This window comes from Oryctolagus cuniculus, chromosome 2 (assembly GCF_964237555.1).
Source record: "Oryctolagus cuniculus chromosome 2, mOryCun1.1, whole genome shotgun sequence".
Taxonomy (NCBI): domain Eukaryota; kingdom Metazoa; phylum Chordata; class Mammalia; order Lagomorpha; family Leporidae; genus Oryctolagus; species Oryctolagus cuniculus.
Window position 1 is genome coordinate 93,258,686 of NC_091433.1, and position 117,047 is coordinate 93,375,732.

Sequence of the window (117,047 nt, forward strand, 5' to 3'; positions counted from 1 at the left end):
CACCCCTGGCTCAGTTTTGGACTATCCTATGCCTGGCTCCTGTCTGAGCTGCATCTCTTACCTCTGGGGCCCCAGGGTGCTCTCTGGGGGAGGAATGCTGAGGTCAGCCTTTGGTGAGTGTGAGGCAGGAGCCTCCAACGTGCCGAAAAGAGAGGTGGGGACGTGAGGCCCCACAATCACACAGCTCTGAGAATGGAACTCCTTGGTAAGCCGATTCGGGAACTAAACAGCGGGAGGATCAGGCCGAGTAGGAAGGCACGGAGCAACCCCATCCACAGGGGCTCCCAGTGTCCTGGAGCCTGGGTGGAGAGAGGGCCCTGTCCCCCATGCTCCTCAGGGGGACAGTGGGGCTGCTCTGCAGGAGGTGCAGCCTCACCTCTCCTGAACCCCGGGATGGGGAGAGCCAGTTGACTCTGGGGAGCCTGGAGCCTGCTTATCCCTTCCAGCCTCCAGAGGGCGCTGCGTGGAAGGGACCAGCTCCCAGGTGATGACCCTGGTGAGATCTGAGCTGGACCCTATAGCCTCCTGGGCACTGAGGCTGCTCTACCCCTACAATGCAGAGCCAGCCTCAGACAGGCCAGGAGATGGAGCTCCATCCATAAACTCCCCTGAAGCCCACAGGGCCAGACCGGAAGCTAGAGCTTGGGGAGGGGCAGAAGGGGCCAGTGGGGCCGCAGCTGCCAGCAGTCCCATCTATGGCCCCATAAAGGCCTTGGATGGTCCCCTCCTGGGCTGCCTGGGAGGTGTTTTTATGTTACTGTTATTTTTCCCTGTTAACTCACTCACAGAGAAAAACAACTGCAAACATAAGGAGCAGGAGGGAGACAGATGGCATGGGGGTGGAGCCTAGGAGGCAGAGCAGGGGACGGAGAATAACAGCAGGGGGTCACGGCCCTGGCTGCCACCCACCCCCAGGAAGGAAACGCGGCCAGCAGAAGGCAGCCCCTCTCCCAGGATGGGAGCAGGGCTGGCATGAGGGGAAGGGGAGATGCCTCTCCATCTCTGCCCTTGTTTCCTAGGCATAGGGATGGCTCTGCTTGGACCAGAGGACACAGTGGCAGTGATGGCCCTGGAGCCCCGCTTCCCTGCTCTTACACCCTGGTCCTCACAGTGGCTTGGACAGATACTGGGCACAGGAGCCACCTCCTGGGTGTCCTGGCCACAGGGCTGCACCATGCCAGCTCAGAGATGTCTTCCTGCCCTGTCTGGGGCACACAGGCTGGGATGGAGCCCTGTGGGAACTGATTCCTACCCAACAGATTCCTAGAAGTCAGCAAAGGCAACACCCTGCTGAGAAATCAGCTGAGACCCCCAGAGGAGCTCCTATTTCATGCAGCAGAGCCACAGGTCACACCTAGCTCTGGGCCAGGCTGTCCCCTGAGGCACTGGAGTCCTGAGGGGGGTGGGCAGCTCAGGACCACCATCCTATCATGGGACCCATCCTCAGCAGCTGGGCCCATAACCCACCACCCCTGGCTCCTAGAAGAGGTGGCTGAAAGTCACAGCTCAATGGCAGGGGGTCCCTAAGTCCCCTCCCAGGCTGTCCCCTGGGGCACTGGAGTCCTGAGGGGGGTGGGCAGCTCAGGACCACCATCCTATCATGGGACCCATCCCCAGCAGCTGGGCCCATAACCCACCACCCCTGGCTCCTAGAAGAGGTGGCTGAAAGTCACAGCTCAATGGCAGGGGGTCCCCAAGTCCTCTCCCAGGCTGTCCCCTGGGGCACTGGAGTCCTGAGGGGGGTGGGCAGCTCAGGACCACCATCCTATCATGGGACCCATCCCCAGCAGCTGGGCCCATAACCCACCACCCCTGGCTCCTAGAAGAGGTGGCTGAAAGTCACAGCTCAATGGCAGGGGGTCCCCAAGTCCTCTCCGCAGGCTCCAGAGTCCATAGGCTGTGGAGCCTCAGTGTCCTCACCGTGAAATGGGACAACAAAGCCTCGCAGGACCCTGGCAGGGCTATTAGGAGGACAAGTGAGCTGGCAATGGGACAGTGCTGCAGCACAGGGCAGCACTCTGTGTGCTCCCTTTGGTGGCTGCTGCTGGTACCTGCCTTCTCCAAGTGAGATGAGGGGAGGCAGCTTCCAGACCTCCCTCCCCTTGGTACCCCAGGGCCCAAGGCTAACAGATGCTTGGCGTGTCAGTTGCTTTCACATCCCCTGGTGGGAAGATCAATGGTGCCCTGATAGGCGGGTGCAAACTTTCCTCCACACCACCAGGGAGACCCTGATTTGTGAGCTATGCCTGAAGCTGCTCTACAGAACCAAGACCCTTCAGCCAGGGGGGCTCCACAGACTTCCCTGACTGCTTTGTGCTGTGGGGCCCACCCTCAGCAGCCCAGAAGTGGGCCAGGCCTACCAGGGAGGGGGAGGAAGCCTGGAAGCCTGAGGGGCTCCGTGGCTGGAATGCAGGCGGCAGGGCAGGACCCACGGGAGCCTGGCGAGGCAGGATGAGCTTCCCACCAAACCCTGGCCACAGAGAGAGCAGAAACAAGGAAAAATGAGATAGGAGGTGCAGGGCACATCTCCCTGACCCCAGGCACGTGCTCAGTCCCTTGGCGGCGTAAGGAGAGGGAGACTCCCAGGGGGCTTGCACATCAGGTGCCCGGCTTCCTCTTCTGAGAGCAGAGAGTGCAGGTCCCTCCTCAGAGAGCGAGGTGTTGAGCAAGGTGGGGCCGAAGAGCCAGGCCCGGCAGATGGCCACTGAGGAGCTGTGGGAGGGGAGGAGCTGGGGTCAGCCTTGGACGTGCAAGGCGAGCCCCAGTGCCAGGACTGAGTGTCCTCATGCATGCGGTGGCCCAGCTAGCTATACATGTGCTGGGCAGCAACAGGCCAAATGCCTGCAACAGCGTGGCTGGACGAGGCTGAAGCCAGGAGCCAGCAAGGACAGAGGGCAGAGGGGAAGCCCCAGCTTCCTGGCCTCGGGTCCACAAGGAGGGGTGATTCAGCTCTGCCTAGGCCGGGGGCTTAGGCTCAGGGTCCCGAGCACCAGAGCAGCAGAGGGCAAACAGAGGCCGGACTGTGACTCCCCAGGCAGCCCTGCCCCTGGCCTCTCTCCATCGCGGGTGGCCAGAGTCTGCAGGAGGCTCAAGCTCTCTTTTGTGGCTCGCTTTATTTACCTCCCTCTGAGCCCCAGTTTGCCCAGCTATAAACAACTCCCTCTCAGGAGGGGTGGAGACAGAAAGAGGGAGTCCAGCTGAGGTTGGAGCCCAGTGCCAGGCACACAGTGCATGCTCCGTCAGTCACAGCCCTTCCCTAGCCCAGACATCCTCCTCCCAAAGCCCAGGAGCTGGAGGAGGGGGCCTCACAGAGTGGTCGGTACTCCTGACCCCTACTCTCAGGGCCTCCCCAGGGCACCTCTGTAAATGCATGGCTCCATGGGCACACCTTCACAAGGGCAAATTTCTTATAAGAGAGTTCCCCTGGAGGTAGCTGATGCAGCTTCTGTTTGGAGTGATCAGAGCTGATTTGGATTTTGCCACTTAGAGTCCTGTGACATTGCTCGAGTCACTTTACCTCTCTGAGGTGGGAGCTGAAAGAGTGTTCCCAACCCCCACGGCTGTGAGGAATGACTCAGATGGTATTTGTCAGGCCCTGTCCTCAGCACGGGATAAGGGGCTTAGTGGGCAACAGGGGAGAGAAGCTGATGTCATTCATTGCTGCTGAGCAGGTGAGGGCCACCTGGATCCCCTCGGGTGTGGCCCTAAAACACAGCCCAGGGAATGGAGGGTGGAGGTCCTGCCCAGCAGGGGGCAGAGATCCCAGCCAGCATGGGCTTGTCCTGGTGAGGAGAAGCAGCTGTCGGGGTAGAAGGCAGAGGGAGATGTTCCGGGTCCTTGGACCCAGGAGGGCATGGGGGTGCAATGGTGCTGACTGAGAAGGCCGAGTGCAGGGTGGCTGAATGGCAGGGCAGTGTTCCGGGGCCTCAGGCAGTGGGCACAGGCAAGGGGTCTAAGGCCGTCCTGCAGGCAGTGAGACTCCAGGATGGGAGCACAGACTCAGAGGCTGACCGTGTGCATGGTCCCCAAACCCTTCATGTCTCAGTCCCCTCCCCCGCCCCCCAGTGCTCACCACTGCAACCCACAGCCCATGGAATGTGGAGGTGGGGGCAGGCCCTGCTGTCACTGCCTCCAGGAAGCTGCATGGAGAAAGCCACAGCCCTGCAGCTGGCTCTGTGGTGCGTGTGCATCAGCCCTGGCAGCTGTACTCGTTACCACCAGCAAGCTGGGATTCTGTGAGTAAGGGGCTGGCATTAGCTAATGTCACCAGGGCAGATCTTTGATTGAGGGTGCATAGGGCTTTGTGGCCTGTGCTCCGGCCTCCTCCTCATTAGAGGCCCTGGAGTCCACCTGCCTCAGAGGGAGCCCTGGGTGGCCAACCTGTACCAGTCAAGTAGCGGGGTGGGGTCTGAATGCTGAGCTTGGGATACTATGCCTGTGACACCTTGTATAAGCGAGGCAAGTACCTGAGCTTCTGAGCCGCCCTGCTAAGGGAGAAGCAGGCATAGATGAGAACAAATGGAAAATTGCAGGACCTGAGCCCTTTCACTGTCTTGCCACTGCCTGGCCTGGGACACCTGAGGCTTCTGTCTCATGGTCACATGACCATGTTATGTCATCCAAGTTATAGTGGCATGCCTGAGGACCCAGGACCCACTCTTCCCATGAGGCTCAGCACAGTGCTGGACACAGGTGAGGCCCTTAATCAGCACCTCAAGGTCATGAGCCAGAAGTCTCTCCCTGGCTCCTGGCCAATCTCAGAACAAGGACTGACCTGTAACCAGCCTGGGCTCTGGCATACTGGGCCCCATGGCGTCTCTGTGATGTAGCAGAGCAACAGGTACTGGGCAGGAAGGGGCTGCTGTCTTGTGTCTCTCAGGGGACTTCTCTCTGGGTGCCCACGTTCTGCATCGAACCACTGGAGTTGAGACGTGGGAGGGACTTGAGCCAACTTCAAGGTCTGCAACAGAAAGGGAAGGAGTGAGTCTGTGTCTCCCTGCTCTGAAGCCTTGCTATATGTGGAGCCTCTCAGAGTGCGCGGGACCTGAACCCCTCATGCAACTGCCACACTGGCCCGGCCCCACACTCTTCTCCCAGGCCAGCCCTGTGTGGAGATGTGCGCTCCTAGATGAGCCGTCCTCAGCTCCTGAGCCACCAGCCCCAGGGCTCGGCTGCAGGCCAGGCTCAGTGGTGCCACCCCAGGCTGGCCAAGCAGTCACACGATCAGGGTGGGGCTGGGGTTCTGGAAGTTACCTTGAGGAGCACTGGACGTGCACCCGTCCCTGCTAAGCCTCCAGGGGCTGCCACAGTGCCTTGCCCTTCTTGATTCTCAAGTCCCTCTCCACTCCTGCAGACCCAGGAATGAGGTCTTCTTATCCTGCTTGAAGGAGTCTCAAAGAATGACTTCAATCTCTACACCATCCAGCTTTCACTGCCCTGATTCCAGTGCCTGATCCCCAGTGTACCCCCACTCCCCTGGGTGCCCCTCACTGTGGCTTAAGCCCCCTGGTGCAAGCTGGACCTTTCCTTTCAGGGCAATGTGCTGTGATGCTCCACATCTTAAAACACAGATTCCTGGCACCCCATGCCTCTGACTTATTTCTCTGCTCCCTCAACAGAAAAATGCCTGGGTAGCTTTGTCTTCATGAGCTGTTTTTCTCCTGGCCCATGTGGCTCCTGTCACACATGTCCCCAGCAGAACCCCTGGCAGGAGCCTTGTACTGACTGAATGCCCCAGGCCTTCCCTGGCACCACGTAGGCCCTGGCCTCACTGGACCTGCCTTCTCCATGGCTCTCTCCTGCCTCACCTGGGTACCTGCTCTGCTCCACTTCCCAGTGCTGAGGTGGCCCCAGGGACTCCCTGCTGCACGTTCAGCTCAGCCTCCTAGCTCCTTACCCCCTCCTGCTACTGGCTTTCCACACTCTCACAGGAACCCAGTAATTCTTGGGTTTAAACACACCCCTTGTCTATACTCTTCCTGTCCTCAAATCCTGCTTCTCCTAACTTCTTTCCCAGCTTGGTAAAAGGTTCCATACACATTCTTTCTTAAGGACAAATACCCGGAGGCCACCCTGACTCCTTTCTCAAAAATCCCAGCCTGATCCAGGAGCACAATTTGGTGATGACACTCAAGGGAGTATGTCTAAAATATACTTGGACCTGAGGCTGGCATTGTGGCGTAGCAGGTAAAGCTGCCCTCCGTAGTGCCGGTATCCCATATGGGCGCCGGTTTGAATCCTGACTGTTCCACTTCTGATCCTGCTCTCTGCTATGGGCTAGGAAAGCAGTGGAAGATGGCCCATGTCCTTGGACCCCTGCACTTGCATGGGAGACCCAGAAGAAACTCCTGGCTCCTGGCTTTGGACCAGTGCAGCTCCGGCTGTTGCGGCCAATTGGGGAGTGAACCAGTGGATGGAAGACCCCTTTCTCTCTCTCTCTTTCTCTCTCTCTCCCTCCCTCCCTCCCTCCCTCCCTCCTTCTCTGCATAGCACTTTCAAATAAATAAATAAATCTTTTAAAAATATGTATACACACACACACACACACACACACACACACTTGGACCCACACATGTTTTCAGGGAAAGGTCCACCCACATAAATGCAGTAATGAATAAAATCTCTGATCCATCTTTCAAAGGCCCAGCTTGGAAGAAAAATGCCCAAACTTCCTGGCTGATGCCATATTGAAGTCTCTTGGTTTGAGTCTTGGCTTCACATCCTCCCCACAGGCTTCAGGCAAAGCTGCTCACCAGGCCCACCAGGAGTAGCCAGACAATCCACAACAAGGCTATCAGTAGAGCAACTGACACAAAACCATGAAAAATCTTGCCAAAGGTAAGCAAGCCACTCACTAACAGGATCTTTTGGATAATAAGCTGAGAAAAGAGCACGCTCCCACTTTGACAGGGCAGAAAAAGAGCTATCTTAGGACATGAGCCTGGGCTCTGCTTCTGAATTCTGTGAAATCAGCCCTGGACTCCACCGATGTATTACTTGTCCCTGAATGTCTGGGGCTTCAGAGTCTCATCTGAAACTTGGAAGCCATGCTGACTGCATACCTGCTTCGGAGGATGTTTACCCACAGTGAAACAAAGGCCACTGGAGCTTCTAAAAGCAGAAAATCTCATGAGTGTAAGACGTCATTATTACAAGAAATTTCTGCTGAGTAACACTCTATTCAAAACATCAATCAGCAGAAAAAACTATCATTAATTACCACTTATGCCCAAACAGAGCAGAAAGACAAGCTCCAACTTCTGTTTTTCTAGCTCATTGTGTCCATAACCTCTCCCATATCACTGAAGATTTAAACTGTACCACTAATGTATAATTTCATAAACCCAGTTTTCCTTATCCTTAAATATAAAACAGTAACTAGCTTATCAGTACTTTTATGTGCCAGCCCCTTTATGTCCATTACTTTATTTCATCCTCACACTAATCTAAACAAGTACATTTTACATCCATCACCTTTTAGGCAATGGAGGCTCAGAGAAGCAAAGTATCTTGCCTCAGGACACACAGCCGAGAAATAGAAGAACCAATATTTGAGACTCAGGTTTGTGAAATTTTAAAACCTATTCTTGTACTCCTTACATGGGGGCCCATGACTTCTTACTTTGGATCCTTTAATTTTTAAATCACCAATATGAATTGCTAAAGAAAACAGTGGGGAATGGGGCAGGTGCTGTGGTGAGTAAATCCCCTGCCAGCAGTGCCGGCATCCCATACAGGCGCTAGTTCAGGCCCCTGGCCATCTCCACTTCCGATCCTGCTTCCTGCTAGTGTGCCTGAAAAGCAATGGAAGGGTCCTTGGGCCCCTGTACCTATATGGCAGACCCAGAAGCAGCTCCAGGTTCCTGGCTTTGGATTGGCGTAGCTCCAGCTGTTGTGGCCATTTGGGGGAGTGAACCAGCAGATCACTGACTTTGGGACTAGTTGTGCAATTCTGTAAATACATCAAAAAACCACTGAAGTATATTCTTTGAATGGGCAAGATGGGTTTTGTGTTTTTTTTTTTTTTGAAAGATTTATTTATTTTATTTGAAAGGCAGAGCATAGAAAGGGAAAGACAGAGTGATCCTACATCCTCTGACTCACTACCTAAATGGCCACAATACAAGGACCAAGGCTGGGCCACGCTGAAGTCAGGAGCTTGGAACTCCACCTGGGTCTCCCAAGTGGGTGGCAGGGCCTAGGCAGCTGGGCCATATTTGACTGCTTTCCCAGGTGCACCAGCAAGGAGCTGGATTGGAAGAGGAGCATCTGGGATTCGAACCAACGCTCATATGGGATGCTGGCACCTCAGGTGGCAGCCCAACCTGCCACACCACAATTCCAGCCCTGAATGGGAAAGTTTTATGGCATCTAAATTTTGCACCAGTAAGGCTATATAGAATGGCAATATTCCTCCTAGGAAAATCTACTGCCAGCTGTTTTCCCAGACAGAGAACAAAAGCAGAAAATATGGGTTATGCAGCCTGGGGTTACTAAGGAAAGAACCACAGAAGGGGCACTGCCATTCCCAGCAGCACAGTGCCTTCCCCGGGCACCTCTGCCTGAGGGGGCTCCTCTACCAATCCTCAGCATACCAGTTCCCAACTCTACACTCTGCAAAATAAAATCCTGGACTGTGGCGGCTGTTTTGCTGAAAACATGAGCTCTGGGGCTGGGACCAAGGTATCCAACTTGGGGTAAGTAAATCAGGAGACTATGCCTATCTTCCTTTCTGTGGTTTTCTTCCCAAAGGAAATTTCACTCAGCAAAGGAAACAGCAAATGTTTACATTGAAGCGCCCATGGTACCAATGCATGATTTAAATGGTGAGCACAGTTGCCTAGCAGCCTTGTCCATGTATGCATCGGACAGGACAGCTCCTCCACGGGCACAACAGAGGATGGGTATGGTGCCCAGGTGGTTAGGATTGGGCTCATCAACAGCACACCCTACTTGTCAGCTATAGATTGGAAGCCACCTGCATGGGGTCTGTGGCCAATGTCAGATCTTAACAACTTCAGAATATCTCTGGGCCTCCTGGTCACAACGCAAGCATGCCCATTTTTCCTTCCCAAGAAAGAATCCTTTCGACACATCTCCTAAGTGTCCTCTCTTTGTGATCTGGCAACCAGCTGCAGGAAATCCCATGTTCTACACGAGGGGTCTACCGAAAGTTCAAGGAAAACATGTCTTACGAAAAAAAAAACCAACCTGATTTCAAAAACATTCTCACCAAACTAAGTGTATCTTTTCATTCCATTTTCCATGAACTTTCTAAAATCAACATCGAGAAAACAGTAACGATGAAACTACATAAGCGCGGCTACAGTACAGAATAATCATTCGCCAAAACGTGTCCTGTGTGCCAAGCACTCACAGAGTTAGGCGCCAACTGCACCCTGAGCGTCTCAGCTGCCCAGAGCCGGGCTGCACCCAGGGGAGCCTCCGGGCTACAGGGACCCACGGCAGTGGACACGGGTTGCCCATGGGTCCGTCCTCTTTCAGCTGCCCGCCCGCCTGGGGCAGCTACAGCTCTGACGGCCCCGGGGCCAGCGCAATGGCGCGGAGCTACCAATGCCCTGGGTGGCCACACGCTCCCGCGAGGCGGGGCTTCCGCGGGCCTCTCAGTCCCAACCGCAGCCCGGGCAGGTGCCTCCCCCAGGATGGCAGGCGACCTGGCAGCCGCTCAGACCGAAGGCCCCTGGCCCATAACAAAGCACCCACCACCCGTGCATTTCCCCGGTTCAATTGTTCTGTTGCTGGCAAGGTCTTTGTGCCCTTGTTTTGTTGAACCCAAGGGCAATTTACACAAGCGAAGTTTTGCTTGAAAACTGTGGCAATTACCTACACTAAATCACTGTTAAGTCTCTGCCTGCAATGCCAGCATCCCAGTGGATGCTGGTTCGTGTCCCTGCTGCTCCACTTCCCATCCAGCTCCCTGTTAAGGCACCTGGGAAAGCAGTGGAAGATGGCTCCAGTGCTTGGACCCTTGCACCCACGTGGGGGACCTAGAGGAGGTTCCTGGCTCCTGGCTTCAGCCGGGTCCAGCCCTGGCTCTTGGTCATTTGGGCAGTGAACCAGCAGAAGATCTCTCCCTTTCTTTTCACTCTCTCCCCTCCTTGCTCTGTAACTCTTTCAAATAAATAAATCCAAAAAAAAAAAAAAAAAAAAAAAAAAAAAGAGTAAATCAGACACCGGGGTCCCAAGCAAACAAAAGAAACCTGATAAGTAGAATGAGTAATATCACATCTGGCAAATCAACATTCAACATGTGAGGCCAAGGAAATGGCTAAGAGCCTGCAGGTCATCTGGGGCATTTTATTTTATTTATTTATTTTTTTCTTTTCTGTCTGACTCAGGCAGGGGAGCCAAGGCTGCTGACTTTCTGAAAGTCCTTATTGCCTGGATTTCGGCCCCTATTGTGGCACAGTAAGTTAATCCTCTACCTGTCGTGCTGGCATCCCGGAAATGTTAGGTAGGAAATAACAAATCAGCCTATTTGTGTGAAAGGGGCCTGAAGAAACCAACATTGCTTTGGAAGCCCTAGAAGCCCACCATTTTGCACTTCAAAGTCTTGTTCAGACCCTGATAACCTTCCAGGGGTCCCAGCCCTTCCCTCAAGGAAAGCTCCCTGGAGAATTCTCTCTTCTCAGGACTAAATGGGTTACCTGATAAAACATTCACAGACATCCTAGGGGAAGCCCCTTTGCTCCAGCAAACCTGGGGACAAATTTGCTAATTTACTCTCCACAAAACCTTTTATCCTAAAGGAGAAGGGGGAGGGGGTAAAGAGACTCCCTTAAAAACCAGGAGTCTAAATAGCACACTGCACTCTCTGCTCTCTGCTGAGCCACCTGCCTGGCCTGCCCGGATATATTCTCCATTCAACCATGTAACCTTGCTTTCCCCCAGTCCAAGTGACTGGGCACTCTCTCTATGCCTTCCACACTGATGGATGCCTTCAAGCTTTCTTTTTCTTTTTTAAGGATTAATTATTTATTTGAAAGGCAGATTTACAGAGGGAGAGACAGAAAGAGGGAGATCTTCCATCTATTGTTCTACTCCTCAAATGCTGTAAGGACAGCTCTTTAGGATGGGGAGGCTTGTGTCCAGGCTCAGCTCTAGTAAGCAACTTGTTGTTGAGTAACCTCTGTTCCCTGGAACCTGGCCAGTTCCTGAGAGGAGAACAAGGCAGAGCATGGCATGTCTTTGGGCAGAAGTCTGAGGAACATCTTGAAACGTGCCTGCTGCCTCGGCCCTCTGGCCAAGGTCCAGGACGGGATGCACTGCTTGCCATGAATCTCAGCAATGAGCCACCTTTGTTCTTGGGGCTTTAAAAGGGAGCTGGAGCGAGCCTCTGCTGCCTCTGTTTCATCCCGGGAGAACATGCAGTCAAGCTGAATGTTGAACGTGCCCGTGATAATTACTGATGCTATTTGATTCTCAGTATTGATCCTCTTCCGGTGCTGTGTGAAGATTGCCTAGTGGTAAATTCCTGGGTTGAGTCCCCTACTCTTAGGGACCCCCCTCCCCATTCTTTCTCTCTCTCTCTCTTTTGCTTATTAAAATTTGCTACTTAAATAAACTACTTGTTTCTTTATACTACAAGGCTTGCAGCGTAACCAAGTCTGTGGACAGAAGATGGCTGAAAAAAAAATGGCTGTCACAAATCCTGCAGTGGATAAGGCTGGGTCAAGCTGAAGCCAGGAGCCAGGAGCTTCTTTTGGGTCTCCCACATGGCTGGTAGGGGCCCAAGCACTTGAGTCATCTTCTGCTGCTTTCCCAGGCCATTAGCAGAGAGCTGTATTAGAAGTGAAGCAGCTGGGACTGGAACCAGTGCCCCATGGGGTACTGCCTCTGTGGGCCATAATGACCAGGGTTGGGTCAGGCTGAAATCAATGATGGAACCAGGAGCAGATGTGCCACAATTCCAACCCTTCAAGCTTTTTTTTTTTTTTTTTTTTTTTGGTTAAATAATTATTTTATTTATTTGAAAGACAAAGTTATAGAGAGAGGTAGAGGTAGAGCCAGAGAGAGGTTTTCCATTCCATTGGTTCACTCCCCAAATGACCACAACAGACAGAGCTGAGCTGATCTGAAGCCAGCAGCCAGGAGCCAGAAGCTTCTTCCAGGTCTCCCACATGGGTGCAGGGGCCCAAGGACTTGGGCTATCTTCTACTGCTTTCCCAGGCCATAGCAGAGAACTGGATCAGAAGTGGGGCAGCAGGGACTTGAACCAGCACCCATATGGGATGCTGGCACTGCAGTCTGGGGCTTTAATCTGCTGTGCCACAGCACTGGCTCCCCTTCAAGCGTTTTTTTTGTTTTTGTTTTTGTTTTTGTTTTTGTTTTTTAACTTAATGCCATTGCCAAGGTTCTGGGGGATGGGAAGAGTAGATTTCTGCTGCTACTAATGAAAGCTGAAAGCATCAGAGTAAGATCCAATGGCAGTCATTTCCCTAGATTTCATGGCTGAGTGGTTCCTTTACTGGCTTTGCATATACAATTGCCATCAAAGTCCTCAGAAGGTTAGAGAGGCACATGGGGCCTGCCCACATTCAGACTAGCACACTGAGTCATGAGCAGCTAAGTCTGTTTTCCACTCTGACAAGGATATGTTCAGGAATAAGTATTCTGGGAAAACGTACAGATGGGTGCTGTCTCCGTTGTTTGCGAGGGTGGGTGGGGAAGTGGAACAAAAGTCAGTTCCAACTTTGAAAAAAGGCTGGAACTCATCACAACCTAGAAGACCTGTCAGTCACTAGTGGTTTTTCAGAGCGCCCTCTGTGGGTAGGATCTCATAGTCCTTCCTGAGCGGAAATGAAGGAAACCAATCTTTAGAAGAAATCAGGGGTTGGGAGCCAGCGCAGTGGCCTGCAGTGCTAGCATCCCACGTGGGTGTTGGTTTGAGTACCAGGTGTTCCACTTCTGATCCAGCTCCTTGCTAACATGCCTGGGAAAGCAATGGAAGATGGTCCAAGTCCTTGGGCCCTGCACCTACATGAGAGACCCAGAAGAAGCTCCTGGCTCCTGGCTCCAGATCAGTGCAATTCCGGTCACTGCAGCCATTTGGGGAACGAACCAGCAGATGGAAGATTTCTCTCTTCCTCTGCCTCTCTGTAACTCTGCCTTTCAAATAAAGAAAAAAATCTTTAAAAATAAAGCATTCTGACAGGTCAGAGAACCTGTTGTTTGTGGGTTTATATCACCTTTAGTCACAGTGGCAATGAGAAATGCACAAGGAACAGCCACTTGCCTCTGATAGCCATAGGGTCACAGAAGATACCCGCCTTTGTGTCCACGGCGGCAGTCAGACACGTGCAGGGACATCTACACATACCCACACATAGCCACATACAGCCACACATCTATACACAGCCACATCCAACAATAGCTGCACCTAACCATGCCCCCCAGTTGCTCATATGGACTTACAGACAACAGTGGCCAAATGCCAAACCCTTTGGCATAGCAGGGTTGTGGGCAGCTAGCCAAGCAGGTGGGTTTGTTGCTTATCATGACACCAGTTGCCATAGGGGCACAGAGATAAAGGGACATCTTCATCTTCCCAAGTTAATCTCAACATGGAAAAATGGAAAACAGATAAGATTATTTTGGTGTAACAAAATACTGGAAATTTATGCACACTTTTTTCTTACTGTGCATTTTCACAAAAATTTGAGGGTCTTTCACATGTACAGATTACTTTTTAGGAAGATTAAGAACATACTTGGGAGGCTGGCGCTGCGGCTCAATAGGCTAATCCTACGCCTGCAGCACCGGCACACCGGGTTCTAGTCCCGGTCGGGGCGCCAGATTCTGTCCCGGTTGCCCCTCTCCAGGCCAGCTCTCTGCTGTGGCCCGGGAGTACAGTGGTTCTTAGGGTTAAGTGTTAAGTTTAGGATTAGGGTCAGGGTCATTGTTTTGGTTTGGACCAGGGTTAGATTTAGGTCTAGGGATAAGGTTAGGACTAAAGTTAACTTTAGAGTTAGGGCCAGAGTCCCTATTAAAATTATGGTTCAAGCTTTAGGTCTAACGTTAGAGTTTGCCTATGGTTAGGGTTAGGGGTCAGGCTAAGTAAGGTTTAGAATTATGGTTGGTGTTAATGTTAGGTCTAGGGGTAAGGTTTGGGTATATTTAGGGTTGGAATCAGGCTATTGGCTAGTGTTAGGGCCAGTGTTAGGGCTAGGTTTAGGGTTATGGTTAAGGACAGGGTCTGGGTTTGGGTTTGGGTTAGGGTTAGTGATAGGTGTAGGGTTAGAACAAGGGTTCTAACAAGGGTTAGGATTAAATCTATGGTTAGGGTTAGGAATAGAGTATGGGGTAGGTTTAGGGTTAGAATTTTGGTTGGTCATTCCTTTCAGCTATCTGAAGTTGCAACAACTCAATTCATTGTTGATAGAATTCTGGGCTGGCGCTGCAGCTTACTTGGCTAATCCTCTGCCTGCGGGACCAGCACCCCGGGTTCTAGTCCCGGTTGGGGCACCGGATTCTGTCCCAGTTGCTCCTCTTAAAGTCCAGCTCTCTGCTGTGGCCTGGGAAGGCAGTGGAGGATGGCCCAAGTGCTTGGGCCCCTGCACCCGCATGGGAGACCAGAAGGAAGCACCTGGCTCCTGGCTTCAAATTGGCGTAGTGCGCTGGCCATGGTGGCCAGTTAGGGGGTGAACCAATGGAACCCTAACCCTAACCGAAATCTAACCCTAACCCTAACCTCCGGATGAAGCTCCAGAGACCTTTCTCTGTCTCTCTCTCACTGCCTATAACTCTCTGTCTCTTTCTCTCACTGTCTAACTCTGCCTGTCAAAACAAAACAAAACAAAAACAAAAAAAGATATTATAATTCTGAATAAACGTTTTTTTCTATTAGATCATGTGGAAATAAAGAAATAAAATTTTGTTGTATTGCCAATTAATTGTTTTCAGACACTTTTAGGTGATCTGACATCCAAAAGTTTATTGTTCTGTCTAGATTCTTTTCTAGGTTATTTATTGCAGAAACAGTGACAGAGAATTGATTCACTGGTTCACTCCCCAAGTGAACACAACTACCAGTGAAGGCTTATGTTTAAGTTGGGAGCTAGGAATTAATCCAGGTTTCCTTTTCTTAAAGATTTACTTAATTTATTTGAAAGGCAGAGTTGAGAGAGAGAGAGAGACAGAGAGAGGGAGAGAATCTTCTACTTACTGGGTAGCACTCCAAATGGCTGCAATGGGTGGGGCTGGGTCAGACCAAAGCCAGTAGTCAAGAGCTTCATCCAGGTATCCCATGTGGGTGCAGGTGCCCAAACACTTGGACCATCTTCTGCTGCTTTTCCAGGTGGATTGGCAGGGAGCTGGATCAGAAGTGAAGCAGGTGGACATGAACTGGTACCCATTTGGGATGCCAGCATTGCAGGTGGTAGTTTACCCACTACTCAACAATGCCAGTACAATCCAGTTTTCCACAGGGGTTGCTGCAATCCAATCACTTGAGACAACACCACTGCTTCCCAGCGACTGCATTATTATGAAGCTGGAGTCAGGAGGAAGAGGCCAAAATTGAACCCAGGTACTTTCATGTAGGACACAAGCTTCTTAACTACTAGGATATACACCTATATTTTAACTGTGATATGTGGATCCAAGGTTGAACACCTTTCCTGTAATTTGGCAGCAGTGTTAACAATGAATAAAACAGTTTATGGCAGATGTGTGGTGTGGTGCTGTGGGCTAAGCTACCACTTAGAATGCCCACATCCCACCTTGCTGAGCCTGAGTCAAATCCAGGCTACTCTACTCTTCCTATCTGGTTTGATGCCAATGCATCTGGGAGGCAAGAGATGATGATTCAAGTTCTTTGATACCTTCCACTCATATGGAAGACTCAGTAGAAGTTCCTGGCTTAGCCTTAGCTGTTGCATGCATTTGGGGAGTAAACCAGTGGATGGAAGATCTCTTTTTACCTCTTCTTTGTCGCTCTGCCTTTCAGGTAAATAAATCTTAAAACCTGTATAACTAGCCTTCCATATAGGTTCAATGTTGGTTTTCCAGTAGTGGCATTTACAAGACACCAGATAACCTAACTGTAAATCTTGTAAGGGATGAGCAGAAAATTCAGTGGGAAAAACAACTTTGACTTTTTAATTAAAAGACTATGTACATTTAAATAACCCTTAATAACACTGGAAAATATTAGCCCTAACTAGTTTTTTTTTTTTTAAGACTTATGTATTTATTCAAAAGTCAGAGTTAGAGAGAGGGAGGAAAGACAGAGACTGAGATCTTCCATCTGCTGGTTTACTCCCCAAATGGCCACAATGGCCAAGACTGGGCCAGGCCAAAAGCCAGGAGTCAGGTGTTTCATCAGGGTCTCCCACGTGGGTACAGCAGCGCAAGGATTTGGGCCATCTTCCTCTGCTTTACCAAACACATTAGCAGGAAGTTGGATCAGAAGCGGAGCAGCTGGGACCTGAACTGGCACCCATATGAAATGCTGGGACCTGAATTGGCACCCATATGAAATGCCGGCACTGCAGACAATAGCCCAAACTACAGCATCATAGTGCCGGTCCAGTACCTAGGATTTTTTTATGCTTTATAAATGGAATTGTTTTCTTAAGTTATTTTTCAGATAGTTTAGTGTTAGTATATAGAGATGCTTCTGATATTACAACATTTTATTCATGTAATTATTATTAACATGTATTCCTTGTATTTATTATGGGGTACAGTGTAATAGTTGAACACATATATGTAACACAAGCTGATCAAGCCAGGTAACTGGCCTTTCTATTTCTTTTTCTTTGTGCTTAAAAACTGCCAACTCCCCCCTTGCTGCTTTTTATACAGTGCATCTTACTGTGAACTATAGTCACTATGCTGTTATTGGAGCACCAGGACTTGTTATTTCTACCTGTTAGCCAATCTCCCTCACCCATCTAGATCCCTCACCCATCCCAGTTTCTTGTACCCACAATTTTAAGTTCAGACCCATGGTTTTTCAAAATTCCATATATAAGAGAGAACATGTGACATTTGTCTTTTTGTTTCTGGCTTATTTCACCTAACTTACTCTTCAGTTCCATTTTGAAGTAAATACAAATATTATTTTTCTTTTCTATGACTGAATATTGTTACATTATCTATTCATCTGTTGAGGACACTTAGACTGGTTCCATATCTTGGCTACTGTGACTAGTGCTGTAGTGAACATGGAAGGGCATACATCTCTTTGATATGCTGATTTCATTTCCTTCTGATCTATACCTTGGAGTGGGATAGCTGTAACACAGAGGTTTTTTTGTTTTTTTTTTTTTTAGGAATTGTCACTGGAGGAACAGCTGTGGAAGCTATGGGGTTCCTCATGGAAGAAAGAATTCAGGTGTGAGACAGAGAGCAGTGATAAGGCTTTAGTGGGGACAGGGCATCCCTCAAAACAGAAGGGACAGAGAGTGTGCCCAGTCGCTCACTTGGACTGGGGGAGAGTGAGGTTACATGGTAGAATGGAGAGAATACACGTGGGCAGGTCAGCACAGAGGCAGGGGGCTGAGTGCCCAGTCTGTTTGAACTCCCTAGGTTTTTAAGGGAGTCTGTTTACCCACCTCCCCCTCTCCTCTAGGACAAAGGGTTGGGAGTCCTAGCAGAAGTGTTTGTTGGGTGAAAATTAGCAAATTCCTTCCTGAATTTGCTGGTGCCTGGCAGAGTACAAGGGCTTCCCTTAGGGGGTCTGTGAAGGTTGTATTGCCCCCTGTTATCAGATCAGGTAACTCCTTTGGTGAGAAGGGAGAATTCTCCTGAGAGCTTTCCTTGGGGGAAGGGCTGGGACCACCTTGGAGGTTATCAGGGTCTGGGCAGGACTTTGAAGTGCAAAATGTTGTTTCTGGAGCTTCTGCAGTAGGTGCTGGTCTTCAGGCCTTTCTCTACACACACACATAGGCTCAATTTCTGACTACCTCCCTAACAAAATGACAATAGTGTTTTTTTCCAGAATGCCTGTACTAATTTGCTTTCTCATCACCAGTTTATAAGGACTTTCTTTTCTGCATATCCTAACCAGCATTTGCAATTTTTGTTATTTTAGCGTGAAGAGATACCTCTTTTTTTTAAAAAAAGTAATTCTCACATATTTCATTTAAAGTAAGCAAGGTTGCCCCCTGGCACTGTGGCATAGTGGGTTAAGTCTTCACCTGAGATGCCAGCCTCCCATATGGGCACCAGTCCCGGCTGCCCCACTTCCCATTCAGCTCCCTGATAACTTGCCTGAGAAAGTGAGGGAAGATGACCCCAGTACTTGGGACCCTGCCGCACTGACCTGAGAGACCCAGGTGAAGCTTCTGGCTCCTGGTTTGGCCTGGCCCAGCCCAGGCTGTTGCAGCCATTTGGGGAGTGAACCAATGCATATCAGACACCTCTCTCACTCACTCTCCCGCCCTCTCTGTACCTCTGCCTTTCAAATAAAATAAAATAAAAATAAAATGTTATTAGTTTTTAAAGTGAGGTGAAGAGTATCTCATAACAAAACCTACCTCCTGCCTAAATGAGCTTTTCAAGGCCCGAGGGAATTTTTGGCACCGACGACCCGGTCCAGACACCCGCCGGGCAGGCTAAGCCCGCACCACGGGCGCTGCGGGGCGTCCAGACTTCCCCGGAGGCGCGGGCGGGCGGCCGGTGCCTCCCTGCCGCTGCTTCGGCGCCAGCCCTCGGTGCGCCACACGCGTATTGTGATGTGACAGCGGGCGCCGGCCTCGAAGGCGGTTTGCGCCCGAGCCTCCGTGCGGGTGAGCGCCTGAGCGCTCCTCTGGCACCCGGGGCTCCGGACACGAGACTCTGCGCTGGAGGTCTCCGCCTCAGCCAACGGCCGCCCCGCGAGCGCACCTGGCGCGGCTCCGCCCCTTTCCGAAACCGCCGCCTGCGAGCTCCGCCCCCTCCCCCTGCCGCCGCAGACGCGCACGCGCACCAGGCCGGCTCGCGCGCGCCGGTGCTCGCCAGGTGTGCGCGGCCGCGGGTCGCGTGTCCAGCGCGTCCTACTCTGCCACGCTGCCCGCGCGCTTTTCCGGCGGCACTGCCCGGCCCTCTTCTCGCTGCCTGGCCTCTGTTTCCCCTTCGGACGCTGCCACCCTGTGGAAGCCTGCGCAGCCACACCGGGCCTGAGATGGCCGCGGCCGGCGGGAAGCGGAGGGCTTGTTGTCGCGGCAGCCGCGGCAGGTGAGGGGCAGGCGTCGTCGGCCGCGCCAGGTGAGGCGTGGTGAGCTTCCGGACAGGGTCCGCGGCTGAGGGAGGAGGCGGAGCGGGCTTTGAGGGGCTCCGGGTGAAGCTGTGGGTGAGCCCCCGTGGTTCCCCGCGGGCCGGAGGGACAGAGATCCCGGGCTGCACTGGGGGCGCGCTCCGCTCTCGGAGCTTAGGCAGGGCTCAGGGCCGCGTCCCGCCGGCGCCGCCCGCCTGGCGAGTTGGGGGAGGGGAGCAAGAGGTTCCCCGGGTCCCGGCCCCCCGCCATGGAGGGTCTCGCAGTCCGCGGCTTCAGCCAAGCGGCAGTCGGACGTGGCAGGGAGTCTCCTTCGAAGCCAGTGGAAGGGGACTCGGGGCTCACCCGTCAGTGTTTTTGGATTTGCGTTTCCCTGGGTAACTAGTATTGAGCGTTTTGTTGTGTGTGTCAGTCGTTTATCAGATGCATAGTTTGCAAGTCCCTGTTATTTATGGCATCTCCACTTTGGTGATTGTTTCTGCAGTTTTTGAGGACTTTTCTTAGTTGATATCAAATTTGTCTGTGCTTTCGAAATCGGGACCTCTACTCAAATTTTCCGGGGTTCTTCCCGTATATTTAGATAAGAATTCTAAATTTCGGCTGCTTATAAATCAAACAGACAACGTGATACCTTTTTTCCCCCCCAGCATTTATTTAGTGAGAAAAATACACAGGAAAGTGAGGGCTTTATTTAGGGAAGAAGTCTAGAAACTAAGTTGGGTCCATCTGGAGGCAGAGAGCAGGCCAGGAGCCACGTGGAGCAAGCATGCTGTTAGGTTCAGCCACGGACTGGTATCCTAGGGCGGGCAGGAAAGCAGAGAGGGACCAGCCCATTGTGCTCCATGGCTTTTATTCAGTTCCAAAGGGGCGGGATTATGTAGTTTGATTGGCAGGTGGGCGTCCAGGTGAGATCAAGTAGGAGCATGAGTTCCTGAAAGGGGGTAGGACAAAGGCGTGGTCTCTAGCTTATACTCTAATCAATTTGATCCTGCCTGCCTGCCTGCCTGCCTGCCTGCCTGTATCACTTTTGTTGCCTGTGGTTTTGGAAGCTGATCCAAAAGTCCTTGCCTGTGTCAATGTGCTAGTACCTAACAGTTTTGTTAGATTTATGTCTTACATTTAGATATTTGACTCACTTTGGTTTCGTTTTTGTGTAGGGTGAAGGCTGTGCGGGTGCGGGCGGGAGTGTCTAGTTTCAGGTTTGTGCATAGGAATATCCATTTCCTCAGGGCCATTTACTGAAGAGACTTTCCTGCGTTGCATTTTGGGTTCCAGCGGTGTGGGACCTCTGTTCTGTTTCAGTTGTCCGTGTCTGTTTTTATGTCAGTGATTACAATCCCTTTGTAGTGTGTCATGAATTCAGGTGCTGTCAGACTTGTTCTGTTTCAAGATTGCTTTGGCTACTTAGGGGCTTTTGGATTCCGTATTAATCTTTTTGAAAAAGGTTTATTTTATTTATTTGAAACACAGAGTTACAGAGAGAGGTCTTCTAGCCGCTGGTTCACTCCCCTAATGGCACAATGCGTGGAGCTGGGCTGATGCAAAGCCAGGAGCCTAGAGCTTCTTCTGGGTCTCCCAGTGGGTGCATTGACCCCAGGCGCTTGGGTCATCCTCTGCTTCTTTCCCAGGTGCATTAGCATGAGCTGGATGGGAAGTGGAGCAGCTGGGACTCGAACCTGTGCCCATATCGGATGCCAGTGCTGCAGGCCAGTGCTTTAAGCCCCTGTGCCACAGTGCCAGCCCCTCCATATTGATTTTATTTTTTTCTCGTCTGTAGAGAAGTTATTTGGTGTTTTGATGGCAGTTGTGTTGAATATTTAGATTACTTTGTGTGGCATGGAAGCTATGAATTCTTCCCATTTGGGACATGTGAAGTCTTTCCTTTTTTTGTTTCTAAAATTTTTTTTTTGTTTATAAAATTTTATTAATTTGAGAGAGGCACACAGACACACAGATACACAGAGAGAAAGGGAGATCGTCCATCTCCTGTTTCTCCCCCCAAATGGCCACAATGGCCAGGTCTGGGCCAGATGAAGCCAGCTTTACCTGCTAAAGGAGGTTGGCCCCTCCATCTTTCCTGTATTCAATTTATTTCACCAGTGTTTTGGATTTTTTTTTTTTTGGTAGAGGTCTTTCACATCCTGTGTTCAATTTATTCCAAGGTATTCTATTTTCATGTAGTTATTGTGAATTTAATCATTCCTATAAAAGTGCTCCTGATTCTTTTGTGTTCATTTTGCATCTTGTAACTCTACTGAATTCATTGATCAGTTCTTGATGGAGTCATTATATTTCTTTACATACAGAATTATGTCATCTGGAAAGAGAAATAATTGAATTTTTTCTTTCCCATGTGTATGTCTTCATTTGCCTTTTTTTTTTTTTTTTTTTTTTGCCACACTTTGTAGTGCAATATTGACCAACAGTGGTGAGGCTGGACACTCTTGACTGGTTCCAGATCTTAAAATGTTTTCAGTTTCTTGTCATTCAGTAGAATATTGGCTGTGGATTTATCATAGATAGGATTTTTGTGTGTGTTGAGGTATGTTCCTTGTATAAGTGTCTTGCTCAGAATTTTGCTCATAAATCAGTGTTGCATTTTATTGAATACTTTTCTTCATTTATCGAGATGATTAGGATGATTTTTATTTTTCATCCTATTGATGTAATTTATTTGATTTATTCATTTGCATAAATTGACCCATTCCCTACATCCCCAGGATAAAACCAACTTGATTATGATGTTTGAGCTTTTTAATGTGCTGTTGGATTGGATTTCCTAGTATTACGAGGAAAAATTTTGCATCTATATTCATCAGGCATATTGATGTGTGTGTGTGTGTGTGTGTGTGTGTATTTAAAAGACATACAAATAGAGGTCTTCTATCTGCTGGTTCACTTTGGCTGTGGTACCTAGGCAATGCTGGCCTCACAGGATGAGGCCTTTCAGGTTTTTGGAATAGTTTGAGGATTGATGGTATCCATTTTGAAAAATTTGGTAGACTTTACTAGTGAAGGCATCTAATACTGCCCTTTTATTTGGAGACTTTTTAAATTCCTGATTTCATCTTGTAGCTCATTGGTCTATTTGGGGTTTCCATATCTGTCTGTTTCAACTTTGATAGGTGATACGTATCCAGAAGCTAACCATTTATTCTGTCATGTTTAACTTGTTGGTTTATTGTGGCTCCTTTTTTTTTTTTTTTTAAACATTTACTTTTTTTAGTTAAGAGGTAGAGTTATAGACAGCATGAAGGAGAGACAGAGAGGTCTTCCATCTGCTGGTTCACTTCCCAAATGGCTGAAAGTACCCAGAGCTGGCCCAGATTGATGTGAGGAGCCAGGAGCTTCTTACAGATCTTTCATGTGGGTGCATGGGCCCAAGGACTGGAGCCATCTTCCACTGCTTTCCCAGATGTATCAACAGGGAGCGGTATCAGAAGTGGGGCAGCCGGGACACAAATGGGTACCCATATGGGATGCTGACACCACAGGCAGAAGCTTAACCTGCTATGCCACAGTGCCAACCTCTGAAATTGCTTGTAGTAGTCATTAAGATCCATTGTGTATTTCTGTGATTTCAGTTGCAATATTTCCTTTTTTGTTTTAGTCTACCTAAAGAATTATTAATTTTGTTTTCTTCTCAAAAAACCGATTCCATTACCTTCACCTTTAATACTGTTTAATATTATTTTTCATTTATTTTGGCTCTTGTTGCCAAACACCACCCCAAACTGGTTGAAGGCATTGCTGTAGAACCCCCAAAATGGATGCACTCACCCTTCACACAGAAAGCCAATCACTGACATTGAGGTGGTAGAAGAAAGCAAGTATTTATTGTAAAGTGCAAAGCAAGGAGCTGGGCAGCTATTGCTTAATTCCTGGGCTCCCCAAGGAGTTAAGTGTAAACATTGAAGTTGGGGTGATAGGTGTGCGGTCATCTCGGGTCCAAGTTACTAGTTGGTCAGTGGAGTTCATGATCTTTTAATTGGTCATGCTGCGCTGTTTAGGCAATTTATGCTGGCTAGGTAGGCTCCAGTTGGTCTGGGGGTTACATGCAGGTGGCAGCTACATTCTTTCTGGTCCTGGAATTCTGCTACAGAAATCACCCCAGGACAATACTGGCCATTAGGTTCTTATCTATTGGAAAAGCAGATGACTCCTTGAATTTGTTGATTAGAATGAATCTTGTAAGGCCAGCTGAGTCACTCCCTTAAGTCAGTGAATTCCTTTTGATAAAAGGCAGGCAAGGACATCTTGGGCTAAGGGAGGCTGGGTTTTGCTTCTACATTATGGCGGTTCAATTTCACTCCAATCTTTATTATTTAGTTCTGTCTACTGCCCTTTTTGAATTTTGCTTATTCTTGTTTCTTGTCCTTGAGAGAACAGTAGTTTGTTCATTTATTTAAAATCTTATTTTTTAGATATTTAGCCACTTGAAGTCAGATTTTAATTTTTATTTTCTCAGATAATAGTGGGGGCAATCTAGTTTACTGCAAGAAATTTTGGTGGAGATCAAAGTATATTAGTTTGCTAGGGTTGCCACAGAATATGTGACTTAAATCACAGAAATTTATTTCTTATACTTCTAGAGGTTGACAGTTTATGATCATATATATATGATAGCAGGTTTGGTCCTCCTAGGGCCTGTTTCCTGGCTACCACACAGTACCCTACTTGGTATTTTCTCTGTGTCTCCTTATAAGGACATAGGTCAGTTTGTATTCGGGCCTCACTCTTATTATATCAGTTGACCTTAATTACCTGCTCAAATTTTTATTTATTTATTTATTTGACACGCAGAGCTTCCTCCAGGTCTCCCACTTGGTACAGGTGCCCAAGCACTTGGGCCATTTTCCACTGCTTTCCTAGGCCATGAGTAGGGAGTGGGATTGGAAGTGGAGAAGTGGGTTCTCAAACTGTTGCCCATATGGGATGCCAGCGCCCTAGGTGGAGGCTTAACCTACTGCACCACGGCGGCAGCCCTGACAATCACTTCTAATACTTAGTTTTTCAGATTTATCATCATGTGTGTTGTCACCGCCTGCACTGATACTTAGCAGTTAAGTGAACATGGGGATGGCTGTTAGAGAATTTTATTTATTTTTATTTATTTATTTATTTTGACAGGCAGAGTGGACAGAGAGAGAGACAGAGAGAAAGGTCTTCCTTTTGCCGTTGGTTCACCCTCCAATGGCCGCCGCGCCGCGCTGATCCGATGGCAGGAGCCAGGTACTTATCCTGGTCTCCCGTGGGGTGCAGGGCCCAAGTACTTGGGCCATCCTCCACTGCACTCCTGGGCCACAGCAGAGAGCTGGCCTGGAAGAGGGGCAACAGGGACAGAATCCGGCATCCCGACTGGGACTAGAACCCGGTGTGCCGGCGCCGCAAGGCGGAGGATTAGCCTAGTGAGCCACGGCGTTGGCTTCTTACAGAATTTACAATAGCAATTATGTGTTACAGTGACATAGGTCATCTGCAAAGCCTCCAAGGCACTCACGTAATTAATTATGTGTGTCATTTGTAAGAGATTGGCAGTTGATTAACTCTCTTTAACTTATGTGTGTACTTTGAGGCAGTTATAAACAATAATTCACTGAGCATGCCAGCATTAACATTACATGTTTCCTAATGACAATTCTGCCTTGACAGTATGTGTGGACACTCATTACGGTAGAATTGATAAAAAATATTTTAAGACAAAGCAAGAAGTATCCTTGTAATCTCTAGAAATGGTCACAAGAAATCAAATGAAGAAATATTAACTCAAGAAAATCTAAGATTTGGAAAGAGTAGGGAGACTCAGTGCTATTTGAATCCAGACTTGATCCTTTCCTGTCCTGACTCAGTGAAATGGAAATTCCACTCCATAAAGTGCAACTGAGAACACAAGGCCCCGCTGCTGCCAGCTGCTGTTTGAAGGGAAAGAACCTCATTTCCTATGTCCCCAGTTACCAGCTGCTAGAACTATCTAGAACTATGTTCTGGGTGAATGCAGCTGGGAGGTATGATGCAGACCCCACTTGAGTGACAGAAGCTCTGTATTGGGCATGAGGACATTTGGTCCTTCTCTTCCATTACATGCATAGTAGGTAAATGTATAGAAAGCACATTTGTGATGGCTTTGGGTTGGAAATACTGGCAGTACAAAGGAGATAGCAAAAGAGTACTTAAAAAAAAAAAAAAAACTAATGTATTTTTATTTATCTTAGAAGCAAGGACAGAGAGAAAGAAGATAGAACCACTCCTTATGCTGATTTCATTCCCCAAATGTTCACATCAGGTGAGGCTAAGGCGATTTAAAGCTGAGAGCTGATAAAGTAGGCATATTAGCACAGCCAGTTAAGCGACCCTACACCCCTGTTAGAGTGTCCATTTGGTTCCTGACTACTTTTCTTCCAGTCCAGCTGTCTGCCGATGTGCATGAGAAGCAACAGATTCTTCCTTGTTTTGTCCCTGACCCAGTGCCAGGCATTTTGGAACTGAACCAGCATGCGAAATCTCTCTCTCTGCATTTCTTTTTTTTTTCTTTTTTCTTTATTTATTTATTTATTTATTTATTTATTTATTTATTTATTTATTTTGACAGGCAGAGTGGACAGTGAGAGAGAGAGACAGAGAGAAAGGTCTTCCTTTGCCGTTGGTTCACCCTCCAATGGCCGCCGCGGCCAGCGCGCTGCGGCCGGCGCACCGCGCTGATCCGATGGCAGGAGCCAGGAGCCAGGTGCTTTTCCTGGTCTCCCATGGGGTGTAGGGCCCAAGCACCTGGGCCATCCTCCACTGCACTCCCTGGCCACAGCAGAGGGCTGGCCTGGAAGAGGGGCAACCGGGACAGAATCCGGCGCCCCGACCGGGACTAGAACCTGGTGTGCCGGCGCCGCTAGGCGGAGGATTAGCCTAGTGAGCCGCGGTGCCGGCTCTCTCTCTGCATTTCAAATTACTTAATAAATATTTAAAATCTTAAAAAAAAACCTGGGAGCTGAGAATGCAGTATAGATCTTCAAGATGGCTTAACTTTTCCCAGCTGCTTAAGCGTTTGCCTTCTCAGTGATGTAGTCCCAGGTTGAGCATTACCAGGAAACTGGAATCAACTCAAGAGTGTAGCTGGAACTCAAACCCAGACATCCTTAGATGTGCTTCTTTCAAGCAGCATCTTTGCCACTAGAGTGACCCCACCTTTTTCTTTGAAGTGATAAAAAACGTTCTGTAATTGACAGTGGTGATGTTACATACAACTGAAAGAGTGAATTGTATGTGCACTCTTAATGCGTGGATTGCAAGGCAAGTGAGTTGTATTTATATCTCAATTGTGCTACTTAAGAACGTTATGATTTCTGGGGCTGGCACTGTGGTGCAGTGGGTTAAACTGCTGCCTGCCATGCCGGCATCCCATGTGGATGCTGGTTCCAGTTCCAGCTGCTCTACTTCCAGTCCAGTTCCCTGCTAATGCACCTGGAAAAGCAGTGGATGCACCCATGTGGGAGACCCAGATGAAACCCCTGACTTTGGCTTGGCTTAGTCCTTTGTGTGAACCAGAGATGTCTTTGTCTCTTCTCTCTCTCTCTCTAATGCTACTTTTCAAATAAATACATAAATCTTTAAAAAAAGAGGAAGTTATGATTTCTGATAAATTGTAAAAAGGATATATTGCATTTTTCCACATTTTTAAGTTGTACTCCATATTGTAGTCTTCAAATTCAAAGCCATATAAAATGTTACTTTCCTCCAGGTTACTGTGTGTGTGTGTGTGTGTATAATATAGACCTAGATATGGATTTAAATACAATAACATCGAGCATATAAGTTAGATGAATGACAATGTTGATTCAGGATCAAGGTTTTGTGGGGGAAACATGACATTAATCTTGTCTGTGTATCTTTTTAAAGACTATAAATATGAAATAAAAGAATAGAAAAAAAAACATGGTCAGAAAAAACAGGTACCTAGTAAAAGCATTTTTACTAATGATGAATAAGAAAAGAGCAACCTTAAGGACTGGCTAGCATTGTGGCTGAGTAGTTTTAGTCACTGCTTGTGATGCGGCATCCCATATTGGAAGGCAAGTTTGAGGCCCATTTATGCTGCTTCTGATCCATATTCCTGCTAATGTACCTGGGAAGGCAGTGGAGGATGGCTCAAGTACTTGGATCCCTGACACCCAAGTAGAAGAACCTGACGGAGTTCATGGCTCCTGGCCTTGTCCTGGGTACATATCTGGCTATTAAGGCCATTTGGGGATTAAACAAGCAGAAGGAGAATATCTGTCTCTTTCTCTCTGTCTTCTCTCATTATCTGTCTGTTGCTTTGTCTTTCAAATAAATAAGTAAACCTTAGGAAAAAGAAAAGATTAACCTCAGGTCATAATCCTTGTAGGAGTCTTAATTAGTCTCACTCTTTGGCCCGCACTTCCTTTGTCTTTATACAGAGACTGTATATTCCTCTCCCTTCAGTACAAATTGATCACTAGAAATTTTGTCATTCGCCTCAGTGCTCAAAATTATAAAGTCCAGTCATTACATGGAACAGAAAAATGAGTTGCCTAAGATTAGCCGACTGTCAGTGAGTATGGTCTTTTCACTTTTTTTCTTCTCAGGACTTGTCATGGAATCTTTATCTCCAAACTCAACAGGCACAACTTCTGCCAGCATTGTGTGATGACCAAAAGCAACAATTCCTGGGAAAGCATTTGAGGACCTACTTCTTCATGGTACTGAGCTATTTCTTTGATCCCTGAAAGTTCATCTTCCATTTTAAGTAATATGACTTTGATATTTATATTTCAGGGCAAAAATTGCTTTTTTAAATTTTAAATTAGTTTAGTAATTAGTTTTTTTTTTAACAGATTCAATGTAGTTTGTAGAGAAAAAATTGTAATAATATAATGACATTCCTTTCTTCCTTCCCTCCCTCCCCCTCTTTTCCTCCCGTACAATTGCCTCTTTGATCTGAGGTGGAGGTAGCTAGGCTTGGAACCTCAAGAATGAGGTTCCTGTATTTACAGAATGAATAGTCACTCAAGTGCAATAGCAGGGTTAGAGAAGATTTGGGAATTTGAGCAGGGAAATCATCTTAAGTATAGAGAAGGAGCCGGCGCTGTAGCATAGTGGGTAAAGCCACTGCCTGCCGTGCCGGCATCCCATATGGGTGCCGGTTTGACTCCCAGCTGCTCCACTTCCAGTCCAGCTCTCTGCTATGGCCTGGGAAAGCAGTGGAAGATGGCCCAAGTCCTTGGGCCCCTGGACCCACATGGGGGACCTGGAAAAGGCTCCTGGCTCCTGGCTTTGGATCAGTGCAGTTCCAGCCATTGTGGTCATTTGGGGACTGAACCAGAGGATAGAAGACTTATCTCTCTCTCTCTCTCTGCCTCACCTTCTCTGTGTAGCTCTTTCAGATAAATAAATAAATAAATTAAAAAAAAGTATAGCAAAAACCAGGGATGGGCTATGGGCCAAGTATTAGTATCGTCTCTGCCTCACCTTCTCTGTGTAGCTCTGACTTTCAGATAAATAAATAAATAAATCTTTAAAAAAAAAAGTATAGCAAAAACCAGGGATGGGCTATGGGCCAAGTATTAGTATCGTCTCCTACTCCCACTCGAGCTCATATCAATTCTGACAATCCTTATTTACAAAGGAGCAGCACTGGTAGTGGGAACTCCCTGAAATCCTTGTGTTGACCTCCTTGCCTAGTTGGTGGCAGCACCCAGCAAATTGACAGTTCAGGTTCAGCTCTCAGAGCAGTAAATGATATTTTGTTACATGGATGGATAGATGAGTGGACAGAAGAATTTAAGGAATTCTAGGTATTTACTTACCAGACTCTAAAAGTTTTATATTTGCACAATAAAGTTGAATTGCACACACATTAAGACTCATTATTTCAGTGTATGCACTAGAAGAGTTTTTCCAACTGAGACATATGGTCCATGGATGTATCACCAATTATTTTAGTAGATGAGAGCAAGCATTTTTTCAAAAGGGTTAGACATGAATTATCATAGCCATACTAATTTCTCATTTAAGGATTGTAAAGTAAAATAGTCAGTGTTCCTTTCCTCACTTCAAGCATGCATTTCTAGGCAGTAGATGTGTGTTCTATAACTGTCAGAACTAAAAATGAATATAAAATTAGTGACAGTTATAAACACTGTGCCCACATTTACACTGCCCCATTCATAGCTCATCTTTCAGATGCTGAGTTTGTCAAGTCAAGGCAGAGTTACAGCAAGGGAGAGGGAGAGACAGAGACAGAGGTCTTTCATCCGCTGTTTTACTCCCCAAATGGTCACATTGGCTGGAGCAGAGCTGATCAGGAGCCAGGAGCTTCTTGCAGGTCTCCCATGTGGGCACAGGGACCCAAGGACTTGGACCATCTTCCACTGCCTTCCCAGGCCATTAGCAGAGAGCTGGATTAGAAGAGGAGGAGCTGGAACACAAACTGGCTCCCATATAGGATACTGGTGCTGCAGGCAGGGTCTTAACCTACTATGCCACGGTGCTAGCCCCTGAATTAATCTTCATAATCCTGTATGGTTAATACATGGATGGAGATGGATTCAGATGCACCATGTATGACCGCAGGGCTGAATGCCCAGGAAACATACAGATTATTACTCTTATTTTGTAATGGAGGAGGGCAGACGCTTGTGGGAAATAAATCTTCCCCTGCCATGATATCACCAGCACAGAACCATTGGAAGGAGTTTTTTCAGGTTCTTTTTCTCATGAGTCATTTTTCCCACTCCTGCCTGAGTAATTTCAAGCCCTAAAACTCTGCTGCTATCTGCTGCATAGACTCTAAGTGAATTCTGAAGGATGGTTTCTGGGGAAAAGGTGGGCCCCACAGGCAACAGGGGGAATCTTGAGGAGTGAGACAAGCTCTCTTTACTTATTGGAACTAGAAACATCCATGGTTCTTAAGTGGGTGAATGCTGACATTGAGCTGTGAGCCACAGTCTTCAGTCTTTGGGAGAGGCCACACTGGCATTGGATCCTCGGACTTGGAGCCAGGGAAGGCACCATAGCCTGCGTTTCCATTAATTCCTTTGTCAGAGAGGGATGCCTTGCTGGAAGGCCAGTGTGGTCTTCAGCTGTGAAGAAGCTGGTTCTAAAAACTTCACAGATGTGGTCAGTTGAACATTGCAAAGGTGCAAGAGAAATCTGCAGACTACAAGAGCAAGTAAAGAGGTGTGTGGTGTGAGTCTAGTTTACTGGCCTCTGTGATGTTGGTTTATCATCTATAGCATTCAATAGTACCAGGTTGATATCCCAAATTCTCAGGACTGATAAGTATGTATAAGCTTTCTTGCTGTGGAGTGGTTCTGTTTGCAGGGTTTTGTGGTGCCTCATTACAAGCAAAGATTTTGTTCTTGGGGCCGGTGCCATGGCTCCTCACTTGGTTAATCTTCCGCCTGCGGTGCCGGCATCCCATATGGGTGCCGGGTTCTGGTCCCGGTTGCTCCTCTTCCATTCCAGCTCTCTGCTGTGGCCCGGGAAGGCAGTGGAGGATGGCCCAAGTGCTTGGGCCCCTGCACCTGCATGGGAGACTGGGAGGAAGCTCCTGGCTCCTGGCTTCGGACTGGTGTAGTTCTGGCCGTAGTGGCCATTTAGGGGGTGAACCAATGGAAGGAAGACCTTTCTCTCTGTCTCTCTCACTGTGTAACTCTATCTGTCAAATAAACAAAAACAGACAAAAAAAAAAAAAAAGATTTTGTTCTCTTCCTGTGTATAGCCTGCCTCAGTTTGAGTTTGAGTTTATAAAAGTTTGTAAACAATCCAGTTTCCAAAGACAGTGAGTTCTATGAGAAAAATTACGGTATTGGATGTTGATCTGACTTCCTTTTTTATTTTTTTAAATGTTATTTAAGTTATACTAGTTTCATGTATTTAATATATACAGATTTAGAAGCATAGTGAAGATCCTCTTTCCGTTCTTTTTTTTTAAGATCTATTTATTTTACTTGAAAGTCAGAGTTACACAGAGAGAGAAGGCGAGGCAGAGAGAGAGGTCTTTCGTCTGCTTGTTCACTCCCTAGTTGGCCACAACGGTTGGAGCTGCACCAATCCAAAGCGAGGAGCCAGGAGTTTCTTTATTTTTTTTTTTCTTTCTTTCTTTTTTTTTTTTTGACAGGCAGAGTGGACAGTGAGAGAGAGAGACAGAGAGAAAGGTCTTCCTTTTGCCGTTGGTTCACCCTCCAGTGGCCGCTGCGGCTGGCGCGCTGCGGCCGGCACACCGTGCTGATCCAATGGCAGGAGCCAGGAGCCAGGTGCTTTTCCTGGTCTCCCATGGGGTGTAGGGCCCAAGCACCTGGGCCATCCTCCACTGCACTCCCTGGCCACAGCAGAGGGCTGGCCTGGAAGAGGGGCAACCGGGACAGAATCCGGCGTCCCGACTGGGACTAGAACTCGGTGTGCCGGCGCCGCAAGGTGGAGGATTAGCCTAGTGAGCCGCGGCGCTGGCCCCCAGGAGTTTCTTCCAGGTCTCCCATGCAGATGCAGGGGCCCAAGGACTTGGGCCATCCTCCACTGCTTTCCCAGGCCATAGCAGAGAGCTGGATAGGAAGTAGAGCAGCTAGGACTCGAACCGGCACCCATATGGGATGCTGACACTGCAGGTGGCAGTTCGCTAAAATGGCCTGAACGACTGTAGCTGGGCCCATCTGAAGCCTTAGGTGCAGGGCCCCAAGGACGTGGGCCATCTTCTACTACTTTCCCAGACCATATTATAGAGCTGGATTGGAAGTAGAGCACTCGGGACTTGCACCGGCGCTCGTGTGGGATGCTGGCACTGCAGGAGCGGGTTTCCCTTGCTACGCCACAGCGCTGGCCCCAGTTATTCATTCTTGACAATCAAATACTACATAAATTTAGTATGAGTCTATTTCCAGTTATTTAAAATTAGAGTACATTATACTTTCACTGCTAATTTATTTTATTTAACATAAATAAAACACTATGGTGCCTAAAGTTATGTAAAAAAAACTTAAAACAATCTTTATTTATTTTTTTTTATTTTTATTTTTGACAGGCAGAGTGGACAGTGAGAAAGAGAGACAGAGAGAAAGGTCTTCCTTTGCCGTTGGTTCACCCTCCAATTGCCACCGTGGCTGGCGCGCTGCGGCCGGCACACTGCGCTGATCCGATGGCAGGAGCCAGGTGCTTCTCCTGGTCTCCCATGGGGTGCAGGGCCCAAGCACTTGGGCCATCCTCCACTGTACTCCCTGGCCACAGCAGAGCTGGCCTGGAAGAGGAGCAACAGGGACAGAATCCGGCACCCCGACCGGGACTAGAACCCGGTGTGCCGGCGCCGCAAGGCGGAGGATTAGCCTAGTGAGCCGCGGCGCCGGCTAAAACAATCTTGTGATCTGCAGTTTCTTTGAGTTGGAGTAGTGTTACTGACACCCATCTAGTTGGCATATATCATACTCATGAAAACTTATGAGTGGGATTACACAGTTCTCTTCATAATATCTTAGGTATAATTCAGTTCTTCATCCCTAATCATCACTGTTTATCAGCATTATGAAAATATGTAGGTTTAAAATGCAACCATTTTGTTTGTAGTTCTTTTTTTTTTTTTTTTTTTTTTTTTGACAGGCAGAGTGGACAGAGAGAGAGACAGAGAGAAAGGTCTTCCTTTTGCCGTTGGTTCACCCTCCAATGGCCGCCGCGGCCGGCGCACCGCGCTGATCCGATGGCAGGAGCCAGGTGCTTTTTCTGGTCTGCCATGGGGTGCAGGGCCCAAGCACTTGGGCTATCCTCCACTGCACTCCCTGGCCACAGCAGAGAGCTGGCCTGGAAGAGGGGCAACCGGGACAGAATCCGGCGCCCCAACCGGGACTAGAACCCGGTGTGCCGGCGCCGCAAGGCGGAGGATTAGCCTAGTGAGCCGCGGCACCGGCCTGTAGTTCTAAGTCAGCATTTTGTAGTGGGCTCAGCTGAAAACATCCTATGCTGGAGTTACAGTACCACAAGTGAGGGTCTGATTATTTTGTGTCATTATTGAGACTGGTGCTTTTAGGATTATTTTACTAACATGTCTGGGGTGGTTTTTAATTATTGGTTTATTTATTTTGAAGTCAGTCTCTGTCACACACACACACACACACACACACACACATCTTCATTCTTGTGGTTACCTTCTCAAATGCCAGCAACAGCTAAGGGATTGGCCACAGTGAATCCAGGAAGTAAGATTTCCATTTCCCATGTTATTGTGAGAGAAACCCAACTAGTGGGCGATTATCAGCTGCCTTCCAAGCACATTTATTCAGAGTTGAATTGGAAGTGTGGAATAGCTGGGATACAAACTAAGCATTCTTTATATGGGAAGTGGTGTGTCCAAATTACAGCTTAATTGTTGTATCCCAATACCTCTTGCCCCCATGTCTGGTAGTTTGTTTTGGCTCTTACCAAGGCCCTGTGTCTCTCACAAGCAAGTCCCAGATTTCTTCAAAAGGTGGCTATCCAATAAGGGGTAACTCAAGTAGGCAAATTCTTTTCAAAATTTGTTGTTGTCATCTTTACTGATGTCCCATTGGCTAAAGCAAGCAAAATGCCAAAGCCAAGGATCATTGTGGCAGGGACAATTTGAAGGCTTCAATATGGGGAGGCGTGTCACTTGGAAAAATTACTGGAAAGGTCTACAGTAACATTCATTTTTCTCTATAATTGTAGGCAAAATTGTGAGATACATACTTTATGTGGAATTTTAGGTATAAAAAGCATGAGATGTTCTACTGAAATTGCTAACATGAAGTTCTATGTGGTACATCTAATTAAGAGGAAAATAATACCACCAAAGTATTTTTTAGTATAGATTTTAGTGACAGCATGATGCTTCTATGATACACTACAGTTTTTTTGTTTTTTTGTTTTGTCAGGCAGAGTTAGACAGTGAGAGAGAGAGAGACAGAGAGAAAGGTCTTCCTTCCGTTGGTTCACCCCACAAAAGGCCGTCATGGCCGGTGCGCTGCGCCGATCCGAAGCCAGGAGCCAGGTGCCTCCTCCTGGTCTCCCATGCGGGTGCAGGGCCCAAGCACTTGGGCCATCCTCCAAATGACCCCCCGGGCCACAGCAGAGCGCTGGACTGGAAGAGGAGCAACTGGGACAGAATCCAGGGCCCCAACCGGGACTAGAACCCGGGGTGCCAGCACTGCAGGCAGAGGATTAGCCAAGTGAGCTGCGGCGCCGGCCATGATACACTACAGTTTATTTGAATAACAATCCTTAAAATTTTAGCAATAACAATTTTTTAAAGGATTACTTTATTTATCTGAAGGAGATACAGAGAGAGTGTGAGAGGCAGACAGAGTTCTTCCAATCACTGGTTCCCTCCCCAGGTGGCTGCAGTGGACAGGCCTAATGCAGGAGCCAAGTGTCTTCCAGATCTCTCATATGAGCGGCAGGGGTCCAAGCACTTGGGCCATCTTCTACTGCTTTTCCCATGCCATTAGCAGGGAGCTTGATTGGAAGTGGAGCATCTAGAACATGAACCAGCACACATGTTGGATGCCAGCCGTGAAGGTAGTGGCTTTACCCACCACGTCATACCACCAGCCCCGACAGTTTTCATTCTCTTAAAGATAGTTTGTATTTAATCTCTACCAATTAATAAAATTGTGAATGTTCTTTCAAGGAAGTCTTTCCTGTCCCTTTTGGTAAGTGAGTACTGATCTTCCACAGGGAGGCTGGTTGTTTCTCCAGCTAATATGTCTGTTGCTCTGCATTCATCTCTATCAGGGTCTTGCTTAGCACAGGAGAATGTAGGAGCAAGTCTCTCACAGTTCTCTCTTCACCTTCTCTTCCAGATATAATTCTAGAGACCTGTAAATGTTTCCAAGGACAATGAAAGTGAATATGCCTCCTGTAAGTTGTTTGTTTATTAATTGCTCAGCTTGTTTTACATTGAATTTTAGAGGACTAATGGGGATTTAATTAAAATAGAATAGTAAAAGTAGCCATAATTCAACATCGTAGAATATACATAAACAAGGTATAACTGTCATGATTATAAGACATTAGACATATCTAAGCTGATTGCAAATTGGTCTCTGGTCTTTCTGATGTCATAACCAAAAGACACATTTGCTAAACATTCAAATTGAAACCTAGAATTTACTAAATTCTTGTGGGATACAATGTCTGAAACAAGCTTTATTGGGCTTTTATTAGGTCATATGTTGGGCAGTGTTTTAGTACCAACTTGGAAATAAACACTGAGCATTCGGCTGTGATAAAGAGTTACGCAGTGGTAAAACACAAGTCAGTTAGTAATAGGTTTTTTTTGGAATTATTGAAATAGTATGATCCTCAGTAGCTTCTGGGAAGCTGTATTGGATTAATGGGTGGGATTGGTAATGTGAAGAGGACACAGTTTGTTTGTAACTTTCCATATATTTCTCTCAGCCAGTCCATAGATGCAGATTGTGCTGCAGACCTCCCAATGGTATATCCTCAGGCAAGTTACTCCATTCTTTATTTGGACTTGCAGCTACTCAAAGTAATCTTAATTCTTCATTTACCAATAATATAAAGTGTAGTCAAAGCCAACGACTATTCTCTGGTCTTTGCCTTACTTGAATCGTTTGCCTTTTAAAATTTTATATATATATATTTTCTTAGAGATACAAATACACCAAGAAAGAGGTAGGTAGACTAAAAGAGACAAAAGGTGCAGAGCTTTTATCTACTGATTCACTCCCCAAATACCTACAGCAATCAAAGCTGGTAGCCAAGAACCCGCAGTGTAGTTTAGTGACAAAAGCACAATTACTTGAGTCATCACTACTGACTCCCAGCATTTATATTAGCAAGGAACTGAAATCAGGAGCAGAGCTGAGAAGGAGAAGGGTATCTTAACTGACATTTTTAAGCACTGTGCTAAATGCCTTTTCATTTTTTTCTCTGCCATATTTGAAGCTACCATACATTTTCTGAAAACTCTGTTTCTCTCCTGACTTCACTAATGGCTTCTTGTCATTCTCCTTAAATTCTACTTTCTTCTTAGTATCATTCTATTCTGTGTGCTCTTCCATTCATCTCACCCTGCAATTCTTTTTAACTTTTTTTTTTTTAAGATTTATTTTGAAAGAGAGAGAGAGAGGGAGAGACACAGAGAGAGAGAGAGAGAGATCTTCCATCTGCTGGTTACTTTCCAGATGGCTGTAATGACCAGTATTGGGCCAGGCTAAAACCAGGAGCCAGGAGGTCCATCCAGGTCTCCCATGTGGGTAGCAGGGGCCTAAACGGTTAACCATCTTACACTGCTCTTTCCCAGGCCATTAGTAGGGAGCTGGATTGGAAGTAGAGCATCCAGGATGTGGACTGGCATCCATGTGGGGACACCAGCCTTGCAGGTGGTAACTATACCCCCCATGCCACAATGCCTGCCCGCATGGCTTCTTGACACATTTGGCCCTCTGTGGTCTGGCACTCCAGTGTCCCTCCAGGTTAGGCTTTTTCTATAGCTTTTGAGCATAGTTTCTACTCTCTGTTGAATACTTCTTTGTCACTATACAAATGTAATCTCAAGTGCAGAGTCTAAAATGAAACCACAGCATTAATTCTGCACTTACATGTCACCAAAGCGAGATTTCTCTTGGACTCCTCATGTCAAATTTTATTTGGTGTCAAATCTTGATATTTATTTTAAAATACTATTTATTTTAATGCCACTTGCAGTGTTTAAAAGGAGTTCTTTCTCATAAAGAAAAACTTCCTTTTTGATATTGAAAATGTCACTTTAAAAGAAATTATTTGAAAGGCAGAGTTATAGAGAGGAAGAGGCAGAGAGAGGGAGAGGTCTTCCATCTGCTGGTTTGTTCCCCAGATGGCTGTGACAGCTGGAACTGAGCCAATCCAAAGCCAGGAGCCAGGAGCTTCCTCCAGGTCACCTACATGGATGCAGGGCCCCAAGGTCTTGAGCTATCATCTTCTGCTTTCCCAGGCCACAGTAGAGAGCTGGATTTAAAGTGGAGCAGCCGGGAGTTGAACCAACGCCCATCTGGGATGCTGGCACTGTAGGTGACGGCTTTGCAGGCTACACCACAGCACTGGCCCCAATAATGTCGCTTTTAAAAATTTTGGAATAGAATATTAACTCAATGATGAGCTTCAATCCCTGTGGGATGTGGTGGCACATAGTGATCAGTTGGAGAAAGCATTCAGAAATTAAATGGATACATGTGAACTAGAATTAAAAGATACATAAAGAAAAAGACATAGAACACCACATTAATTTTTTTCCTGTGTTAAGCATTTGGCACAGTACCCAAGATATGCCTTATCAGGAATTGGACTTTGGAGCAAAATCTGAAGTTACTTGGGATGGCCACATTCTGTATCAGAGTGCCTGATTTGGGTCCCTGACACTCTGCTTATCATCCGTTTTCCTGCTAATGTGCATCCTGTGACACAGAATATAATTGGTAAAGTATTTGAGATCCTGCCACCCATATGGGAGACCCAGCTAAGTTCTAGGCTCCTGAATTTTGCCTGGCTGAGCTCTTGCAGAAGGGAGTATTTAGGGAGTGAACCAGATAGTAGAAGATGGCTGGCACTGCCGTGTAGCAGGTAAAGGTGCCACCTGAAGTGCTGGCAGCCCATATGGGCGCCAGTTTGAGTCCTGGCTGCACCACTTCTGATCCAGCTCTGCTATGGCCTGGGAAAGCAGTAGAAGATGGCCCAAGGACTTGGGCCCCTGCACCCGCATGGGAGACCTGGAAGAAGCTCCTGGCTTCGGATCAGCACAGCTCCAGCCATTTCAGCCAACTGGGGAGTGAACCAGTGGATGGAAGACCTCCCCCCACCCACCCCTTTTCTCTCCCTCTCTCTGTAACTCTGACTTTCAAATAAGTAAATAAATCTTTAAAGAAAAAAAGATGGAAGTTTTGTTTTTTTTTTTTTTTTTTTTTTTTTTTTTTTTTTTAAATCTATCAGAGTTATAGACAATGAGAGAGAGAGGCAGAGAGAAAGCTCTTCCTTCCATTGGTTCACTCCCCAAATGGCTGCCACAGCCGGCGCTATGCCGATCCAAAGCCAGGAGCCAGGTGCCTCCTGGTCTCCCATGCGGGTACAGGGCCCGAGCACTTGGGCCATCCTCCACTGCCCTCCTGGGCCACAGCAGAGAGCTGGGCTAGAAGAGGAGCAACTGGGACTAGAACCCAGCACCCATTATGTCCATATGGGATGCTGGCACCACAGGTGAAGGACTAACCAAGTGAGCCACGGTGCTGGCCCAGATCTTTTTGTTTCTCTCTCTGCCTAAAAATTAAAATTAAAATAAATCAGTAACAACTTTGAGAAATATGACTCTTGCCTCACCTGAATATATTTGGAGTGTATGCAATTTGAGTCCTGACTTCTTCCAATTCCAACTTCCTCCTTCTGTAAACTCCAGGAGGCAGCTGGTGATTCCTCGAGTGCATGGGTCCTTGCCATCCACATGGGAGACCCAGTTGGAATTCTAGGCATCTGGCTTCAGTGTATTCCAGCCCTGGCCAGTGTGGCTATTTGGAGAATGAATAAGCTGATAGATGTTTTGTCTATCTCTCTCTCTGACTCTGATGGCTTTCAAATAAAAGTAAATAAGTAAATAATGTTTAAAATAATTTAAACTTTTGCTTATATGTATGATTCTTTCTGTAGTGCATATTAATACAGGATTGTATGTTTCTAGCTCAAAGATGATTTGTCAAGCTTTTAATCCCTTAATTGTTATATGGTGTTATTTTATGTAGTCACTTCAAAATGAGTAATGAAAAATAGATGTACACATCAATTGTAACAATGATCATTGATGATCATTGTTTAAAAAGAGGCATTTTATTGTGACAAAATATGACATATTGTTGGACAAATAACGCATGCATTTCTGTGACATTAAGGATATTGATATTACTTTGCAACCATCAATACCATACATCTGCATAACTTTTAAATATCCCTCAGGTGGAAATTTGTATGCATTGAACACTAAATCCCTATTCCCTTCCACCACAGACACTGGCAGTCACTGTTCTACTTTCTGTCTCTGTAAATTTGTCTCTTCTAGCAACTTCATATGAGTAGACTAAAAAATATTTGGCCTCTTGTTATTGGCTTATTTCATGGAATGCTGTCTTCAACTTTCATCCATGTTTTAGCATTTGTCAATATTTTCATTTTAAAGCTCAATGTGTGAGGCCGGCTCTGTGGTGTAGCAGGTAAAGCTGCCACCTGCAGTGCCAGCATCCCATATGGGTGTTGGTTCAAGTCCCGGCTGCTCCACTTCCAATCCAGGTCTCTGCTAATGGCCTGGAAAATTAGTGGAAGATGGCCCAACTCCTTGGACCCCTGCACCCACATGGGAGACCCGGAGGAAGTTCCTGGCTCCTCGCTTCAGAATGGTGCTCTCCAGCCTTTGCAGCCAATTGGGGAGTGAACTAGCAGATGGAAGACCTCTCTCTCTCTCTCTCTCCTCCCCCCCCCGCCTCTCTTCTCTGTCTTTCAAATAAGTAAATAAATCTCTAAAGTTCAATAATACTTCATTGTGTATTACTATGATTTGAATATTATTCTTTGTTGGGGAAGGTTTTCAACTTGAGCAGTTGAGGATATCAGCACCTTTGGGAGTTGAGTAGGATAGGGTGAGGTCATCAGGGTGGATCACTTAAGAGTGGCTGAATACTGGAGGCTTTAAAAGAAGACAGAGACCAAGGAGGCACTGGCATACTCTCTGTATCTTGCCATGTGTTGCCCTGTGCAATGGCCAATGGGTGATGGCCAATTTCAAGGCTATCACCAGATGCAGCCTCTCAATACTGTCTTCCATATGTGGCCCATCATTTTACATTGACACCAACAGTGCATTAGGGTTTTAGTTTCGCCAGCCTTGCCAATTTTTTTTTTTTTCTATAATGGACATTACAGTGGGTGTAGAGTGGTATTTCATTGTAGTTGTCATTTGCATTTATCTAAACGTAAATAATGTATGAGATATTTTCATCTGCTTATCAGCCATCTGTACATCTTTGAAGATATATCTTTAATGATTTATTTATATATTGGAAAGATGAAACAGGAGAGGGGTCAAGAGAGACAGAAATCTTCCACCTGCTGGTTCACTCCCAAAAGATCGTTTGGACTAGGCAAAAATCAGGAGCCAGAAACTCCGCCTGGTTTCCTACATGGATGGCAGGAATCCAAGTACTTGGCTACCTTCCCACACACATAAACAGGAAGCTGAATCATAAGTATAGGAACTAAGACTCAAACCATATTCCATTGACAAGTGGCAGCTTGCACTCACATACATTCTATTTTTGTATGCTAGTATTTACCACAAATCAGAGAAAACACGATATTTGCCTTTGGGCCTGGCTTACTTCACTAAGTCTAATGATTTCCAGTTGTATCCGTTTTGTTGCCAAAAAAAACCAGAATTTCTTTTTTTTTAATGGCCGAGTAGTCATTAGTGTATATATACCAGTGTTGCTGTGGATTCGTTCTGAGAGGAGGAGTGCGGTGGGAGCAAGAGGTGCAGAGTCACCACACAGACCCCAGGAGGGAGTCAGATGAAAGCGGGCCAGAGGCGAGCAGCCTGCAGACTCGTTTATTTCAGTTGGTACAGCAGCTTATATAGCTGAGGCAGCCAATCTGGTCAAGGGGCGGTTATACCCTAACCAATCACAGCCTCTTGCCAGGCAGGCTCTGTTGCCAAGTGGGTTCTGAAGCCATTCCTGAGTAACTGATGCTCGCTTGCCAGCGGCCATCTTGGCATGGCCTTCTCATTCCACCATATTTCCCCCTTTTCGTTTATTTTTGAGCAACGGGAGGCATGATTCTTGGCCATACCATTGTTGACCCCGTTTCCATGTGGTCTCCGTATGCAGCTATACCTGTCTTAGGTTGTCCTGCAGGGGATCTTTCCTGTCATTGACCAGCTCTCAAAACAGGAGACCACAGGAGTTCTTGCTCAGATAGGGGTAGGAATGAGGAACAATGGTAATCAGGAATGGCTTGACCACACATGGGCTGTGGGCCATTTGAGTGGCTGACCAGAGTTAAGTGGGGTATAAAGCAGTAGAGGATGTGGCTATGGGCAGTTTCTCAGGGTAGGATGATAGGGCAGGTGCATCCGCTAACAAGGCGGACTCTCAGTCTTGTTCAGCTGGTTCTGGTTGACTGTCAGTTACAGGCTTGATATTTCTGGCTGGTACCGAAATGGGCTGTCCTGCATTCTCTGGAAAGACACAAGCATATCCTCGGCCCTTGGTTAGCAGAGGGGTGGTCCCTTCCATTCTCCTGTCAGGGGGTCTTTCCACCTAACCGTAGGGGCTGGGGTCTGGGATGGAAAGGATCCCCAGTGTTTATAAGCTGGGCTGACCCCTTGGGAATCAAAAGTAAGCAAATTGATAGTGAAGAAGACCTCAGTCAAAGCAAGATGTGGGTCTGGGGGCATATGATTGTTTTTCTGCTTTTGTAAGAGATCTTTAATTGTCCTATGAGTTCTTTCATTGATTGCCTGTCCCTGTGGGTTGTATGGGATACCTGTGGCAGACTGTATGTCTCAGGACCTCAGGAAGGAATTAAATTCCTGTGATGTATATGCTGGCCCGTTATCTGTCTTTATGGTCCAGGGGAACTGAGGATCAGCATGGCTAACTTAACTAACTTTATCACATTACCTAGCCTTTTTCCGAATTGGGCTGTTGCAGACAGCCTTTGAATAACTATCTACCACCACATGGACAAACTTAAGTATACCAAAGGAGTTAATGTGGGTGACGTCCACTTGCTAGAGCTTATTAGGAGCAAGGCCTCCCGGGTTCACTCCTGCATGTTGCAGTGGCCCTAACAGGACGGGGCGGAGGGGGGGCACAATTCTTGCAAGAGCATACTAGGTGTTTGCATTGGCTCATTGTTAGCTCCAGGAAAAGCAATTTTATATTGCTTGCTAACATGAAATTTTTGGTGTAGAATACGGGCTTGTTCTAGGTGTCCAATGGGAGCCGCGTTGCAAAAGATAAGACGATCAACCTTTTTGTTGCCTTGGAAAATAAAGCCAGATAACCCAATATGTGATCTTATGTGTGAGATATACCATGGGTGTTTTCTATTCTTAGTTGGCTTTTTAAGTGTTGTGAACATCGGGTTAAAGACTGCAAAAGGGATCATCTTTGCTACCTATACTGAGTATTTGCTGTGTGAAAATATATTTACCAGCCCATCCTGGCTAAGGAGTAGAACCTTGAGTATTGCCCTTATTTCTCCCAATTGTACTGGTCCCCCGTGGGGTTCTACATGGATCTTATCTTTTTCTGTTGAGGATTTGATCACTATTCCAAACAGTAACTTGGCATCAGTAAACGCACACAGTGCCTTGGGTATAGGTTGATTAGCAGGGAAGGCATTTCTAAGGTTTGTAACATCTGGAGTAGCCTGTTCTGGGAAGTTTATCATTAAAGTTTGAAAGAGCGTACTATTCTGCATCAATGTGGACAGTTCTAATTGTGATGGGGTAGGACTACTATGTCTGGCTCTGTGTTAAATATCTTATTGGCATAATATCTTAATTTATGGCAAATAGAGGCACCTGAGGGTCATAGCGTAAGGTTTTTAAATTTGACAACTGGGTGTTGATCTTTTCTATAGTGGATTCAGCTGTGATGCCAATGTGATTTTTTTTTTTTTTTTTTTTTTGAGGAAGGGCTGTTCCCCTTAGTAAATTGAATAGCGGTCTAAGCTCTGCAGGTGTTAGGGGAAGGAAAGGCTTCAGCTAATTGACTTGGCCGCATAATTGCTGAAGTTCATTAAGTGAGTATTTATGCTTGACTTTTAGGTTTGAACCCATTGGAGATACATGGGAGGAGATTTGATAACCCAGGAATTAAAAGGGAGGAGGGGCTGGTGTTGTGTGGCTCACTTGGTTAATCCTCTGCTTGCGGTGCCAGCATCCCATATGGGTGCCAGGTTTTAGTCCCGGTTGCTGCTCTTCCAGTCCAGCTCTCTGCTGTGGCCTGGGAAGGCAATGAAGTATGGCTCAAGTGCTTGGGCCCCTGCACCCACATGGGAGACCAGGAGGAAGCTCCTGGCTTCGGATCGGCACAGTGCCGGCCATGGCAGCCATTTGGGGAGTGAACCAATGGAAGGAAGACCTTTCTCTTTCTCTCCCTCTCTCTCTCACTGTCTGTCAAATAAAAAAAAAGGGGGGGGGGTAGAAAAGGTACCTTTTCTGTGGCAATAGACAAACCCAGGAATTGTAAATTTCTTATTGTCTCACTTAGGCCTTCAGAGTTGCCACATTCTCATGAGCAAGTAAGATGTCATCCCCATAATGTTTGACCAAGCACTGATCTTTAAGTGTGCTGGTCGCATGAGAAACATATCTTTGGCAAATGGCAGGGCTATTTTTCATGCCTTGTGGGAGTACTGTCCACTGAAATCTTTTTGTGGGGAGCTGGAAATTTGGCTCCCATAATGTAAAGGCGAAGTAGGCCTTATCCTCCTCCACGATAGGAATGGAAAAGAAGCAATCTTTGATATCAATGGTAACTATGTGGTATCCATTAGGAATGGCCCCTGGATGGGGAATGCCAGCCTGGAATGTTCCCATCTTTTTTATGATTTTGTTGATGGCTCTCAAATCTTGTAGTAGCCTATATTTTTCCTGTGTCTTTGGTATCACAAAAATGGGCATGTTGTGAGGGCTAGTGGAAGGCTCTATGTGTTCCTTTTCCAATTGTTCCTGTACCAATTCTCTAAGGATGCCAAGTTTGGGTTTAACATTGGCCACTGCTCTACCCAGATGTTTCCTGTTTTTTCCCATTCAATGGGGATTGGGCCTGGTTTTTGTATGAGGTGAGCAGTGGCCCCTAAAATTGGGGGTGAATCTCACTTGTAGGCTCTCCATTAAAGCTGTTGGCTCATGGAGATTTGTAATCTGTAGTAGGGACCGCTTGCATTTTTGAAAACACATCTATCCCCCATAATGGAATGGAAACCTCAGCAATTAGTGGAAAGATGGTTCCTGTATCTCCATTGTCACCTTACCACGTTACAGGCATGATGACCTGATCAGCCGATTTTAATCCTCCAACGCCTTGGTGGTCAGGCCTGGGCGCCATCTTCCAATGTTGCATTTCCTTGTGTCCCCAGCTTTTAAGACCGTGGCATCTACCCCTGTATCAAACCCATGAAGGCAATGTCATCTAAATATAGGGTCAATTTTGGCCTCAGATTGAAGTTAGGCATCGACCAGTTAATGGTGGTAGGACTCCCTCTTACTTGCTGGACTGAGGGCCGCCCCGCTGGGAGTTTAAAGGGTTAGTCCTGCAATCTCTTGCCCAATGAAAGCCTTTTTTACATCTGGGACACAGCGTTTTGAGTTTACCCTGTCTGTTGGCGTTTGGGCAATTTCACCGTAGGTGTCCCATTTCCTGACATCCCCAACAAACCAGAGGATCATTAGATTTCCTTGTGTTCAGTTTGTTAATGGCTGCAGTTAAGGCCTGTATGGGTGTATCAGTAGGGTTTACCTCCTTTGTAGCTACTATCCATTTAGAAAGGTCTTCATTACGGACTGGGGCGATTGCAGCTTTTGCCTCTTTGGTAGCACCTTCCCAAGCGAATTGTTTGACCAGATTGTCTTGATCAGGGCCAAGCAGTAATCTTTTCTCTACTGCCTCCAAGACTCTGGCAAGGAAATCAGGGAACCATTCTAAGAGCTGACTATAATTAGGAGGATTTATATTTTTTAAGGCTCTAAGTGCCAAATCTCTTACCTGATCAAAATAGGCAACTACTCCAATGCTGTAGGCAACTACTCCAATGCCGGCCTGTTCGTGAGGTTATATGTAGGTGCCATGGCCTGTAAGCCTATCAAAGGTTACTGCAATTCCATAGGCAGTGTTACTGCAATTCCATAGGCAGTTTTATTCCTTGCCACGGTTTCAGTCTCTTCCTCATAGGAGGCTTTCCACTGTTAGAACTGTGGTCTCGACAAACATGCTTTGAGCAGTGTAACCCAATCAAAATGAGTTTGAAGGTTCGCTGCCCATAGTATGAGCACCTGTTCAAAGTAGGGAGAGTTGGGCCTGACTCTTGAGAAGCCTTTTTTTAGCGTAGTAAGGTCATTTACAGGCTTTGGAATCCAGGGCCTGAATCTGCATCCGCTCCTACATTAATGGCAAACATACAGGTGGGATGGGGTCTAGCAGCTGCCCTGAGAGCCTGGGGTGCCCGGGGACTGCTACAAATGTGGGGATCTTCACTGGGTGCAGATGGGATGACCTCACGTGGGTTATTGCCTTGAGGTTGTCTAAGTTATTTGGGTGGTGGCTGATTAGGCATTGCTGCGTTGTCTGCTGTCATGTCATTTTCACTGTCAGAGCTCTCTCTCCCTAAGTAATCAACTGTTGCCTGTGAGGCAGAGGCCTGCTCACTTTGGGCACCAGATGCTGCTGTGGATTTGTTCTGAGAGGAGGAGTGTGGTGGGGGCAAGAGGTGCGGAGTCACCACACAGACCCCGGGAGTCAGGTGAAGAAAGCAGGCCAGAGGCGAGCAGGCTGCAGACTCGTTTATTTCAGTTGGTACAGCAGCTTATATAGCTGAGGCAGCCAATCCAGTCATGGGGCGGTTTATGCCCTAACCAATCACAGCCTGTTGCCAGGCAGTTTCCGAAGCCATCCAATCACAGCCTGTTGCCAGGCAGGCTCTGTTGCCAAGTGGGTTCTGAAGCCATTCCTGAGTAACTGATGCTCACTTGCCAGTGGCCATCTTGGCATGGCCTTTTCATTCCACCACATACCACATTTTCTTTATCCAGTCATCAGTTGATAGACATCTGAGTAGATCCCATATCTTAGATATTGTGAATTGAGCTGAATAAACATGGTGGTATAGATAACTCTTTTATATGCTGATTTCATTTTGTTGGGATAGATTCCCAGGAGTGAGATGGCTGGGTTCTTTTTTTTTTTTTTCCCAAAGATTTATTTATTTATTTATTTGAAAGTCAGAGTTACACAGAGAGAGGACAGGCAGAGTGAGAGATCAGTTGATCAATTGTGAGACCTTCCATCTGGTGATTCACTCCCCAATTGGCTGTAACGGCTGGAGCTGCGCGGATCCGAAGCTAGAAGCCAGGAGCTTCTTCTGGGTTTCCCATGTGGGTGTAGGGGCCCAAGGACTTGGGCCATCTTCTACTGCTTTCCCAGGCCACAGCAGAGAGCTGGATTGGAAGTGGAGCAGCCAGGTCTTGAACCGGTGCCCATATGGGATGCTGGCACTTCAGGCCAGGGTGTTATCCTGCTGTGCCATAGTGCCAGCCCTGATGGCTGGGTTCTATGATAGATCTATTTTCAGATTTCTGAGGAATATCCATATTGTCCTCCATAATGCTTGTACTAGTTTATGTTCCCACTAACACTGGAATAGGGTACCTTTTCCCCTATATCCTTACCAGCATTTATTGTTTGTTGATTTTTGGATGCCAGCCATTCTAACTGGGATGAAGTGAAACTTCATTGTGAATTTTATTTGCATTTCCTTAATGACTAGTGATTCTGAACAGTTTTTCATGTGTCTGTTGGCCTACATGTCTATTTTTGTGCCAGTACCAAGCTGTTTTGTTATAACTATCCTGTAATATCTTGAAATCCAGTTGGTTAGGCCTCTGGGTTTGTTTTTGTTATTTAAGATTGTTTTAGCTATTCGGAGTCTCTTGTTTCCAAATGGATTTTAGCATAATTTTTTCTAGATATGTCATTGGTATTTTGATTTATATCTCATTGAATCTAAGTTGCTTTAGGTAGTATGACATTTTGATAATATTCATCCAATCCATGAACGTTGAAGATTTTTCCTTTTTGTGTGTATCTTCTATTTCTTTCTTTAATGTTTTATAATTTTCATTGTAGAGATTTTTCACTTTATTGGCTAAATTTATTCCAAGGTTTATAAAAATTTTTGTAGCTGTTGTGAATAGTACTGATCTTACCAGTTCTTTCTTGGTCATGGTATTGTCTGTATACAAAGGCTATTGATTTTTGTGTGTTGATTTATATCTTCCACTTAATCAAACTGTGTTATGAGTTACAGTCTTGGGGCTTTTCTTTGTTGGGAAGGTCTTTATTACTGATTCTATCTTCTTGTTTATTGGTCTATTTATATTTTTTGTGTCTTCATGACTCAATTTTGGTAAATTATGTGTGTCCAGGAATCTATCTATTTCTCCTAGATTTTCCAGTTTGTCGACATATAGCTGTTTGTGGTAGTTTGTGATGATTCTTTTTATTTCTGTGGTATCTGTTCTGACATCTCTTTTTTCATCTCTATTTTTAAAGATTTATTATTTTTTTAGATTTATTTTATTTATTTGAAAGAGTTACAGCGAGAGAGGTCTTCCATCTGCTGGTCCACTCCCCAGATGGCTGCAACAGCCAGAGCTGCACCAATATAAAGCCAGGAGCCACGAGCTTCTTCTGGGTCTCCCATGTGGGTGCAGTGGCCCAAGGATTTCAGCCATCCTCCACTGCTATCCCAGGCCATAGCAGAGAGCTGGATCGGAAGAGGAACAGCCAGGACTCTAACCAGCGCTCATATGGGATGCAGGCGCTTCAGGCCAGGGCTTTAACCCGCTACCCCACAGTGCCAGCCCCAAAGATTTATTTATTTGAAACACAGTTACCGAGAGGTAGAGGCAGAGAGAGAGTCTTCCATCCACTGGTTCACTCCCCAAATGGCTGCAGTGGTTGGAGCTGGGCCGATCCGGAGCCAAGAGCTTCTTCTGGGTCTCCCATGTGGGAGCAGGGATGCTCCTCTACTGCTTTCCCAGTCTGTTGGCAGAGAGAGAGAGAGAGAGAGAGAGAGAGAGAGAGGTCGGTCTTCCATCTGCTGGTTCACTCCCCAATTGGCCACAACAGTCGGAGCTGTGCCGATCTGAAGCTGGAAGCTAGGAGTTTCTTCTCAGTCTCCCAAGCAGGTGCAGGGATCCAAGGACTTGGGCCATCTTCTGCTGCTTTCCCAGGCTGTAGCAGAGAGCTGGATTGGAAGAGGGGCAGCCGAGATTAGAACCAGCACCCATGTGGGATGCCAGCACTGTAGGCGGAGGATTAACCTATGGCGCCACGGAGCTGGCCCCCATGCAAAGCATTTGTATGGGCCCTCAGTGTGAGCACAGAAACTTCTACAATGACCTACTCCAGGTACTCAGGCAACTCTGAGCCTCTGAAGTCAGGCAGTGATTGCCCAGACACCCAGCTGTTCCCCACACCATGTTGTACAGTCACAGAATTCCCACAGTCATAGCAGAGGACTTCCTGCAGTTACACAGAGCAAGTGATCCACTCATCCTGAGCCTGCTCTGCCCACCAAGAGAGCCAAGGCATCCCCAGAGCCAGCTGCCTTTGTTCCACCTTTGCAGCTGCCCATGATAGATTGTGGGGAGAGGAACACTTCATGGGCTTTCTTAGGCACCCCAACCCCTGCCCACCTTCCATGCCAGACTCAAAGTCAGTGGGGACTGAAGATTTATCCCTCCGGTAAACTCCTCTAGAACGTCTTTTTCCTGATTAGCCATCAAAGATCCCTTTTTAAAAGTTTCTTATTTAGTTTTGTTCATTTTGCTTCATATCCTTTAATGTTTTTGCTTTTAGGTATACTAACCTTTTTAATTTTTGTATCACTGTGATCTGTTTATTATGGAGAAATGTCTGTCTGTGATCATATTTTTCTTTCTTTTTTTTTTAAAGATACATTTATTTGAAAGAGTTACACAGAGAGAGGAGAGGCAGAGAGAGAGAGCTCTTCCATCCACTGGTTTACTCCCCAATTGGCCGCAATGGCAGGAGCTGTGGATTGGAAGTGTAGAAGCTGGGATTCAAACTGGTGTCTGTATGGGGTGCTGGCACTGCCGGCATTGGCTTTACCGGCTTCGCCACAGAATCATTGAAGTTTTTTTTTGCTGCTAAATAATATCTCTTTGAGCCTTTTATGATTAGTGTTTATGTAGTATGTATTTTTTTTCCTAATTATGACCACCTTACTTTTCTTTACTGTATCCATTGGTGAGATGCTACAAGGTGTCAAAACTATTCTAGACAACAGGAATACAAGGTAGATAAACAATGTATAAACAAATTTCACTACCTGTCCTGGCTGTCCTGGCCATTTGGGAGTGAACCAGCAGGTGGAAAAGCTTGCTGTTTCTTTCTCTCCCTTTCAAATAAATGAATAAATCTTTGAAACGTGATCTTGACAAATTGGAATTAAAAGATAATGGAGGGTAAGAAGTTGCCATAGCACTAAGACACCTACATCCCACACCAGAGTGGCTACCTGCTTGCCAACACAGATCCTGGAGGGCAGCAAGTCATGATGGCTCAAGTAACTGAGGCCTTTCAACCCACATAAACGCCTGAGCTGAGTTCCTTGCTCCTGATTCAGCTCTGGCTATTATGGCTCTCTGTTTGGGGAGTGAACCAGTGGATGGGAGCTATCTGTCTAGGTCACCTCTGAGTCTTTAGAAAAAGGAAAAACAAAAATATAAAGCATATTATGCATGAAGGCGTTGAAGGCCCCTCATATAAAACTATGCTATAATTCTTTATCAGGTTCCTTTTTATTTATTTAAAGATTTATTTTTTATTTGCTTGAGAAAGAGAGAAAGAGAAAGATAGATCTTCCATCCACTGCTTCACTTCACAAATGGCTGCAATGGCAGCGCTGGGCCAGGCTGAAATGAGGAACCAGAAATTTTTTCTTGGTCCCCCATGTGGGTGGCAGGGGTCCAAGCACTTGGGCCATCCTCTGCTTCCCTCCCAGGCCCATTATGTGTAGTGTATTATTTGGGAAGTAGGGTCTTATGTAGTGATTCACTTCCCAATTAACTTCATTAGCTGAGAATGAAATGGGATGAAGCCACAAACCAGGGACTTAATTACTTGAGCCATCACTTCTGGCTCCCAGGATCTGTGGTAGCAGGAAAGTGAAGCTGGGAACCTCTGCCATCAAATAAAGATGCTTCAATATAGATGCAGGTATGTTAACCACTAGGCTGTATACCCTGTTCTTTGTAATAGATCTGTCTCTGTCCATTCACTTTCATTTGTTTGTTTGTTTGTTTTTTTTTTTTTGGTCTTTTCATAGCTCAAGTGTGACACATATAATGCAGTAAAATTTTTTAACCAAATGTGATAGTCTCTGTGTCAATTGTTAGTCTGTTTACATTTAAACTAATTTTTAATGTGGTGGAAATTATGTCTGCCATTTAGTTACTTAATTTCTGCTGTTTCTCATTTCTAAGGTTTTTTGGGTTATGATATATTTTTAATGGTTTCTTAAAATGTTAATTTATCCATAGGGCAACAGATACTGCTTTCCTCCCCAAATGCACGTAATGACTGGTACTTGGACTGATTGAAGCCAAGAGCTGGAAGTGCAATCCAGGTCATTAAATGGGTGACAGGAACCTAATTCCTTGAGCCATCAGCAGTCTACCAGGTCTACCTATGTAGGAAACTAGAGTCAGGAGTCAGAGCTGGACATCAAGACCAGGGACTCCAGTATAGTATGCAGGCATCTTAACTGACACCTGAACACTAGGATAAATGCATAGACCCATAAAATATTTTAACTGTTTCATTGTGGTACTCTTCTTGACTGCTTTACTCTTTCTCATAGAATAAATTGCATTCTCTCACAGATATATGTGTGGACACTAAATCCCAAGTGACTGTATTTGGAGATAGGACTAATCCAGTTGAACTTAGGCTTTTATAAGAAGTGCACAGAAAAGGCCACCTGAGGACTTGGTGAGAAGTTGACCGACTTCTGACTGTAAAGAAAGACTCCTGGGAAATGAAAGCTACAAGCAGCTTGTTTTTTAATTCTGCAGAACTATGAGGAAAATAATTTCTGTTTAAGTTCCCACTCTATAATGTTGTTATGGCATCTCTAGCAAGCAAATATACTGCTTTGCTGTATTATTTTTTTCAACTGGTAAAAATCTTTTTAATTGCATTAAGAAATTGTAATATGAAGAATGTATCACAATGTACACTGGAGTTGTACTCCTTCTTTTACAGTATAGAACAAAGTTACAGAGAGATCTCTGTGTTGTTTCATTTCCAAAATGCCCAAAATATCAGGGGCAGGTACAGACCATAACAAGGAGGCTAGAGATCATCTTATGTCTCCCATGTGGGTGGCAGGGACTCAAGTACTTGACTCATCTTTTGCTGCCTCTCTGGGTATGAATTAGCATGAAGCAAAATCAAAAGCAGAGGCAGGCACTCTGATATCTCTGTCTCTGTCTGTCTCTCTCTCTCTCTCTGTAGTTTTGCTTCTCAAGTCAGTAAATCATTAGAAACAAAGCATACTGTATATAAAGGTCATGGAAACTGCAGATTATGAAAAGATTATTCCTGGAGTTAATTTTATTATTATTTTTTAGCCAAATGAACATGTCTTTAAAATTCTACTTTCTGAAGGGTTTTTGAAGCACTCATGTGAGTTAGATTACTTGGGTAAATTATTCCATGTTTATGAAAAAATTGTTGATCTATTTTCTTAATCTTTTTTTGCTATAAAATCACAAAATTGGTAATTCAGGATGAAAACAAATGTTCAAGTTTTTTTATTTACTTGGTAGATCAAGATAAGAGAAGATTATCTATCTATCTATCTATCTATCTCAAGATCTTCCATCTGCTGTCTCATTCATCAAATGTCTACAACAGCCAAGATTGGGCAAGGCCAAAGCCAGGAACTCCATCTCCATTTTCCAAATGTGTGGCAGGGACCCAAGTGCCATTGCCTTCCAAGATGCACTAGCAGGAAGCTGCATTGGAAGTTGAACAACCAGGACTCAAACCAGCACTCTGATATTTTATGTGGCTTTCATAAGTGGTGATGTAACCTGCTGTGTCACAACACCAGCCCCAAATTGATTTCTTACATCTTAGAGGCTGTACACTCTAATGTCAAGGCTCCTGCCTGAAAAAGGGCCATCTTCCTGCTGAATAATATGACATATGACATCACATGGTGAGAGAAAGCAAGAGATAGAGCTCATAGGCTCAAGCCTTTACTGTTTATGTTAACTCATTGCAGAGGACAGAAATGGTTATCTTGGGGATGAAATTTCCAACACATGCTTTGGCAATATATTCTTATTTCAAGTTCCATTTCTCACCCCCCTTTTCTAATATGTTTTTGGCTGATAACTAAATTTTATTTTGGTAACTGTTTTACAACTATAGAATTTAAGTTTTTTTTTCTCTTGGTTACTTTTCTATTGGTAACCCAGATCTGTCATCATTCTTTGTATTCTTTTATATCATCCATTAATTACTGGAAGATATTTGGAGATTGTTTAGCCATCGTGTTTGCTACTTGAATCACGTGACTTCAGTTTCTTCTTGTGACTTCCCCTTGAGTATGGATCAGATTTTCCTTTCTTTATTTGTGTAGTGAATTTTATGGTGAGCATTGTATATGATGTATTGCAGAAGTTGTGGATATTACTGTATTTCTCAGAAGAATGAGTTCTGTTTTACAAGGCAGTTAAGTGGCTGAATTCAAATTCCAAACTCTTCTTGAAGTGATCAGTAACTGACTCTTGCAGTAGCTGCATTTTTATTGGTCTCTCTTAGGTCTTCCACAAATGTGTAGTATAGAAGGCAGCCAATAAGTTTCGTAACCTTTTAGTGCTACTTGAGGGGATTTAGTTCTTTGGCTTTCTCTCACCCAAGTATCTTCCTCTTCCTCCATATTTAGGTTGTCTTATCAGCCCTGAACTTGGCACCAAATCATCCTGACTTATTAACGCTTAAGCTATTACTTCCTTCGTCTGTGTACATAGGAGTGTGTCCTCTGGTATATTGCCCAAATTGGGTGAGTTTCTCTTTGAGAGGTTCCCTCAATCCAGTTTCTGCCTTTTGATTATCTAATCCTCAAATAGTTGTGCCACAAATATTGTTCAAATTTTATAATTTTTATTCTTTCATGGGTTCATCTTGTCAAATACTGTTGACTCTGATGCTTTTGATCTTTTTACATTATAAAACCTTGTTCTGTAGCTAGTTAAGCCATTGCTTGCTGTGCCATTAGCCTATATGGGTGCTGGTTTATCCTGCCTGCTCCATTTCTGATCCAGCTCCCTGCAAATGAGTCTTTGAAAGCAGTGGAGGATTGCCTGAGTCTTTAGGCCTCTGGATCCATGTGGGATACCCAGAAGCAGCTCCAGGCTTCAACCTGGCTCAGCCCTGTTATTTGCAGCCATTTGGGGATTGGACCAGCAGATGGAAAACCCTTCTCTTTCTCTGTAACTCTGCATTTCAAATAAATAAATATTTTATAAAGATCTGTGTTCTGTACTTATCTGTGTATGTTCATATTTTCTTTTTTTTTTTTTTTACCTTGGACTATTGCTTCAGGTAGTCTTTAGTCTTTTACTCTGCAAGTCTAGTCTTTCTTGAGTAGGAATAATTCATTCAAATTAGAAATAGGCTTACATGTCAGATTTGGCTGAGCTCCTATTTTTGTATGATCTGTAGTATTCATTGTTGGCTTATGGTAACTTTTAAAATGCATGTTTTGTGGTTCTCAGTAGTCATCTTTGACTTGTAGTCCACCTTCAAGTAGTATTATACCACTTTCATGTTTAGTATCTTTTTTGTAAAGATTTATTTTATTTATTTGACAGGTAGAGTTACAGAGAGAGGTAGAGACAGAGAGAGAGGTCTTGCACCCACTGGTTCACTCCCGAGATGGCCGCAGTGGCTGGAGCTGCGCTATCTGAAGCCAGGAGCTTCCTCCAGGTCCCCCACATGGGTTCAGGGGCCCAAGCACTTGGGCCATCTTCTGCTTTCCCAGGCCATAGCAGAGAGCTGGATCGGAAGAGGAGCAGCTGGGACTAGAACCAGCGCCCATATGGAATGCCAGTGCCTCAGGTCAGGACGTTAACCCGCTGAGCCACAGTGCCGGCCCCCATGTTTAGTATCTTTATACTATTATATTTCTAGATACTTCTTAGCTTCTGTATCATGCTTGTAATATATTTTACTTCTACATGTTATAAGCCCCTTATAGATTCTTACTATTTTACTTCAAATGCTCAGTGACCTTTTAAATAGTTCAAGAGTAAAGGGGCTCTTGTTGTGGTGTAGCAGTTTAAGCTGCTGCTTGCAGTATCGGCATCCCATTTGGGCACTGGTTCAAGTCCTGGCTGCTCCACTTCAAATCCAGCTCTCTACTAAGGTGTCTGGGAAAGCAATGGACAATGGCCCAAGACCCTGGGCCCCTGCACCCACGTGGGAGGCCTGGAAGAAGCTCCTCACTCTTGGCTTCAGGCTGACCTAGCCCTAGCTGTTGTGGTCATTTGGGGAGTGAACTGGCGTATCAAAAACATTTCTCTTCTCCCTCCTTCTCTCTGTAACTGCCTTTCAAGTAAATAAAGTTTAATAAAAGTGAAAATATTTATGCTCTCATATTTTCCATTTCCTGTATCTGTTTGTACCCACAGGAGTATTTATTTTTTATTGTTTTGGGGTTTTTGAAAACTTCATCATAGTAAGCCATGGTATAATTATCTCCTCCTTTGATGTGTGAAATTAGGGTATCCCTAAAGTCATGATTATTCTCATGAAGTACATCCTCAGATCCCTAAAAATGACTGATGTGTTCAGTGATGTCTGAATTAAAGAATTTAGAAAAGTCCTCATATAGTAATGACTTTCCAGTTCATTACTATGAAAGAACCCACTCCCATGTGGGAGACTTGGATGGAATTTTATTGTAGACATTTACAAAATAATCCAGTGGACAGTCTATCCTTTCTTATTGTCTCTAACTGCCTTTCAAATGAATAAATAAATAAATCCTTAAGAAAAAGATGTGTGGGGGCTGGCGCTGTGGCTCTGTGGGTTAATCCTCCGCCTGTGGTGTGGCATCCCATATGGGCGCTGGTTCATGTCCCAGCTGCTCCTCTTCCAGTCCAGCTCTCCTCTGTGGTCTGGAAAAGCAGTAGAAGATGGCCCAAGTGCTTGGGCTGCTGCACCCACATGGGAGACTGGGAGGAAGCACCTGGCTGTTGGCTTCGGATCAGCACAGTTCCGGCTGTTGTGGCTATTTGGGGAGTGAACCAACAGAAGGAAGACCTTTCTCTCTGTCTCTCCCTCTCACAGTCTGTAACTCTACCTCTCAAATAAATAAAAAAAAAAAAAAAAAAAAGAAAAAGAAAAAGAAAAAGATGTGTAACAAATCTCTTATTTTCCTCAGCTTTGTAGAGTGTCCTTACTGGGATATTAGCTGTCTTTGTGGTTTGAGAAAAATGGTGCGTTCTAGTAGTGCTTTCTCAGAAGTGATGACAATTCATTTCAACTGATATTTCCTTGGCCAGAATCCTCTGGCCTTTTCTCAGTTTTTCTAGACTGTGAGGTGATATGTAATTCTCCTGTAAGAAACAGTACCGAAGATGAATGGATAGTTGTCACTGCAGACTGAATTTCTGTCCTTACACATTTCCTTCATACCATACCTACAGAGACAACTTCTGGTAGCATCTCTGAATGATGCCAGGAATTGGTATGTCCAGATAGTGGCCTCTCTTGACGCATACACCTGTGTCTGAAGCAAACAGGTGATCTGTTTTGCATGTCCTCAGGGTGCATGGGTTAAGCTAGAGCAAAATAATCACAATAGACATTGTTTTGAAAGAGGAAAAAATAGGGTGTAGGGAGAATGGGAACGTAATTTTGTAACAGTCCGATGGATCAAGTGAGAAGACATCGGAAGTAGTCTCTAATTTTTAGATGGGACACACTGCCGAGGCCTTGATTCTACTCCCTGGTACTCCATCTTTTGCTTTCCAAGGAACTACCTTTTGCCTTCTGTAATGCCCTTCGTTTCCTACTATCCATGTTGTAGTAATTAGCAAAAGCCTCAGAAATGCTGTGTTGGTATGTTTGCTGTGTGTTACCTAAGGTGGCCTCTTTACTGCTTTTTAAGTTAATTTTTATTTCTGAGAGTACAACTCTGAAAAGTGTACTCAGATTTACAGATTGATGATTCCAGCTAGGTGTCAGAATTTTGACACATAATTTTTTGTCTAGTTATGTTTTTATTTGTTATTCATAGCTTGTATTTGTAAGTTACCCCATTCTTCAATTATAGGCCATTTTGAGGAATTAAAAGAATTTATTTGTGGTCAACTTAATCCACGTACAAGGTTTAACAATAGCTATCATGATCATAACCATCATTTTAACATTACCAGGGAGTTTAGTATGCTTTTGAGTCCCAAATTATTTCTTTTACATCTTTTTTTTGGTAAGAACTACAGTAGGCAAGTTTGTCAACATTAACTGATAAAACCCAAAAGTTGAGTGCTCTCAGGTTTGTTCCTATGTGACTTTAAATTTCTCATTTTTCCCATTCCCTTTCTTGTTTGTGTAAATTGGATTTTTTCATATTTTTAATGTTTTTGTATACTCTATAAATGAACAACAACTGCCATCCTACTGTTATTCTATTTTGAATCCTCTGTTCCTTAAACTTTTAGTCCAAGAGGTAAACCTTATTAGACTTGTTCTTAGATTATACACTTATGGTTTTCATTAAGTACATGAGAGTGATCATTTAAAGTTTATGGAAAATATGCACCATGGAAAAACTGTAAATTTCCAAAATTTTTTGAAGTACCATCCTAAGTAACCATTACCTTAACTAACACTGAATGCATATGTAGCCCCTGGGATGACATAGATAGTCATTGTACTGCTATACTGCTTTTCATTATTTATTTATTTATTTTTGACAGGCAGAGTGGACAGAGAGAGAGACAGAGAGAAAGGTCTTCCTTTTGCCGTTGGTTCACCCTCCAATGGCCGCCGCGGCCGGCGCACCGCGCTGATCCGATGGCAGGAGCCAGGTACTTATCCTGGTCTGCCATGGGGTGCAGGGCCCAAGCACTTGTGCCATCCTCCACTGCACTCCCTGGCCACAGCAGAGAGCTAGCCTGGAAGAGGGGCAACCGGGACAGAATCTGGCACCCCGACCAGGATTAGAACCCGGTGTGCCGGCGCCACAAGGCGGAGGATTAGCCTAGTGAGCCACGGCGCTGGCCCTTGCTTTTCATTATTGTTAAGAGGTGATTGTTTTGTTTTGCCGATTCATTTTTATTTTATTTTGCTTTAAGATTTGCTTATTTGAAAGAATTATAGAGAAAGAGGAGAGACAGAGATCTTCCATCTACTAGTTCACTCCCCAAATGGCCACAGTGACCAGGATTAGGCCAGGCCAAAGGCAGGAGTCCCGGAGCTTCATCCAGGTCTCCCACGTGGGTGCAGCAGCCCAAAGACTTGGGTCATCCTCCGCTGCTTTTTCATGTGCATTAGCAGGGAGCTAGATCGGTACTAGAACAGCTGGGACTCAAACCATTGTCCATATGAGATGGCAGTGCTGCAAGCTGTGGCGTTAATGTACTGCACCACATCACTGGCCCCATTGTTGATTCATTTACCAGCTAAATCACCAGACATTTCTGACTCCTACTGTTAGTAAAATGGTGCAGTCTTACCTATGGTGTGATCTACGCCCTGGACACCATCCTAGGCTCTAGCCTCTGCCACATGGCTGGAAGCCAGGTGACCCTATGGCCTAACCACCGGTGTCAGCTCCACCCCCACCCTAATGGGATTCGCTGCTCCTACTTCCCTGCCCACCCCCAGCAAAGTTAAGAGGATCTGTTCTGAACATGGAACTCTCTCTGTTTCTTGGTGTCCCTCTCTCTGTCTCTTGATCTCTTTCTCTTATACTCTTCTTCTCCTTCTCTTCCTTCTTCGCCCCTACCCTCTGACCTGTCAGGTTTTTCTACCAGTAAATCCTTTCCCTTACTCCGATGTTTGGTGTGTTTTGTGGTGGCCTTACACACACCACCTGTTCATGAAGGATCAGATTCACTTTTTTTTCCACCTCCCTCAGAGACCCAGTGAAGCCTTTTTAAAAAAATTTATTCGAGGATGGTGCTGTGTTAAAGTGTGTGAAAGCTGTGGCCTGCAGTGCTGGCTTCCAGTATGGGCACTGCTTTGAGTCCCTGCTGCTCTGCTTCTGATATATTTATATATATGTAAAATTTATCTTGTTGAATAATACACAGAAATCTCTTTTATGAAGTCTTTTTTTTCAAATGGAATAATAAATTTTTTTCTGAAGTCTATGGATGATCATGGAATAGAGCTACAAATATGAAGTGTTATGAAGTATACATGACATGAAATTAAAACAAGTTTATTTGGGTTTGATAATTTTTGAAATCCTATATACTGATATTAATAGATTTCTTAAACCATATGCATTTAAAAAGAATAACTTATTTTAAATGCAGAGTTAAAGAAAGTTAGATGAAGGGAGAAGGAGAGAGAAATTTCTGTTTACAAGTTAAATCCTCAAATGGCCACAACTGCCAGGCCTACGCCAGAGCCTCGAACTACTACACAAGGGTGGCAGGGTCCTAACCATGGGCCATTTTCTGCTGCTTTCCCAAACACATTAGTGGGAAGCTGGATCAAAAGTGGAGCTGCTGAGATTCAAACCAGCACTCATGTGGCATAGAAATTTTTTTAAAAAGATTTATTTCATTTATTTGAAAGAGAATTACAGAGAGAATGTGTGTGTGTGTGTGTGTGTGTGTGTGTGTGTATAGAGGGAGCACTTCTATCTGCTGGTTCACACTCCAGATGGCTGCAGCAGCCAGAGCTGGCCCGATCTGAGGCCAGCAGCCAGGAGTTTCTTCTGGTCTCCCACATGGGTGCAGGGTCCCAAGGACTTGGGCCATCCTCTTCTGCTTTCCAGGCCCATTAGCAGGGAGCCACATTGGAAGTGGAACAGCTGGGAGTAGAACTGGTGCTCATATGGGATGCCGGTGCTGCAGGCCGAAACTTTAACCTGCTGTGCCACAGTGTCAGCACCAGTACAAACTTTAAAAACTCATTTTCTGTTGTTTCATTCCACTATTTCCTACCTTTCCTCTCCTAGTGAGTCAGTTTTCCTTCAGATTCTGTTCCCCTTGGTTTTCTGTCTTCTCACTTTTTTAAATCTTTCATTCATTGTGATAGCTTCAGGCATTACTGAAATAGTGCTGCTTAGCATATCTTTATCTATAGTCTGTCTCTCCCCTGAGTTGTATTTCATATGTCCAGTTGTCATGCAAACATTGCCACATAATTGACTACAGAAACCTCACACATAATGTTTCTAAATTCAGCCTCTCTTCTTTCCATCACATTTTTTGCTCTCTTTCCCTACTTCAATTTTTATTGCTAGGTGGTGAATTTTATTTATTAGAACAGAATTCTGTATTCATGCAGATTGAACAATCTTTGATATTTCAATGAAAAATCTATTTTTTTAAAAGGTCTGTCCTTCCCTGATCCATATTGAACATGCATTTCTGTAGCTCATCCAACATTAGCTCTATCACTTTTTCTTTTGTCTACAGATTACACTCTGAGCTCCTTTTAGAATCATTAGTAGAAAGATTAGTTCCAGATAAATAGTGGAAACTTTATGGTAGCGATTTTGCCATTATAAAATTAATATAGAGCAAGGTATTTTTCATTCTGATTTTACTTTCTCTTGGGATGTTGATTGCAAAATTAGTTGTATCTTATGTAAGAGGTATATGAGACACAGAAGAATATACTCCCAGTGTTTATGTTTTGGGAAGCAATGCATCAGTTGAACAAAAATGTGCTGTTACAGGTTTTGGTGTCATTTGAAGATCTGTCTGTGGACTTCACCTGGGAGGAGTGGCAGGACCTGAACACTGCCCAGAAAATCCTGTACAGGGATGTGATGCTGGAGACCTATAGCAATCTACTATCCTTGGGTGAGTGACAGTCCCCTGACGTTCCCAACTACAGCATTTTATTCCCCTTTGACAAATAAATGAACACTTTTAAACATTTAATGTTGGGTATGTATAGAATTTGATTCCATGAAGAAACTGAATATTTACCCTCTAAGAAAGGATTCATGTTGGAACTTCCGTTACACAGCTCCTTGATCAAAGTTTTGTCCTTCAAATAAACTAATTTAGTGGTTTGACAATGGGTTGTATTTTTTCCCATTAATAGGACACTGCATTAGCAAACCTGACTTGATTCTCAAGTTGGAACAAAGAGCAGAGCCATGGATGGTGGAAGAACACCCAAACCGGAGCCCAGGTGAGTCAGCACATACTAGGGAGGGACAGCGTGACAGAAAGAATAGAGCAGGTGTTTACTGTAGTTCTTCTCACTGCCTGACAACAGAAGTTTTGTGCATAAAGCACAGCCATTCTGTTGTGTCTAGAAAAGGTGCTCATGGCTATATCCCTGTACCTCTTCTGCTGTTTTCGATTTAAGGAAAAAAAAGAAAAGAAAAGAAAATCCAGTCCCTTTCTCAGCTACTTAGGCTTTTTTTCAGTGATAGATACATACCCTGAATTCTAACTTGTTTTTCTTTTCATTTTTAGTCTGTTTTCCTTTATGCCTTTTTAAATGCATGTATTAATTCCTTTGATGCTCGTTAATTGGGAAACACTTAGGTACCAGTTCCTCACAGTTGTGCACATTTGAGTTTTCAGTCCTGGCTATAGCCAAACCCAAAGCTTCCTGTTGCAAGCATTCCAAATCTGCATCAATGAATGGGGGCTCTCTCTTCTATCTCTTTCTCTGCCTCTGCCTCCCCAGTAAATAATCATAGGCTGCTGTAAACATTTGAGGAGTGAATCAGTGAAGGGAGCTTTCTGTCTCTATTTGTCCCTCATTCTCTATTTCTCTCTCAAGTAAATATGTAAATAAATAAGGAAATGACAAAACATGTTCAGGAGCGAGGGTCTATGCTGTGAAATCAGAAATCATGAAACCAAGCAGGATCCAGCGTAAGAACATGGAAGTTGATAGGAGATTCTGCATCCTGACATCAAGCAAACACAATTTGTGCTGTTGAATTCCTTAGATTTGAGAGTCAAGTTTGAAGTGTGGATTCTCTTTTTCAGCATTATTGATGAACAGATTAATGTGAAAAGAATCAGTTTTCTGGAATATTAAGACACAACTGATCCTCTAACACAGAGATCAGATGTCTTTAGAAACTCAAATTATTATGGAGGATTCTGAAGAATTGAGAAAAGCCAGGGCTGTTGATTCCAGATGAGCTAAGAAAACACTTATCAAAGAAGGTGAAAACACTTTGGGTTGCCAAAACAAATCCCCTAAACTAGTAGGGAGCACACATCCAGGGTGATGTATTAGGACTTTTCTATGCCATTATGGTCTCAGAAGCAGAAAATGTCAGGTTTCCTTTGGAATATTGGGAGAGTTGTTACCCTTGAGTGCAGATGAACGAATATTTCATATGTAAAACCTCAAAAATGCTATTTCCCTGGGAGACTGCTCATGAGACAAATGTTCAAATCCTGTTCTTTAATTGTGGTCTTGCTTAGGGTACACATGTCCTGCAATTGCAAGTAAGTGATCTGATAAAACATTGCCATCATTCAGGCTGAAAAATTAGCACAGAAACTCAAAACAGCTTTTATGAGGAAAAAAACAAAGCAAAAGGACATGGAAAACAAATACCTGCTGGAATTCCCTAAGCATTTTATTCTACACAGCACAGTGGTGAATGTCTTTCCAAAATATTTCACCATTGTTTAAAATCTTACCATTTTCATCTTTTTGATAGTCAAAGTGACATAGAGGAACACAGAAAATTTCTATTCATTAGTTTATTCAGTAAATGCCCACAATAGTTAGGGCTGGACAACTCTAAAGTCTAATCCCTGAATTCTGTTTTTCCTCTAGTTTTGTTGGGCTATAGTACTTGAACCATCATCTGCTGCCTTCCAAGATATATAAGCTGAAAGTTATATTGGAAGCTGAGTAGTGAGGTCTCAAATTGGGACTGTTAAGTAATTCAAGCATGCAAAGCAGTCGCTTAACCTAACTTACCACATAACCTCTTCTGCCATACTTAAAACACTATGGAAGTCAGAATCTGAATGAAACATTGGGAAATCTTTTTGTACAAGTCATTATATTATTTTTCCAGGAGAAAAAACATAATGGTGAAAAAGGAATATGCTGGGCCAGTGCTGTAGCTCACTTGGTTAATCCTCCGCCTGTGGATCCTGCACCCTGGGTTCTAGTCCCAGTTGGGGCCCCGGGTACTAGTCCCGGTTGCTTCTCTTCCAGTCCAGCTCTCTGCTGTGGCCCAGGAGGGCAGAGGAGGATAGCCCAAGTGCTTGAGTCCCTGCCCCCACATGGGAGACCGGGAGGAAGTACCCAGCTCCTGGCTTCGGATCGGAGCAGCGCTGGCTGTAGCGGTTATTAGGGGAGTGAACCAACGGACGGAAGACCTTTCTCTCTGTCTCTCTCTCACTGTTTCTCTCTCTCTCTCTCTTTCTCTCTCTCTCTTTCTGTCTCTGTCTCTCTCACTGTCTAACTCTGCCTGGCCAAAAAAAAAAAAAAAAAAAAAAGGAATATGCTTTACTTGTATATTAAAATCATACTAGAAGGATAAGAAATTCCTTCATTGCATATATATATACATATATATATATATATATATAAACATTCCAGAAGTAATATGTAGATGTGGTTCATGCATATATGTTTTTTTCCCCCTCATTTCAGTTGCCCAGAAAGGGGATGACCTGATTGGGACCAACCAGGAAAGTCAAGAAATAAATTGGAGGCAACATGTAATCACAAACAATAACACATCAACTAACAAGGGAATTGAATTGAGAAATAGACTTAATTTAACCTCACACCATATTCCCAAACTGATTATCAAAAAGGAAAACTTTTCAGGAGTAAAACCCAAAGCATGCAATATATTTCACAATGTGCATTTCCCTAGCGGTCCTGATGAGATGCAAGTATACTTTAAGAAATCTTATCTCAATAAGGAACAAGAAACCCACAGAGGAGAGAAACCCTATGAATCTGCTGAGTATGAGGGACCTCTCATTTCTAAATCAGATCTCACAATAAATCAGAGTAAACATAAAGGGAATAAAACCTATTCTTGTAAACCCTGTGGGAAATATTTTAGCTGCAAGTCATGTCATGCAGTCCATCATAGAACTCAAATTGGAGAAAATCCCCATGTGTGTATTGAATGTGAAAAAATCACTTACCAGAAGTCAGAGCTCATTAGAAATCCGAGAAGTCCCACAGGGGAGACACCTCTTGAATATAGTGAATGTGGAAAAGCCTTTAGCAAGAGGTCCATTTTCATTAGGCATCTGAGCATTCACACAGGGGAGAAACCTTATGAATGTAATGAATGTGGAAAATCCTTTGGCCGGAAGGCACATCTCATAAGACATCAGAGAATTCACACAGGGGAAAAACCTTATAAATGTAATGAGTGTGGAAAAGCTTTTTGTTATAAGATATCCTTTATTATGCATCAGAGCTTCCATACAGGGATGAAACCCTATGAATGCAATGAGTGTGGAAAAGGCTTTTACCAGAAGTCGCACCTCATAGCACATAAGAGAATTCACACGGGGGAGAAACCTTATGAATGTAATCAGTGTGGAAAAGCCTTTACTCATAAGTCACTTCTCACAACACATCAGAGAATTCATACAGGGGAGAAACCTCATGAGTGTAATGAGTGTGGAAAAACCTTCTGCTTGAGGTCATACCTCGTTAGACATAAAAGAATTCACACAGGGGAGAAACCTTATCAATGTAGTGACTGTGGAAAAGCCTTTTGGTGGAAGGCAGACCTAGTTGACCATCAGAGAATTCACACAGGGGAGAAACCTTATGAATGTAATGAGTGTGGAAAAGCTTTTTGCCGGAATTCCTACCTCATTACGCATCAGAGAATTCACAAGGGTGAAAAATTATGTGAATGTAATGAATGTGGAAAAGCCTTTTGGAAGAGATCAGTATTTATTAGACATCAGAGAACACACACAAAGGAGAAACCTTATGAATGCAGTGAGTGTGGAAAAGCCTTTCGGCAGCAAGCATCCCTTATTATACATCAGAGAATTCACACAGGGGAGAAACCTTATGAATGCAGCAAGTGTGGAAAAGCCTTTCACCAGAAAGTATTCCTTATCAGACATGAGAGAATTCACACAGGGGAGAAGCCTTATGAATGTAATGAGTGTGGAAAAGCCTTTGGCCAGAAGACACACCTCATTGCACATCAGAAAACTCACAGACCATTGAAACTTCAAGAATGTAATGAGTGTGAAAAAGTCTTTTGGTGTCCGTCAGATCTTGTGAAACATCAGCGGATTCACAAAGGTGGAAAATGTTTTGAATGTAATGAATGTGGAAAGCCATTTAGCCGGAAAGAACACCTCATTAGGCATCAGGCAATTCACACAGGGGAGAAACCATATGAATGTGAAGAGTGTGGAAAAGCTTTTATCCGTAAGTCACACCTCATAAGACATCAGAGAATTCACACAGGGGAGAAACCTTATGAATGTAATGAGTGTGGGAAAGCCTTTTCCCAGAAGTCACACCTGATATCACATCAAAGAGTTCACAAAGAGAAACCTTATTAATGTATTGAATATGGAAAAATCTTTTCCTAAGGTGAACCCTGATTATGCATCATAGACATTACAAGGAGAAACATGAATCTAGTGAATGTGAAAAATGTTTTCCAGAAATTTGAGCCTCAAAAAAGCATAGAATTTACAAAGCAGGGAAACATTTTGAATACAATTAATGTGAAAAAAATTTGTCAGAATTTAGATTTGACAAGTGTGACGATAAAGCAAATAGGAGTGGAGGGAGTCTTACTGGTAGAATGAATGTAAAACATAGTTTTCTAGCAGTGTTTATCACACATCAAGGGGCTCAGAGATAACCATGCACATGTAGAATTTTCTACCATAAGTAATTTGTTTCTGTCAGATAATTTAGAAAGATGAAAACCTGTATGAATGTAATGAAAGTAGCAAAACCTTTGTTGCAAGGCAAACATAAACAAATGTCAACACAATCACAGAAAACCCTTTGAAAATGTCATGTGTGGAAAAAGCCCTTTCCTGGAATCACCTCAGCTGGTATTAGGGAATTTATGTGACAGAATTATCCTGTGTGACAAAGACTGTTTTCTTCAAAAACATTTTGTCCTCTTTGACGTAGAATCTATTTGTGCTTTCACCTTATTTTGAATAGTAACATGTAAATGAACTGCTTCGATAAGTAAATATCCTTATCAAATATTCTGTGTCTAGCAATTATTTGAAGTGCCATCTTCAACTGCAAAGTTACTTAGTTTTTTCTGCACATGATTCTTTCCCTACCATATTCTATTTTTTATTTTATTTTACTTTTTGAAAGAGTTACAGAGAGAGGTAGAAACAGAGAGAGAGGCCTTCCACCCACTGGTTCACTCCCCAGATGGCTGCCATGGCTGGAACTGCGCTGATCCAAAGCCAGGAGATTCTTCTGAGTCGCCCATGTGGGTACAGGGGACCAAGAACTTGGGCCATCTTCTGCTATCCCAGGCCATATCAGAGAGCTAGATTGAAAGAAGAGCAGGTAAGACTAGTACCACCACCCATATGGGATGCTGGCACTTCAGGCAGGGTATGAACCCACTGCACCTCAGCACTGTACCTCCCTACCTTATTCTAGAAACCAGTGGTGTTACCCAGGCATGTCCATCTTTGGATGATGATTGTTTTATCCCCAATAGAGAATGAGTCTCTGGTCATCTCTGTGCTCATGAAATTTTGAGGCTTATTTGTGTATTGTGGCTGTTCCCACAATGCCAGAATTATATTACTCTGCAGAGTGATTTGGTGGCTGAACATCCAGTCCATCTTCCTGAGATTGATTCTCTGCCAATATTTATTACTACTCTTTTTCCTTTGTATTCTTTTTCTTTATTTTTTTTTTTAAGATTTTATTTATTTGAGAGGTAGAGTTACAGTGAGAGGGATTGACAGAGAAAGTTCTTCCTTCCATTGGTTCACTCCCCAAATGGCCACAGTCACAGGAGCTGTGCTGATTCCGAGCCAGGAGCCAGTTGCTTCTTCCTGGTCTCCCACATGGGTGCAGGGACCCAAGAACTTGGGCCATCTTCTACCACTTTTCCAGGCCACAACAGAGAGCTGGATCAGGAGAGCAGCTGGTATTTGAACCAGTGCCAATATGGGATGCCCGCGCCACATGCAGAGGATTAACCTACTTTGCCACGGCGCTGGTCCCTGGATTGTACTTCCACTCTTGTGGGTTGCTCTTATGTAGTAAAATTTTGATTGATGGGACTCATTTGCCATGGTTGTGACAGTTTTCATTTTATTGAAGTTTTTGGAGGCATCTAGTAAGCTCTAGGAATTAAGGACTGCCCTCAGCACCTATTCTGCCCCCTCAAACTGCTGAAGTCCCACCCTTTTTGTATAGTTTCAGTCACTACATTCAACATGTGCACCCCAGGCATACATGGACCTGAAGCTATGATAGCTCTTAGATTTGCTTTCTTAAGGACTATGGAAGTGGGTGACACTCAAGACTTCCCTGAAACTGCCTTACTTGAATATTTGAAATAGTGTCCCACACACCAGCCCCATCCTGTGAAAGGACAATCCCAAATCTGTTACGTACCTTTTCTTCTGAATTTTTCATCACTTGTTGCTTGTCTGATTCCTCTTTTCTCTCTTCTTTGAATTCCTTCATTCTTGGACACTAGAACTTGGTGGTCCTACAATAGAGAAATGAGTACATAAATATCGCATCTTGTATAATTCTAAGCTTTTTTTAACTTCAATCCACTTGGCCTTATTATAGTTCTCACAGTGACTGGGGTTCATTTATGGCTGGTATTTGTTTCCCTTCCCTACTTAGAGAGTGCTTTCTGGGTTTTATGTCACATCTCAGCACATATCCACTCAGTATCGACTACAGATGTGATGTGTTAGCTACAGTTACCATTTCCCATCCTTAGGTTAATGCTGGAAATCAATCCTTATACCTCCATTTCTACCCATTGCCCTGAGGATCTTGTTAGTGCTAATAGTAATATGCAAATCCGATAACAAGCTAATCTTAATTTAAAAAAGAAATAAGCTTTTATGTATATTGTAAAATGTACTCTCCAAAAAGGCAAAGTAGTTATTCATTGGATCAATCCAGATTTGTCAAGCAGTCAAGAGTGCCAGGCATAAGAGTAACAGCAGTGGATAGAACAATAGGTTTACATTTGAGTGCTGCTAAACCATGCTCACAAGTAGTGAGGGCATGATACAGCCTCCTTCAAGGTTCCATTTCTCAAATTTCTGAAATAGTATAAACAGGATACAGGGAGTGATTAGAGGGGGAATATTGCACACTTTGCATTCATTTGGATTGTGAGGACAAAGGCCAAGTCTCATACATTCTTTCCAGATCATGAATGGTGTATAACCCAATGTGGGCCAATTTCAGTTTCTGGCTGTGTGAGCAGACCAGCTGGTTTAGGGAATTTCAGTGAATGAGCTCTTTTTATTATTATTTTTTTTATTTTTATTTTTTCTGTTTGGTTTGTTGTGTAGCTGTTCATGAGGCTGAATCTGAATTCTGCTTTCCTTGTCCCTACATGTAGCTTCCATCTGGATCTCTTGTGTTATTAATTGGTCTTCAGTCTATAAAATGTACATTTTGCTTAGGTCAAACTTACATTCTGAATCTTTTGTTTGTCTCTGATAAAGGTCTCAGATACCCTCTCAGCACACATGACATACAATCTTACAGAAAGTACAGCCTGGTCTACACTTTGAGTGTATGCACCCAGAAATCCAAACAGGCCTTGCAAGAGAGATGTGGGCTAGAAGTTGTTGATGATAAATTTGTGCTGGCCCTTTCTTCTCTGGTTGCAAGGCGGCAGAGTTTCCAGTTATACTAGGAACAGTATGGCTTTTGCAGCAGCATCTAGGGATCCAGAGAGGGGCAGAATTCAAGAATGTGCCGTGGGATCCATGATCTTAATTAGTAGCTGTGTACAGAGCTGAGGCATAATGGGCATAGGGTTTGCTTCCCACATGCCACCATTCCAGCCTCAGATTTCCTAGCAACAAGTGTACAGCACCAGAACGTTCTTTCTCTGTCTTTTATTTTACTCTGTTTTATGCCATTTCATTTTTATTTTTTAATTATATCCTTTCTTTGAGAACCAGAGAGGGAGATTGCATTTTTGGTGGTTTGCTCCCTAAATACCCTTAAAAGCTTTGGTGGGCCTGGCAAAAGCTGTAAACTGGGAACTCAATCCAGTACCTCCCATGTTTGGCAGGGACTTGTCACCTGGTTCCTCTCAGAATTTACATTATCAGGAAGTTGAAATGGAATCAGAGCTTAAACTTGAACACAGGAAATCTGATATAGGATGTTGATATCCTAAATAGCACCTGAAACATTACATCAAACACTGCTGTTTTTCACTTGAAGTCCATTTTGTTCAAAGAAAATACCCTACTTAGTTTCCATTCTTTTTCAGTTTATTTTTTTGTAACCTAACAAATTGACCTTGAAAAATGATACACTTGAAAGAATGTGTATTCTCTTATTTATTTGTGGATATATGTTAGTTAACTTTCTTGTTTTATAATATTCAAATAAATGTCCTTTTTAGTCATACTGTTTCTGTGTGTTTTTGAAAGTGCTCTACTGGCATCTCCTAGTACTGTTGAATAATCGGCTTGTTTCACTATCCTTTTTGATACAGTGCTCAGCATTTGGTTGTTTGTAGTCAGTTAAATATGTAACCTCATTGCTCCTAAGTTTGGTCCTCTAGAAGACTAGAACCAAGTTTTTTTGTTTATACTTGTGTTTTCTCCAATTTCTTATGTCTTTGTTTTCCATTTAAGACCACTTCATGATGACTCTTTTCATATTTTTTGTATGGTTTTTTTCCTCAAAGAAACCTTCTATTTAATGAGTTTGAATTTTATTTGTAGAATTTTGGAATATAGTGATTACTCCCACAATGCCAACTTCCTACCCTGACTCCCATCACTCCTCCTCCTCCCTCTCCCATTCTGTCCCATTCTACCTTAAGATTCATGTTCAAGTAACTTTAAACACAGATGACCAAACGTATACTAAATAAGGGTTTCAGCAATTTGCATCCACCCACACACACAGAGAAAACACATTTTATATTTAATTCTCATAATACAACTCATTGATAACAGAAGTCCTGCTTGAGAAGTAAGCACACATTGACTCCTGTTGTTAAATTAACAATAACTGACACTCATGTGAAACCCAAGGCTCTTGACATTAGCTGCCAAGACTACGGAAGCCTGTTGTATCCGCAGTCATTGTCAATATTTAGGCAAGGCCATAAGCAAAGTGGAAGTTCTTCCTTCAGAGAAAAATACATCCTTCTTGATGCCACTTTCCACTGGGGTTTCTCTCCCAGAGATCCTTTGGGTAGGAATTTTTTATTTTATTTTATTTTTGCCTCAGTGTTTTGGCTTTCCATGCCTGAAATGATCTCATGGGATTCTCAGTCCAGGGTGGCTTAAGAGCCGATTCTGATGTCAGAGTGCTTGCTATTTAAAGTGATTTTAATTCTTTGGGTTGGCTTTTGGACTGCTAATCATTTTAATTCTATCTTATTATTACCAGACATGATCTTATATGATCCCCTTAACCCTTAATCCTTTGTATATGGTCACTTTTGCACTTAAGATGGCATTTTTTTCCCAGCCAGCTTAATGGCATTTGGGGCCCCATGGCAAGTTTTTATTTATTTGTCTATTTATTTATTTTAGAAAACTTATTTAATAAATGTACATTTCAAAAGTACAACTTTTGGATTGTCGTGGTTCCCTCCCACCATAACCACCCTCCCACCCACAAACCGTCCCATCCCCTACTCCCTCTCCCATCCCATTCTTCATTAAAATATACTTGTAATATCTTTATATACAGAAGATCAACTTAGTATATACTAGGGAAAGATTTCAACAATTGGCACCCGCACAGGCACACAAAGTATAAAGAACTGTTTGGGGCCGGTGCTGTGGCACAGTGCGTGAATGCCTGGCTGGAAGACATTAGCATCCCATATGGGCGCCAGTTTGAGTCCTGGCTGCTCCACTTCATGCAGCTCTCTGCTATGGCCTGGGAAGGCTGTAGAAGATGGCCCAAGTCCTTAGGCCCCTGCACCAGCATGGGAGAATCAGCAGAAGCTCCTGGCTCCTGGCTCCTGGCTTCGGATAGGCTCAACTCTGGCCATTTTGGCTAATTGGGGAGTGAACCATTGGATGGAAGACCTTTCTCCCCCCCCCTCCCCCCTCCACTACTCTCCCCTACCCTCCTCTCCTCGCCCCTTCCCGCCCCTCCCTTCCCTTCCCCTCCCCTCTCCTCCTCAACTCTGGCCATTTTGGCTAATTGGGGAGTGAACCATTAGATGGAAGACCTTTCTCTCCCCTCCACTCCCCTCCCCTCTCCTCTCCTACCCTCTCTGTGTAACTCTTTCAAATAAATAATAAATCTTTAAAAAGAAAACTGAAGACTATTTTCACCATTAATTCTCATAGTAAAACACATGAGGACAGAGATCCTACATGGGAAGCAAGTGCACAGTGTTGATTTAATAATTGACACACTTATTTATGATGTCAGTGATCACCTGAGGCTCTTGCCATGAGCTGCCAAGGCAGTGGAAGCCTCTTGAGTTCACAAACTCTGACCTTATTTAGTCAAGGCTATATTCAAAGTGAAAGTTCTCTCCTCCCTTCAGAGAGTGGTGCCTCCTTTGATGGCCTGTTCTTTCAACTAGGATCTCATTCAGAGATATTTCATTTGGTGTTTTGTTTTGTTTTTGCTCATTATCTTGGCTTTCCATGCCTGAGATCCTTCATGGGCTTTTTAGCCAGATCTGAATGCCTTAGGGGCTGATTCTGAGGCCATAGTGCTGTTCAATGAGTCTGCTAGCTATCCTGCTTCCCATGTTGGATGGTTCTCTCCATTTAATTCTGTCAATTGTTATTAGCAAACACTGTGATCCCTTTGAAACTTAATCCTATCATTATGATCAGTTATGAACTTACACTGTGAACTAGTAAGATGACATTGGTACCTGCTAACTTAATGGGATTTGGAGAGCTATATAGCTTTCCAGTTACAAACATGCTCCTCCCTCTCTTATTCCCTCGTTTTTTACTGACGTCTATTTTCAGTTGACTTTATACACATATGATTAACTCTTGTTAAGTAAGGAGTTTAACAAATGATAGGAAGAAGAGAAAAAAACCTTTGTCTACAGTGAATATGATGACTGTTCAAGTCATTGCTTCTTGAATTGTCAATTTCACTCCCACAGATTTAGTTTTAGGTGCTCTATTGTGACAGATCAGGAACAACTTGTGCATTTGGCACTGCCTTATTTCAGTAAGTATGATGTTTTCCACATTCATCTATTTTTGTTGCAAATGACTGGATTTTTGTTTTACCGCTTTGTAGTATTCCATAGAGCTGTGCATCAAAAGTGCCAATTTAAATCCTTTCATAGAGGTAGATGCTCATATACTTTGAGTTTAAATCTCATATCATTAAACTTTATAAAGTGTTCATTTATTATCAAATGTGAGGGAAATGTTCCACTTTGGCAACCCAACTAAGGCCAGGAGGCTACTGTAGATCTCCAGCATCACATGCCTGTATAAGCTCCTCTGAGCATTGTTAAGTTGCTGCCACTTCTGGGTGAAGTCCACAGCCATGTCTTCAGATGACACCCATAACTACAACAGCATTTATCTTCAGCATAGCAGTTCTGGGTTCACAGATTCAAAGTTCATTTTTCTGTGTGTTTCTCAGATGCTTCTTATATATTCAGAATATAAGATATAGCTTACATTGTAGTCTATATTGACAGCAGGAAAAATCTCATAAAAACATCTTGTCTCTATTTTAACTTTATAATTCAAAAATCCCAACAATAAAGATTCTCTTAGTTATTTGGAAGTTATCTTTCTCCTAATGATTTTGAGAGGAGGTGAAAATGTAATCTGTAGACATGATTATAAACACGATTGAAATAACATTTTAAATGCACTATGGAAGAAGTGTTCAATACTGACCAAAGTAATAAATACATTTTTTAAAGATTTATTTATTTTACTTGAAAGTCACAGTTACACAGAGAGAGGAGAGACACCCACAGAGAGAGAAAGCTTTTCCATCTGCTTGTTCACTCCCTAGTCAGCTACAATGGCCGGAGCTGCACTGATCCAAAGCCAGGAGCCAGGAGCTTCCTTAGAGTCTCCCATGCAGGTGCAGGGGCCCAAGGACTCGGGCCATCTTCTTCTGCTTTCCTAGGCCATAACAGAGAGCTGGATCAGAAGTGGAGCAGCTGGTTCTCAAACCGGGGCCCATATGGGATGCTGGCATCGCAGGCAGCAGCTTTACCTGCTCTGCCATAGTGCCAGCCCCAATAATAAATACATTTTTAAGAAATACATCTTTCTGTTATCAGGTTGCAGTTCCCTGAAACATCCAAGATGGTTACATGTGCATGAGTGTTCTCATGAATATGATTCAACTCAGATCAAATGGTAAAAGCACAAAGGACACAAGCCAGGTTGTGGAGCTTCACATCACCTTTCGGTGAGTGTTCTGGGCTGTGAGGAGAAATAAACGCATTAAGGCATTAAAGAAACTGATAATTGAGAATTTCTTTATATACTTGAACTAATGCAAACAGTAAAAACTTTATGTGCTGATTTTGTCAAATTATATATTCATAAGCATTCTTATGAATTCATTGGGAAAATAGCAATTATTTTTATATTTTTATAAATATATATTTTATAAATATATATTTTTATAAATATATATTTTATAAATATATATTTTTATAAATATATATAAATATATAAATATAATTGCTATTTTCACAATAAAAGTTGTTCACTTCCTAAAATTTAAGATGTACATATTGGTGACCAATAAAATATGGTCATTACTTGAACATATTTGTATTTTAAATGTCATCCCCAGGGAGGCAAATGAGGAGAAACTGAATAAATAAAAAGAGAACAGAGACATGACTACTGACCATCAGCATACAGTTAAGAGGAAGACAAATAAGGATATTATTGTAATTTTGGAAAGGAAAAGAAGGGAAGGACAGAAATCACTACTAATTTTTTCAAAGGGCAAAACATGGAGTTTAATTCTATGCTGTGTAAATTAGCGATAGAGTTTTAACTGACACTGTAAACTAAAATTGAGAAAGGGGACAAAGGGTAGAATGGCAAGAAGGCACAGTGGGTTTGGACACATGATTTTTAAAGCTTCCGTGGTCAAATATGTGGGGATATCCAACCTGGAAAGTGAACATATGAGCAGAGAGAGGTTCCAGTTGCAGATAAAGATTTGACTGCAGAATTTCAGTGATGCCTGAGACCATCATAGTCAATAAAATGTCTTCAAATACAAACTAGGAGACAGTAGGAAAGGGGGACCATTATTGTGGCACTGTGAGTTAAACCACTTCTTGCAACACCAGCCCTTTCTGGTTCATGTCTTGGCTGCTCCATTTCCAATCCAGCTCCATGATAATATGCCTGAGAATGCAGTAGAAGATTGCTGAAATTTACCTGAGCCTCTGCAATCCATTTAGAATACTTATGTAGAGGTGTAGGCTCCTGCCTTTGAACTTATGAGTTCTAGCAACTGTGGATATCTGGATACTGAACCAGCCAGCAGATGGAAGATATCTCTGTGTCTCCCTTTCTGTCATTCTGCCTTTCAGATAATATTTTTTTTTTAATAATACAAAGCAGAAAAGGAAGGAGCACAGAATCTGGAGAATAACTGTCATTCACTGATAGAGTTAAAGGAGGAAATATTAGTGGAATGGAAGAAAAGATAAGGAAGTTTTAAAGTTTCCTTCGGGGACATGGAGAAGCTCAATAGGAAATAATCTTTTTTTTTTTTTTTTTTTTTTTTTTTTTTTTGACAGGCAGAGTGGACAGTGAGAGAGAGACAGAGAGAGAAAGGTCTTCCTTTTGCCGCTGGTTCACCCTCCAATGGCCGCCGCTGCAGCCGGCGCACCGCGCTGATCCTGGCAGGAGCCAGGAGCCAGGTGCTTTTCCTGGTCTCCCATGGGGTGCAGGGCCCAAGCACCTGGGCCATCCTCCACTGCACTCCCTGGCCATAGCAGAGAGCTGGCCTGGAAGAGGGGCAACCGGGACAGAATCCGGCGCCCCAACCGGGACTAGAACCCGGTGTGCCGGCGCCGCAAGGTGGAGGATTAGCCTATTGAGCCACGGCGCCGGCTGGAAATAATCTTTTAATATGAATTCAGGTTCTTTAAAAAATTATGTCAAATATTTTCATTTCATTTCTCACGTGTAGTGCGAAGTATCCTATTATATTTCATTATATCCATACCTGTATTGGGGAAAAAAAACCTACCATGATTATCCATACTGGTATTGAGAACGACTTTTCAAAAAATGTTTTTGTAAGGCTGGCGCCATGGCTCACTAGGCTAATCCTCCATCTGCGGCGCCAGCACCCCACATTCTAGTCCCAGTCAGGGTGTCGGTGGCCCAGGAAGGCAGTGGAGGATGGCCCAAGTGCTTGGGCCCTGCACCCACATGGGAGACCAGGAGGAAGCTCCTGGCTCCTGGCTTTGGATTGGCACAGCGCGCTGGCCTTAGTGGCCATTTGGGGGGTGAACCAATGGAAGGAAGACCTTTATCTCTCTCTCACTATCTAACTCTGCCTGTAAAAAAAAAAAAAATGTTTTGTAAGACAGATTTTAGTGCATCCTGTTTTAACGTGGTCAATCATGTATCTTAGGTAAATTAATCCCCAGAGAAAGGACAGTCTCTTTAAAAATGAAACTGGTAAAATTGGATATCCTCACAAAGAAGCATTAAGCAAGACCCCTACCATACACCTTGTACAAAAGTCAACTCAAAATGGATTAAAAATCTAAAGAAAATATTGTATATGGATGAAATGGTTACTTTTCCATTCAATTATAGGTGATGGTCCTTGTCTATAGTCCCATTAAACTAGGCTCTTTTCGTTTTTTACTTGTTTAAACAAATTATTCTGTGAGGTATTAAGGCTATTTTCTATATTGTAAATTAATATATTACAGCAAAAACTAAAAAATAAAGAAAAGTGGAAGAAGGATAGGAGTGAGGGAAAGATAGAGGGAGGAAGAAATGGAATATTATCGTGTTCTTAGACTTCTATGCACAAATTCTTTTGAATCTGTTAAAAACAATGAAAATTAAAATGAAAAATGAAAACCAATGAAATCCTGGAAAAAACATTATTGATTAAAAATATGAGCAATAACATCAGATAGGCTTGTTTTCAAATTCCAGTTTTGTCACTGATAATGTGTGTGTTTCTATGCAATATATTGTTTCTTTCTAAGCCTGAATTTCTAGACCAGGAATCATGGTTAATGGCAAATATCTCAGTGAACATTAGTGAAAATTTTATCAGGTAACAATTACCAGTAACAGTGCCTGACACAAATTCATGACTCATTTACTGAATATTTTCATGTGTACTCCACTTGAAGTTATTTCTCAGTTGAATATAACAGAATGTTTGATATTAACATCAAAAGACAGTAAGATTAAAAATTAATTCTCTATTACAAAAGTATTCACAGTCAGGAAATAAGTTGAAATATTATTCAAAGTTCTTATTCAGGTCAAAAATTTAATAAAAGATATTTTGAATTGCATATATGTGTATGTGTGTGTATTGTTGTGGAAGCAATGAAAAAGAAATTATCTTTTTTATAATGAAGAATGGAGCCGGCGCCGCGGCTCACTAGGCTAATCCTCCGCCTAGCGGCGCCGGCACACCGGGTTCTAGTCCCGGTTGGGGCGCCGGATTCTGTCCTGGTTGCCCCTCTTCCAGGCCAGCCCTCTGCTGTGGCCAGGGAGTGCAGTGGAGGATGGCCCAGGTGCTTGGGCCCTGCACCCCATGGGAGACCAGGAAAAAGCACCTGGCTCCTGGCTCCTGCCATCGGATCAGCGCGGTGCGCCGGCCGCGGCGGCCATTGGAGGGTGAACCAACGGCAAAGGAAGACCTTTCTCTCTGTCTCTCTCTCTCACTGTCCACTCTGCCTGTCAAAAAATAAAAAAAAAAAAAAAGAAGAATGGATCAAAATCTCAAATGTGGTCTGTTAGGCTGCTCTTTAAAACTAAGTCAACTACGAAATAAAGAAATCATTTTGAATATATTTCTCCCTCTTTATCTCATTGCAGCATCCATAAAATAAATTAATTAATGAACACATAATAAAAGGAATGTCAGGCATTTATAGCAACAGGTAATGAATCTTCTTGAGAAGACTATATCAGATATTACAATTGTTAATTTTGGCTTTGACTGCCTGTGCCTTTGGGGTCTTTTCCAAGAATTCTTTGCTGGTGCCTATATCTTGTAGGCTTTCTCCAATGTTCTCTAATAAGTTGATGGTGTCAGGTTATAGATTTAGACCTTTAATCCATGTTGAGTGGATTTTGGTATAATGTATAAGATAGGGGTCTTGCTTCATGCTTCTGTATGTGGAAATCCAGTTTTCCCAGCATAATTTGTTGAATATACTGTACTGGCTCTAGGGAAAAAATTAGTTTTAGCTCCTTGATCAAATATAAAGTGGAGATGTTTGGATTAAATTCTTTTGTTTCTGTTCTTTTCCATTGGCCTATCCATCTATTTCTGTACCAGTACCATGCTGTTTTGTTTATAACTGCCCTGTAGTCTGTCTTGAAATCTGGTATTGTGATACTTCTGGCTCTGTTTTTGTTGTACAAGATTGCTTTAGCTATTCGAGGTCTCCTGTTCCTCCATATGAAGATCAGTATCATTTTTCTAGATCTTAGAAGATGTGTTTGGTATTTTGATTGGTATCACATTGAATGTATAAATTGCTTTTGGGAGAATGAACATTTTGATGATATTGATTCTTCCAATCCATTAGTATGGAAGATCTTTCCAATTTTGGTATCCTCTTCTATTTCTTTCTTTAAGATTTTGTAATTCTCATCACAAAGATCTTTGACATCCTTGGTTAAGTATATTCCAAGGTATTTGATTTTTTGTAGCTATGGTGAATGGGATTGATCTTGGAAGTTCTTTCTCAGACTTGACATTGCCTGTGTATACAAAGGCTGTTGATTTTTGTGCTTTGATTTTATATCCTGCTACATTGCCAAACTCTTCTATGTGTTCCAATAGTCTCTTAGTAGAGTTCTTTGGATGCCTTAAATAAAGAATCATATCATCTGCAAAGAGGGATAGTTTGACTTCTTCCTTCCCAATTTGTATCCCTTTAATTTCTTTTTCTTGCCTAATGGCTCTGGCTAAAATTTCCAGTACTATATTGAATACCAATGGTAAGAGTGGGCATCCCTGTCTGGTACCAGATCTCAGTGGAAATGCTTCCAACTTTTCTCCATTCAATATTATGCTGGCCGTGGGGTTTTCATTAATTGCCTTGATTGAGTTGAGGAATGTTCCTTCTATACCCAATTTGCTTAGAGTTTTCATCATGAAAGGGTGTTGTATTTTATCAAATGCTTTCTTGGCATCTATTGAGATAATCATGGTTTTTCTTCTGCAGTCTGTTAATGTGGTGTATCACATTGATTGATTTGTGAACATTGAATCATCCCCACCTACCAGGGATAAATCCCACTTGTTCTGGGTGGATGATCCTTCTGCTGTGTTGTTGAATTCTATTGGCCAGAATTTTATTGAGGATTTTGGCATTTATGTTCATCAAGGAAATTGATCTGTAATTGTTCTTCTCTGTTGCAACTTTTTCAGGTTTATGAATCAAGGTGATGCTAGAAAGAATTTGGGAGGATTCCTTCTCTTTCAATTATTTCAAATACTTTGAGAAGAATTGGAATTAGTTCTTCTTTAAATGCCTGGTAGAATTAAGCAGTGACTCCATCCTGTCCTGGGCTTTTCTTTGTTCAGAGGGCCTTTATTAACCGTTTCAATTTCTGACTTGGTTTTAGGTCTGTTAGGTTTGCTATATCTTCATAATTCAATTTAAGCAGCTTGCATGTGTCCAGGAATCTGTCCATTTCTGATATATTTCCTAGATTGTTGGCATACAACTCTTTGTAGTAATTTCTGATGACTTTTTATTTCTGTGGTGTCTGTTGTTACATTCCCATTTTTATCTCTAATTTTAATGATTTGGGTCTTCTCTTTCCTTTTTTTGGTTAGTTGGGCCAATGGTGTGTCAATTTTGTTTATTTTTTCAAAAAACCAGCTCTTTGTTTTACTGATCTTTTGTAATTTTTTGAGGCTCAATTTTGTTAATTTCTTCACTAATTTTCATTATTTCTCTTTTCCTTCTAGTTTTGGGTTTTGTTTGCTGTAGTTTCTCTAGATCCTTGAGGCATAGTAACTCATTTATTTGATGCCTTTTCAACTTCTTGATGTAGGCATCTATTGCTATATACTTTACTCTTAACACTGCTTTTTCTGTTTCTCATAAGTTTTGATATGTTGTGTTGTTATCTTCATTTCCTTCCAGAAAGCTCATGATTTATCTTTTGATATCTTCCATTACCCCCTATTCATTCAGGAGCATGTTGTTTAGTCTCCATGTGTTTGCATATCCTCTAGGGATTCCTGAGTTGCTAATTTACAGCTTCATTCCATTGTGGTCTGAGAAGATGTGTGGTATGATTTTTATTCTTTTGAATTTGTTAAGACTTGCTTTATGACCTAGTATGTGGTCAATCCTATAGAAGTCTCATGAACTGCTGAAAAACATGTGTATTCTTCATCTGTGGGAAGAAAAGTTCTGTAGATATCTGTTATATACATTTGGTCTATAGTTTCAATTAAATCTGCTGTTTCCTTGTTGATCTTCCTTCTGATTGATCTGTCCAATCTGAAAGTGGAGTATTGAAGTCCCCCAATGCTGTTGTATTGGAGTCTAATCTCACTTTAAGTCCCTTAACATATGTTTTAAATAGCCTGCTGCCTTGTAATTAGGTGTATATACATTTATATAGTTACATCTTCCTGTTGAATTGATTAATTTATCATTATATAGTGCCCCTCTTTGTCTCTTTTAACAGTTTTTGTGTTAAGGTCTATTTTGTCTGATGTTAAGATAGCTATGCCAGCTCTGTTTTGGTTTCTGTTGGCAGGGAATATCTTTTTCCAACCTTTCACTTTCAGTCTGAATGCATCTTTTTGGAAAGATGTGTTTCTTGTAAGCAGCAAATAGATTGGTTTTGTTTTTTTTGTGCGGGCCAGCCGCACCAGTTGAATGGAACCTAAGGGAGGGAGAAAAACTGGAAAGAGGGACAAGAGATCGCAGAGAATGGAGCCAAGACAACAAGGCTGATCAAGGCTCCTTTATTCCAATATCTTAGTGGTATTTATACATAACCAGCACAAAGAAGCACAAAGAAGCACAAAAGATAACAACATACATAAGCACCTTATCGGGGCCTTCAGTGGCCCAGATAATTTTCACAGAGCGTTCTTGATTATCATCCTCCTTCAGGATGTCATCCTCCTTCAGGATGGGAATATGTGACTTTCTTATCTCAAGAACTCCACAAGCCAAGACTGGCCTTGATTTGTCCAAAGGCTGCCTACAGTTTTTTAATCCATTCAGCCAGTCTGTGTTGTTTAATTGGAGACTTGAGGCCATTTACATTCATTGTGACTATTGATAAGTAGTGATTTTGTCCTGCCATTTTTCCAAAGATATTTCTAATATATACTTTGAACTGCCTTTTTTATTTCTTCTATTGAATTCTTAATTTCATTTTGATTTCCCTTCAATATCTCAATTTCTGTTCTGTTGAATCATTCATTTCATTTTGATTCCTCTAAGATTTCATTTTATTGAGAGAGATTTTCTTTCATGTCCTGCATGCATTTCAGTAGTTCATGCATTTGCTTTTCATTACTTCTAAGTTCTTATCATCAATTTTTTGAATTCAATTTCTTGCATTCTATCTCATCATCTTCATGTTTTTTAGGAACATCATGTTGTCTTCCTTATTCTTGTTTCTTGGATTGTTGTGTTTGTTGTTTGGCATTTGAGGAGGTACTCATTGGTTTCTTTTTCTGCTGTGGCAGCTTTTATCATTGTGCTATGACTCTGTAGATAAGTGGACTGTCTGCCTTCATTGTATCTCTAGAGGCTTGTGGTGGATGTGGCCAAAGATCTCTGTTCAGTTCTTCAGGATTAAGGATATACCCAGGTATGACATGGCAATCTCTCTCTCTCTCTCTCTCTCTCTCTCTCTCTCTCTCTCTCTCTTTTTTTAATCAGAAGGGAAGTAATTCTGCTCAGCTGAGCTCTTCTCCTTGATGGTTATTAGTCACTGAACGCTAGCCCCAGTGGGTATAATATTCATCTGTTTTGTCCCAAGGACCACACAAAGGATCTGTGCAGTCCTCAGTGTAAGTTCAGATTCTCCTTCAATGTCTCTCACCAGGTAGTCTGGTCCTCCTAAGCTGTGGCATCTCCTAGTGAGACTTCTCAAAGTCTCAGGCAGATCATGAGTTCTCCCACACATCCTCAGCTTTTTTTTTTTTTTTTCCACAGTCCCAGTTCACAAGTTCCACACTGTCACTAGGTCTTAGCCTCCTGTTGTTATTCCCCACCAGAGTCAGGTTTCTCCACTCAGCTGATTGTCTGCCACAGACATGAGCTGGTACAGCTATTACTTATGTCTAATATGGTGCCTGCTCTTTCGGCTTGTATGACTTTAAAAGGTGAGTGGAGAGAAAGAATCATGTCTGTACCATCCCCCCCCCCCTTTTTTTCCTCTCCTCTAGTTAGGCTGGTGTATTTTCCCCAAAGGGCTTCAAGCCTCATTCCTGATAGGCTCTTCCTGCCACTTTTCCACCAGTGTCTCAGGATACTGAGGTCTGGTCTCACCTCACTTTCCATCTGCTCGAGTCTTGAGCTGTGGGTGCCCCTGCCCCCCCATGTAGGTCCACCGTGTCCCCTAATTACAGAAGACTTTCCTCTGCTGTTTTTCCCCTAACTATTCCCTGAGACTACACACTCTCCCTTTTATTAAACTGTCTTCTCCTGGACTAGATCAGTAAGCTCCCTCCTTATCCCACCATCTTGGAACCTTGCATAGAAGATCCCTTTCTGATATAATTTTATTTTATTTTTTTTGATAGGCAGAGTGGACAGTGAGAGAGAGAGACAGAGAGAAAGGTCTTCCTTTGCCATTGGTTCACCCTCCAATGGCCGCCGCGGCTGGCGCGCTGCGGCCGGCACATCGCGCTGACCCGAAAGCAGGAGCCAGGTGCTTCTTCTGGTCTCCCATGGGGTGCAGGGCCCAAGCACTTGGGCCATCCTCCACTGCACTCCCTGGCCACAGCAGAGAGCTGGCCTGGAAGAGGGGCAACCGGGACAGAATCCGGCACCCCGGCCAGGACTAGAACCCGGTGTGGCAGCGCCACAAGGCGGAGGATTAGCCTAGTGAGCTGCGGCGCCAGCCCCCTTTCTGATATTTTAATCACCCAAATACTTTCCCACTTCCTTTGACAACCTCTGTGTCTTCCTTCTAACTACTATAGGCATAAGAATTAGTCTGATGACTTGGCTAGCAGCTGAAAGTTATGATGAAATTAGAGGTATGGGAATAGCAGTTAATATAAGGATCTTCTGTGTCTGCACCGAGTAGCTCACAGATACACACTTTGAATGTGCAGGTTCAAGTCCCCACTGGAGAAATCAACAGTAAATAAGCTAGTTTTTTTTACCTGTTGGCCTGAGTTTCCTCATTTGGAAAATAGGTGTTATTAAAGTCTTATCTCCTGGGGCTGGTGACTGTCAATTAGATGGTGCATGTGAATGGCTGTCCCAGTGCCTTGAATGAAGTCAGGTCCCAAATACCATTAATATGACCAAAAGCAAAGAGAAAACTCACGAGATGCTAACTTCTATTCATTCCATAATGTCTTTATGAACAGCTGAACATTCTCACCACAAAGTAGTAGAGAATTGATTTCACTGGTCTCTTTGACCACATCACAACCTACACCCATTCCTTTGCTCCACAAACCTATACACGCAAAGTACCCTGAGACGTAGTTATTCTCCTGGTTAGGACAATCTTGTCATAGACTGCCCTAATAAAAACTTGAAACCCTAAAAAATAGCAGCCTGAGCTATTGTAACAAATATTTTAAAGTTCCTTTTATATTAATGCAGTCCTTTATAGTTTATTAACCATTTTGACCTATATTCATTTAATGGAGATCAAGGCAGAGAAGGCTGCTGGCTGAGAAGTGATCAGTTCCAGAGGAAGTGATACCAGCAGCACTGGCACTGTGGCCATAGAAGATAGGGCTGATAAGGATCCCATTCCTCTTCCATTCCATTTGCTCCCACCTCTCCTTAGGATAGAAGCAATAGGTTTGTTTTATGAGGCTAAGGGATCAGAGACATGGAAAATGGGGGAAAAGGATTTAAAATTAACCCTATATTTTGTTTGTTTTTAAGATTTATTTATTTGAAAATCAGAATTATACAGAGAGAGGAGAGGCTGAGAGAGAGAGAGAGAGAGAGGTCTTCCACCCACTGATTCACTCCCTAATTGGATGCAACAGCAAGAGCTGTGCCAATTTGAAGCCAGGAGCCTCTTCCAGGTCTCCCATGTGGGTGCAAGGGCCCAAGGATTTGGGCCTCCTTTACTGCTTTAAGTCCATAGCAGACAGCTGGATCAGAAGTGGAGCAGCCAGTATTGAATTGCCACCCATAAGGAATGCCGACACTGCTGGCGACAGCTTTACCCACTACACCATAGCACCAGCCCCATATCTTTTGAATCTTAATATGTATGATATCTCACTTTTTATTATTTAAGGTTAATGTATTTTAAAGATCCAAATTATTTTCTACTCTGAAAAATTCATTTGTTACCACGATGATGAATACTGCAGATGTAAGTCCTAACCTTGCTCACAATTCGTTTCTTGGTGTTTCCAGGCCTTTTGGTTCTTGGCTCTCTTTGGACTTCATATTTCTGTGCAGATGCAGATTATCAGAGACAGAGGTTGCATAGAAGTTAATGTGACACACCTATTTGCTACCTTCCATTCTCCACTAGGGGCATTTCACCTAGAGGGACCTCAGACCCATATGAATGTCAGACCATAAGGTGTCCAGAGCCTCCCCCTACAGCTGCAGACAACATTGCCATTCCTTCCTCTGCTCTTTCTGCAACAAGGGTCTGAGCAAGTCTTGCAGGGCCAATGCAGGCTAGACTTCTGTAGGTGTCAATGGATGTCCAGTATTGAATGATCAGCAGTGTTGGGCCTCTCAGGGATTTATAAAGACCAAAGCAAATTATCAGGAATACTTTCCAAGTAGATTCCCATGAGAGTTTATATGGTAGTTACCATGATTAGAAGAAAGATTGAAAGAAAATGGGACTGCTGATAAAGGACATGATATACTACAAGAGCCTCTTCTCACTGCTAAAAACTTACAGGAGATTGAAGCACTACCCCTCCAGGAAAAGCATTAATATTGATATGTGTTTATATATAGCTGGGGATGAAATAATTTAATAGACCAATTATTTTACACAACTGCTGGGAATTTAAAATGGTAATGTTGCTATGAAAAATAATATAGCTGTTCATCAAAAAACTGAAAATAATAATACCATATTTCTTCAATATATTGGATACATGGATATTTCTAAATGTTCTTGAACAATAGAATTAAAATATAAGTTCATTTTCATGAGAAAATCTTGAAATCCATGAAAATAAGAAATCAAAAGGTGCATGAAATTGTGTCATAAGAAACTGCATGGATTTGAAAATTTTTGCACCAAAATAAACATATTTTTAAACTCAGCTTCTCAGCAAGTATCTTAAAGTATCATCATATACTAAAATAGATGGAAGGGGCTGGCACTGTGGACTAGTGGGTAAGGCTGCCGCCTGCAGTACCAGCATCCCATACAGGCACCAGTTCATGACCCAGCTGCTCTGCTTCCAATCCAGCTCTCTGCTGTGGCCTGGGAAAGAAGTATAAGATGGCCCTAGTTCTTGGGCTCCTGCACCCATGTGGGAGACCTGGAAAAAGTTCCAGGACCCTGGCTTCAGATTGGCACTGCTCCAGCTATTACAGCCATTTGGGGAGTGATCCAGCATATGGAAGACCTCTCTCTCTCTCTTTCTCTCTCTCTGTCTCTCTTTGTCTCTTTCTCTCTCTCTACTCCCCCTCCCCTTCATTACCTTTCAAATAAAATAAATTATTTTAAAGTCATGAGAAAATGAACTAAAAGATTAGCTTATTTTGTTGCCAAAATTTAAAATCCAGGGAAACAAAGGGTTCAGAAAAAAGGTTTTGTGAAACATTATGAATTGTTATGTATAGATTTAAAGGTTTTTCAGCATAATAGACTTATACTCTATTTGTATTTTTTCATGAAACTTCAGAGTACCCTTTTGTATACAACACAAAATGATAAATCTAAAATTTAAGGAAAGTAAGCCTCATATTCAATCTGTCCCACAACGTTTGGGAGCTGCTTTCCTATCATCCTTGTGATTTCTCTGACAGCAGAGTCTCCTTGTGGTTATGAGTAAATCAAATTTAAAATTTGGATCCAGGACTTCATGAAAAATCATGGAAAAATCATGTGGTTCACTATGCTAATCCTCCACCTGCGGCGCCGGTACTCAGGGTTCTAGTCTTGGCTGGGGCACCAGATTCTGTCCCGGTTGCTCCTCTTCCAATCCAGCTCTCAGCTGTGGCCCAGGAGTGCAGTGGAGGATGGCCCAGGTCCTTGGACCCTGCACCTGCATGGGAGACCAGGAGGAAGCACCTGGCTCCTGGCTTCAGACCGGTGCAACACACCAGCTGTAGTGGCCATTTGGGGGGTGAACCAATGGAAGGAAGACTTTTCTCTCTGTCTCTCTCTCTCACTGTCTAACTCTGCCTGTCAATTAAAAAAAAAAATAAAGAAAAGAAAAATCATGGAAGGACTCACTGCAGTCTTACATCTCCAAGCACTTGGTAAATGATTGCAATAGTATGGACTCTTCTGAGTTGCCAGATTGCTTTGAAAATATGTGAAGAAAGCCTTTGTGTTTGTTAAATTTCCAGGAGTGGCAGCAGAAAGCATCATACCCTGGATGGCTTTGCACAACACACATGCGCTGTATTCCAGTTCTGGAGTCTGCAGGCCTGATATAAGGCTCAGCAGGGCTAGCTATTTCTCAGAGCTGTAGGGGAAAATATGCTCCAGGTCTCTCTCCTAGTGCCACATGGGTTACTGGCAGTCCATGTTGTCCTTGGCTGTAGACACATTACGGTGATCTCTGACTTCACTTTCACATGGCACTCTGCATGTGCCCATGTATGCCTGTGACTCCATTTCATAAGGATATCATCCATATCAGATTGTGTCCCACCATGCTCTAATATAATCTCCCCCTAACTAATAACATAATGACACTCCTACCAAATAAAGTCAGTCTGTGTCATAATTTCAACACAGAATTTGAGTGTTAGGGGGCACAACTCATCCTTGGTGGTGACTGTCCCTTTTCTGATCTATCTTTCTTGTTTCAGAAAAGTTTGAAAAATGGAGATTGAGGAAGAGGAGCATCTCCTTACACAGTTGTAGTAGTATCCCATAGTGTACACATCCTGTAATTTCTTCATCCAGTCTTTGGTTTATGAGCATTTAGGTTGATTCTATGTCTTATGTATTGTGAATTGAGCTGCAATGAAAATGGAGGTGCAGATAGCTCTTTTGTTTACTGATTTCATTTCCCATGGGTAAACTCTGAGGAGTGGGATGACTGGATCATATGGTAGGTCTATATTTAGATTTTTGAGGTATCTCAATACTGTACCCCATAGTGCCTTTACCAGTTTACATTCCCACCTAAAATGGATTAGAGTACCTTTTACCCCATATCCTCACCAGCCTATGTTGTTTGCTGATTTCTGTGGTTGAGGTGAAACCTTTATGTAGATTTCATTTGCATTTCCCTGAAAGCTATTGATCCTGTTAATTTTTCATATGTCTTTTGGCCATTCGGATTCTCTCTTTTGAAAAATGTCTGTTTAAATCCTTTGTGCATCTCTTAACTGGTTTGTTTTGTTGTGGTGGAGTTTCTTGATCTTTTTGTTGATTCTAGTATTAATCCTTTATCAGTTGCATAGTTTGTAAATAATTTATCCCATTCTATTGTTTGCATCTTCACTTTCCTGTTTCTTTTGTAGTACAGAAACTTCTCAATTTGATGTAATCCCAGCTGTTAATTTTGGCTTTGGCTGCCTGTGCCTCTCAGGTCTTTTCTAAGAAGTCTTTGCATGTGCCAATGTCTTGCATGGTTGCCTAAAAGTTCTCAATTAATTTGATCGTGTCAGTTCATAAATTTAGATCTTTAATCCATGTTGAGTGGATTTTTGTTTAAGGTGTAAGGTAGTGGTCATGCTTCATATTTCTGCATGTGGAAATACAGTTCTCCCAACGGCTTTTGTTGAAGAGAGTGTCCTTGCTTCAAGGATTGGTTTTAGCTCCTTGGTGAAATATAAGTTGGGTGTAGATGCTTGGAATGATTTCTGAAGTTTCTCTTCTGTCCTATTGGTCTGTCCATCTATTTTTTTCCAGTACCAGGCTGTTTTGAATATAACTGCCTTGTCGTATGTCTTGAAATCTTGTATTGTGATGCCTCTGGCTTTGTTTTTGTTGTATAAGGTTGCTTTAGCTGTTTGACATCTTTTGTGCCTCTGTATAAATTTCAGCATCATTTTTTCTAGATCTGAGAAGAATGTCTTTGATATTTTGAATGGTATCACATTGAGTTTGTAAATTGCATTCAGAAGAATGGATATTTTGATGATATTTATTTTTCCAATGCATGAACAGGGAAGATTTTTCAATTTTTTATCTTCTATTTCTTTGTTTAATGTTTTAACATTCTCATTGTGAAGATCTTTGACATCCTTGGTTAAATTTATTCCAAGGTATTTTATTTTTTCTGTAGCTATTGTGAGTTGGATTGAGATAATCATATGGTCTTTTTTCTTCAATTTGTTAATGTGCTGTATCACATTGACTGATTTGTGAATGTTGAACCATCTCTGCATGCTAAGGATAAATCCCACTTGACCCTGGTGAATTATCTGTCTGAGCTGTTGTTTGATTCCATTGGCCAGAATATTGTTGAAGATTTTTGAATCCATGTTCATCAGGGAAAGTGGTCTATAGTTCTCTTTCTCTGTTATATCTTTTTTCTGAGTTTAGGAATTAAGGGGATGCTGGATTCATAAAAAAAGTTTGGGAGGATTCCATTCCTTTAAATTGTTTTCAATAATTTAAGAAGAATTGGAGTTAATTGTTCTATAAATGTCTGGTGGAATTCAGAAATTCAGCAGTGAAGCCAGGTGGTCCTGGGCTTTTCTTTGTTGGGATGGTCTTTACTGCTGATTCAGTTTCTGTCTTGGTTATGGGTCTGTTTAGGTTTTCTATGTCTTCATTGCTCAGTTTAGGTAGGTTGTATGTGTCTAGAAATCTATCAATTTCTTCTATGTTTCCCTCTTTGTTCGCATACAGCTCTTTGTAAATGCCTTCTGATGATTATTTTTATTCTGTGCTGTCTTTTGTTACATTTCCTTTTTCATCTCTAATTTTATTGATTTGGGCTTTCTCTCCTATTTCTTGGTTAGTTGGGCCAAATGTGTGTTGATTTTGTTTATTTTATCAAAAAATAACTCTTCATTTTGTTGATCTTTTGTATTGTTTTCCTTTGGTTTCAATTTGTTTATTTCTTCTCTAATTTTAATTATATATTTTCTTCTAATAGTTGTGGATTTTTCCTTTTTACTGTAGTTTTTGTAGATCCTTGAGGAACAGAGAGTTCATTTACTTGGTTCCTTTACAATTTCTTGATGAGGTAACAATTGCTATAAACATTGCCCTTGGCACTGATTTTGCTGTATCCCACAAATTTTGGTATGTTGTATTGCCATCTTCATTTGTTTCCAGAAATTTTTTTTGATTTCTCCTATGACCCACTGTTCATGCAGAAACATGTTGTTCTTTCTCCATGTGTTTGCATATGTCATAGAGATTCCCGAGTTGTTGATTTTCAGTTTTATTGCATTGTGGGCTGAGAAGATGCATGGTTTGATTTCAATTGTTTTGAATTTGCTGAGACTCACTTTATGGCCTAGCACATGGTCATTCCTAGAGAAAGTTCCATGCACTGGAGAAATAAAAGGCTCTGTGGTTATCTGCTAGGTCTATTTGATATATGGTGTTGATTAACTCTGTTTTTTCCTTGGTGATTTTCTGTCTGGTTGATCTATCCATTGCTGACAGTGGGGTATTGAAGACTCCGCTACTATTGTATTTGAGTCTCTATCTTCCTTTAAATCCCTTAACAATTATTTTAAATATTCATGTGTCTTGTATTTAGGTGTATATGCATTTATAATAGTTGCATCTTTCTATTGAATTTATCCTTTAGTCATTATATAGTGTCCTTCTTTGTGTCTTTTAACAGTTTTTGTCTTAAGGTCTATTTTGTCTGATACTTGGATGGTCATACCAGCTCTTTTTTAGTTTCTGTTAGCATGGATTATCTTTTTCCATCCTTTCACTTTCAGTCTGCATGTGTCTTTGTTGGTAAGGTGTGTTTCTTGTAGGCAGCAAGTAGATGGGTTTTCTTTTTTAATCCATTTAGCCAGTCTATGTCTTTTAACTGGGGAGTTGAGATCATTTACATTCAGTGTGACTATCATTAAATATCATCTTTGCATTACCATGTTTCCTGAATTAGTCCTGTTTGTGTATTTTGGATTTCATTTGTACTTTTGCTGGATAATTTTCTGCATCTTCTTTTGTAATGATGTCCCTTTTCCTGTATTTGTGTAGCATATCATTGAGCATCTTTTGTAGGGCTGGGTGATTAGTTACAAATTATTTCAATTTCTGCTTATTGTGGAATCCTTACTTCTTGTTCATTCATAAATGAGAGCTTTGCAAGGTAAAGTATTCTGGGTTGACAGTTTTTTTTTCTCTTAGGACTTGGAACGTGTCTCGCCATTGTATCCTTGCCTGTAGGGTTTGTGATGAGAACTCTAGGGTGAGTCTAATTTTTGTTTCCTCTGAAAGTGATTTGTCATTTCTCTCGTGTAAATTTTAAGATCTGTTCTTTGTGTTTCACTGAGATGAGTTTTGCTACTATGTGTTATTGTGAAGTTCTTTTCTGGTGATGTCTATTGGGAGTTCTGTGTATTTCTTGTACATAGATGTCTCTTTCTTATTCCAGATTGTGGAAGTTCTTTGTCATTTTTTCATTAAGAGGGCATTGTAATCCCTTCTCTCTTTCCACACTTTCTATAATTCCTATGACCTGTGATTTGGTCATTTAACAGAATCTCCAACAATGACTTTTAATTTTCTATTTCCTTTTTGTATTTAGTCTGACTGTATTATCTCCAGAAGTTTCTCTTCTAGTTCTGATATTCATTCTTCTATCTCATCTATTCTATTGCTAAGACTTTCTACTGTGTTTTTCATTTGGTTTATTGAATTCTTCATTTCCAGTATTTCATTCTGGCTTCTATTTTAAATCTCAATTTCTTGGGAGTGCTTTTCAGTTAGATTATTAATTTGTTTCTGATAGCTTATAGGTAATCTGCTATTAATTTTCTGAATTTCTTTTATGACATATACTCAATTTCTTTAGCCTCCATTATTGAGAATTTGTATTTTTCCTTTAGTGAGTTCATTGAATCTTCTTTATTCTTACTCAGGATTTTTCCTTTGTTCTTTGGCACTTCTGGTTAATTTCTGATTGATTTTATTTTTAAATTGATTTCCCTCTGCTATGAGCTGCTAGGTGTCTGTGTGTTTTAAGTGGAGGCACACAGCTGCCCCCCCCTCCCCCCGATCCCTTTTTGCTTCTAGATCATGATGAAAGCAGGTACCAGGGCTTTGGTGCACTAAGCCCTGCCTACTGGGGCCAGGCTCACTTCTCACTGAAACAAGCTTGGGTTTTTGCTATTTATGAGTACTCCTTGTTGTACAGCTTGTGTGTTGGGGAGGAAATCACTCTGGAATGTTGTGATCCTTGTTCCCGGGTAGGGCATAATGTGAAGTGGACCCCACAATTCATGAGTTTGTGCACAGAAGGCAAATGTGGCAGCCCCCTGGTTACACTTGAAGTTACAGTTTCTCCTGCTTCCTGCTTGGAGCTTCAAACAGTTTGCCAAGTTTCCCATCCCATTGCAGTCTTTAACGCTGGGAGCTTACAACCTCTCACCTGGTTTGCTAAGGTGGGCAGTGCCAATCTCCTCCCTCACTCCCTCTGCTGCTACTTCACTGCATGTTTGCTGCCTCTCCCTCCTCTTTGCTCCCCCAGTGTGGATCTGAGCAATCTCTGGAGGACTCCTGGGCCTCTCTACATGAACTCCTTGTGATTCTGCTGCCAGTTTGTATCCCCTCTGCTCAGTAACTACCTCTTTTTCCCTCATACAGCTTGGAATGTCCAGCTAATACACTGCCAACTTGGCATGTTCCCTGTTGCAGGTCTTTTGGCAATGAACCAGTGGATGTGAGAACCATTCCTTTTCTCTCCTCTTTAACTCTCCCTTCCTACCTTCTCATTTCTCTCTCTCTCTCTCTCTCTCTCTCTCTCTCTCCCCCTTTCAGGTAGTTAAATAAAAATAATTTCAAAAATTAAAAAAAATGTTAGGGCTAAATAGAAAAAGAAATTGCCAGGGTTGGAGGTACAGCCCCAATATTAGATGAAGAAGATTAAACACCCTTGTCAGTAAGGTGTTACTTTGCTGTATATAGATTATACATGTGTTTAGCTTATATATACATAAAAAGACAGACACATTTACCTTAAAAGCATACACAAGAGCTTATACTCACACTTTTCAAAGTAAAAAAAAATCAGAAATTCTAGTTAATTTTCTAATATAATGGGTTGTCGTTTATCACTTCCAGGATACCTGCTTCTATTCTTGAGACCACTTTCTAAATGATCATTATTTAAGTAAACAAGCATGTTTCCCCATTTATATTCCTCTTTCCTGACATCACCCATAGCATAAATAACTTCCCCATCTCTCCTTTCCTCACTCAGGTTCCTACCAAGTGCCCTGTCCCAGAAGAACTTACCCAATCTAGTCCACTTCTTCAGGGCAACCGTGGTCCTCAGATAAGCATCATGGGATGCCATTTTGTCTATAAAAGTTAGAATATATGTGATTTCCCAATGTTTATTAATATTGAATCTTTCTTTTTCACTTTTTATCCTTTGGTTTTTTAAGATTTATTGTTTTTATAACAGTTCCAAAATACCTGCTGTATATAATCCATTGAAAATATTTCTTTTAAGTTATGTTTTAAAATTTAAAATGTTACAAAGATTTTAGACAACAAAACATAAGATAAAATTAAAAGCACAGTGTTCCCACAATCACTGTTTATATGATAATGTGTATTTTCCTTCTTGTCTTTTATTTATATTGCTGTAATCACCTACACTTTTATTGCCTCCTAGATGGCACTCAGCATAAACATAATACTATTTTGTCCACCATATTAATTAATTTTCAATTGATGGTCACCTCATGAAATAGTGTAGCAGAGTTAGTGTCAGTCCCTTTGGTTGGCAGATTTCCCAAACAGAAGTGGCAACACCTGGGCCAGTATTATTGAGTGGTAGCCCATGCAAATGGATATATGTTTAATAAGCCTATGATCATTTTCCATCAGTGCCACCATGATCACTTTATTTTTGTATCCACTGTGCAATAAATGTGACTGGGCAGTGGCAGAAGCCTGTTTAAATTAATGGTCCATGTCATTCTGTCTATGTGGGTGCTTACTGTCTCTGCTTTCATAGTTCCTATCTAGCCATTATTACTAAGCATTATAAAGATTGCACATTGTAGCCACTTTAATCAGCATATTTTATGCCTCCTCAAAAATCTGTTACAAATCTACCGTTTTCAGTCTTCTGATAAACCAGATAAACTATTATGTCCTGTCAGAAACTATAATTAACAATATTCTTGACTGTTTTTTTCTCCATGAAGTAGATCAGGTATAATACTCAGAACTTTGCTAATACCACGACCCTATGGGTTCTTTTTTTTTTTTTTTTGACAGGCAGAGTGGACAGTGAGAGAGAGAGAGACAAAGGGAAAGGTCTTCCTTTCCCCGCTGGTTCACCCTCCAATGGCCCCCACGGCCAGCGCATCCCGCTAATCCAAAGCCAGGAGCCAGGTGCTTCTCCTGGTCTCAATGTGGGTGCAGGGCCCAAGGACTTGGGCCATCCTCCACTGTACTCCTGGGCCATAGCAGACAGCTGGCCTGGAAGAGGGGCAACTGGGACAGAATCCAGTGCCCAGACTGGGACTAGAACCCGGTGTGCCAGTGCCACAAGGTGGAGGATTGGCCTATTGAGCCGCGGCGCCGGCCCTCCCTATGGGTTCTTTAATAGGGTACTACTGTTATCCATCTACTTTCAACAGACAACCAACATTAACTTGTTCAGCCAACCATCAATGAATAAGATTCTTTTTTTCTTTCTCTGATGGTCATATTGTAGGCTCTATGCAACAACTAATACTAGTGGAAGGGGAGGCCCATTGTTTTTCAGTTTACTTATGCCTTCTGGGCCTGCTGTAGCTTGAGCTATGATACATCTTTCCATTTATTATTGCTGCTATAGCTACTCTTCTTTAGAACTTAATAGGTCTGACAGAACACACTTTTATCCTAGTGGTCCCTTTATGCAGCATAGTCAAATACTCAGTCCATACTAGCACCAGGAGAACACTAATAGCTAGTTTTCAAATAGTATATATTTAGTTGCCATGGATAATATGTTCTTTTTTGAGAACATGTATTTATTATATGTTATGATACAATCAAGGCTAGCCATGAAAACCAAAAAGAGTATTTCGTCATCAGAAATATCTCTGCTACCAAAGTATCTTCCTGGTTTTATAATACAAGTTTTGGTTTTTATAACCCAAAGCTCAGAGCTACTACAAAATTATTTCTTCTGAGCTTTAAAATGGACTCACAGAGGATCTGTTTTCTACCAAGTATAATAGTTTGAGGAATGCAAAATATGCTACCTCTTGAATCCCTACCAACTCTCAGCCTTCTTTCTTGGTAGCAACTTAATACAGCCCAATATGCAGTCTTTTTTTATAAGAATGTTTTCCAGCCTAATCCAGGTTACTGGATCCTAGCATAATTACCTATATGAAATTCATGAATCTTGGTACAGTTTTCCTCTCACATTCTGAAATAAGCTTTAATAAGTTTTGCAAAGTATTGTTTAGATCTTGCTCATTTGGTGTCCCACATGATGACAGTAAAGTTGTGGGATGATGTGTTTTGTACACCAACTGGAAATGCAGCTTTTCCTATGAGATAAAGAAGAATGACCAGTATATTCGGTCTAAGTATAGTTGGATTATTTGACATGGAAGAAGGACTGTTATTTATTTTAAGTTTGCATTTGGTTTAAAGACATGTTGTGGATTCAGTATTGATAAGCAGACTGTTGTAATCAGCAACTAAACTTAGTCAATTTAAATGCACTGTTGTGCTGAGTTTGGCAAAACATTGTTATTGATATTGCTTTGTAGATATTTTGTAGCTGTGATTAACATCTGCCATCGACTAAGTAAGGGAAAGTATACTTGTTAATGCAAATTCCTCTGTTAAGAACCCAGAGTGATACAATAAATAAATAAATAAAGACAAGAAAACATAAAATTAAATTAGTAATATGCGTATCTGCATGCTCTCTGAGAAATGGAATGTGACCATAATTAGAAAACTTATGGGTCTTTTTTTAAAGAATGAGTTTATGGAGCTGGTACTGTGGCATAGCAGGTAAAGCTGCTGCCTTTATTGCTGGCATCCTATGTGGATGCCTCTTGGCTCCACTTCTTATCTAGCACTCAATATGGTCTCATAAAGCAACAGAAGGTGACCCAAATGCCTGGGTCCCTACACACATGTTGGTAGACTTAGAAGATGCTCCTGGCTTTCGCTCCAGCCATTTTACCAGTTGGGAAGTGAATCAACAGGTAGGAGACCTCTCTCTCCCTCTCTCTCTCTCTCTCTCTCTCTCTCTCTTCTCTCTCTCTCTCTCTTTCTCTGCCCCTGCCCTTCTGTAACTCTGCCTTTCAAACAAACAAAATCAAAACTTTTTTAAAAAGAATGATTTTATGGAGCTACCACTGTAGCATAATGAGTAAAGCAGTAGAAGATGGCCCAAGTGCTTGGGAACCTGCATCCATGTGGGAGACCGGGAAGAAGCTCCTGGCTCCCATTTTTGGATCAGTGTGGTTCTGGCCATTTTGGCCATCTGCAGATTGAACTAGTGGATAGAATACCTCTCTCTCTCTCTCTCCCCCTCTATGTAACTCACTCTTTCAAATAAAAAAAATAAATCTTTTCAAATGGAAAAAAATAAATCTTTTCAAATGGAAAAAAATAAATCTTTTCAAATAATTTTACTATTCAATGATTTAAATATTTATAATCTGTATAATGTAAATACATTTTATTTTATTTTATTTTTGGCAGGCAGAGTCGACAGTGAGAGAGAGAGACAGAGAAAGGTCTTCCTTTGCCGTTGGTTCACCCTCCAATGGCCAGCGCACTGCGGCCGGTGCACCGTGCTGATCCGATGGCAGGAGCCAGGTGCTTCTCCTGGTCTCCCATGGGGTGTAGGGCCCAAGCACTTGGGCCATCCTCCACTGCACTCCCTGGCCACAGCAGAGAGCTGGCCTGGAAGAGGGGCAACCGGGACAGAATCCGGCGCCCCGACCGGGACTAGAACCCGGTGTGCCGGCACTGCAAGGCGGAGGATTAGCCTATTGAGCCGCGGCGCTGGCCTGTAAATACATTTTAATAATGAATTCTAGACTGTTGCTAGAAGAGTGCTATTTAAACCAGTAGGAAAGGATGAGCATTTCCCCCACTACATTGTGGATTGATATCTTGTAAAAGAAAGTAAAATGTAAATTAATTAGAAAAATGAAATTCTGAAAGAACAGAAAATATATAACCCTGCTTTTCAATTTAAATTAGATGCTCCTTAGAAGTTAATCTTTCCTTCTCATGATAATTACCATATTTTGTTTTAAAACATTTTCAACCTTTATGCTTTGTTGCTGTGTTTGAACATATGACAACCTATACAGATTTAGTGCAACTTTTATGGACTATTTATTAGGCAACTTCTCTTATCTCCTGTTATTAGTATTTTTTCCCAAGTACTCATTCCTTCTCACAGTAATGACGGCATTTTGCTTCTCAATTAATAATATTTGCAGCACATTTGAATTTTTTGTTTTTTAACTTTCTAACTGCCACCTATGTATATCTTTAATATCTTAGTTTCAGTAAGTATTTGCCCAGTGAAATGGAAGCCATCTTGCTTGGGTTTTACATTGTGAAGTCATCATCTTCCTTAAAGTTCTGTATGTTGTCCTGGCAACATTCAAGTGCATAGTTTCTCACAGAGACCTTAGACTGTGGTAATCATTCACCACTTCCAGGTAATATATTTTGTACATTTTATGGGTGTTTATGGGACTCTAAATTTCCCTTTAATTGTGAAAGCTAAAGAAGTTGAAGCCTATTCTGGTGTCATTGTCTTTGATTTTTTTCTTGACTATTCACCTTTTTTAATGTGTCATAGTAGTCTACCACCAATTTTCCATATGTCTTTTATAATCTATTATTTCTTCCACAAGATAATTCATTTATACTTAATCATAATATATTTTACTTCAGAAAGCATCAATTTTTATGTTTTATGTTTCAGGATACCATTACCTATGCGTGTTTTTAATATCATAGTCTGTTTATCCTTCCATTGTGAACCTGTGAACAAATTAAATTTTGACTATGACATCATAAACTCAAACAAAATAATTTAAGTTGTCCTGACAACCATTATGCACATATATTTTGAGAAATCTTGGCATTCCAAATAATTCACACTATCCATGTAATGAATTTTTACTGCCATCTTTTCTTGTTTTCTTTTTTGAAGATTTGTTTACTTATTTGAAAGTGTAGCAGAGAGAGGAGATACAGAGATTTGCCATCTTCTGGCTTACTCTACAGATTGCTGCAATGGGTGGTGGGCCAAGCTGTAGTCAGGAGTTTCTTCCCATCTTCCACATGAGTGGCAAATGGCCCAATCACTTAGTGTGTCTTTCACTGCTTTTATCAGGCCATGAACAGAGAGCTGGATCAGAAGTGAAGCACCAGGGATAGAAACCAGCACTCATCTGGGATGCTTATTTCACATTCAGTAGCTTTACCTGCTGTACCATGATGCTGGCTCCCATGCAACATATTTTTAACTTATCTGAATTCTATGGGACTCTATATTTGCTATCAGCATATGAGAGTTTCAGTAGAATAAGTATAAACACTGACTTATATGAATTTTCACTGCTTTGGAATTCCATTTTGTAAGGTAATTGTAAACATATAGTTTCCAGCCAAATACTTATATCTACTTGTTTTTCTACTATTGTTTCTCTGAAGTTATTATTTCTTATAGTAATTTGATATTATAGCATCTCTATTTAATTATTTATGTTTATTCTTGTAATTATCACCAATGTCTATATTTAGTAATGTATTTGTGAATCCTACCCCTTTGAACCTTAGGCCATGTCTTTTAGTGTTTTCATTATGAGGTTATCAACTGCCATAGAATTCTGTAAGTTGTTCTGGGAACTTTGATGCACACAGTTTTTCAGAGCTATTTTAGTATAATCTTGTCTTACCCCATTCAAGGTATCACATTTCATTGTAATTGTGAATGCTTATGAAACTGTAATGTTACCTTTGATTATTTTTGGAAATGTCACTATGTTACTTTTAAATGCTGATATCTTACTGGTATTTTTATTCTGGTAGGTGGTGTTTTCTTTGATTTACATTTCATGAAAAATGTTCATTTATTTTTCTTTTTACCTTAGTTATAATAGTTTACTTTTTAAAATAATTTCTTTATTTGAAAGATAGAGTTACAGGATGAGAGGGAGACAAAGTGAGAATGAGAGCAAGAGAGAGAGAAATAGAAAAAGATGAATGGGAGAGATTTTCCATCCTGATTCACTCTTCAAATGCCCATAATGGCCTAGGGCCAAGCCAGATTGAATCCACAGGCCAGGAGACTTTTCCAGGTCTCCCACATGGAATCAGTAGCCAAGGAATTGGTCCAGTATCTATTGTTTTCCTAGAAAGAAAAGCTTTTTCAGAAGTGGAACAGCCAGGACTTGAACTGGTACCCACATGGGATGCCAGCATTCTAGACAGTGACTTTACGTACAGTATCACAATGCCAGCACCAATAGTCTAGTTTTCAACTATTTATCTTCTTGTCATTCTATCAATGTTACTAAAATATTCATTTTTCATAGTAATCATAATATATTTTATTTCCTAACATCCTTTTTATTTGCTTTCACATTTGAGTTCATAGCTAACACTTAAATATCTCTTTAACTTGGTGCTTTAAGCCAGTCCTAGCACTGTGAATGCCTGGTCATCCTGGTTGGCTTATTCATTATGAGATCATCAACTCAATCAAAATACTACACTTTTTGCTGGCAATCATCATGGACACATATTTTCAGAGGCATCCTAGATTCATCTGATAATTTTAATAATTCATTATTATAGATAAGTTAACATAGTTTCACATTTTATGATTTTCTGAGACTCTTCAATATTTGAAAGTTTCAATAGAGTAGTTCTAGATACATATTCCTTTTAGAATAACTGTGGTTAAAAAAAGAAAAAAACAGATTATTGTGGTAAGTTATATGATATTTGAGTTATTTTTCTTGAAATATATTTTTTGTTTTTCTTTTGTCAGTGTGCTTCTATTGGTCTACTTCAGAGTAATGTCTCATATTTTCTTTTTGTACAATTAGCATTTCAACTAAAATTGCTCATTATTTCTTAGAGTAATGGTAAATGAATTTTATTTCATTTTAAGTTTTTATTAATATAAAGAGAACAGATTTCATGTAGTTTATAGACACCATTCAAGGAATATAAGCGCACTTTTCTCCCTCTCTCTTTTTCTTCTCCTTTCTTTCTTTTTTTCTTTAGTTTTTTTTTTCAGAATAAGAATTAAAATGTCCTTTACATTATAGACTTAGTGCAGCACTAACCATAATGTTCAACAAGTAAATAGTACAAAAACCATTATTCCACAGGAATATAGAGAAACAATATAAACAATTATTATCTCATAATGTCAATTTCATTTTTATGCATTGTGGGTTTTTGTATTCTATATTAAATAACATATAAGAGAAAATACACATGCCTTTTTTTCACTGGGTCATTTCACTATGCATAATGGTCTCCAGTTACATCCATTTTCTTTAGAAAACAGGATTACTTTTTTTTAGATTTCTTTTGTTTTATTTAATGAACATAAATTTCCAAGTACAGCTTATGGATTACAATAGCTTCCCCCCCCATAACTTCCCTCCCAACCACAACGCTCCCCTCTCCCACTCCCTCTCCCCTTCCATTCACATCAAGATTAATTTTCAATTATCTTTATATACAGAAGATCAATTTAGTGTATATTAAGTAAAGATTTCCACAGTTTGCACCCACACAGAAACACAAAGTGTAAAATACTATTTGAGTACTAGTTATAGCATTAATTAAACACCTAAGAGTAATTGTGTATTAATTACAGAGTTCAACCAATAGTTTTAAGTAGAACATAAAAAATACTAAAAGGAGGATTACATTCTTTTTATGACTGAGCAGTAATCCATTGTGTATTTATGTCATATTTTTATTTCATCATTATCCAATTCTTTAGTTTTGTGTTTCATAATGTGTTTTATATATATATATATGTACATATATATATATATAAAATATTTTTGAATGTGACAGCATCATTTACATCAAAACTTTAAATTCTTCTGAAAATCTTCATTGACACAAATCTTAGAGCCATTTTAGGTCAACCATTTATTCATCTTTTGTTGATGATTTTTTTTAATCTTTGCTTAATACTGGGGGACTTCAAATTTTCCTATGATATTTAAAATACCCACTTGAGTACTCCTGTGTACTATCCTCTTGCATTTATTATTATTCTCAAAGAAATGTGATTTTTTACCTTCCCTTTTTCTTTTTATAAATGTAATTTTAATGATTGATATTTCAGCAACTACCTTTACAATTTGCAGTCCCACCATTATTACTCTTACCAGAATACTCATTTCTTCACACAACAATGATGCATAAGCTATCATGCGCACATATTTTCAAAAAAATCTTGTGGGAGGCAGGGCCCGTCTCCCACAACATGGCGCTGAGAGGCACGGCGCACTAATGAAGAACACCTGATTGGTGTGATGACTGCAGGAATGCCAGTAGGACGGATTGGTGGGAGAGGACTATAAAGGGGGGATAGAGACGGCACGGTTGGTCTGCTCCTTTTTTCTTACTGTAATAAAAACCCTACTGAAGGGGGATCAACAGCGTCTGGTGTCATTCATCCGCAGGCGGAGGAGCGACAAGTGGTTCCGTGACTTAGATTTGGACTGCTGAGAGAAAAATATAAACTAGGGAAAACCTAGGAAGTGAAGCTGGGAACTACCGGGGAGAGAAGAATATAAACTAGGGATGAACAACTTAATACATTATCCCTCTTAGTAGTTTTTTTGTATGTTTTACTTAATACTAGTGGTTTAATTCTGTAATTAATACACAGTTATTCTTAAGTGTTGAAATTTAACTGAAATGTGATCCCTGTTAAACATAAGAGTGGGAATAAGAGAGGGAAGAGATGTACAATTTGGGACATGCTCAAGCTGACTTGCCCCAAATGGTAGAGTTAGAAACATACCAGGGGATTCCAATTCAATCCCATCAAGGTGGCATGTACCAATGCCATCTCACTAGTCCAAGTGATCAATTTCAGTTCACAATTGATCATAATGAAAGGACTAAGAGTCAAAGGGATTACATAAACAAGTCTAGTGCCTGCTAATACTAACCGATAGAATAAATAAAGGGGAGAGTGATCCAACATGGGAAGCGAGATACACAGCAGACTCATAGAATGGCAGATGTCCTAAACAGCACTCTGGCCCCAGAATCAGCCCTAAAGGCATTCGGATCTGGCTGAAAAGCCCATGAGAGTATTTCAGGCATGGAAAGCCAAGACACTCTTGCAAAAAAATAAACAAACAAACAAACAAAACCTAAATGAAAGATCTCTGTGAGATCCCAGTGGAAAGAACAGGTCTTCAAAGAAGGAGGTACCTTTCTCTGAAGGGAGGAGAGAACTTCCACTTTGACTATGACCTTGTCTAAATAAGATAAGAGTCGGAGAACTCAAAAGGGTTCCATAGCCTTGGAAACTCATGACTGGAGCCTAGGGAGATTACTGATGCCATAGACAGGAGTGTCAATTGGTAAAGTCAACAACAGGAGTCACTGTGCACTTACTCCTCATGTAGGATCTCTGTCCTTAATGTGCTGTACATTGAGATTTAATGCTATAACGAGTACTCAAACAGTATTTTTCACTTTGTGCTTCTATGGGGGTGCAAACTGTTGAAATCTTTACTTAATGTATACTAAACTGATCTTCTGTATATATAGAAAATTGAAAATGAATCGATCTGAATGGAAGGGGAGAGAGTGGGAAAGGGGAGGGTTGCGGGTGGGAGGGAAATCATGGGGGGGGGGAGCCAATGTAGTCCATAAGCTGTACTTTAGAAATCTATATTCATTAGATAAAAGAAAAAAGAAATAAAGCCTATTTGAACCTAAAAAAAAAAAAAGACAGCAATAACTAAAAGTAAGCAATGCCACTGTGGTCTGAAGGAGTTAATGTAAGTTCCAATGGAAATAAACTTTGCCAAAGACAGTGAAAAAAAAAAATATAAACTAGGGAAAACCTAGGAAGCGAAGCCGGGAACTACCGGGGAGAGAAAAATATAAACTAGGGAAAACCCAGGAAGTGAAGTGAAAACTAGGGAAAACCTAGGAAGTGAAGTGAAAACTAGGGAAATCCTAGGAAGTGAAGTGAAGTGAAGTAAAAGCATTTACCGGGAAGCCCGGGAGGCAAATTACTGGCATAAGAATTAGTTAGAACAAGGTGCAATGGGTAATGTGCCATCCACTCCCAGGCTGCGACTGCTCCTAAGCCTCTTGCTAACAACAGGGACTCCAGTAAAGGCGGCTACCATTCGTGCATTCACAAGAGTGGTCGCAAAAACGTCTCCATGGTTTATAGAGAATGGTGACTTAGAGCAACAACAGTGGAGACGACTGGGGTGACAGTTGCGCGCAGCTGGGGATCAAGCGCTCCAGGACCCCACGGAGATCAGCAAGGACACCAGGCTGCGACTGCTCCTAAGCCGCTTGCTAGCAACAACAGTGGAGACGAGTGGGGCGACAAATTGCTTAAAGAGTTACAGCAGTCAGTGCACAAAGAATAAAAAGAAGGGGGATCTGTGGGAGGCAGGCCTCGTCTCCCACAACATGGCGCCGATAGGAAGAACAAGAATGCGGAATTGAAAGTTACAGAACATGGCTGCTAGAAGTTGCCGGAGCTGATGCAACCTCTGATTGGAAGAGAACGGCGCGCTCAGCGCGTGGACAGAGTTGTTTTAATGAAGAACACCTGATTGGTGTTGTGGGGAGCAGCCTGGACTGGGCTGAGTTACTGGAATTAAGACTTATTCTATGCATCTGCTCTCCCACAATATGGCGCTGGGAGAGAAGTAAACAGCTTCCGCACAGCTGCCTCCAGTTCAACCAATAAACTGTAGGACTTGCTCCTGATTGGAGAGCAGCGTACTCGGCGTGTGGGCAGCCGAGTTGGGATTGGCGGAGGAGGACTATAAAGGAGGAGAGAGACGGCATGCACGAGGAACATCTAAGGGGAACATCTGAAGGAACACCTGTGCAGCCCCCGAGAGAGCCGGCCGGCGGTGTGCCGCTCCCCTGCGGAAGTGGGGAATGTGGCCAGGGGGAACTGCCCTTCCATGGAGGTGGAAGGGACAGTAGCCAACCCGGGAAGAACCAGCAGCAAACCCGGGGAGGGCTGAGCAGACGAAAGAACAGCGCAGGGTCCTGTGTCGTTCCTCCACGAAGAGGGGGAGCGACATAATGGTGCCGTGACTCGGATGGGAAACTTAGGACGGATAGGAAACCTAGGAGGGAAGAAGCGGGAAGAGGTGGAGGGTATCGGAGAGGGAGACTGGCGGACAGCCTGGGGAAAAGCCGGACAAAAAGGTGCCGGAAGAAGCTATTGAAAGCCTAGGCATAGACTCAGATACGGACTACGGGGGGAAGCTGGGAGAAATCTCTAAGGTCGAAAGCGAAAGTGAAAGCTAGAACAAACAAGACTCAGAGGCAGACTGTGGGGAGAGGCCAGGAGAAATGAGGGAGGAGTATTGTTGGAAGAAAGCTTGGGGAAACATACCGGGTAGAGGAAAATGTTAGGGAAATTGAAGCCGCGGGGGGCAGGCCGAGGCGGAGACGAAAGCCACTTTGGGATTCTCAAGTTAGCCCGGGAATGGGGGGCGAAAAGTTGAAACCAGAAGCGGAAACGTAAGCCAGATTGGGATCCGTCTGATTAGCCCTGGGAGCAAAGGACAGGAAGCCAAATTGTGGGGCGGAGACGTGAGCTGGGTTGAATTCGCCAGGCTAGCCCGGGGAACTTGGACTGAATGCCGGTGGTGGCGGAAACATTCGCGGAAGCCGCCGCGTGCAGAGAGAGCACGGGGCGTGAATAGATAGGGAACGCGGGGCTGGCGCGAGGCCGTGGTGCAGGCGCAAAGTGCGTGGAGACCGCGGAGCGTGCGCGCAGAGCCGGGAACCCGCCGGCGGGGCGAGGCGCCGCCGGGAAGCCGCAGGGATAAGAGAAACAGAAGTTTAGAAGTAAAATGAGAGAAAGAGGAATGCTGGAAGATAGAAGTAAAATGAGAGAAATAGGAATGCCCAGAGATAGAGAAATAGAGAAATAGAAAGGCCTCCCCACAACATGGCAATGAGAGAGCTTGGATTCGGTCTGCCTGATTAGTGAGGCGATGAGCACCTGCGGGCGGCTAGCAGCTTATGCGCCGCAGGTCACCGAAGACAGGCACGAATTAACATCAGTAAGGCCTCCCCACAATACAGCAATTAGGAGGCTTGGATTCGGTCCACCTGATTAAGGCGGTAAGCACCAGCAGGCGGCTCGACCAGAGTGTGAGCCGCAGGTCACCGAACACAGGCACGCATCAGCGCCTAAAAACCTCCTCACAACATGGCGAAGAGAGGACCCGGATTCGGTTTGCCTGATTGATAGGACTTGTAAGAACCTGTGGTAACTCTAGCAAGTAGAGCAGAGTGTGTGCCGCGGGACACCGAAGACAGGCGCGTATCAACGCCAAAAAATAAAAAGAAAGGGGGATCTGTGGGGAGCAGCCCGGACTGGACTGAGTTACTGGAATTAAGACTTATTCTATGCATCTGCTCTCCCACAATATGGCACTGGGAGAGAAGTAAATAGCTTCCGCACAGCTGCCTCCAGTTCAACCAATAAACTGTAGGACTTGCTCCTGATTGGAGAGCAGCGTACTCGGCGTGTGGGCAGCCGAGTTGGGATTGGCGGAGGAGGACTATAAAGGAGGAGAGAGACGGCATGCACGAGGAACATCTAAGGGGAACATCTGAAGGAACACCTGTGCAGCCCCCGAGAGAGCCGGCCGGCGGTGTGCCGCTCCCCTGCGGAAGTGGGGAATGTGGCCAGGGGGAACTGCCCTTCCATGGAGGTGGAAGGGACAGTAGCCAACCCGGGAAGAACCAGCAGCAAACCCGGGGAGGGCCAAGCAGACGAAAGAACAGCGCAGGGTCCTGTGTCGTTCCTCCACGAAGAGGGGGAGCGACAGGTGTGATGACTGTAGGAACGCCAGCAGGGCACGGATTGGTGGGAGAGGACTATAAAGGGGGGATAGAGACGGGACGGTTCTCCGCTCCTTTTTTCTTACCGTAATAAAAACCCTACTGAAGGGGGATCAACAGCGTTCAGTGTCGTTCATCCGCGGGCGGAGGAGCGACAAATCTTAAGCCTTTGATAATTCACCATTTTGAGTAACATATTTTTGTTCTGAATTTTAATGAGAATTTGCTTTTGATTTCAAAGTGTTTCAATAGAATATTTGTGTCACATTTTCTTTATTGTACTTCAGGGAAGCCTGAGTTCCCAGAGTTTGGTTTTGGTGTTCCCTGAGGGAGGGGCACTGGTCTGCTGGCCCTTGCCTTTTCCAAACTGGTCACTATGTCATGGACTCACAGTTTGTATTCCACAGTACTGTCACACCAGTTGCAGACTGGCAGTAGGAGGCTTGGCATCCCTACATTTCCAAAAAAGGAGCTTCAAGGAATCTTTTTCAGTGATAATAGAAATACATTTTTTGTGTCACCTAGATGGCTGTTACCTTCCATATCTTTCATCTAATACCCAGCTGGACTCATTGTTGCTGCTCATCCCAGGGGCTGTTCTTGGGTGAGCAATGAATACTGTACTTAATGTAGTGGAAGGAACTGAGGTTTGCATTTCCCGGATGTCTCCATTCATGCTGATATGGTCCTGGTTGTACTTTCTGAGTCCTGCCTCTTCCTCAGGTTGCTCAAAGCCTTGGCTAACACTGAGGTCCAGATGGACCAGCTGGGATCACTGTCAGCAAAAAAATCAAAAGGTTTAAACAGCTTGGCTCAAAGGCAACCCCTCATCACTGCTCTCTGAGGGTACTGGGGTCAGGGTCTTGCTTCTGGCATTTTTGGAGTTACTGTCCTTGAGAGAGGACAAGGCCTTAGCCAGGGTATTGGCTGCAGGTATCTCCCCTACAGTGTCTTCCTTCTCTTCACTACTCCTCTGAGTCATCCTATGACTTTGCCACCTGGGTCAAGGGACCAGCAGACCTTGGTCAGCACCTTTCTCTATGTCCTCATACTCATAGTGGTCACAGCCCTATTTGGGAAATTTTCTCTAAGCTTCCCCTGTGCCAAACTCATGGTTAGGCTAACAACTTCCATTATTTTCCTGTTTCTATCTAACTCCTAAGTACTCCCTGTAAGGAAGAGAGAAAGAGTAGGAGGCAGGAAGGGAGAGGGAGGTAGAGGAGAGAAAAGAGTGTTTCCATCCATGGGTTCACTTCCAAAATACCTGCAACAGCCAGGGATGGGCTGTGCCAAAGCTAGAAGCCAGGGATTCCATCTGTTTCTCCAGTGGCTGGACCCAAGGGTTTGCATTTGAAGAAAGTTGTTGTGGGAGGCAGGGCCCATCTACCACAACATGGCGCTGAGAGGAAGCAAACAAATTTTACACAGCTGCTTCATCAATTTGACTGCTAGAAGCTGCAGGAGCGGATCCACCCTCTGATTGGAAGAGAACGGCATGCTCAGCGCGTGGATAGCGGAGCACGGATTGGTGGGAGAGAGACGGCACAGGAGGGGAGTTCATTGGGGAGTTCGTTAGGGAGTTCGTTAGAGAGTTCATTGGTGCGTTTGTTCCTTTTTTCTTCTCTTTACTTGCTCTTGCTTTACTGTAATAAAAACCCTACTGAGGCCGGCGCCGCGGCTCACTAGGCTAATCCTCCGCCTCTCTGCGCCAGCACACCGGGTTCTAGTCCCGGTCAGGGCGCCGGATTCTGTCCCGGTTGCTCCTCTTCCAGGCCAGCTCTCTGCTGTGGCCCGGGAGTGCAGTGGAGGATGGCCCAAGTGCTTGGGCCCTGCACCCCACGGGAGACCAGGAGAAGCACCTGGCTCCTGGCTCCTGCCATCAGATCAGCGCGGTGCGCCGGCCGCAGCGCGCTGGCCGTGGCGGCCATTGGAGAGTGAACCAACGGCAAAGGAAGACCTTTCTCTCTGTCTCTCTGTCTCTCTCTCACTCTCTCACTGTCCACTCTGCCTGTCAAAAAACAATTATCTGTAGTAATTCAGACTGTGACCTTATTTGGTAGAAGGGTCTTTATGTTATCCAGGTAAGCACAGGAAGCTTGAATTGAGCGTTATTACTACTGATTTCCATGTTGTATTCCAGGTTGTTTTTCAAACCACAAAGGCCCCTTCCTCTCTGGATTAAAGAATCCAGGGCTTCTATGATAATCTAGGTTTAGGAAGCTGAGGCTGCAATGTTAAAAACTGTGGCCCCTAGCAAGCATTTGGCAATCATCTTTAAAATTAAAGGTTCAAATTGGAGTGCTTCATGACTATTAAAATTGACATTTGCCTTTCAGAATGCTTTTCCCCAGGATTTCCTTAAAAAAAAAAAACAACAAGCAGATTGAAAATAAAACTAACACCCATATTATCGCCATGGCCTCCTCCCACACAAGTGCCATCTCAGAGTAGTGTACAAACAGCAGCAAAATTCTCCATACAAAATCAGCCACAGAAATACAAGCACTGCCTCTCTGGAAGAGGGCCAATCAGGGATGGGCCAGTTCATTGTCAGGTGGTTTGATGGGTACCCTTGTGGTGACAGCCAGTGCCCTAAGGTGTCCAGGAGTACTTCTTGGGTCTGCAGTCAGAATATCTGAATGGAAATCCAGGCCTCACCTCTCAGAAATTGTGAGCCCCTACATCAATCCCTTGACAATTAGAAGATGCTGTTTCTCCATATGAAAAATGTGTTTACCACCTACTGCACAATAAGTTTATGGTGAGGATTAAGTGAGCAACTGCACATGGAGTGCATAGAATAATAGTTGTAAACCATAAAACTCCATACCTGGCAGTATTTCCACTCTTTGGGTCAGAGCCTGCCTCTTTATCACTTTCTGCTCAGTGGTAATTACTACTCTGGCTCAAAAGAGGATAGCTCTTCCTTTGGTTCTATGTACCAATTCTTAAAATGTTTAAAAATGGCAGTAAGGTTAGACTTTTTTTAACTCCTTCATATTCCTTACTACCTCCATCCCAACACAATACTCTCTGGTGCCTCATAACATGAGCTATCATAGCTTTCAGAAACAGAGCTTTTTATCTCCATCTTGATTACTACTTTCAAAATATTCTATGCTAATAGTTTTGCTATTAAATGAATTCCATTCATTCATTACAACAATTATTCAGTGACCTGTAATAGAAGCTGAGGATAGTGTGACTCCATCTTCCCATCAAGTCCCACTGAAAATTTATTCATATGTGTATCACAAAAAGTTTTTAAAATAATTTTCATGTGTTGCTGTGGATTTGTTCTGAGAGGAGGAGCACAGTGGGGGCAAGAGGCATGGAGTCACCACACAGACCCCAGGAATCCGCTTAAAGCAGGCCAGAGGCGAGCAGCCTGCAGAATCATTTATTTCAGTTGGTACAGCAGCTTATATAGCCAAGGCAGTCAATCTGGTCAAGGGGCAGTTTATACCCTAACCAATCACAGCCTGTTGCCAGGAAGGCTCTGATGCCAGGTGATTTCCCAGGGGGTTTCCAAAGCCATTCCTGAGTAACTGAAGTTTGCTTGCCAGTGGCCATCTTGGCATGGCCTTCTCATTCCACCACATTTCCCCCTATTCATTTATTTTTGAGCAACAGGAGGCATGCTTCTTGGCCATACCATTGTTGAACCAATTTCCATGTGGTCTCCATATGCATCTGTGCCTACCTTAGGTTGTCCCCAGGGGATCTTACCCATCATTGACTAACCAGTGCTCAAAACGGAGACCACAGGATTGCTTGCTCAGATGGGGGTAGGAATGAGGAACAATGGTAATCAGGAATGGCATGACCACATGCAGGCTGTTTGCTGTTCAAATGGCTATCCAAAGCTAGTGGGGTATATAGCAGTAACAGATGTGGCTATGGGCAGTGCCTCAGGGCAGGATGATAGGGCAGCAGCTTGACAATTGGTAGCAGGTGTGTCTTCTAACAAGGCAGACTCTCAGTCTTGTTCAGCTGTTTGTGGTTGACTGTCAGTTGTAGGATTGATGTTTCGGGCTGGTACCCAAATGGGCTGTCCCGCATTCTCTGGAAAGATACAAGCATATCTTTGGCCCTCGGTTAGCAGAAGCCTTTCTATGGGCATGGAATCCAGGGCCTGAATTTTGCATCTACTCTGACATTAATGGCAAACATGCAGGTGGGATGGGGCCTAGCAGCTTCCCTGAGAGCCTGGGGTGCCCGGGGATTGCCACAAATGTGGGAATCCTCACTGGGTGCGGATGGGATGACCTCGCAATGGGTTATTGCCTCAAGGTCATCTAAGTTCATCCCACAGATATTTGGGGGGTGACTGACTAGGCATTGCTGCATTGTCTGCTGTCACGTCATTTTCACTGTCAGAGTTGTCTCTCCCCAAGTCATTAACTGTTACCTTACCTGTGAGGCAGCAGCCTGGAGTGACGGGCTTTTATCACTCACAGATTCACTATGTTTGGTAATCTTTGTGGGCTTCTGAGAGGGGAGTATCTTGCCCATGTTTGAGCGCTTAAGAGCAGCGCACCATGCCAACTCTAGCCAAAGAAAGACACCCACAGCACTGCTGCCATAACAAAACACATTCCTAGCACCTCAATGGCTGATGGCATTCTGCAGGGGGTTTCCTACATTAGATGAACAGATTGTGGTGTATCAGTTTGTACATATGTCCTGTGCTTAGTGGGGGACTTCCTTGATTCGTTAGATCATGGAGGTATGCCCATATAGTGTCTCCAGAGCATCACCTCTCTCGAGTGAGGGAAAATAACTTGGTTCCAAATTCTGGGATGATCCGTCCCTTATGTGAATTCGCTGGGTGAACTGAAAGTAAAAGGAGGAGCCGAGAAGTGGTGTTATGCTTCTGGGTGGTTTGTGCTTAACCTGGGGTCACTTCGACCGAGGACAAGGACAAGGAAAGGGGTGTAGGAGGGGGTTCTGTGCTCACCCCACAGAACTGAACAGCACACAAAATATCAAGGGGCCTGCTTGCCAAAATCAAGGGGGCCTCACCAAGTCCGACACACTTCTCTCTCTCAGTCATGTTGGGAGCCAGATTTTTATGGAAGTAAATAGTTATCTGGTGATCAAATGAAGACCTGAGTGGCTGTGTCACATGTGAGGTTGACAAGGATAGTGTCTGTGATAGAATGTCTGGAGTATGCTCACCCTGGTGCTGGGTGCTCTTGTTCTTTTATCTTCACCATTGCTCTGCTGGGTGTATGTCATCATCCTCCCTGTACTGATGAGGAAGATAAGGCTCAGAGAGGCTGTCGCTTACCCAAGGACACTGCTGGTAAGTTCAGAGCAAGGAGTGCTGCATTTTGAATCCAGAGAAGCCTGAGCTGCTCTCCACAGAAGCCTCACTACCAGCTCCTTGTTAATCAGAGTTCAGATGTACACTGGCTCCATCCAAGGCTCAGGATGAGTTGTTTGGTTGTGATAGGTGTTCTAACTGACCTACCTGGCTGTCCCATTGCTATGTTCACAGGTTACATATTAATGTTTAAATTTTTCATACAAAAATTTTTATAAGACTTATATTTATCAAACCCTCTCAAACTTTTTGTAACTTGCTCAGAGCTTTAGAACTTACTTAAACCTTTGAGTATGTTGTCCTATCTTTTCCAGTCTAGAGTCATTAAAACAGAATGTGCAAGCAATGTCCTTTGCTATTCAGAGAATTCACTTTTACTTTTAACCTTCTTCACTAAGAACACACTCTCTTCTCAAACCTGTGAATTACTCACCTTGTTATTTTTCTCTCATTTTTTATATTTTTAAATTTACATTTTAAATAAGCATTAAAACATCTCCAAATTAAGACAACATTTTTAAAGATTGAAAGGCACAGTTACAGTGACAGCAAGAGAGGAGAGAGACAGAGAATGGGAAAGAGTGATAGAGAGAACTTCTCTCCGCTGGTTCAATTCCCAAATGACTGCAATGACTAGAGCTAGGTTGATCCAAAGCCAGGAGCGAGGAACTTCTTCTGGGTCCTCTAATGAGGGTGCAGGAATCCAAGTCCTTGGGCCATCTTCTGCTGCATTCCTAGATGCATTAGCAGAGTGCTGGATCAGAAGTGGAGGACCCAGACTGGAATTGTTGCCCATATAGGATGCTGGCACTGTGGACAGCAGCTCAAACCACCATACCATGGGGCCAGTGCTATGGAATGGTGGGTAAAGTCTCCTGTGGTGCGGCATCCTCATATGGGAACTGGTTCAAGTCCTGTCTGCTCCACTTCAGATTCAGTTCCCTGCTAATCCACCTGGGAGAACAGCAGAGGATGGGCTGGGTCCTTGGACCCCTGGACCCATTTGGGAAACCTGAAGGAGGCCCCTGGCTCTTAGCTTCAGATTGGCCTAGCTGTGGCCATTGCAGCCATTTTGGGAGTGGACCAGCAGATGAAATAACTCTCTCTCTCTCTCTCTCTCTGCCTCTCTGTGACTCTATCATATAAATAATAAGTCTAAAAAGAAACCACTATGCCACGATGCCAGCCCCCAAAAATTTAAAAATGAAAAAACTTATCAAATTTCAACCATGAATACTTTTAAGCAGCCTTGAATTATTTGGAATATGTGGAAATTTCTGAAAACATACTTTCTAATAAACCCAAATAGTTATTTTTATGTACAATTAAAATGCTAAGAATGCTTAAGTTTATATTTAAATTTTTATCTCATTTACCACTAGTCAATTTATACCTGGTTATTACAGAGAGATGACTTAAGATATTGATATGTTAGACATGTATAGCTATGATTTTGAATAATTTTTCTGTCATAAAAACTCAATGGGCTAATAATATTTGTACTTAGTACACAAAACACAATGAATATTATACCTTTATTTGAATTATTTTTAAGGTCAACATTATAAACTAATGTTTTTAATTTTCTAAAATACATCCTAAAGATTATAAAAAATAGAACTCTGACCACCGTTGTCATTTTGACCAGAACCATTATACAGAACAATTTTGACAAGTTACAGAAAAAAATTTAAAGCTGTTTTTTTCCTTAGCTCCGTAAGGGAGAATCTCTAAATCCAATGCCTAGTTATAGGTGAACCAAATTAGTATGAAAGGCATTCAGATACTCAGTTTTTCCTCTTTCTCTTTACTACCAGGCAAAGGCATGGAACAAGCTGCAAGCCAGTTTGATAGCCAGGGAAAAAAATGTTTAAACTGTCATTCACCAAAAACTGCAATTGAGTGGGGATGGGGGGATGGAGAGAGTGGAGCTTACAGGTATAAGCTCTTAAATAAACATAACAGGTTTGGCTCCATAATCTGATAATGAATTTTTAAGTTATTCTTTGTGAATGACCTGAGATGACAATGTATTGTGACAGAAACTGGAGATAGAGACTGGAAGAAATATCTAGGTAAAGGCTAAGCTTTTTTCAAGTGTCATTTTTTCTAAAAATATTTAGGTTGCAGACTGCTCCAGTTTTTAGGGAGGCATCCCAGCAGATATGTCACTATAGTAGTTTTGGATTATATATTGGCCATTTGTAAGATGCTGGGGAGAAAAACTTACTTGGCGCACTTGGTCTAAAGTGGGACAACACATTTCTTGACCATTGCTTTCCTACCTGTTTTAGGGTGAGGAATCCATACTGTGTCCATAATGGTCATGTGGAAGTTCACACTTGACGACTACTGGTCCTGGTCATGGTGTGATACTGCTGAGCTGTTCCTGATTGACTCAATGGGCATACTCTCTTGGCACTCTTAGCTTGGCTGATGCAGCAATTCAACCTCCCCTGATCTTAAGCCAATATTAGATGCCTGAATTTGGAACTAAGCCTCAGAAAAGAGAGCCTCAACTAGAAGTTTTTTTAAAAAATTTATTTGAAAGAGTTACAGAGTTAATGTAGAGTTAATATAGTTAACAGGAAACCTCCCAGTCACGGAACCAAGATTTCACACCTGTAGGTAGAGTGGCTTGATTTCCTTGATAATGCACCACCAAGATATTACAGCTGATGGTGCTGAGGAGATTTTCTGGCTAAGACACTAAACTGTAACAGCTGATTTGAGCCCCAAATAGTACTTGTTCTATCCACTTTGAAGTATGAAGTGAATGAACAAACTGCCAAAGCAATTTGTAGCAAAAGACTCATTGGAAACAGCACAGAGTTTGAAAGAGGAGAGGGAAAGCTCCTGGGGAAGCAGGCTAGGAAGGAATTTTTAAGAAAAATGTCATTGAAGGGAAGCAATCTAGGTTTGAAGTTGCTTGAAGAGGTTGTACAAAGTCCTTAAAGAAAAGCGTTTCTTATGTGGTGAGCTCTTCCTGACTTTTTGAATCCCATTCCTTCAATTTAGTTGTGTCTTTTATAGGACAGAGAAAAAAGTTCTGTCTTGGGACTTTTTGTGCAGAGCTCTTGTGTTTACCATGCTCATGAGATTGATCAAAACAGCTAGAGCAACCTGGCCTTCTGGGTAATCTTGGATTCAGTGCCTGCTTTTCTACTGACTTAGCAAAGTAATTCTTATCACATTTGCTTTCTAGCTCAGACCTTTTTCCCAGCAAGGCTAATCAAATGCTAGCATTACAGGAGGGGCCCCTTTGTTTTCTCTACCTTTTGTTTATTTATTTTTTATTTTTTGACAGGCAGAGTGGACAGTGAGAGAGAGAGACAGAGAGAAAGGTCTTCCTTTGCCGTTGGTTCACCCTCCAATGGCCGCCACGGCTGGCAAGCTGTGGCCGGCGCACCGCGCTGATCCGATGGCAGGAGCCAGGTGCTTCTCCTGGTCTCCCATGGGGTGCAGGGCCCAAGCACTTGGGCCATCCTCCACTGCACTCCCTGGCCACAGCAGAGAGCTGGCCTGGAAGAGGGGCAACCGGGACAGATCCGGCACCCCAACCGGGACTAGAACCTGGTGTGCCGGTGCCGCAAGGCAGAGGATTAGCCTAGTGAGCCGTGGCGCTGGCTTTCTCTACCTTTTAATCATTCCCTCTCTGACTCCTTTCAAAAGGACAAGCACAAAAATCTAATATAATTAAAATTATTCTATATAAAATATGGCTAAATCTATAAAGCATGGTGTTTCCTATTACAAAGAAAAAGCATCTCATGAAGGAACTTTTAATTTAAAGATGAAAATTTCATTACAAATAAAGTATCTCATTTACTGAAATAATAAATTAATAGCAAAAGTAGCATGCCTGATTCATATAAAACTTCAAAATATTTAGGACAAGAGCATAATTAAAAGTTGATTTCATATAACCCTTGCCAAAAAGTGACTCTAAAACCATGGGTAAACCAACTATTAATTGACTAAATTAAAAGCAGTGCATCAGGGCCTTATTAGTAAAATGGGAATAGAATGTCATATTCTCACTGATTCATGGACAATGATAGGTGGCTACATGGATGACTATTTCAAAGAAAAAAATAGAAAATTCAGGGACTAAAATTATAAAAATGATGACAAGATACATGAGGCAGTGCTTAAAATACTATTATCTCAGTTTTTCATGTATATGCCTATGCTGCTATTAATTTGCCTGAACAATGCCCAAATGGACAGATGGGCTAAAATAACAAATATAGCCAACCAGAATAATATTTCCTAGAAAAATGGGCTCATTATCATTCAGGTCACCTGGGAGTCCAGGCTATGCCAAGGTGGACCTTAGCTATAGAATTGTCACTTTACCTATCTCTTTAAAAGCAAGTTAAAAAATGTAAACTATTTCAAAGTTTCTTGATTTGTAAGTATCCCATCAAAACGAAGATCCTGCAAAGGAATATCTAAAGCTGAAAATGTCACCATATGCAAGGAATTTACTCTACCAATATTAAATTAAGCTGAAAGTTTGGATAAAGGGACATGATAAATATAATCTTAAGGCCACTGAGGTAGTTAGTGAAAATAAAAATGAATTAATAAATAAAACTGTAATAGTCAATTATTCAGGTCAAAATAAAATATTGCCTACTGCTCAGTACTTTACTATGGATAAAAAATTTTTTGCAGGACTGCTCTTTTTGAGTTGGAATTTTGATTTGCAAAAATGGATGAGAGCTTTCCTCATTTCTTTTAATCATATGATGATGTGTTCAAGATGAATTGGCCCTTCCAGGACCAGACAAAAGAATTTGAATTAAAAAATTCTTAGAAAAAATAACACTTAACACTTTTTTTCTAAGGCCTGATAATGTTGACATTTTATGCTCAGGATGTGGGTACGGCTGTTATTGGACTTTTGGCACTAACCCCTCTTATCCCAGGCCTGTGGCTAACCATAACTTCACCAGGGTTCTTGTCCCTAGCAAATTGGGCTCTGACCCACTTAAATTTTTACGACAATTCTTTGCTTTAAATCCAGCAGTGATCTTCCAGTGCCATCACTGGTGTGTGTCTTCTCTGTTCTGGACATTTCCCCAAGCACCCATGCTAATTCTTCTCCTATCAAGTCTCTTCTGGCTACTATCCCAGAATCTTCATTTCTGATATTTCAAACACCCAAATACTTGCCCCCTTCCTTTAACAACCTCTGTGTCTTCCTTTCCACTCCTACTAGCATAAGACTTAGTCTGATAACTTGGCCACCAGCTGAAGTTTGTGATATTAGCCATATAGGAATACTATTTAATATAATGATCTTCTGTGTCTTCATACGGTAGATCATGGATATAGAGTTTTAAGACCCAGACTCAAGTTCTTGCTGGGGAACTCAACACCCCCCCGCCCTGGGCCTCAGTTTCATTTGGAAAATGAGTGTTATACATGTCCTTACCTCCAGGGACTGGTGACTATTAATTAGATGGTATATGTGAATGGCTGACCCAGTCCCTTGAATTCTATCAGATCCCAAATACTGAACACTCATGTAACAACATGACCAAAAACAAAGAGAAAACACATGAGATATACACCAGGGCCCTGCTAGTATGAAAGCTAACTTCTATTCATTCTATAATGTCTTCTTGAACAGCTGAACACTCTCACCATAAAGTAGTGGAGAATTGAGTTTATTGCTGTCTTTGACCACATAATATCCTACCCCCATTACTTTGTTTCATACATCCATACATAGTAAGTGACTATGATTTCTTCTCCTAGTTAGAATAGTCTTGTAATACACAGTTCCAGTCAGCAAAAGATTGTGACCTTAAATAATGGCAACTTTAGCCATTGTAGCATTGAAAACCTACCTAAAATTGTGGCCACAAAATTTAGCAGAGCCAGATCTGTGGCAATAGAGCAGTCTTGACACAAAGATAGGATAATCATAAATTTATTTAAAATTAAATATTCAAAGAAATGGTCATGATTAGGACATTACTAACTGAGGGAAAGATAACAATGTTGGAAGATTCATGGCTGTGGAATCCCAGAACATGTTCTTCAGTTGTGAGGCTCCAATCAGAATATCCTCTCCACAGGAGAGCTTGCAAAGTCTCTCCCTTTCAAGTTCCCTTAAAATTATTCTGAACAAAGGTGGCATACATCCAAAAGTCCTTGTGTGACTAGGTAGGGAGTTCATTCTCCCAGAAGCTGGCTAGGGACCTTGCTCCATATCTGATAAACATCGAAGTTTATTTTTCTCTGTAGGTGAGCCAAGCCCCCAAGGAAAACTGCACCCATAGCTCTAGGAAATGCAGACTGAAAAATAGAAGGAGAGATACAGATCTTCCATACATGGTCTGCCAAGGCTGGACCAGGACAGTCTGGAATTCAGCGCTCCACCTGGGTTTCCCATGTGGGTAGCTGGGGCCCAAGAAATTGGGCTGTCATTTCCTCTTTCCCAGGCTCATTATCAGGGAGACTGATCACAAGTAGTGCAGCCAGGATTGAAATCAATGTTCTTATGGGATGTCAACATGGCACCACAATGCTGGCCCCCATGCATCAGATCTTGGAGATGAATGCAAGCCAATTAATGCATCTGTAGCAGGAGCAAATTGAGGTTCAGAAATCCATAAGTTTCCCAAGATCTTCAGCCTGCAACAGGGGAGAAATGCTAGATGCATTGTCACTGGACCATATCCAGCCCAATATCAGAACAAGATTCTATTATAGACATATTCTGTTTTTGTTTCCCAGTAAGTAGTCTATTTTTTATAAAGAAAGATAATTAATTTTATTCATTTGAAAGTGAGAGACACAGACAGACAATGATAGATCTCCCTTTTGCTGGTTAATTCCCTAGGTGCCTGGCCTCTAAATATATGAGAGAATAAATAATATGTTAAGGCCACTTAGTTTGTGGTCTTTTGTCATTACTATCCTAGGAAATTAGGATACCTGGGAAGCCTCTGTGACTATGGAAATTCCCCCAAGGAACTTTGGTTCACAATTTATAGAAAGTATTTCAGGCCCCTACTTTCTCCCTCAGGAATAAAGATTGTGCTTTAAAAGTTTCTTTGTCAGATTTCTTAGAATTGTGAGGTGCTGCTCCTCCGCACGCGGAGGAGCCGCACCGGACCGGACGCTTGTTGTTCCCCTTTTTTACAAGTCTTTTCTATAGTAAAGTAAGAATAAGTAAACAGCAAACTCCCAAAGCAAGAATGAGTAGAGAGAAATGAGAAAGAACGAAGCAACGAACTTCCCCGCGAACTCTCCAACGCACTCTCCAACCACCCCACACCACCATGCCGTCTCTCTCCTCCTATATAGTCCTCTCCACCAATCCATGCTCTGCTACCCACATGCTGAGCACGCTGCTCTCCTCCAATCAGGAGCAGCTCCTGCAGCTTGTCAAGTTGGTGAGAGGCAGCTGGGTAGAAGCTGTTTGCTCCTCTCCCAGCGCCATATTGTGGGAGAGCAGATGTATAGAATAAGTCTTA

The 117,047-nt window shown here is 43.0% G+C and overlaps 1 protein-coding gene and 1 long non-coding RNA gene across 3 annotated transcripts; one reads left to right on the top strand and one right to left on the bottom strand.

The window, feature by feature from the left end:
- Positions 1–1,567: 1,567 nt before the first annotated feature.
- LOC103352155 (translation initiation factor IF-2) lies at positions 1,568–20,482 on the bottom strand. Its single transcript, XR_007913965.2, has 5 exons — positions 20,356–20,482; positions 18,504–19,344; positions 15,185–15,332; positions 4,775–4,960; positions 1,568–2,712 (listed from the first exon to the last, which is right to left on the bottom strand). It is a non-coding gene; the product is annotated as a translation initiation factor IF-2 (long non-coding RNA).
- On the top strand, positions 19,074–68,845 carry LOC100354896 (zinc finger protein 84). 2 transcript variants are annotated; one of them, XM_070068628.1, is made up of 7 exons: positions 19,074–19,212; positions 27,814–27,927; positions 35,029–35,086; positions 35,631–35,678; positions 59,963–60,089; positions 60,337–60,426; positions 62,881–68,845. In XM_070068628.1, the coding sequence occupies exons 3-7, from the start codon at positions 35,051–35,053 to the stop codon at positions 64,785–64,787; spliced, it is 2,208 nt and encodes a 735-aa protein (XP_069924729.1). In that variant the 5' UTR covers positions 19,074–19,212; positions 27,814–27,927; positions 35,029–35,050; the 3' UTR covers positions 64,788–68,845. The 2 variants fall into 2 exon arrangements, with proteins under 2 accessions (XP_069924729.1, XP_069924730.1); XM_070068629.1 differs by lacking the exons at positions 27,814–27,927; positions 35,029–35,086; positions 35,631–35,678 and having other exon boundaries at positions 19,076–19,212.
- The last annotated feature ends 48,202 nt before the right edge of the window (positions 68,846–117,047 follow it).

Coding starts and splice junctions, on each gene's coding strand:
- LOC100354896 (XM_070068628.1), top strand. CDS start 35,051: ATGTTTCCAAGGACAATGAAAGTGAATATGCCTCCT. Junction 60,090..60,336: donor TAGCAATCTACTATCCTTGG/GTGAGTGACAGT, acceptor TCCCATTAATAG/GACACTGCATTAGCAAACCT. Junction 60,427..62,880: donor ACACCCAAACCGGAGCCCAG/GTGAGTCAGCAC, acceptor CCCTCATTTCAG/TTGCCCAGAAAGGGGATGAC.